The following is a 144,179-nucleotide window of genomic DNA, read 5'->3' as shown; positions in this document are numbered from 1 at the left end:
TGGCATTCTGTCCTGTATTCTCAATCTAGTCTTTGTGTGGATCAACGTAAGACCTACACAGAGGCGGTGAGAAGGTTTAACTCAGTCTACAGACTTCTGGGAAACTAAAACATCACACGAAACTTCACAGTCGAATTGAAGACTAAAGAATAAAGAAGACGGTGCTGAAATTTTCAAAATAATTATAGTCATCCAGAGAAATTTTAAAAACTACAAATATTTTTGTTAATTTTACTATGATAAGAGCCTTTTTATACAGCTAATGCTACAAAGTCACAGAATAATGGTCTGGACCAGAGCATCTTGCCCTTATCATTTTAAATTCTGGATCCATTCAGCTACAAGTGATCTTTACAAAACAGCTCCTTTTGAGTACTGACTCACACGTTTATACCGCTCTAAATAACAAAGCTCATGCCAAGTGCATCAGGGCCGTGAGACAAGAGATCACTTATTTTCAAAGCAGCATAAAACGTTCACATTTTCAGTTCTTCATCTTTATACCTGTAACTAATGTGTCTCCATATAAGGCTTTAAATTCATTGAATCTGCTTCCATCCACGATTCTAGCAATGACCTAAGAGGAAAAATAACAATGTCCCTGAGCAATTATATTATAAAAGAATTTTTGCATTCAACTTATTTGTAAGGAAAACAAATTTGTAATGAAGTTGTCACTTTCACAAAATTTCACCCTATTCAGAAAATCTTCTCAATAGAATTTCACTTGATATGCATGGTTAATGCCCTGAAGTCATTCTTGGCCCTGATTTTACACTTCACTATAAAAGCAACAGCTCCATGTTGTATACCAGAGAAGCACAGAGACTACATGGGCTGGTTGCTAGACTCACAGCTTCAGGGGCTGTCAAATGTATTGGCCAAGAGTCAGGGATTCAATCAGAAAGCAAGGTCCCACTACATGTCACAGGGAATCATACTCAATATTTTGTAATAACCTATAAGGGAAAAGAATCTGAAAAAGAATATATATAAAACTGAATCACTGTGCTGTACACCTGAAGTTAACACAACATTGTAAATCAACTATACTTTAATTAAAAGATTTTATTAAGGAAAAAAAAAGAAGAAGAAAGAAAGCAAGGTCCAGCCTTACAGTCAGAAGACTTAGGCTCCAATCTAGGGTATAACGTATGATTTATTGATTTATGTGTCCTAGAGTAAGGCATTTAACCCCTCTGAGTCTCGGTTCTCACTTCTGCAAAGATGGAACAAAGTTGTGAAGATATGATGAACTAGTAATAAAGGAACCTAAGAAAATAATGCTGAGATGAAGAACCAGCTCTGACTCCCAGCTTCTCCCAGCTCTACCACTGGGAAACTAGAGTGACAGCCTGGTTACTTAAAATCCCTGAAGCCTCAGTTTCCTCATCTGTTTAAAAAAAAAAAGTAATAACAATAATAATAATACTTAAGAGGTAATAACATTGCCTGGTACTCATCAAAGGGTAGCTATTATTATTATTTTTTTTTGGGGGGTAGCTATTATTATTAAGCCTTCAATAAAGGCTCATTGATTCTGAATCTGATACACATACACACACACACACACACACACACACACACACATAATTAATCTACACAAAGTTACTAGCTTATCCTCCATATTCATCATTATACATTAGGACTATTTCAAAGTGTTCTAAACATGAAGCATATTCCAAATTTTTTCAGAAACTATTTTAGATGCTACACATCATTTTTTCTATCCAGTTTGAGCTTCCTTTTTCCTGTTTACCACATCAATCAAAGCCTTATTTTATAAGCTGCAAAGGCTGAAAAATGAGTGAATAGCTTACTTTGAATTATGTTTTAGCTACTTTCCTAAAAGGTCAAATAATATAATGGGGATATAACAGTTGTCTAAAGTGCTATGTGGCTCCAAAATTACACCTTTTGAAAAACAAACACATAGTGATGACCACTCTTCCATACAAAGATAAAGCCACTCAAAAGGTCAGAGCAGCCTAGGGCCACTTAACGTGAACCCCCTTCTATTTGCTTTACGATGAAGTCCACTCAGCCACATAAAATACACTAACTCATCTGCACAAAGACTCAAACTTTAGGAAGCAGACATATCATACGGCACTACTCCTATTTCTAGGAGCAGAAATCAATGCTCAGAGAGGTTCAACCCCAGTACCACTGACTAGGGAAACAAGAACTAGAACCTGGGTTCTTTGGTTTTTTTTTTTTTGCGGTACGCGGGCCTCTCACTGTTATGGCCTCTCCCACTGCGGAGCACAGGCTCCGGAAGCACAGGCTCAGCGGCCATGGCTCACGGGCCCAGCCGCTCCGCGGCACGTGGGATCTTCCCAGACCGGGGCACGAACCCGCGTCCCCTGCATCGGTAGGCGGACTCTCAACCACTGCGCCAGCAGGGAAGCCCTAGAACCTGGGTTTTTCAATTAATATCTCAATGTTGTCCCACAGCTCCATATACTAGTAAGACCTCCATACAAGGCTTATTTGCAATTACAGAAAAATATAATAAATTAACATCACAATGATGAACATGAATCAGCAAAAGGTAGAAGTCCAGGATACAATTTAAGAAGGCAGAAGTCTATCTTTATAAAAAGATATCCATTAAAATGAAATTGAACTACCATGAAGGCATGGATTCACATCTGTTTTGCTCATTTCTGTACCCCTAGTGCCTGAAACAATACCTTCATGGAAAAAGCACTCAATAAATACTGTGGAATAAATGAAAAAAGTGATTATGCTTGAAAGAATGAATCCTTAGCCACCTAGAAAACTTGACTATTAGAACAACTCATTTTTCAGGCACATCAGATTGTAAGTGCCAGTTTTTTCTATGCCTGTAATTAATTAAAAAGTCAAACTGAAAACCTAATTCTAGGGGCTTCCCTGGTGGCGCAGTGGTTGGGAGTCCGCCTGCCGATGCAAGGGACGCGGGTTCGTGCCCCGGTCCAGGAAGATCCCACACGCCGCGGAGCGGCTGGGCCCGTGAGCCACGGCCGCTGAGCCTGCGCGTCCATAGCCTGTGCTCCGCAACGGGAGAGGTCACGACAGTGAGAGGCCCGCGTACCGCAAAAAAAAAAAAAAAAAAAAAAACCTAATTCTAAAACTTATAGTTAACTAAATTACCTTGCTAAAGTGAAGTACCAGTTGAAGCTCCATTAAAATCCAGCACTTAAGACCCTCTAACAATAATAGGGTATTGCCTGAAGAAATATTTGTACATATCCATAAGTGGGATACTACACTCATCAATTCATCCAAAAAAATATTTACTGAGTGCCTACCATGTCACCAGGTACTAGTATAAGAATCAGGACCTAACCACAAAAAAACATTCATGAAGAAGTTTTAAATAATGGGGAGATGTTTATAATTTAAACTGGAAAAATTAGAATTAAATATATATATATCTCAATATATGTATGTATGTATATACTATCTGAACTACATAAAAATGTATACATACACACTAAGCCAAAACACCAAAATATTGGCTCCTTTCTCTGCATGGTGTAATTACAAGCAATTTTATGTTTTTCTGTATTTTCTATATTTTTCACAGTTAGTACATAATAGTTTTATAGTCAAGGGGAAACATAACAAAATATTAAGGCACAGAATCTGATATTAGGACAGTTTCCTAATTTAGAAAGTATTCTACCCGATATGGATACTGAACAAAATAAAAGACTACATGCTATATGCAAGCACTAAAAATTGTCAATCTAAACTACAGAAGACAATCTGTAACCATAGCAACATCTTCAACTGCAATCAAATGTCTAATCTTTGCTCCTGTCATATTGATCTAAAAGGGTATGTTTTTTCCTTTGAACAACTTACTGACATTTCATCCACTTCCCAAAATAAGAACCCAAAAAAGAAATAGCTGGAAATTATAAAGTTGTGCTACATCATTCCTAATGTCCACAGGAATATGGAGTACTAAATATGGACAAAGCAAGCTTAGTCATCGTGCAATGAAAACTTTCCAGTAATTAAGAGGTTCCCCCCCCCTCTCTTTTAGTAAGATATCTTTCCCTTATATGTCACTCCTTACTGAGACCCACAACAGTCCCTTAGTTTAGGGATGAACATATCTAAAACAGACTTCAGCTCTGAAAATGGATACACACAGCCTGTAGTTCAAACAAAGTTTAAACACATGGCATAAACTATGATAGCATAGCTTACGGCTCACAGTTCCACTTTACACACCTCTCGGACATCAAAGTTCCTCTTAAGGTTGGCACCAACTATTCCATACAATTCATCAGCAGGAAATAAAGGATCTTCAGAAGGTTCAATGGTAACCTGCAGAAATATACAACAATCACATTAGCCTATTTAAAGACATTATTTCAAGGTGACATAAGCCAAAATGCTTTGGGAAAATAAAAAATATAAGAACAGATCCAACTCACATCCATATTCTTCTGATAATTTAGATTCCTTACAATCTTCCTAGCTAAGTGAAGGGCATGATTATCATCCAAAGCGTAGTAGTCACTTACTCCAGACTTTCTACAGAGTAAAGCACACTAAAAGAATCAGAACAGGGAAAAGGAAAATAATTAAGTATCTTAAACCCCAAGTATCTTCTCTCATCTAAGGATGACGTCCTTTTTACTTCTAAAACACTTTAATAACTGTCATCTAATTTGATCTTCATAACGTCCCTGGCAAAACAGTATTAACCTTGTTTTACAAACAGGAAAAACTGGGGTACACAAAAGTTAAGTACCTTGTCCTAGGACCACCAGTACCTGCATAAGAACCCACACCTTCTATTTTTCAATCTTGACCTTCTTCTACTGGACCACAGGGCCTTATTTAATGCTCATCCCGTACACCTCAGACAAAATCGTATATGATAGATAAAGTTCAACCACAGCTGGCACGCTTTCGTGATGTAGTTGGTAACAAAAATTGTTTATACCTCTCATTTCTGAGAGACTGCTGAGGCCTTCCTTACCACGTTACACCCCAAGAGTAAGCTGCTGCAGGTAGCACACACGAAGGCTTGAAAACGCTGTTCCTCAGATCAATGGTGAAAATGGGTATTGATAATATGGAACTGTGGTAAGGGCCTGCTCAAGTTCAACGTGAATAAAGCATGGGCGTGCTCTGGTTCCAATTAGATGGCTTGTTGTTTCACTTGTAGATGTACTATGACTTTCTAATAAAGTATTAAAAAAAAAACACTATAAAGTCAGGCAAAAATATACACCTAAAGGGACTTCCCTGGCAGTCCACTGGTTAAGACACCACGCTTCCACTGCAGGGGGCACAGGTTCAATTGGTCGAGGAACTATAAGATGCCACGTGCCACGCAGCACAGCCAAAAAATAGAAAAAAAAATATATATATATGTGTGTGTGTGTGCGCACACACACACACACACACACAACCCCTGAAAAAACAGAATTTTAGTTCATTTTATGAGCAAGAACTAAGCTGCCGCCATCTAAATTTTGATGTCTTGTCTAAGGAACACACCAAATCCTTAGGAGACATCTTAGAACTGGGCTCTCACAGTGGTTTCACGTCACTGTCCACCTCGGGCTTGGGTGTTCCTCAATAAGAGCAAGGACCATGTGTGTTCCTCCAACCCTTTGCAAATAGCAGACCCTTCAGTTTCTTTAATTTGGTAGGACATTTTACAACTGACCGTGTCTTCCAAATGATTCACAAATACCAGCTACAATTGCTGACTTCTAGCTACACTGTAGTAACTCAGTAAGCAAAGAAAAGCAGAAGGGACTGCTTCCAAATCAGTAAATATTTAAAATAAAATGCCCTTTTTAAAAAAAAAAAATATTTATTTATTTATTTATTTTTGACTGTATTGGGTCTTCGTTGCTGCACATGGGCTTTTCTCTAGTTGTGGAGAGTGGGGGCTACTCTTTGTTGTGGTGCACAGGCTTCTCATTGTGGTGGCTTCTCTTGTTGTGGAGCACAGGCTCTAGGCGCGCGGGCTCAGCAGTTGTGGCTTGCGGGCTCTAGAGCACAGGCTCAGTAGTTGTGGCTCGCGGGCTCTAGAGCACAGGCTCAGCAGCTGTGGCTCGCGGGCTCTAGAGCGCAGGCTCAGTAGTTGTGACGCACGGGCTTCGTTGCTCCGTGGCATGTGGGATCTTCCCGGACCAGGGCTCGAACCCGTGTCCCCTGTATTGGCAGGTGGATTCTTAACCACTGTGCCACCAGGGAAGTCCTAAAATGCCTTCTTTTAAAAACTGTCTAGCATTTACCAAAACAACAGGAAAGGGAAAATTTTTGATGAGACACTACTATGTAAAGCTTTGTGTCAAATTAACTATGAAGGATGACGAATCGGAGATGTACAAATACATATTTATAATGACAGAGAGAACCCAGAGCAAGTTGTGCCTAGTAAATTTTATGACACTGTTCCCAAAAAAGCCATCACCATCTAATCACTGTCCCATGATTTTAAACAGGCTACTATGAATGATGATAGCTAAAAGTAATAGAGCGCTTAGTATGCCACAGACACTGTGCTATGACGCAGGAATTATTCATATCTTCATTTTACAGAAGAGGAAATGAGGCTCTGGGAAGTTATGTAGCTTGTCTAGTCACAAGGGTAACAAGTGAGGCAAACGGAAGATGAATCCTAGAACCTACATGCCTAACTTGATATACCACCTACAGCTTTTATGGGCACCAGATGACTTTTTTTAAACTGTCAAAAAAATTTTTTTAATTAATGCTCCTCAAATACTATCTTCATCTCCTTCCCCTGATTAAGCACCTACAAACAGCGGCAGCCCACTTTGTCCTGTTTCTATTCTACCTGCATCCTCTCTCTCTCCAGGCTGAAACATCTACTTCACTGTCTCCCTGAACTGGTCAGTAAATGACCAGATAAGAGAGAAATGCTGCATCTCTGCTCACAGTAGTGTTCACCAAAATAAGCAAGTCTTCTGTTTAAACCCGGGCAGAAAACTCAAGCTCTCGAAGCTTCTCCCTGCCTACCTCAATTCTGCTCCAGCTCTTCCCTTAATCATTCCTCCTTTTGCCTCTAGTTGTAAAACTGGAAGCATAATAGCTTATTTGTTTTGTAATTGTTTTTTAGTTCATTTATATCTCTTATCTGCCGAGTTAAATTATAAATCCTTGACGGCAGGGACTAGGCCTGAAATTTTTCTGTATTACTCATAACACTTAGTACAATCAATCTATCCACAAATAAGTGCTCAAAAAGAAAGGAGTGAATGAAAAACTGAGGCAAAGGTAGGTTCCTTAGCCAACTCTTCAAAAGGCAAGGCAGGGTTCTTTGATAGGAGGGTGGAAATGTTGTACCTATTTTCCGTCTCCCACCTACTGGACTGCTCCCACAGTCACCTGCCTCCCTGGTTTATGGTTTGGCAAAGCAAAGAAAGGTTTACTGCACCTCCCAGGCCACTGAGCTCAATGATTAGATCTACCTGTCAGTTATGTCTGGGTTCTTTAGGGTCTAGTTCTGGGCCCTCTTCCTTATCTACACTCACCTCAAGGTGAGCTCACCTAGTCCTATGGTTTAAATTCCACCTCCATGTTGATGGTTCTTGAGCACAGATCTAGGCTCCAGACTCTTACAGTTAACTGCCTATTCAGCATCTCTACTTGGATGTCTGGATCATCTCTAACTTAGCAGGTTCAAAAGCAACACTTGATCCCCCTGCCCTATCCCCAACTCTGCCTCTCCTCCCGTCTTCCCAATCTCAGGAAATGAAACCATTTCATGTCATCATCTTTGTCACCTCACTTTCCTGTGCCCCATATATGAAATCCATCAACAAGTCCCTCAATTCCACCTCTAAAATAGAGCACAAATCTGATTACTCCCGTCCTCCGTTCACTACCACCATAATTATCTAAGCCACCGGCACCTCTCAGCCAACTCTAGCAATAGTTGTATGCTACTGATACAACCACCCAACTGGTCCCTCACACACACTACTGCCAACCCTCTAAGCATTCATTCTCCATTTAGCAGACAGAGGGATTTTTTTTTTCTAATGAAATGTTTAATAATAGCACAAACTCTCCTTAAAACTCTTCGATGGTTTCCTAATTGCTCATAAAAGAAAAAGTCCAAAACATTGAATGACCAATTACGATGATAAACAATAATAATAATGGCAGTTAACAATTACAGGTACTTATTCTAAAGCAGGTATTGTTTCAAGCAATTTACACATACCATCTCATTTAATTCTCACAAAATTCTAGGAGGTAGATGATCTTCTTACTCCTGAACTCTAACCTGAAATGGGAAGACCAGCAATGTGAAGGAGCGGCTCATGCCTGACTCACAAGGGCCAGCTGTGCGCATGTCTTCCTGATTCCATGTTCAGTGGTGTCCCGCTGGTAGCTTAAAATCAGCTATGGCGGGATAATTCATACCACAGATATTGGCAGATGCCGCAAAGCAGGACATTTTCCCTCCTCAGTGAATCAGCTAAGCATTTACCTGCTATTGAGCATTTTAGCTAAGCTACTCCCCAGCATTGCAAGCAGCCTGCATGGACCTTAAATGGACACTAGCTCCTCAAGCAAGCCCTAGATAGCAGCTCAGTCACAAGCAAATGTAAGTCCTCATATAACTTCCCCAACAGCCCTTAAGATCAACAGTCTCCCCTGCCTCTCTGCACCTGTATGCTTAGATAAAATCCCCATGGAACTTACCAATACCCCAATCTTCTGATTTGATTGACCAATCGAGCTGTAGTCAGGGGACCCCAAAGCACTCCAACCATGGACCCTAATAAAAACATGTACCCAGGTCCTGTCTCTCTCTCTGGGCACTCTGCCTAGACCGCCTCATGTGGCCCCTCAAGGTGTGCTGTGTACTTCTTCCAGAACCTGTGACTGATAAACTTCTCTATTTCAAATTCTCTTGTGGTCTGTTGTTGAACCACGGCTCACCATCCAGCATCCTGTGCTCCACTTAATAAGTGTTAATTAAACAAAGGCATAATGCCTGCACACCACTGGGTTAGCCCCACCTTCTATATGCCTATACTTCTTTGTAGCCCTTATCATGTATACATATTTATATAATTTTTTGCTGATTATTTCTTTATTGCCCACCTCTTTGACTAGACTATAAGCTTCTTGAGATCAAAGACAATGTCTATCTTATTATCTCAAATACCTAAACAGTGCCTGGCACATAACAGGTGCTCAATGGATGTTTGTTAAATAAATAAGAAACCTGTTTCTCCAGTCTTTCTAAGCTATAATGAAAAAGTTGATGTTCTTGCTTAGAAACGGAACTCTAAAAGAACTGGACCCTAAAAGAGCGGATCTAGAACAAATAAACTGGTTTGATCTGGCAAGTTTAACACCTGGAAAAAATAATGTAACACTTCTTTTAAACAAACAAGTGACAATCAATCCTGGAAAGAAACAACTGCTTCTGTTTCACCTGCAGTGAAGATCAGCACCTCCGAGATCCTCAGCTGACACCTCTTCTCCAGTGGCTGCTTTAACCTACAACAAGGATAAAAGTCAATGGTGAGTTTTCTCCATCAGAGATACAGTACAGTCTCCTACAAACAAACAAGTTCCGTTCTGAGAGTGCGTTCGTAAATCCAATTTGTTCGTTAAGTCCAACAAAGTTAGCCTAAGTATCCAATTAACACAATCGGCTATACAGTACTATACTGTAATAGGTTTATAATACTTTTCACACGAATAATACATAAAAAACACACAAACACAAAAAATAAAGAAAATATTTTTAATCTTACAGTACAGTACCTTGAAAAGTACAGTAGTACAGTACAACAGCTGGCATACAGGGGCACATTTGCATCTTCAAAAGTTCTCAACTTGAAAGTTCGTATGTAGGGGAATTACTGTATTAAAATGCTGTCCTACACACCTCTTAACCTGATTATATCTACCATTCTTTCTTCCATAGAACTAGACATTTTGTTTCTCATCCCACCCACCTAGGTAAACCTAGATAATATTGTCTCTAGTCTACCGACGAGAAATGTGAACCCACAGTCACTAAGGAACCTGCCCACAGCCTCTGAGCAAGGGATGGAACCTGATCTGAACCCAGACATTCCTGGTCTGAAAGCACACTCTCTTTCCCCTACATTACTCTGCCTCCACACCCACGTTAAAGCTTTTGTGTCTGTGCACATGCTGATCCTACTGCTGGGCTCCCTTCTCCCTCTCAACCACCCGGTGAATCCCCAATTATCCTTCAAGCCCTATCTGCTCTGTGTGGCTTTCCCTGACCTGCCCAGGCCTTTTAACCATTAACGACACTCCATGGTTTTAACAGAGCAATGTTTGCTCATCTGTGGTTCAAGAGCATTCCACTTACACCTCCAACATGGCGCCTACCAGACTATATGTCAGTAATTTGCATGTGTCTCTGTCATCTCCTCTATACTGTGAGTTCCTTGATGGCAGAAACTGTGATTTATTCATCTTTGGACACAATACATTATATTGAAGTAATGCTATTTTTTCACCTTTGCTGAAAAATTCCAGTGACTGTCAAAAACAAACTCTTAAAGGTATAATATCTTTAAGATGGGGGGAAAAAATCTCCATGATTACCCACATCTAAGATTCAGCATAATATGACTAAAAAGAAAGAAACCTTAAGTAACAAATTAAGAATGACTTAATTATAGGGACTTCCCTGGTGGCGCATGGGTTAAGAATCCGCCTGCCAATGCAGGGGACGCGGGTTTGATCCCTGGTCAAGGAAGATCCCACATGCCGTGGAGCAACTAAGCCCGTGCGTCACAACTACTGAGCCTGTGCTCTGGAGCCCGTGAGCCACAACTACTGCAGCCCACGCACCTAGAGCCCGTGCTCCGCAGCAAGAGAAGCCACCGCAATGCTCGTGCACCGCACAGAGAGTAGCCCCCACTCCCCACAACTAGAGAAAGCCCACGCACAGCAATTAAGACCCAACACAGCTAAAAATAAATTAATTAATTAATAATAATTTTAAAAAAGAATGACAATTATAGCCTGAGAAATTCAAACAAGAAAAAGCAAGAAAAATCATTTAATGCTAGATGTCAATCTGACCCCTTAGGAATCATTTATTGGTTCCTACTGCTTTGGGTTGGTCAATCTGTTTCTTTTTCTTCAAGTAATAAAAGAAAAGCTTTTATGAGAATAATGAACACTAATCTAAAATACAGCACAGAAATAACTTATTCACTACATCAAAAGCTCTGTCTTAAATAAAATATTATTCCAGGTAATTAAATTTTTCACCTCCAATTATGCACCCCCAGAACTAAATTCTTTTTTTTTTTTTTTTTTTTGCGGTATGCGAGCCCCTCACTGTTGTGGCCTCTCCCATTGCGGAGCACAGGCTCCGGACGCGCAGGCTCAGCGGCCATGGCTCACGGGCCCAGCCGCTCCGCGGCATGTGGGATCTTCCCAGACCGGGGCACGAACCCATGTCCCCTGCATCGGCAGGCGGACTCTCAACCACTGCACCACCACGGAAGCCCCAGAACTAAATTCTTGATTCTCTTCTTCCCAAAAAATTTGGTGTAAAATAACATTCAGTCCAGACAATAGCTACTTATAAGAGGTGTCTGGATATTTAAAGTTGTAAAAACGAATAAACGTCTGACATATGATAATTCATTTTCAGGGAACTGACTGATATCAACTGAAAAAATAAAGATTTGTCATCAGTTAATATCTATGGAACACCCACAACATGTTTGAAACTGTGATAGGTATAAAGATGATAAAAGTCAAAGAGAAAATGAAAGCTGCTCATTCTATTAAATAACAAGTTCGGATGATAAACAAAAGGTAGGAGAACTAAAAAACTCCTTCAAAAATTTTTCTTATTCCACAGGGAACTTTGCTCAATACTATGTAACAACCTAAATGGGAAAAGAATTTGAAAAAGAATAGATACATGTATATGTATAACTGAATCACTTTGCTGTACACCTGAAACTATCACAACATTGTTAATCAACTATACTCCAATATAAAATAAAAAGTTAAAAAAATTTACCTTATTAGCATGCATTTTTTTCCAACCACGTTAAACTACTGAAAGCTACAACCTCACATTATGTGTGAAACCTACAAAGCCTTTTCTCAATTTTCAGTGAAACAAGCATCAAAATTTAGAATTCTCAAGCAGGTAAGGCTGCTGCTGCTTCTTTTTCTGCCTGTAAATACAGCCTTTTGATGGTAGACTACTGAACAAGGTTTAGTTCTCTAACAGAACTGCAGACTTCAGCTGCTACGTTGCTTCTTTCTAAGGCACAAGTTAAATCTGAATCCACTGAATAGACATTGTAATGCTGACCTTTAGACAAAATCTTCTCTTGAAAACAGTTAGCATTATTTCAGTATTATGATACTACCTATATTCCCAAAAAGATGTTTTAAAATTTTAGTCATATCTTTACTTATTCTCTAGTGAAAAATAATCAAGAATTACCCAGGAAAGTTTACTACACATAGGTAAATTAACCAACGATTGCTATCACACATAGCTAGAGAAATATTGAAGAATAATATTTAATATTATGCTGCAGGGGTTTTGAATAATGCCTTGAGACTTTTAATTCATTTGAAAAGGCAGCTCTTCAGGTTTATCTGATCCTCAGTAAAAGTTATTAAAAATTAACACAATCATTTGGAAAATACACTTATTTAACATCAAAGTATAACATCTTTTAATATACTCTTTTTAATAAACTTGAGTTAATATTCCAAAACTAGATAATTCTTTGATAGACTTTTGAAGCAAGAAACTTACTTTTTAAGATATAATTCACATACCACAAAATTCACCATTTAAAAGAATACAATTCAGTGGTTTTTATTATATTAACAAGGCTGTATAACAACCATCACCACCACCTAATTCCAGAACATTTCATCGCTCCCAAAAGAAACCCCATACTCATTAGCAGTCCCTCCCCACTCTACCCCCTCCCAGTCCTTGGCGACAGCTAATCTACTTTCGGTCTCTATGAATTTGCCTAGTCTACATATTTCATAGAAGGGTAACTATACAATATTTGTTCTTTGTGTCTGGCCCAATGTTTTCAAGGTTTGTCCATGTTGTAGGATGTGTCAAAACTTCTTTCCTTTTTATGGCTGAATTACTCCACTTGTAGGTTTATTATAGCTTTAGAAGTTCCTTGACATTATTCTTTTTACCTATTTAATATTCTTGGATTTTACTTACGTAATGGGATGTTTTGTTGTAACCAGTAGAAATTACCTGTGTCTTCACCCAGCCTCTCTTTATCACTCTGAAGTCTAGGATCATGTTGTGACATAAGCAAAGCAGGGTGACAACCGCTTTCCTGAAAATCACAATGGAGGCGTCCAGAGGAGAGATGAGGAAGAGCCGAGGATGACATAATCCAGTCCTCAGTGCCTGCATCACGGGCAGGTGGCCAGCGAAGTTGCACAGGGTCCCACTCTCAGAAGGGCCCTGTGCTTGGAGTTTAATGCTCAGTGGTCACCCTAGTGAAAGTCTAACTAACTTTATCTTTGAATCTGTGTTCTGTAAGTGAAGTCTGATGGGACAATGGAGCATGTGTGTTGAGGTTTAGAGCCGCAGATCTTGTGCAGTCTGCCTCCCCCCATCTCCCTGGGATGGGTTCTTGGCTCCCTGCTTCCCTGCTGACTGGTGCCTGGGCCCTGGGTCCTGCCCTACCTTCTCCTCCCCACCCCTGCCTAGCACCTGGTACACCCGCCCCCAGTGGGGGCCTGACACAGGTGTAGGGAGGATCAGAGGTCAGGTGTGCCCCCCATGGTGTCTCAGGGAAGAGCATGGCAGCCCCATCACTGTCCTGGGCTGGCAGTGCTGAGGTGTGCTGCTGAGGTGTGCTCTCCAACAGGCCACTCTGCGTGTTGGGGGAGGGGGGCTGGGGGGGGATGCTAAGGGCTAGGCTTTTGCTCGTTCCCCATCTGGGTACCAAGCACATTCTCACATGGAGGCAGCACCTCCTTGGGGACATGGTGGGCCCATGGGAAGTAGAGATGCCTGGCGGGGGCGGGGGCAGGGGTGGGGTGGGGCCTGTCATTAAATAACAAATAAAAACACCATGACTGGTAGACAGACCACAGAAGAAGGGAACATGTTTCATATTTTAGTATCTTTTACAGTAGTTTTCTCCTTTTTGAACAAAGGGTTCCATATTTTCATTTTGCACTGGGGTCTGCAAATCATGTAGCTGCCCTACCAGTGATCCATAAAGCTTGCTAGTATTAAAAGTTTAGAGCACCACTCATAGCTATTCTAACTCTTTTTTCTTGGTTGGGGGGGACTTAACCTTTTGAAAAGATGTTTTCACAAGACTCGGAAAGTCAAAGGTCTCTCTCCCACCTGGCTTCATCTCCTCTGCTTTTAAACAACATTTACTCTATCTTTTTCAGTTTCTTTATGCATATACAAGCTTACAAATGTATAATTCCCCCCCTCCACTTTACGCAAAAGTTAACACACTATGTGTAAGCACCTTGCTGTTTTCACTTAACAATGTATTGGTTTGTTATTGACCTTGAGTAGAAGAAAAGATAAGTAAAAGTATTTTTCTTTCAGCCAGCACCATTCAAGGGGGAAAGGACAGTCCTTTCAACACATGATGCTGAGACAACTGCATGTCCACGTACAGAAAAATGTCGAACCCCTTCCTGAAACCGCACCAAAAAACAACTCAAAATGGATCACAGACCCAAACGTAAGAGTTAAAATTATAAAACTCTTAGAAGAAAACAAAGGATTAAATCTTTGCAACCTTGGAATAGGCAATACCTTCACAGATAGGACACCAAAAGCACAAGCAAAAAAAAAAAAAAAAGAAAAAAATATAAAAATTGGACTTCATCAAAATTTAAAATGTTTATGCTTCAAAGGAAAATACCATCAAGAGGGTGAAAAGACAACCCACAGAAGAAAATATTTGCAAATCATACATCTGATAAGAGACTTGTATCCAGAACACATGAAGAATTCTCACAACTCAATAAAAAGACAAGAGCCCAATTACAAAATGGGCAAAGGATCTGAATAGACAGTTCTCCACAGAAGATACACAAATAGCCAACAAGCACATGAAAGATGCTCAGTATCATTAGCCATTAGGGAGATGAAAATCAAAACCACAGTGAGGTACCATGTCACACCCACTATGATGGCTACCGTCAAACAGACACACAATAACAAGTGCTGGAGAGAATGTGGAGAAATCAGAACCCTCACACACTGCTGGCAAGAATGTAAAATATGCTCTGGACAGTTTGGCTGTTCCTCAAAATGTTAACCTTAGAGCTACCATATGACCCAGAAATTGTACTTGTAGGTTTATATCCAATAGAAATGAAAACATACCCATATAAAAACTTATACATGAATGTTCATAGGAGCATTATTCATAATATCCAAAAAGTGGAAACAATCCAAATGTCCATCAACCGATAAATGGATAAACAAAATGCAGCCTATCCATACAATGGAATATTATTCAGCCGTAAAGAGGAAGGAAGTGATTCCTCCAAAATCTAAACATAGAATTACCACATGATTCAGCAATTCCACTTCTGAGCATATACCCAAAAGAAGTGAAAGCAGGGACTCACACAGGTATTTGTATACTCATGGTCACAGCAGCATTATTCCAAATAGCCTCAAAGTGGAAGCAGCCCAACAGTCCACTGATGGATAAGTAGACAAAATGTGGTATGTACATACATTGGAGTATTATTCAGCCTTAAAGAGGAAGGAAATTCTGAAACATGTTACAACATGGATAAATCTTGAGGACATTTTGCTAAGTGAAATATGCCAAACACAAAAGGACAGGTATTATATGATCCCACTTAAATGAGGTTCCTAGAGTAGCCAAATTCATAGACAAAGTAGAAGCATGGTTGTCGGGGCAGTGAAGGAGGTGGGGAATAGGGAGTTAGTGTTTAATGGGGACAGAGTTTCAGTTTGGGAAGATAAGAACATTCTGGAGATGGATGGTGGTGAGAGTTGCACAACAAAGTGAATATACTTAATGCCAGAGCACTGTATACTTAAAAATGGTTAGAATGGTAAATTTTATATTATGCATGTTTTACTTCAATCAATCAAGCAAGTAAGCAAACAAGACTGTGTTCTTACCAAAAAGAAACAAACAAACAACTAGCTTCTTACCAAGGGAGGTCCTCCCAAGAAAATGGTACCCTGCTTGCGTACGATGATGTTTTCATCAGCCATCGCAGGCACGTAAGCTCCTCCTGCTGTACAGGAGCCCATGACCACTGCTATCTGGAATCCAAGCACACAAGAAACTCATGCAGTACAGCTCAGACAGTGAATTTACACAGTCCCTGGATCTACAGTTCCACAAATACTGCAGTACCAGGGGATATTACTAGCTTGTACCCGTGTTTCTCTCTTTCCCTTTGGCTGTGCCATGCGGCTTGTGGGATCTCAGTTCCCGACCACGGATTGAACCAGGGCCACGGCAGTGAGAGCCCAGAATCCTAACCACTAGGCCACCAGGGAATTCCCTGTGTTTCATTTTTAAAACGGAGTCCTCTAAGTGTTTAGAATGGTTTCCTAACTTTTGTATCAAAGCATTTTGAAGGACTTACGTCACACTTTACAAAGCTTGTGGACAATCTCCCTGTTAAAGAGAAGACTGGCCAAACAGACCTTTACCCTGAGCAACTAATGGAGAGAAGAAACTCACAATCCATCCATAAATTGGCAAAATTATATTAAAAGAACAACTTTTAAATCTAATAATAACAGTAATAATAAGTCCTCTAAACAACTGCCACTTACCTCAAAGGAATACTGAAATAATTCTGCAAATGAGTAATGTTAATTTTGTGTCATCCTGAACATAAGACCTTCTAAATATAAAACTAATGTTAGCGTCACAATTGAAAATCTTGCTGAAAAGAAAGTCCATTGTGTTGAAGCTGGGTGATGCATACCTGAGGGTTCACAGTACTATGTTCTCTACTTTTATGTGTGTTTGAAACTTTCCATGATAAAAGCTTTAAAAAAATTCTTGCTTAGAGATTAGTATGACACGTAATAAATATGGGTTTTGCTGGTTACCCCTAGACAGGAATAAACAATATCACAGAGAAAAATAAGAGAAATATGTGGTGAATATTTTCTTAAATTATCACATGAAAGTAGTTTTTGCTAATTCCAATATGCCATCAGTTTTCCTTCTAGACATACAAGTATCTGTTCTGAAAAAAAAAAAAAAAAAAAGCCACACTAGTATTAATCCAAAAGTGAAAGGCAGCATGAGTTAACATTTTTCCATCTAAATGGCTGTCACAAAAGGCATTTTCCCCTATTTCATGTAACATTATGAAAGATGGCTGTAACATTTCTTTGTCAACATACTACAGAAGTGTTTGCCACTTATGGTTTTGCTTATCAATCACCTAGTTTTTTTTTCTTTCAGTTTTATTGGAATATAATTGACATACAGCACTGTATCAGTTTAAAGTATATAGCATAAAGATTTGACTTACATATGGCATGAAATGATTCTTAGTAAGTTTTAGAAAATATCCATCAGGGATGTTGCTGGCGGTCCAGTGGTCAGGACTCCGCACTTGCACTTCAGGGGGCTCGGGTTCAGTCCCTGGTGGAGGAACTAATATCCCGCATGCCATGTGGCAAATTAAAAAAAAAAAAGCGGAGCCTAACCACTGGACCGCCAGGGAAGTCCCCAAAATTTTTAAAATAGAAGAAAAATGTTTTTCTTATGATGAAAAAACCCCTTAGGATCTACTCTTAACAACTTTCATATATAACATAGAGCAGTGTTCATTATATTATTCATATTGCACATTACATCACATTACTTATTTATCTTAAAACTGGAAGTTTGTACCTTTCGACCTCCTTCATCCAATTCCCCTTCCCCCCATCCCTCGTCTCTGGTAACTACAAATCTGATCTCTTTTTTTATGGGCTTGTTTGTTTGGTTGGTTTTGAAGTATAATCAACCTACAGCACTATGTTAGTTACTGTAATACAACAGAGGGATTTGATATTTCTATACATTTCAAAATGATCACCACAATAAGTCTAGTTACAGTATGTCGCCACGTAAAGATATTACATAATTACTGACTATATTCCCCCCACTGTACATTTCATACCCACGACTCATTTACAACTGGAGATCTGCACCACTTAATCCCCCTCACCTATTTCTCTCCCTCCACCCACACCCCACCTCCCCACAGAAGTCTGTTTTGAAGATATCTATGGCTAGAAAAACTCTTGCCCACAAGCACAAGGAAACATTCATCATAGCAGTGTTCATAATAGCAAAATATGCAAATAGCCAACATGTCCGTCAATACAATATTTTGAAAGGGATACTGTGGATAAATAAATTCTTTAAAAATCTGGGGCAAAAAGTAACACAAGAAAGGTTAGTACTTCATAAATCCAAGTGGAAGGTACATGAGTGTTCTGGTCTATTATTCTCTGTACTTTCTTCAAGTCTGAAATATTTTATGGGTTTTTCTTTAAGTTTATATCAGAAGCAAAGGACACAATTTCACCTTATCACCCTGTTCTCTGCACTAGAACACTAGAATCCACTATCAAAAAAAGAAGTCAAGGAACTAGAGAAGAGTCACAATGATGTGAGAATATGAAAGGGGACAATTTTCAAAAGTAAGCTCTAAAGAACTAAAGAGGCACAGCAGGGTTCCATGAAAACAACTATTGAGCAAAAGGAGAGAAAAGAAGAGCAACTGCCAGCAAGTGGTGTCCCAAGACCGAGGACTGGGGGTTGGGGGGTGGGGATGGAGCAAACAAAGACGAATTATCCTGTCAAAATGTCACAAGACAAAAATGAGGGAAATGAAACTAAATGTCACCCTGTCATCTCAGGGTGGAGAGAAAAGATGTACCAATTTAGCAGAAAAGTCTCTCAAGAGACTAGCTGACAAATTATTAGCACACAAGGCAAACAACAGTCTCTCCAGCCCTCAGATCTTCCAATGTCCGTCTGAGATGGGCAGTCAGGGTTTCGATCATGCTGCAGCCCCTTTGTACCCCGCAACTCCAAGGGGCAGTGCTGCCGGGCTCCACACCAGGGACCCATTTAAACCCCAGTCCCACCTCCTTTGATTCTTCTCTGTCTTGCTGGCTGATCTTCCCCCATCTCTGAACCTAGACTGGGGGTGAGGGCACGGGTGGGGAAGAGAATACCCAACTCACTTTGTATTCTCCCCTATCTTGTTTTTAAAACTTATGGCTTGAGACCTCCAAGCCCCTTTTTAACTATCACAAATGCTCTCTCACAAAACAAATTTTACCATATTCCTAAGAACACTTCAGATGCCTTTTCGCCACAGAATCTCCGCAATAGAGGAAATCAACAATCCACTTCTCAGACACCAGGTGAGGCATCACAAAAATATACAGAAGACTTCTGCTCAGTAACAGAGTAGGAGACTGTGGTAGGCAGCTTCTAAAACGCCACCCCCCCCCCGCCCCCTGTCATACTAGACTCTTGGTATTCACTTCCTGTATGATCACGTCCCCTTGAGCGTGCGGTGGATCTGGTGACATGCTGCTAATGAATGGAATATGGCAAGTGATGGGACATCAATGCTGTGCTCAGGGTGTGAGGGACCGTGTCTTCTGTCTTGCTGGCCCTCTTTCTCGCCCACCTGCTTGCTCACTCTGATGCAGCTAGCTGACATGCTGTGACATGCTGTATGGAGAGGCCCACAAAGGAAAGAACCCACAACAGCTCATAAGGAACTGAGGGGTTTCTGCAAAGAACTGAATCCTACCAACAGCCACATGAATGAGGTAGGGGGCGGAGCCTTGAGAGGACTGCAGTCAGTCACAAGATCCAGCTAAGTGCAGAGTTCCAGGATCCAGCTAAGCTGTGCCCAGACCCCTAACCCACAGAAACTGTGAGATAATAAATGTTGTTTTAAACTGTTATGTCTGGGGGTAATTTGTTCTGCAGTAATAGAGAACTAATACAGGGATCAAAAACCATCTCCCTTAAGTGACTGCAATTGAGGCCCATCTGAAGACCTAGGATAGTCTCTGAAGTGCTTTGTTGTTGTTGCTCTTTAATGTATCTGTGAACTATTCCTCTAGTCCAGAGATGGGAGACAGACCAGCATTAGCATTTTGTACCATCCCAGAGAATGATGAAAAACCAAGAGAAAGACGTGGATAAACCCTGAAGCCATTATGCTAAGTGAAAGAAACCAGGCCCAAAAGCCCACTTAGTGCAATTCCATTTATATGAAATGTCCAGAACAGGCAAATCCATAGGTTACCAGGGGCTGGAGGGACTGGGTAAAAATGAGATTAACTGCCAGTGGGTACGGCATTTCCTTCTGGGGTGATAAAGTGTTCTAAAATTGATTCAACCCTGTAAGTACCCTAAAAACCATTGAATTATACCTATTAAATGAGTAAATTTTATGGTATGTGAATTATAGCTCAATAAATTACACCTCAATAAAACTTATAAAATTAAAAAAAATACAAGAGCTAGAGTTACTAAGTATACAGGAATCAAAATTCTCAAATTTTTCATCAATGAGAAAGAGAGGCTATTCTAGTTCCAAGTATCTAACAGACACAAAACTTACTACTGCTAAAGCAAGGATTTCCCTGGTGGCGCAATGGTTAAGAATCTGCCTGCCAATGCAGGGGACATGGGTTTGAGCCCTGGTCCAGGAAGCTCTCACATGCCGCGGAGCAACTAAGCCCGTGCGTCACAACTACTGAGCCTGCGCTCTAGAGCCCGTGAGCCACAACTACTGAGCCTGAGTGCCACAACTACTGAAGCCCGCGCACCTAGAGCCTGTGCTCCGCAACAGGAGAAGCCACCGCAATGAGAAGCCCCCGCTCACTGCAACTAGAGAAAGCCTGTGCACAGCAACGAAGACCCAATGCAGCCAAAAATAAATAAATTTATAATATATATATATTGCTCAATAGAAATAAATGAAAACAGTTAAGTCACCACTGTCACACAATCTCCTCTTCCGCATTTAATTCTGAGCTCTTCACTCACAAAATAGAGTGAACGGGCACCAAGAGCTCCGCCACTGTGTCTACTGCTGCTTCTCACAGAGCATGGGGACCCCAGGGCCCAAACAGCACCGATGACTTTCCACATCCCAAAGCATTTGTCTGTAGTACAATCAAGACCTTACACTGCGCCACACTGGACAAATGATTCAGAACCCCAGAAAGATAATTCTGCTGCTTTCTTCTACTAAAGGGACATTAAAGGGACATAAGGAAGCTGCGTGACCACAGGCTGTTCTGACCATGCTCAGAGTACAGGTTTGGCTGTGTGGGCAAATCCCAGGCACTATGTCAGGAGAGACATGACTGCGCCCCTCATCTGCATCAGAACAAAAGACAGCTCCCACGAGTTCCACTGAGAGGCCACCATCTACCCCGTCACCAGAGAAGTGGGCCTGCTCTGTGACAAGGACAAGCCAAGAGATCCCTCTTGCAGGGTCAGGAGGCCCATGGCAACTCAAAAACTTGAATTCAGAGCAAGAAAACAGCAAGGAGGCTAAGAATGATGTGTAACTGACAGTAACAATCTTTCTCATCACTGGCACAGACAGCACAGCAAAAGCTGGAAGTGAAAGGAAACGAGAGGCTACAAAACAGAGGTAATAGTCTGGAAAAACTTTGGACAAAATTTCATTACCCTCCAGGTCTTGCCTGCACAAGTAGAGACTGGTTCTCGTCACACCAAAAACAAATTACATATTGTAGGTCAGCAGCCTGCCCTATGGAAGGGGTGTCTGAGAGGGAGTCAAGAGGTTTTATACCCAATTCTGAGAAGCTGTGTGAACTTTAGACCTCCATCTTTCCACTGAAAAATTGCCGAAGACTATCTAGTTCAAAGGCTCTCTGTGATAAATGTAATAGAACTTGGGGAGGGAGATTTCCTGTTGCTTGGTGGAAAAGCCATTAAAATTATAATATGCTTTTTAAATCTCTCATCTTTCTTCTTTTTCCATTCAAAGTACTGTAGAAAGCAAATACTGCCTGTATCACTGTTTTCTTCGTCTACCTGAAGAGTCACCATTAAAAATAAAAGCCATAATACACACATATCTATTCAATGGCTGTCCAGAATTCAAGAACATTATCAACTACACCAACGATCACACTGCTGATCCTAGAACGTGCATGCTTATCCGTGCTCACTGGATAGGATGAAGTGTACAAAGAGAACAAAAAGTCCATCTCACTCAGAACATTCTGTTTCTTCCTCAATCTTTTTATCAGAGAGCCTCAAAACAAAATAAAAAAGAGTGGTTTCTTCTACCCCTGACACTATCTGTCTTCCTGAGAAGGTTGAAATGCATTTTAAAAATAATAATATACAGTGTTTATCCTAACTAGGACCCTCAAAACAATTACCAAGGTCTGAGGCAAAGAAAATAAATTTCAAAAATAATGAGCTAAGCCAAGGAGGGAAGAGGGAAAAGTTAAGAAAAGAGGAAGGGAGGGACACTTGAGAATAATTTTAGGCACATCTCCAAAAAGAAGAACAAACAGACAGAAGTGCAAAGAAGAAAATAGGAGGAAAGGCCTGAGGAGCTGCAACTAAGCACAGCTAGGTGAATAACAGCTATTTCAGAAGAAGTAAACCATTAATAAAAAATGAAACATTTGCTGCTGGTGTGGTAAGGATCACAGTAAAATGAGGAAGAGAATTAATGCATCAGAGCAAAACCAGTCTAGACTAGACTCTCACTAGACTATAAAAATTAATGGTAACGTAAGACTTGAAGAAAACAAACACCAAGATCCCACTTCTGAAGAGAACTATAAGTCTCACATTTAAAAAGCCAGCAACATGGGAACCACATCAGGAAAACAAAAGAAGCACAGCCCCAAGATCATCACGGCATCAGGCATGGATTTGGAGAAGGACCAGAGAAGGTATCCTCAGGACACGAGGCTCAGAGAAAGACCACTGGACACCAATACGGCAAGTCTTTAAACTTCAAAACAAACCAGGGTCCTAAAACCTACCAGAAAGTAAGGAAAAATGACACAGAAGAGAATACAAAGGTAACTACCTAGTTAACTGTTTTTTCTCAAGTGCAAAAACAAAATTGTTGAAACTGGGAGGTCTGTAGGAATCTGGCCACATCTTTACAGCTGCAAAAATATAGGAAAAAACAGAGATATGGTTGTCAAGAGACATACTTCTTAGAAATCAGTGGATAAATGGACTTACAAAGGGCAAGGTTAATAACATTAACTAAAAACCAACCTTGGGGAGGAATAGCGATTGAACAAGTAAGGGAAGCTAATGCTCACTATCAAAATGCACACGTAACATAACTGCAGTTACAACAGTTATTGCTTTATGTAGGAAATACAAAAAATTGCTAGCAGTCCACCTAAACCAAAGTCTTAAATAAATAATAAAATACGTTGGAAATTCCCTGGCTGTCCAGTGGTTAGGACTCGGCACTTTTACTGCCATGGCCTGGGTTGAATCTCTGCTCAGGGAACTAAGATCCTGCAAGCCATGCGGCGCAGCCAAAAATAATGATGATGATGGTAATAATAATAATAATAAACATACATTAAAATATAGGAAATAGAACTACTATGTTAGGTATCACTTTAATCGTTATTAAGGAGTTTCACTCAAATAATAAATTATTAAGTAGGTAAGTAAATGTGTTGGGATATAAACAATCCAATATTGTCTCTAATCTCAAGTGGCATAGAGTCTAGTAAAGGAAATTAGTCAGGATATGTCTAGATAAAAGGGATAAATGCCATTAGTAAGGTATAGCTCAAGAATTATGGGAGTTGGGGGGGGGGGGGAAGATCACTTCCGGTAAGGGATTCTGGGAAGCTTTCCTGGAAAAGGTGGCATCTGAGATGCACCTTGGAAAATGGGTTGGAGACTCAGATCAACCCATATGGAAGGACTGGGGGAAAGAGAATCCGGCATGGACCTGAGCAGAAACTCTTAAAGGTCACGATGCACATGAAAAATAGCAAGCGCTTCAGACTGACGGCAGTTTACAATGCATGATCAGTAAGGCTAGAAAGTTAGGTTGGAACCAGATCACACGAGGTCTTAAGTATCAGGCTGTGAAGTTTGGTCTGGAATAAGGGAACTAGATAAAGAATAACCTTATAGTAATGTGTACAATAGACAGAAAATGCCTGAACTAACTATGGTGATGGCAGTAGGAATGGAGTGGAGAGGACCAATCCAAAGGTAAAAACCAACATGACTTGATTCATCAAAGGTTTACTATGTATTGATTATCTACCCAGCATCAAAGGAGCTCCCAGGGGTACAAAAATAAGGAAGATATATATTTCTGACCTAAAAGGATTAAGTAGGGGAAAAATCAGAGAAGAGTCAATGATGACATCAAAGTTTCAATCCTAGAGAAAAGAGCAAGAAGGAAGTACCATCAACAGCACACAGAAACATGGGTGAAGGAACAAATCAGCAGGGGCAGCTAAATACAGAATGTCTACTCTGAGCCTCTGGTACCAGCAGGAAATCTAACCAAACAACAGAACCCCAAGCGTAGGTGGAGGTGGAGGGAGGCCAGGACCAGAGAATGATCATGGAAGTGACAGGTATGTCATTAGATTTTATTAAACTACTAAGGACAAGTTCTTGAATGGGGTTGGGAGGATTAAATAAAGAGAGTGGGAGAAGAAGGAAACCAGTGGCACGAAGCCTAAGGAGAATTTCAAGAAAGGGAACGATAACAAAACCGACAGGCTGTACAGCGTAAGAATCTCTAGGAGGTTAAGGTTAGTGGGACCCTCCGAGGGCAGCGAGGTTTTTAGGAAAGTGAGTGGTCAGGAACGAAGATGCTGGGCCAATCCTTAAGAAGTCTGGTAATCCAGGGAGGGAGAGAAGCTTCAAAAACAGCATAAGCTAGAAAAGGTCCTTTTCTTTGTGCATCATTTTTTGCTACTTTTTCCTTTAAAAAAAAAAAGAGGAAGTCAACATGATTATTGGCTGTGAGAAAAAAAATTAAGTGGATGTGAAATATTAAAGCAAAAGAGAGAAAGAGGATTAATGATGAAGCACAAATAAGGGATCAGTATTAAGATTATAAATGACAAGTCTAGTCTTGGAGAAGAGAGACAATTCTTCCTCGGATTAAAAAAAAAGACAGAGTAAGCAGTATTGTTTTTAATAGAACAGTGCTCACACATGACTTTCTCAGTAAAGTACGAAGCAATAGCTTCAGTGGCGATATCAGGTTTATAGTTCATATATTGGGGAAAAGATGAGAAGAGGCACCATGGACACTAGGATACAATAACAATTAGATTTTTTTTTTAATTCCACGAAGTTCATGAGAATATAAGAAGGCAAACCTCAACCACAAACTTCCTATTGGGGTGAAATAGAAAAAATAAATGCTGAGAAGTGGCTCAGTTAAAGAAATACTGATGTTAAAATTTTTAGGAAACAAAAATTAAATAGGCAAACTGAAGGCATTCAGTCAAATGCCCCTTAGATATTTTAGATTTTTTTATCATAAGCAGATATTGCTTATTCAAAATTATAAGGACACTTTTAATTTTAAAAAGACCTAGTTCTTAAAGCACTTCAAGCTTCAGGTTCCACAGGAGCAGAGACCCTACCTGGTTTTATTCATCTAGTACAGGGCCTGGCTTAGAGTAGCTTCTCCATAAATATCTGTTAGATGTTGGCTGACGTTTTATATAGTCCCACAAAAGCTACATGAAGAGAAAGACAGAGCACAGACTAAGCATGCAAGGTGGCAGAGGTCTACAGTGAGTTGAATGGTGCCCCTCTGCGCCCCAAATTTGTCCACACCTAAATCTCCAGAACCTGTGAATGTGACCTTATTCGGAAAAAAATGGGTCTTTGCAGATGTAATTAAGTTAAGCATCTTCAGATAAGATCACTCTAGATTACCCAGGGGTGCCCTAAATCGAGTGACAAGTATCCTTGTAAGGGAGAGAAGGCACAGAGGAGAAGACCATGGGAAGACCAAGGCAGAGACTGGAGTCACATAGCCGCAAGCCAAGGGAACGCCAGGAGCCATCAGAAGCTCAAAGAGGCAAGGAACGGAATCTTCCTTAGAGCCTTCTGAGGGAGCACGGCCCTGCCACCACCTTGATTTCAGACGTCTAGCCTCCAGAAACTTGAGAGAATAAATTTCTGTTATTTTAAGCCACTCTGTTTGTGGTAATTTGTTACGGCAGCCCTAGGAAACTAATACAAGTTTCGTATAGCTAAACTATAATACCAGGTTAAATGGGCTAATTTCCCCTATAAGACAAAAGATCACAATAAGAATCTCATAACAGATAATGGATGCAAGGGCCATCTGTGCAAAAGTGAGCAAAGCTGAAGTTTCTATTTAGATAAACAAAGCATAGATATACGCAAGGTCGCCACATAACAGTAAAATATATAATAAATAATAACAACACATTGTATTGGTAGATTATAAAGAAGAGAGATAGTAATTGCAAGTGATGACTAATTAATTAGAATACTAATAAAAATACTACAAACTTAAGAAATTCAATAACAAAACAAAGGAGTTGCAGCAGTATTATGAAGTATTTCAAACATACAAAAAAGATTAGAATAGTAAAATAAATATTCTTTACCTAATACCCAGTCTTAATAAATCTTAACATTTGGTCAAACTTACTTCTGAATTTTTTTAAAGGAATAAAATATTTCAGATACAGTTGAAGCCTCTATAGACCTCCTACTTGACCTTTATTCTCCTCCTCCCTCCCACCTCAAAGGTAACCACTGTTCTAAAGTTGAGTCTATCATTCCCATGTACCTGTTTATACATAATAGATTTGACATATTTAACACTTGCATACATAGCAATTTGCTGTACATTTATTCTACACTTTTTTTTTTTACCCAACATATTTTTTGAGACTTATTTCTGTTGACGCACACAATTCTAGTTCATTCATTTTAACAGCTAGTAACTATTATAACTCTCCTATGAATGGGCATTTACTTTGTTCTTTATCTTTTGCTATAACAAACAATGCTACAAGGAACTTCCTTGTACATGTCTCCTCATACATATACTAGAATTCCTCCAGAGTATAGTCCTAAAAAAGCAACTTTACTCAGTGTTCCTTCTTTTTAAAAACTCTTTTCCTTTGGTAAATAACCTTTATTATAGCATAACAGTATTCCCATATTTAGCAGATGAATCTGACTGGAGATATCTTTATGATGCTTTCTGTGGAAAAAGACTAAATTCTGTATTAGATTCTGTTCTGGAAATTCCCTGGCGGTCCAGTGGTTTGGACTCCATGTTTTCACTGCCAAGGGCCTGGGTTCAATCCCTGGTCAGGGAACTAAGATCCTGCAAGCTGCATGGCACAGCCAAAAAAAAAAAAACAAAACAAATTCTGTTTTAAGTCATCTCAGACTACCTGGTTAGCAAAGACATTTGATGCAAAAAGCAATACGTCTCATTAATGAGAAATTACCTGTATAATACTTTTAGAAGACATAACTGCCTGATTATAGAATATGCGGCCAAAGTGATCTCGATCTGGAAATACTTCTGCTTGTCGAGGTAAGTTTGCTCCTCCCGAATCAACTGAAGAGAAATAAGTACATCTCAATGAACAAAACATGCTACACACAGGAAGACTTATCTCAATGATAACATCAGTTCTTTTTTTTTTTGCAGTACGTGGGCCTCTCACTGCTGTGGCCTCTCCCGTTGCGGAGCACAGGCTCCAGACGTGCAGGCCCAGTGGCCATGACCCAGCCGCTCCGCGGCATATGGGATCCTCCCAGACCGGGGCACAAACCCGTGTCCCCTGCATCGGCAGGCGGACTCTCAACCACTGCGCCAGCAGGGAAGCCCAAACATCAGTTCTTAATTACATTCGCAAAAAACTTGCCCTATCTTTCTAAACTCTTCTACAGCCTCTTTCTCCAATCTTTCAACACAGCCTCCAAAAATGTACTGTTTTCTTCAAACACATTAGGCTCTCCTACCCCTGTGCAGAATTCCACTTGAAATGTTTAGGACATTCTCTCCCTTGAGGATTAGCCCCAGAAACACCAAAACTCCTTAACCAGTTCAGCTAAGATTGGATCTTTCTCTCTTTTAAAACAATCTGAAAATCATCTACAGAATTCATGTGATAATTTTATTGCACATTGCCTCTGGTACTCTTTTTACTGCAGATTACAGTGGTGGATAAGAATGTCAGCTGAGTTCAAAACAGAGCTTCATTACTTCACAGCTGTGTGATCACAGGTGTGTTTCCGAACCAGTCTACTGCCTCGGTCTCCCCACCAGTGAAATGAAGGTAACAGTGGCTATCCCATAGGGTTGTTATTGGGCTGACATGAAATAGTGTATGTGAAGCACTCAGCTCAGCACATACTGTGAGTGCACAGAGTGAACGTTACAAAAAGTTAGCTAGTCTTATACCTATCACTCTTGCCTGCAACCACTACGTCTTCTATTGATATTTAATACATTAAAGACAGGGACAACACAATACTCTTCACTGCATCCCCTACAGTGTTGGGCACAGCACCTGCAAGCAGTGGGGCCTCATTTGCTGTTTTCTATACGTGCAATGCAGTTCACACTCTGAATCAACGAGGTAAATTCACTTTCATAGGAGAAAAAAATCTCATCAGTACCTGTTCAAATAGCCATAAAAATGAACAGTATATACTGGCGTTTTTACAAACCAATTTAAGTCAATATCCAGGAAGTACCAATTTTAAACTGCCTTGCTTTTATGTCTTTTTAAAAATATCCTTAGATTTAAATGTACTTTCATTCCAAATATAAATTTACTTTCACTGAATATTAAATTTCTTTAAATTACATCTGCTCAAACTATGTACATAATCAAGCATTTAACCTAGTACCTGGCACTCAAGAGACCCATATATATTAGCTATTATTTTTTCATGGTTTGCACCCATAATGGTGAACAGACAAACAAAATATTGGGTTGGTCAAAAAGTTCGTTCGTTTTTTTCCACAACATGGTTCTAACTAGTGCTTAGTTGACTTTAACTTCATTCGAAACAATTTTGTTAGATTGTATTGTGACAGCTGTCATATCAGCAGTGCATGTTAAAAAAAAACTTATCAAAATTGGTGAATTTTTGTGTAGCCATTTTAATACTGAAGATGGAAGAAAAAAGGCAACATTTTCGGCATATTATGCTTTATTATTTCAAGAAAGGTAAAAACGCAACTGAAATGCAAAAAAAGATTTGTGCAGTGTATGGAGAGGGCACTGCAACAGATCAAATGTGTCAAAAGTGGTTTCCGAAGTTTCGTGCTGGAGATTTCTTGCTGGACGACGGTCCATGGTCAGGTAGACCAGTTGAAGTGGATAGCAATCAAATCGAGACATTAATTGAGAACAATCAGTGTTATACCACACGGGAGAGAGCTGACATACTCAAAACATCCAAATTAAGTGTTGAAAATCATTTGCACCAGCTTGGTTATGTGAATCGCTTTGACGTTTGGGTTCCACGTAAGTTAAGTGAAAAAAACCTTCTTGACTGTATTTCTACATGCGATTCTCTATGTAAACGTAATGAAAACATGCCATTTTTAAAACAAATTGTGATGGGCGATGAAAAGTGGATACCGTACAATAATGTGGAACGAAGAGATCGTGGGGCAAGGGAAATGAACCACCACCAACCACACCAAAGGCTGGTCTTCATCCAAAGAAGGTGATTTTGTGTATATGGTGGGATTGGAAGGGAGTCCTCTATTATGAGCTCCTTCTGGAAAACCAAACGATTAATTCCAACAAGTACTGCTCCCAATTAGACCAACTGAAAGCAGCACTCTAGGAAAAGCGTCCCGAATTAGTTAACAGAAAAGGTATAATCTTCCATCCGGATAACGCAGGACCCCATGCTTCTTTGATGACCAGGCAAAAACTGTTACAGCTTGGCTGGGAAGTTCTGATTCATCCACCATATTCACCAGACACTGCACCTTCGGATTTCCATTTATTTAGGTTTTTATAAAATTCTTTTAATGGAAAAAATTTTAATTCCCTGGAAGACTGTAAAAAGCACCTGGAACAGTTTTTTGCTTAAAAAAATTAAAAGTTTTGGGAAGATGGAATTATGAAGTTGCCTGAAAAATGGCAGAAGGTAGTGGAACAAAATGGTGAATACATTGTTCAATAAAGTTCTTGGTGAAAATGAAAAATGTCTTTTATTTTTACTCAAAAACCAAAGGAACTTTTTGGCCCACCCAATATATAGAAGAAAAAAACACCACTCATGTAGAGAAAAAAATGGCAAATCCCAAAATACTGTCAGGGATTCTTCCTCAGTGATGTTATTATGGGTAGTGCTTGTTTACTTTTTCTCCCAGAGTTTTTAGCAAAGAATGTGCATCTCTTTTGTAATTATAAGAGAAGCCAACAGTTTTTTAAAAATATCCATTGATAACGTCATATATATATAGTCTTCTAAACAATCTTATTATTTTTCTAGCTAATAACAGTTTATTTTACAATTCTCGTGACTTGCCCAAGTAAATGCAGGGGAGCCTGTTTTGCATTGCAATTTCTTGTGCCCGTAAGTGTTTCTTCACAGTCACCGGGTAGTAGGTACCTCCTTTGACAGTGGCATCATTGGCAACAATAATGCATTCTACTCTGAAAGGCAGAAATTTCATCGGAAAGAGAACGTGAGAGAGTTCTTCAAAGTAAAGACCAATTGCATCTCATTACAAGACACTCCCAATACAGCCTGGCAATTTCTAGTACATATCGCCAGGGACAGCCATTAGTAGACAATCTTATGATATAAAAGTTTTAATCACTGTTCACATATTTATTTATATAAAATGAATCACTTTTAATAAGTTTACAAACTCTAACTTGATTTTTAAAGAATCATCACCCCATATTAGTAGAGGAAAACTAACAACCTAAGCCACATTTTGTAACGGTTCTTTGAAGGAAGGGGTCCTAACAAGATAATACAAGATAATACAACAACAAGGAATCCAAGTCTCAGGGTGAGAAAATCCCACATGGTAAACCTTTAAAATTTCCTTTTAGGAAGGTAATTTTCAAAAAGGAAAACTGATCCATCAAAAGTATTTATTTTTCATATTTTCTTCATGTCACTGCCATATGCTTTTCTATAAAACTAAAAGAAGTTTAAAGTACAACACTTATCTTGCTTAAAGGAACAATAGGTACAAACTTTAAAATAGTAGTCTGAAAGCATATACTATAATGAGACATTAGTGGTGCCCTTTCTCACCAAAACCAGCCTGTCAGGTACCATGGCTCACAAGTAACACGCAGGAAGCAGGGAAGTAAGTGAATGAAGAGGGCCAGTAAGGGAGCCTGCTTAGTATTGCCAGGAAACCCGAAGATCAGAGGCTCACTTGAAACTGGAGAGAAGAACAGTGTGGTCTTTACAAAATTTAATCTTTATATTTATGATGTTTTTGTTACCTCACTTTATATTCTCTAGAATTCTAAAAAGAAACTTATTGAATCCTTGCTGAAAATGAAGTAGAGAACAGCAACTGAGCACACAGCCTCAGGTAGTGTTGTACTTCTTTTATTAGGGTATGTGGCTCCTCTCCTTTGAGCATCAATTTTATTCACTAGGTTATATATAAAGCCTTTTTCCACATTATAATTAACATTTTATAGAGTGGGAGGTACATTTCTAATGACTTTAACATTGAACAAACTAGACTTCAAAAGGAATTTAGGCTTTGGCGGGTGCTGGGCCATACCCCCCACACCTCCAGAGTATGGTCACTCCTCCGTCCTGGGGATGCTGCACTAGAAAAGCTTAAGAAGCTCTGGTACAGGAAAGAGCCCAGGCTATGAAGTCAGACAAACCTAGGCTGAAATTCTGACTCTGCCACTTGCTATATATACGACCTTGGACAAGAGACATAACCACTTTTACTTGTCTTTTTAAAAGGTCACAGACATGTTACAGAATGAGAAATAAAATTAGTCCACAAAAATACTGTATTAGACATCTATTGGTTTTGCCTACCCAGCATCTATTATTTTGGCAACAAAACTAAACTTTCTTTCAGAAACTGCCCTTTCTCTATTTTTGATCCCTGAGGTTCTAGCGGGACTGACCCCAAAGCCCATCTTCAGATGTGAGCACAAGGACCAGGCCTTTCTACTCAGCGTCCACGCCGTGGGCTCAACAATGGGCTCTGGTCCCAGGCCTTCACCCTCAGGAGCTCTCAGCCCACTGCAGCTGCTAAGCTTAGAGTGCAGAAGCTGGGGATGCCTGTGGCCAGCTCGGCCTGCCTAGGAACAAAACCAAAACCCATCCTGTGACCTGGTAACACCGTTTGTGCTCCTCGACCCAGCTAGGCCCAGACTCATCAGTTAAGAGAGTCAATAAATTCTTTTTTGGTTTTAACTAGTTTGCACATCTATCATCTGCCAGAGAAAGAGTGCTGACCATATTCAACCATATGATTATGTAAGAAAGGTCAATTTCAATTACTATGAAGTACTACTTTAGACCTTTTAAACGAGTGAATTCTTTTTCAGTCATACTATCCAACACTAGAGCAGCTCTAGTGGAAAGATAAAGTCAGTCTTGGCCTGGCCCTTGCCTCCATGGAATCTCAACAGCTAAAATACACACACTCCACAGATGAATCTAACACATGTCTGGGTAGGAAGCCTCAGTCCTAAATAATATCACGAGCATAAAACTCACATGCTCACATGCAGAGCAGTGAGTGCTGGACACCCTGCCTCTTCGGCCTGCTTCCTGAACCACATGGCTGAGTGTGGGCAGAATACTCACCCTGACACTCTCCCAATGCCTGTAATAATGCCACCGGCAGGGACCTCCTCATCACCATACAACTGGTAACCGGCAAACTGGGATAATTCCAGGAATGGAGACCTGAACGGAAGAAAAGATGTTGCTTGAATTAATGTCGTTTTTCAAAAAATCATATTTAAACAGTTAACACGTGGAAAAGGAAATTTTCTTCTTTAATGGGGCAATGTTTCAAATATGCGTGTTGGACATAAAATCTACAAAAAGAATGTCAAAAACAAAATCTAGGGGACTTCCCTGGTGGCGCAGTGGCTAAGAATCCGACTGCCAATGCAGGGGACACGGGTTCAAGCCCTGGTCCAGGAAGATCCCACATGCCGCGGAGCCACTAAACCTGTGTGCCACAACTACTGAGCCTGCGCTCTAGAGCCCACAAGCCACAACTACTGAAGCCGGTGCGCCACAACTACTGAAGCCCGCATGCCTAGAGCCCGTGCTCCGCAACAAGAGAAGCCACCACAGTGAGAAGTCCGCGCACCGCAACGAAGAGTAGCCCCCGCTCGCCGCAACTAGAGAAAGCCCACGTGCAGCAATGAAGATTCAATGCAGCCAAAAATAAAGAAATAAAATAAATTTAAAAGAAAAGAAAAACCTAGTGTGACCACCCTGGGGATTTATACAGTATAGCCATACAAAGGAACACTAGGTTCTTATTTTTAAAGATGTTGTACAGATGTGTTTATTAATATAGAAAGAGAATAGCACCTAACACTTACGTAGCACCTACCACATGCCAGCCTCTCTCCTAGGAGCTTCAGAAACACTAACTCATTCATTCCTCAGAACTACCTCCTGATATGGATCCTATTATGATCCCCACTGACTGATGAAGAAACTGAAACACAGAGATTAGGTCAGTTGTCTAAGGTCACACAACTACTAGTAAGTGGCAGAGCTGGGTTTTAATAAGCTCCGTAATAAGGGACCAGGCTCTTAACCACTGTATTATTGTCACTTAAATGTTCAGGATACACTGGGGGGACGGGAGACAGGGGTGGGCAGGGAGTTATAAAACACCACATTTAGTATGATTCCATTTTTCTTTAAAAAAAAAAAGTGATTCACATTTGCATAAAAACAGTGTAGAACAATACACACTAGGTGTTAGCGGTGTTTGTCTCTAGGTTGGGCGTCTGTGTGCATGTCCCCCGAAACAATACTTTTGAGCCTTCATTTCTCTCTCGAACTGGTCTTTTTTTTTTTGTGATTTATTTATTTGTTTGTTTATTTATTTATTTATTTTGCTGCGCTGGGTCTTAGTTGCAGCATGTGGGATCTAAGTTCCCTGACCGGGCCCCTGCATTGGCAGCCCAGAGTCTTAGCCACTGCACCACCAGGGAAGGCCGTCTCTCTAACTGGTCGTGGTGCTTCCACCCTCAAGGCCCACAGTCTACTCACAAGACAACAGCCAGAATAACTTTTTAAAACCTAAGTCAGATAAGCCCTACAAAATCTCCCCATTTCTGTCAGAGTAAAAGCCCAAACTCTTACACTGGCCTACAAAACCCTTACCGAAATCACCCATCTCCTGCTACTCCCCCGTGTATTCCTGCCACCCCACCACCTTCCAGCCCCTTCCATATCAGCATCTGTGACCTGTCCCCACTGCAGAACCTTCGCACTGAACACTCCCCTCCGCCTACAATGCTCTCTCCCCAGATATTCAGAGCCCATCTCTCTTCACTCCTTCCAATCTTTGCTCAAATGTCACCACCTCAATGAGGCCTATTCTAACCACCTCATTTGAAACTACAACTTGACCTTCATCTTTCTCTCCCGTATGCTGGTCTTTTCTTTTTCCCATGACATTTATCACCTTCTAACATACTATATAATTTATGACACTTATCGTTTATTTTCTATCTCCTCCTGCTACAATGTAAATTCCAGTAGGGCAAGGAACTTTGTCTATTTTGTTCAGTGATGTGTCACTAGCACCTAGAACAGCACCTGACACACAGTAGCCTCGCAATAAACATCTGTTGTTGAATCTTACGATAAGAACCAGAATTTAAAATCATTTATTTATAAAACTATCTAAGATGGGAATTCCCTGGCGGTCCAGTGGTTAGGACTCTGCACTGTAACTGCCGAGGGCCTGGGTTCAATCCCTGGTCAGGGAACTAAGATCCTACGAGCCACATGGCACAGCAAAAAAACAAAACAAAACAAAAACAAAAAAAACTGTCTAAGAAAGCACCATGGAATAGAGAACACCCTGAGCCAGCACTTGGGTATGTACCAACCCTGGGTCTATAAGATTGTCAACTCTTTCTCTTGGTAACAGTTTTCCTCTTGATATGTGACGTGCTCGGGCTTTCTCACCACCTCCTGTGATAAAAAATATGATTCGATTAGATGAATTCATTATAAGGTCTCCATTTAACTTAATATCAGAAAAACATATAACCCTTAATCCAAAATATGGTACTTTTTAAAAAATTTAACATATCCTGTGAAAAACAGCTAATTTTTCAGATCATTGAAACTGGCATTTTTAAAAATCAATCTATCCCTGAGTCCACAGTATATTATACATTTTCTAAATTCAGTAGTAATTACTTAAGGAAATAATGCAGTACTTTTCTCTGCATCTCATACATTGCAAATACTGTCTCATCTCCACCACACTTATTACACCTACTATAAATACTAGCACTGTCCTATATGCTATGTGAAATTTGAAAAGTTCCTAAGTTCATTTGTACCAGGTAAAAAGCATTATTTTAGAAATGATTTCCATAATAAGCACAAAAAAACTTAGCTAAAGGTGCTATTTTTAGGCCCACAAATAGGAGAGAGTTGAACACCTTATATAGCAATTTAAAAGTCCCCCTTTGTTAGTATCCTGAATCAGAGATGATCTTCCGTGTTTCCTGACATTGCTCCAGACTAAAGGAAATTACAATAACTGAAGAGTCCGCTGGGGTAACCAACCCAGTAAGGCTGCTTGAGGTGAGGGGTACACCAAACCTCACCCAGCCTGAGAACGGCTGGGTTCGGTACCTGGGGAATATCCACAACCCACTCTCAGCAAACCACGGTAAATAATCAGAACAGACGATAAAATTGTACCTTAATATATTTACCTTCACTGTTGCCCAAGAATTCCATCTTAATATACTCCTTGTCTACTGAAATGTTCAGCTGTTGAAGAAAGCTATTTGTTTTTTAGGTGAGAAAATAAGTTCATACAGATTTCAAACAAGCCTCCAAGTAGCGCAACATTATTTTCAAATCAGGACTTTCCTATGTCTAAGGGGATTTTTTTTTTTTTCTGAAAAGGTAGAGGGTATATTTTTAAGACTAAATCTGCCTTAAGGTAACCAAGAAAATCGTAACATGCATCTAATCTTTTAAAATGAAAATTATTCTGGGAGGGAAAGCCTTACAAGATAGTATGAATTAAATCAAACAGCTTTCCCCTTTTCTCCAGAGTGTCCTACTGAGGTGTGTATAGTTATAGGAGAGAAGGAGGACGAGAGAGTGACAAAGGGCAGAGGAAACTTCTGAGAGTGACACATTCATCGTCTTGATTGTGGTGACGGTTTCACGGATGTATACATCTATCAAAACTCATCAAACTGTAAGCTTTAAATAATGCAGCTTACTGTATATCAATTATACCTTAATAAAGCTGTTTAAAAGTTAAGTATTAAAGAAAAATAAACCTAAGACACTGCAAAGAAGACCAGGCTTGGGTGAGGGTCTTTGGAGAGTTTGGCGACATAAGCGTCCACTAAGGGGATAGCAGGAAAAAGCATGGCAGGGGAGGGTGGGATGAAAAAGAGATAAGAAAACATATCTGTGTTTTGTTTTGTTTTGTTAGTACTTAGAGCAACACTATTCTTAATTCTGCCTAGAGCTTCACTTTGCTATTCCGAGCACCTAGTGAATTCTGTTTTTATTAGGAAAAACCAGAAAGAGTGCTATCCTTGATACAGATTCTCAGGTCACAGAATTCAGCTCCTCTGGCATTTAAACTGGCCTAGGATATGTGGACCACCACAAAAAGACAGAATGTCACAGCACCTTAGTTTTCCAAGGATTACTCTTAAAAGATTTTGCTTTAACTATCTCCACTCTCACAGACTCAGAGCCAGAAAAGCCTGATGTTTTCCTTCTATCTCATTTACCACATTGCACTGATTCTAAAACACACATTTTGTTCACATTTTAACACCCCTAAAATCAGGAAGCATTTTACAGTTTATAGCATCTTTTCATCTCTGTCACCAGGGGGCAGTCGCAACATAGCTGTCTGCCTCTGGGTGCACAGCTCAAATGTCTAACTGTGGTCACTTCAACGGTGCTATATGCATTGCTGGAACTACCTGCATGCAGTTTAACTTGAATTTCCAAAGGTTTTCAAAAACTACACAAGCCTTAAACAACAAGGTCCTACTGTATAGCACAGGGAACTATATTTAATATCCTGTAATAAATTGTAATTGAAGAGAATATGAAAAATGTATATATATGTATAACTGAATCACTTTGCTGTACAGCAGAAATTAACATGACATGTAAATCAACTATACTTCAGTAAAATAAATTTTTTAAAAAACTACACAAGCCTTATCTTAAGGTCATTAAAAGACCCCTTTTCAACCACCAAAAACTACTTGTGTTTTTCTATATCAATAAAATTATTACCCAGTTTTAGAAAAACTAAGCACTTCTGAATCTATCAAAACACTTAGAGCCCTTCAGTTAACTTGTGTTAATCAAAGTACTTAGTTCTGGCTACCACGAATAACACAGCTGGGTTAATCCTTGTTCCACCTACAGAAATGACTAAGCCACTACTAGCAATCGTACATGCTCCAACAAGAACCAAAGGGGATAGCAAAGATGGTGCCCTGAGAAGAAATCTGAAACAAAGGTAGCAGTGAGGCAGAAAGAAAGGAAAAGACAAAACGGAGGACAAGAGTCCACTCATTATTGTCAACTTTTTATTTATCACAAGTTCTATCAAATGAAAACTTCAAGGATTAACTTTCAAAGCAACCTGAAACACTGTCACTCCTTCTTATCTGAAAATTACTTAGGAAATCTTATGAATTTTAAAGTCAGGATGGGGCTTCCCTGGTGGCACAGTGGTTAAGAATCTGCCTGCCAGTGCAGGGGACGTGGGTTCGAGCCCTGGTCCGGGAAGATCCCACATGCCACGGAGCAACTAAGCCCATGTGCCACAACTACTAAGCCCATGTGCCCAGAGCCCGTGCTCCGCAACAAGAGAAGCCACCACAATGAGAAGCCCACGCACCGCAACAAAGAGTAGCCCCTGCTCGCCGCAACTAGAGAAAGCCCACATGCAGCAAAGAAGATCCAATGCAAACAAAAATAAATAAATAAAATAAATAAATTTAGTTTTAAAATAAATAAATAAATAAAAGTCAGGATGTCTATACAGGTGGCCAACAGGCACATGAAAAGACGCTCAACATCGTTAATTATATATTAGAGAAATGCAAATCAAAACTACAATGAGGTGCCACCTCACGTCAGTCAGAATGGCCATCATTAAAAAGTCTACAAACAACAAATGCAGGAGAGGGTGCGGAGAAAAGGGAGCCCTCCTACACTGTTGGTGGGAATGTAAACTGGTGCAGCCACTATGGAAAACAGTATGGAGGTTCCTCAAAAAACTAAAAATAGAGCTACCATATGATCCAGCAATCCCACTCCTGGGCATACATCTGGACAAAATATATATATACACACACAATGCAACACTACTCAGCCATAAAAAAGAATGAAATAATGCCATTTGCAGCAACATGGATGACCTAGAGATTATCACACTAAGTGAAGTAAATCAGAAAGACAAATACCACATATTAATCTAAAATATGATAAAAACGAACTTATCTACGAACAGAAACAGATTCACAGACACGGAGAATAGACTTGTGGTTGCCGAGGGAGGAGGGGGTTGGAGAGGAATGGGTTGGGAGTTTGGGATTAGCAGATACAAACTATTACATATAGGATGGATAAACAATAAGGTCCTATTGTATAGCACAGGGAACTATATTTAATATCCTGTGATAAACCATAACGGAAAAGAATATGAAAAAGAATGTGTGTATATATATACATATATATATGCATAACTGAATCACTGCTATACAGCAGAAATTAACACAACATTGTAAATCAACAATACTTGAATAATATAATTTTTTTAATGTGTTTAGAGGTATTACTGATAGGTGATATTTTGTTCTTTTCTTCTTTATACTTTTCTCTATTTTCCAAAATTTCTATAAGTATAATATATATATTATATAACATAAGCATATATTACTTTTAAATTATACATATCTGTGTAATATCCATTTTCCTGGCATAACAGTACTAGTCCCAGGCAACACTGTGAAGAAGGCTTTGTCCTTTCCTGGCTTCCCTCCCAAGGAGCCCTGCTCAGTCGTCTTCCCCTTTAGAGACCAGAGCGTCAGATGATCAGAACCTGCCATCCCCAGCAGATGCTCAGTGCTGGAGGACTCTACCACCTCTTATTCAAACCCTCTAGTCTTAATATCCAAAGGGAATGATCAATTCATCAATTCTGCTCCCTAACAAAACATACTTTCATCTCAACAAGGGTTTTGGTTCTTTTTCAGGAGACAAGACCTTATTCCAAGATGGCTTCTAGTCATCATTCTAGTCATCATTCTGAAAAGCCTACCAGCAGGATATTTTGCCTCTCGAATCATACCCAGTAGACAAAAACTCATGTCATTTTTTAACACCATTTCCTCACACTTAGCACAGGGGTTCGAGAGCTACCTGGTCAAAAAGGATGGCAAATATCCACTACCCCTGTTTTCACAAGTCACCCTCCTACTTACACCCCTCTCTCCCTAGAGAGAAATTGGGGTGGTCTGGGGACAGTGTAATTGACATCTTTGCTTTTTGACTGTGTGTTTTCCTTTCCCCTTTTCCTGAAAACAGTACTGCCACCACCATGAAGTTCCAGGAGCTGCCAGCCACAGTACACTTTAGCCCTGGTGGACATGGGTCCAGGCTGGCACCATTAAGTACTATATCCCCCTGGATACAGTGGCTGGGCCAAAGAATGAACATGGGACCCAAGTGAACCCATCAAAGTTTTCCAAATCGGAGATGAAAGGATAACTAGATCTTTCCTTCAGATTGTAAACTCTAAGAATGCAATCCCTGACCTACCAGCGACATAGTTCCCCAGCTCACAGAGAAGCCAGAGAGAATGCAGTCCACACATATATACACATCCTGAAATGAGAGAAGATGGGCAGAGACAGTGAGTCCTGTTGGGGCTGGAGCCCCCCGCTTCATTCAGCACTTTCTTTCCATGGTTTGGTTGTCGGTTTCTGGATTAAACAAGTTTGATTTGGATTTTTGTGACTTAAATCCAAAGGAACTAAATACAGCCATCATCAAAACAATATTCTTCATATATTACAAATGCCTAACTTAGAAGGAGCTACACGAAGTTTACGCTCTTCACTTTTTTTTTTTTAATTCTCCCCTGCACTGTCATAGATCATAGATAGAATGGGAGCAATTACTGCCATCTGAATGAGGTCTTTGCTTCAACTGGTCCCACACTGAGTTGCATATCTATTTGTTCATGTCATGGTAACTTTTACAGGATTTAATTGATTTTGACCCTAAACTACGATAGTACAAAAGACAGAGACCAAGATATTCCAAATGGATTTAATTTCTGGTCTTTTCAATTAATTTTGATTAATCTATTAAGTCAAAAAAAGACAGCAATGTGTGCTTGGAATGAATAATGCCTATAATTCACAGACCCACTCCTAAGTCTCAAGTTAGGAATGAGGTACTGAAAATTTACTAGAGGGATTAAATAACTGGACCAAAGTTGCTTAATTATTAGAGTAACCAGTCCAGACTTCCACCCTCAAAATTCTACAAAGGACCAAAATACTGAGCTTATTTCTTCCCTAACACCTACACAAGTGAATATACAACTTTGGATGGTCTTTCTGTTCATCTGCCATTAATTAATTACCTTGCCTCCATCCTTAAAATCCTCAGAGGAGAAAAATATAAAAAACATTTTTATTTAAACTAAAGAGAAATCTATCAAGGTTTTGCTAAATTATTTCACTAATGACTTCTACTGAAAGTCTGTCCTCTGAGTGTGATAAGATTATACCCAGGAATGAAACAATACCCTTAAACCACAGGTTTACAGATAAAATAGATTCTTTATGAGGACATTGGGGAGAATTCTTTTTAAATGAAGGCTGTAAAATTCATATAGTTCCTTCTCAGTTAGGTACTTGTAATATATTAAGACTCTTCCTTTGGACATGGCCAATAGTTTCAAGTCACATAGCCTTCTAAATTGTCATATATACCAATAAGGGCACAATAGAATGTGATGTGGTACTTGTTTATACATTAATATTTTATATTCCTCCCTATGATGCAATTTCTTCCAAGCAAAAAAATGTCTATTATGTCCACAATTTAAAAATTTAAAATGACAATTTACAAAGTTTTTAGGATATCTCATTTATTTAATTAGCAATAAACCCAGATAGAAATTATTTCCAAATTACATGACACAGCAGAAAATTCACAATTATGCAAAATGTAGTATGTAGTATGAATATGACTAATGGACAGGAAATGGTTTAGTTGCTTCAAGTGAAACAAAAATTTCAGTGTGATGCTGTGGCTGAAATAAAAACCTTAAGAAGAAATAGTTTTAAAAATGGATGAGGGAGTTCTCTGGTGGTCTAGTGGTTAGGATTTGGTGCTTTTACTGCCGTGGCCCAGGTTCAATCCCAAACTTGTTTAATCCAGTAGATTTGGGGGAAATCTACTTTCTCCCAAATAATGGCAGTGCTATAAGAGCAGAAAATCTGGCCAAGTAATAGGAAAAAATAAGATGTCTGCATGCCAACAAATGCGTTTTTTTTTTTAAATTAAAGTATAGTTGATTTATATTATTGTGTTAGTTTTAGGTGTACAGCAAAGTGATTCAGTTTTATATTTTTTTTTCAGATTATTTTCCATTATCAGTTATCACAAGATAGTGAATATTGTTCCCTGTGTTATACAGTAAATTCTTGTTGCTTATCTATTTTACGTATAGTAATTTGTATCTGTTAATCCCATACTCCTAATTTATCTCTCCCCCCTTCCCTTTCCCCTTTGGTAACCACAAGTTTGTTTCCTATGTGTGTGTGTTTCTGTTTTGTATATAGATTCATTTGCATTATTTTTTAGATTCCACATATAAGTGATATCATATAATATTTGTCTTTCTCTTCCTGACTTACTTCACTTAGTATGATATTCTCTAGGTCCATCCATGTTGCTACAAATGGCAATATTCCCTTCTTTTTTATGGCTGAGTATACACCCATATATTTATGTGGATATATATACCACATCTTAAACCAAATCTGGGTTGTTTCCATGTCTTGGCTCTTGTTAATAGTGCTGCTATGAACACTGGGGTACACTGTATCTTTTTGAATTAGAGTTTTCATCTTTTCCAGATATACGTCTAGGAGTGGAATTGCTGGATCATATGGTAGCTCTCTTTTCAGTTTTTTAAGGACCTCCATACTGTGTTCCGTAATGGCTGCCTCAATTTACATTCCCACCAACAGCAAATGCACAGTCTTGAAGAGTCAAAAGCCTGATGCTACTAGTTTTTCCTAAAATGAATAATTACAAGGGACATCTTAATTAAAAGCATAAACTGAAGAATAAATGAGTGCTTACCCAGTCTGATGTTCTGTGCTCGTTCACGGAGCTGATTTACTAGTGCTTTCATCTGCTCGTAGTTTTCCTAAAACAGAAGCAAAGAAAAACAGGGAGAGTATTATAGGAAAGCAATGACTTTTTTTACCATAATAAGGGTTAAGGAGAACAGCATTACATGCCAACCCCATGTGGCCTCCACACTGGGCCACTTTGCCACCTGTGTGGCCTCTGTGCTGGGCCAACTCCAACGTGTAAAAAAGATTAATTTGTGCCTCTCTGTCTTTGCTCAAGCTCTTCTGCACTACCACCCCCCTCTCTGGTCCATCTATCCAAATCTCACCCCCCTTTTAAAGCCTAACTGATGTTCCATCTCATCTCCAACACAATTTCTGGCTACTCCCATTCATTTTAACAACTTCCTTCCTTACACATCTACAGAACTTAATTGATCTCTAGTATTTGTTTTCTTTTGTCAATGAATATAAGCCCTTTGAGGGTTAGAATGCCGTCTTATTTTTTCTGTCCCCTCAACCACTATCGTGAGGAGATTCCAACCAATGCAGAAATACTTGTTTTACACTTACTGACAAATTACAGTAATTACTTACTTACAGTAAGTAATTAAAAACAAAGCCCAGGGGGAAAATGGATCCTATTTTAAAAAGGAACAGGCGGGAATTCCCAGGTGGTCCAGTGGTTAGGATTCCGGGCTTTCACTGCCAATGGCATGGGTTCAATCCCTGGTTGGGGAACTAGGATCCCATAAGCCACATGGCACGGCCAAAAAATATAAAAATAAAATAATCCCAGCCTCCTTTTTCAGACAAGTGTGGCCATGTGAGTAAACTCTAACCAATGAGATATAAGCAGAAGTTGTTAGGTATGACTTCTAGAAAGGCTCCTTAAAAAAAAGGACAAGAAGGTGAGGGTGTCCTTTTACCTATTCACCCTTTCTCCTCCTTTGCACATGGAACTCAGACACAATAGCTGGAGCTTAAGCAGCCATATTAGACCATAAGGTAAACTGTACTACTTATTTTAAATTCTTCCTTCCCTCCCATCCTAGCCAAGGTTCACTGTGAGATTATACTTCCCTACCCCACAGTCTCTGAATCTGTCCGTATTACTTGCTTTGATGAGTGGAATGTGGGCAAAAGTGACAGTGTACCAATTGCAAGAAGAGGCTTTAAGAAGGACAAAGTGTTTCCATGCTCTCCTCTTTGTGCCCCAGCCTTCTATTACGAGAGGAGCATCCCACAGCAGCCACTGCCCCTTCATTCTGGGTCCTGGAATAAGAAACAAGTAGAGCAGACCTGAATCTACTACAGTCCTAGAGCAGAACTGCCACAACCAACCCATAGATCCAAGCACAAAAAATAAAGACTTGTTCTTTTGAACACTGAGATCTTGGGATTGGTTGCTACTCAGCATTACTGAAGCAAAATCTGGCTAATACAGTAATTAGTCCAAGGTCACTCAGCTAACAAGTAGTAGAATTAGGATTTAAACCAAAATCCACCAACTCCAGAAACTCACTCTTAAAGCAACATGCTACAATGTCTCTTCTGCCCACTGAAAGGGCCACTGTTGACACTTTAGCACATTTCCACCAGGTCTTTTTCCCCCTATGGAAATATGTTGCTTGTTAGCTTTTAAACATACATGAAATACTAAGCCAGTGCTTTTTCCACCATAGCACAGCTACTTTCTTATTCTAATTACTGGTGCACAGACTGAACCAGAACATAAAACATTTTACATAGAGAAAGAAGTTATAATCTCAGGCTCACACTCCCTAACCCCTAGCTAGCAGCCACCATCAAATACATCAGCCGAGACCTGACTTCAAAAAGATGGCAGAGCAGGAAGCTCCAGGCCCTTATTCCCCCACAGAGACATCACAAAACAACCCAAAACTGGCTAAAGTAACCTTACAGGAGCTCTGGAAAACACTCAGAGGTCTACAGCAACCAAGAGAACACCCAGCCAAGAAGCCACATTCAGAATGGTGGGAAACCCATTCTCCACACTGCAGCCACATTGATTATTCTACCATGTCCATAGGATCATGCCACTTCTCTACTTAAACATCTTAGCAGACAGACTGCAAAGTGAAATCTAAATATGCCTTCTACACATGGCTTCCCTCCTCTACCTGGCTGCATAAGCAATCCCATCTACTCCATGAATTCCTCACCCTGGCCGGGACTTCCAAGTTCTCACTCCCACTAACCGCTTTCATAACTTGGTACCTATGTTCTCATAACTCCTTTAGTTTGTATAATCTTGCCTCCCATTCTCCATCCTGAACCTGGCCAGTTCTTACCCAACTCAAGATCCAACTCACTCACTGCCTCCTATGTGCAACCACCTTTTTTAAGCTTTAGACATCACTCATCACAATGCATTGCTTTCTTGTCATCTCCCCCACAAAATTATGATTCCATTCCTACACATCTATCCCAAATATCTAAAATAGTGGCTAGACCACAGTAACCACTTAATGTTTCTGAATTAAACATTCTCTCCTGATCCCAGGACATCTAAAGACTTTTGGAAGTCTCCCATTGGATACTGTTTCTGCCTCAGCCTGCTGATTTCCTTTCAATCAAAATCTCCTTGTTTTCCCAAAGGCAGGAATTATTTAAAATGTGTTCTCTGAGGGAACCTCCTGGCGGTCCAGTGGTTAAGACTCTGAGCTTCCAATGCAGGGGATGCGGGTTCGATCCCTGGTCGGGGAACTAAGATCCCACCTGCCGCAGCAGCGCAGCCAGAAAAAGTCTTCTCTGAAAGTTATTTGCACAATTTAAATGTTATCTGTACAGGCTTAGAAACCATGGGACAGACTGAAAATTTCCAGCTCTGTTATTTCACAAACCAGGAGTTGTTTCTTTAACGTTGTGATACCTCCCAATTCCAAGAAAAGTCATTTAAAGATAAATATTTTCTATTAACATAACCAACCATTTCAAGTCTGGTAAGCACAACCCAGGGTCAGCTGTGCTAGGCCAGTGGTTCCCAAAGCTGGCTGCCACCAAGGCCCTGCCCTCCCCTCTCAACAACTTCATTAACAATGCAGACACCAGGACCCCACCCTAGAGACGGAAAAGGTCCAGGGTGGGGCTAAGGCAGCCATATATTCAACAAGCTCCCAGGTGACTGCTAAGCCAGAGAGCCACTGGTTTTGCGAACCAATGATTTTAAAGATACAAAGTATAGTGCCAGTGCTAAAAGTGAACTAAAATGTACCTGATTTGGAATTGTTTTCTTTTTCAAACCTCACGACCCCCTGGTGCGTCCCCGAATCATGACTGGGGATCCAGAGAAAACAGCAGCGACTGCTGAAGTGTGCCTACCCTGTACCTGCTTCCCAGTCTGGCCAACGCCTTGTGCCGTCGGTGAAGAGGAATCACTGACTCGGGCTGGGTACTCCAGGCCCGGGCCGCTCACCCGCCCTACCTGGTAGATGGCAGAGCTCGAGTCCGGTTGGGTGCCCAGCGTCGCCACGGAGTCCCCATGATAGGCGCGCGGCGCGGGGGCAGCGGCGCGGGCGCACCGCCGCAAAGCTAATCTCGGGGCGGCCCACATGGCAGCAGGCACAGAGGCAGGAAGGAGCGTGAGAGAGCGGCCTGCGCCGGTCCGGGGCCGCGGCTTTCCCCTCCAATTCCCACGCTTCGGGATACAGCTCAGCCCAGGCCTTTGCAGTCCCAACCCGCCTGAAACCTCCCCGATTCTGAGGCCAGCCTCGGCACGTGCCGGCGCACGCCGCCCGTGATTGGTCAGCGCTGAGCACCACGCCCCCTGAATTCAGCGAATAAGGGACAGAAGTGCAGCCCCGCGAGGCCTGTCCCATCGCGAGCCCCGGAGCGTTGCGGTTCCCGGGGTGGAGCGACCCTTCTGCGTCCTCCCGGTCTCCCGAGATGCTGAGCTTAGGAGCTGCGGCTGAGTTTGCTTGCTGTCGGCCTCTGTGCTTTTTCTATGTGCTGTTTTCTTCTTCCCCTGCTGCTACGAAGGGTGTTCCGGGGCTTGAAAAAGCTTATCCTTATATGAGAGCTGGAAACTGAACAGGCTTATTAAGCTGCCCTAAGAAACTCTTTAAGGGGATAACCATTCATTAATCAAATATGTCTTTAATGTCCCCTACCAAGTGCTCTTCTGGAGCGGGGAATACAGTGGAGAACAGGCAGTGTCCTCTTTTATAAAGCGGAGAGAACATAAACAAGTAAATAAAAATTCTAATAGTGATAAATTACAACTTAGATGTACAATTATAACGTACTTCTAAAACTTTGCCTATAACAAATCTGAGCTTCCTCACAATTTCTCATCCACTGGACAGTGAGAAAAAATTAATCTTCTTTTGGTCCACTTAAGTCTTAGATTTAATTTTTGTATATGGTGTTAGGTAAGGGTGTGGCTTCATTCTTTTGTATATAGATATCCAGTTTTCCCAATATCATTTGTTGTAAAGACTGTCCTTTCCCCATTGAATAGTCTTGGCACCCTTGTGAAAAATTATTTCATAAGCAATGATTTATTTCTGGACTCTGTATTCTGTTCCATTGGTCTGTATGTCTGTCTTTATGCCAGTACCACACAGTTTTTTGATTACTGTAGGTTTGTAGTAAGTTTTGAAATCATTAAGTGTGAGTCTTCCAGCTTTGTTCTTTTTCAAGATTTTTTTAGCTATCCAGGATCCCTTGAGATTCCATCTTAATTTTAGGGTAGGTTTTTCTATTTCTGCAAAAAATGCCAGAATTTTTATAGGGGCGGCATTGAATCTGTTGATCATGTTGGGTAGCATTGACATCTTAACAATATTAAGTCTTCCAATCCATGAACATGGGATGTGTTTCCATTTATTTATGTCTTCTTTAATTTCTTTCAGCAGTGTTTTTTCGTTTCTATTGCGCAAGTCTTTCACCTCCTTGGTTAATTCCTATTTTATTCTTTTTGATGCTATTGTAAATGGAATTGTTTTCATAATTTCCTTTTCAGTTTGTTCATTATTAGTGTATAGAAATGCAACTGATTTTTGCATGCTAAGTTAGTATACTGCCAATTTGCTGAATTCATTTATTAATTCTAACAGGTTTTGTGTGTGTGTGTGTGTGTGTGTGTGTGTGTGTGTAATCTTTAGGGCTTTGTAAAAGCCATCTGTGAATAGAGATAATTTTACTTTTTCCTTTCCAATTTAAATGTCTTTTATTTCTCATTCTTACCTAATTGCTCCAGCTAAAACTTCTAGTACTATGTTGAATTGAAGTGGTGAAAGTGAACATCCTTGCCTTTTTCCTGGTCTGAGAGGAACACTTTTCAGCCTTTCACCATTGAGTGTAATGTTTGCTGTGAGTTTTTCACATGTGACTTTTTTTTTTTTGGCTGCATTGGGTCTTCATTGCTGCGCGCGGGCTTTCTCTAGTTGTGGTGAGCGGGGGCTACTCTTCGTTGCGGTGCACAGGCTTCTCATTGTGGTGGTTTCTGGTTGCGGAGCACGGGCTCCAGGCGCGCGGGCTTCAGTAGTTGCGGAGAGCTGGTTTCAGTAGTTGTGGCTTGCGGGCTCTAGAGCACAGGCTCACTAGTTGTGGCATACAGGCTTAGTTGCTCCGCGGCCTGTGGGATCTTCCTGGACCAGGGCTCGAACCCATGTCCCCTGCGTTGGCAGGGGGATTCTTAACCACTGCGCCACCAGGGAAGTCCCTCACATGTGGCTTTTATGATGTTAAGGAGGTTTCCTTCTATTCCTAGTTTGTTGAATATTTTTATCATGAAAAAGTTTGAATTTTGTCATCTACTTTTTCTGCATCAATTGAGATGATCATGTGAAGTTTGTTCCTTCATTCTGTTAATGTTGTGAACTACATTGATCATTTTTTTCTATGTTGTACCCCTTGCATTTCAGGAATAAACCTCACTTGGTCATGATATATAATCCTTTTAGTATGCCGCTGAATTCAGTTGCCAGTATTTTATTAAGGATATTTGTATCAGTGTTCATAAGGGATATTGGTCTATAGTTTTTTGGGGTTTGTTTTGTTTTGTTTTGTTTTTTTGTAGCGTCTTTGTCCTGCTTTCACGTCAGGGTAATGCTGGCCTTATAGAATGAGTTAGGGAGTGTTCCCTCCTCTCCAAGTTTTTGGAAAAGTTTGAGAAAGATTGGTATTTGTTCTTCTTCAAATGTTTGGTAGAATTCACCAGTGAAGCCGTCATATTCAGTGCTTTTCTTTGTGGGGAGATTTTTTGATTACTGTTTAGTCTTCTTACTAGTTATAGGTCTATTCAGGTTATCTATTTCTTTGTGATGTAGTCTTGGTAGGTTTTGTTTCTAAGAATTTGTCCATTTCATCTAGATAATCCAATTTGTTGGTGTTCAGTTGTCCGTAGTATTCAGATTTACTTTTTACATTTTTCTTTATTAATTTTCATTTTTAAGGGAATACAATAATTCAACTTTTATCATGAAAATAAAGGTATTTTTTACCTCCTTCTCTCAGAAATGATCCCAGAGCAACAAAGGAACACAAAAAATAATTCATATCCCACCTTCAATTAAACTAGGGGATATATAAAGACAATAGGCAAAAATTGGAATAATAAATTTGGCAAAATAAAGGAAGTTGAAATCTAAGTGCTTGCAGTGGAAAATACAAACAAGTAACAAGTCAATTTGCCTCTCAGAATTGGTGGTACCAGGAATTGGTGGTACCAGGTACAGAGAAATATGTGCATAGAAGTGGAGAAAGGTGGTAGAGACCAAGAAATGGTGGAACTACTTGAAAATTTGCAGAAGAAGTAGTTAAAACCCCAGGTTTCCACCCCCCAGTCTGTCCAGGAGATATATATTCCCTGGAGAAACTGAATCTGAAATGTTCCAAATTTAGGGACACTAGGCACTGGTGAAGTGCCAAATTGAGACCAGAGAGATTAAGTGACAGTCTGAAGGCCAAATCAAGAGAGCCCCTCCCCTCAAGTCTCTTTTCCCACCCAGTTCCAAAATGCTGGCTACCAGATTTATATAGAAGGGAGTCTAGAGAAACCTTACCATTTTACAGAAAAGATCTACAAAGTGACATTTGAGGTTCTCCAGTGAAAAAACTCCCTGGAAGATTGATCTACAGGGATTTCCCTGGGGGTCCAGTGGTTAAGACTCCCTGCTCCCAATGCAGGGGGCCCAGGTTCGATCCCAGGTCAGGGAAATAGATACTGCATGCTGCAACTAAGACCCAGTGCAGCCAATTAAAAAAAAAAAAAAAGCAACATTTAAAAAAGAAAATTGGGGCTTCCCTGGTGGCGCAGTGGTTGAGAGTCTGCCTGCAGATGCAGGGGACACGGGTTCATACCCCGATCCAGGAAGATCCCACATGCCGTGGAGTGGCTGGGCCCATGAGCCATGGCTGCTGGGCCTGCGCGTCCGGAGCCTGTGCTCCGCAACGGGAGAGGCCACAACGGTGAGAGGCCCCCATACCGCAAAAAAAAAAAAAGAAAAGAAAAAAAACAAAAAAGAAGAAAATTGACCTACAGTGTAACCTACAAACTGACATATCCTACCTACCCTCCAATAAGCTTGTAAAAAGCTCCTAATCAGCTTTTTTAGACTTTCTCTAACATATGCATGGATAGCCAAGGATCAATGGGCATTTGAAGAAAGCTTTCTGTTGCAGTTCCATAATGGTTAACACTCTGGACTCTGAAGAAAGCTTTCAATACGAAAAAAAAAAAAAAAAACAGAAAGAAAGAAATGTTTAAAAGGAAAAGAAAAAGACACCCACTACCACCAAGAAAACAAAAACAAACAAACAAAAAAGAAACCATCAGGGCAAGGAACAGAAGAAACTATAACATCCTTGGAGAAATGAAAATATATTGCATCCATCAAAGACCAGGATTATGAAAAAATTTTAAAAAGCTTTTGAAAAAAATATAAAATCAAGAATTCCTTGGCTGGGGGACTTCCCTGGTGGTAGTGGTTAAGAAAGAGCCTTCCAATGCAGGGGACGCAGGTTCGATCCCTGGTTGGGGAACTAAGATCCCACATGCCACGGGGCAACTAAGCTCGTGTGCCACAACTAAGAAGTTTGTGTGCCACAACTACGGAGACCATGCGCTCTAGAGCCCGCATGCTGCAACGAAGAACCCCATGTGCCGCAACAAAAATCACGTGTGCTGCAACTAAGGCCCAACACAGCCAAATAAATAAATAAATAAATAAGAATTCCTTGTCTAGAAAATGTAACAAAAGCTAGAGGTTACAGAGTTTAATTAGCCATTTAATGAGAAAGTTCTTTTTCTTTTTTTGGCTGTGCCACGCGGGATGCAGAATCTTAGTTTCCTAACCAAGGATTGAACGTGTGCCCCTTGCAGTGGAAGCAGGGAGTCCTAACCACTGGACTGCCAGGGAATTCCCTAGGGAGAAATTATTAAAAGGATGGGAAAACAGATGTTCTAAGGAGATAAGATACTCTACTAGCCTTTAAATTTATTAAATAAATGAGAGGTTAGCAAATATTTCCCATTGGCATTACATTTTATACTTATTTAATGTTATAGTTACTTAAATTTTTACTTGTTTATATTTATCCTGTTTATCTTATCATCATAATTCAGTTTCTAAGTCTGTTTGCTAAGAACAAAGAGCATTCCTATAATACTTTAAAAAAAAATCTTGCTTTAATAGCTCCAAGGGCCAGGCTGTGAGACGATGCTAGAGAAAGTACATTTGCGGACTTCCCTGGTGGCACAGTGGTTAAGAATCCTCCTGCCAATGCAGGGAACGTGGGTTGAGCCCTGGTACGGGAAGATAGCACGTGCCGCGGAGCAACCAAGCCCGCGGGCCACAACTACTGAGGCTGCGCTCTAGAGCCCGTGAGCCACAACTACTGAAGCCTGTGCTGCACAATAAGAGAAGCCACCACAATGAGAAGCACGCACACCGCAACAAAGAGTAGCCCCCGCTCGCTGCAACTACAGAAAGCCACGTGCAGCAACGAAGACCCAACGCAGCCAAAAATAAATTAATTTAAAAAAAAGAAAGTATAGGGCTTCCCTGGTGGCACAGTGGTTGAGAGTCCGCCTGCTGATGCAGGGGACACGGGTTCGTGCCCTGGTCCGGGAGGATCCCACATGCCGCGGGGCGGCTGCGCCCGTGAGCCAGCGCTGCTGAGCCTGCGCATCCAGAGCCTGTGCTCCGCAACGGGAGAGGCCACAACAGTGAGAGGCCCGCGTACCGCAAAAAAAAAAAAAAAAAAAAAAGAAGAAGAAGAAGAAAGTACATTTGTTAATTTGTTTTTTTTTTTTTGGCCATGCCGCACGACCTCGGCAGTGAAAGCGTGTGAAGTCCTAACCACTAGACTGCCAGGGCATTCCCCATTTATTAAAATCTTAACTGCAATACAAAAATCAACTGTTTTTCTATGTTCCATCAATAAACATACAAATGAAAATAAGCATTTAAAAAACACCATTTATAAAGGCATCAGAGAACATCAAGTACTTAAAAAATAAATCTAAAAGATGTGCCTCTCCTAGGCATTTACACAAGAGAAATAAGAACATGTCTACAAAAAGATTTGTACAACAATATTTATAGTATCTTTATTTAAAAGAGCCAAAATTCGGAAACAATCAGTAGGAAAATAGATAGCAATTATGGTATATTCATATGTGGTATATGGATAAAATGGAATACAGCTTAGCAACAAGGAACTACTGATACGCTACGAAAATGGATGAATCCCCAAAATGTGTTGAGCAAAAGTAAACAAATACAAAAGTATACATAATATAAAGTTCAAGATCATATACTGCATATATATATAAAGCTCAAGATCAGGCAAAACTAATCTGTGGGTGGCAGTGGGGAAAGGGCTTAAAGGAACTTTCTGGGATGATGGAAATGTCTATTTGTCTTGTGGGGTGGTACACAGGTGTATACATTGTCAGTAATCAAACTGAAAGCTTAAGATCTGTGTACTTTATTAAACGTAAATTATGCCTTAAAAACGTTCATTGCAGAAAACTGTGTTGATTTAAAATTATGAACTAAGTCAAAGGATGATTCACATTCTGTGACTTTGATTCTGCACATTTGTTAATCAGAAGCATCAAGATTCTTAGCCTGGGCTTCCCTGGTGGTGCAGTGGCTGGGAGTCCGCCTGCCGATGCAGGGGACACGGGTTCGTGCCCCGGTCCGGGAAGATCCCACATGCCGCGGAGCGTCTGGGCCCGTGAGCCATGGCCGCTGAGCCTGCGCGTCCGGAGCCTGTGCTCCGCAACGGGAGAGGCCACAACAGTGAGAGGCCCGCGTACCGCAAAAAAAAAAAAAAAAAAAGATTCTTCGCCTTCTCTCTACGGCTTTTGACTGACAGTTACTTCTACAAAGGAATTGACACTTGATTTTTCTCCAATAGAAGTAAAAATTGAGAAAATCTCACCCCCGCAAAAAAAGGGGCAAACAAAAAAATGAGGAGAGAGAGAAGGGGGTGGAGAAATGGAAAATAGCAGAGAAAAGATAACTTAGGGAACAAGTAAAGGAGATTTAAAAATCTGATTAATAGAAATTCCAGATATAAGAACAGTGAAAGTGAAAGAGAGAAATTATCAAAGGAATAATGCAAGGACATTTCCCAGAAGGGAAGGAAATGAGTTTCCATATTTAAAAACGCCCATGACATACATGCCCAGCAGCATGAATGTAGGGGCAGGAAAGGGTGGGTGCACATTACTGAGCAGAATACCAGGGTCAAAGAATATGTAAATAGGCCACATTCGAAGGATAGAGAATCAGAATGGCAAAAGATTTTTAAACACTGAAAACCAGAATATAACCAGAGCATGACTTTGAAATGAAGTGGAAATTATTTTCAAATTATTCAAGAATTCTATTCAGAGCCCAACTAAGTGAGAGAGTAGAATAAAGAACTCTCAGACATGTAAAGTCTCAAGTTATGTTATCATCCGTGCACCTTTTGCAGTAAACAGTGGAAGATGTGCTTCTCAAGAAAGACAATGACACTGGCTCCAGAATAGGGAATCCAAACCAGAAAAGATGGGTAGGGAATTCAGAGAAGTCCCAGCATGGCAGCTGCACTGCACATGGAGACCTGTGAAGCCTCAGTCCAGATTAAAGCAGGAAGGAAGAGCTCCATAAAGTTTTCCAGGAAAAAAGGAGAAGGAAACAGTTTATCTGACAGCTTGACCACGTGAAAAGTATAAACAGAGCATTTATAACTAAGTATAAACAGACTTGCCAGAGGATGTTGAAAGTTAAGCCACAGGTTCAAAAACAAACCCAAAGCAAATGAAAAAGTGAAACACTTCTTAATTCCAAGAAAAACAAAAAGTTGTACCAGAAAGGAAATGCCATCTTAGTTCATTAGGTGGTACAGCAGTGAAAAATTACAATTAAAACAGTACAAATACTGAATATGGATTAACCCCAAATTGTGATTAACATTGGGAGAAAGCAGGAAAAGAGGAGGAGAATTGTAAGAAAGTAAAATCCTTATATACCATAATAAAAGGTCAACTGACCATATAAAAAGTCCAGGTTTATAGTATATCCATAACTAAAGTTTCCCATTTGTCTTTCTCTACAGAGAAAAAAAAGTGGGAAGAAAAAAAAGAGTAAAAGAGATTGAGTTCTTTTAGCCAAAAATTCATTGCATAAGGAGCAAATAAACAAAAAAGTAAGCGACTCTTCTTATGTCCCAAATGTGGGGGAAAGTCTATTTTTATTCTTGCAAAATCAAAGTAATATCCTTCAGAGCATGCACGTAAGAAAAAAATTAATTCTCCCAAATATACTATACTCTCATGGAAGGAGGGAAGGAAGGAAGGGTAAGCTGTACTTAAAAAACTATTTTTTGCTCACTAACACATTAATATCTTTATTAAGTCAATTTGAAAAAAAAGGACACAACAGAAATAATATAAAATAACTTTTATTTACATAATTTACATCTATAGAATATAACTGCTTTCTTTAGAACAAGAAAATTTACAATGACAGATATTGCTTTTTGTCAAAGACTTCTTCAAGCAAGATAGTATACATGGTCACTTCTATTTCAAAAAACATGGTGGTAAACAGTGGATATTCATATTTTTATGTGCCTCAATCATTTACCAACAATTAGGCTTTGAAGCCATCATGTTGATCACTTGCTAAGACGTAAGTGTTCAGGAGGAAAAGTCAAGAAAAAAATAAAGACCTTTAATCATATCTCTTTTAAGATTTATAAAATACAAATTCTTCACAACATCATCTTTACATGAGTCAGATTAAACACAGGTGTGAACAAGTCTTTCCACCTTGTAAGGTAAATACACTGATTAAGTTTCTTTTTCCAAGAGTAGTTTTAAGGACATAATAGTAGGATAATTTAGTTGTCTGACTTGATTCTCTAACACAATGAATGCCCAAAGACAAAATTATCCTTCATACAGTAAGAAGTTACATCTTCCATAAAATTAGCTCATTGTAGATGAACAAGAGATAGATGTTAACAAAGTTAAAAAGTAATATTAAACAAGGGATAAAATAATAGTTTAGCTATGACAACCAAACACCCAAACTAACATGAACTAAATGAAAGAAGCCTTTTCAGAATATGAGATTTTTAAAATTTATAAAAACAGGGCATTAAAATAGCTATGTGATTTGCTACTATGATTTCTGTGACATATTAACCCCATGAAATAAATAAATGCATATCTATAGAGAATTTCCTTATAGATCCTCCTTTATGACAAAAAAGTTTAAACTGCAAATTTCACTATAAGGCAATGAATAAGAAATGCTCTAATATCAATTGTTTTCATAAATTAGGATTACTGTTATACTCGCCAAGCCAAATCCAATTTTACTAATGAACTTGAAAACTGGCCACCATTTTTTTCAAATTACAAACAGAATTAGACATTAAAATATCTTCCCAACTGAAATACTGATTTCATAATGCAATCAAGGGTTTAAGTGTTAGGCACAACTCACAACTCCAGTGACAAATATCTCATAGGTAATGACATGGGCACCTTAAGGTAAGAAAACTACTGTCTAATGTATGGGTCAAACTAAAAACCCAACCCATCCATGTCCATCATTTAAGTATTGCCTGTAGCTGTTTTCATACTGAAGTGGCAGAGTTAAGTAGTTACCACAGAGGGCATCTGGCCCACAAACTCAAAAATATTTTCCAGAAAATGTTTCTGACTCCTGATCTAACCAACCCAGAAGGCTTTTCAAATAAAAGAGTAAATCTGTTCTTTCAGAAGTTTAATTTGAACCACCAAAGATTTGCTTGGGTGGGTAACAGAATTACCTATGTAAATCACAAAATCTCAAAATTAAAACCAACCCTTAAATTCATATTGATGATAATCACTGACTTAATAAAGTCTTATTATTTTATTTTCTGTTTTTAACATCACAATTATGTTCTGTGCATAAAGGTCTAAGTACTTAGTTCCTCATGGAGAATTTAATGGGGGGAAAAAAAAACTACCAAGAAATTGTTTTTTAAAAAAGGAATGTGTGTATGTGAGCATATGTGTGTGTAATGGAGATGGAGTTTTGTATGGAAATTTGCCTCATAAATAAATTTAAGGATTTTTTTTCCCATACAAATCCTGAGATTATCCAAGAAATAAGAAAAACAAAAAATTCACAGTACAAAGTCAATATACTAAACTATGAGAAAAAAATGTATTCAAAAAGTATATACTATCCAAACAATTTAGTTTTATCACTTTAAATACCTTTAAAATTAAAGAGGGGAAGGAGGCAAACATAAATTTGTTAATGCTTTCTTTACCCATAATCTCAGGGGTAGAAATAATTAAAACTGAATATTCTTTTAAATAAAAAATTTAAAAATAAATAAGCTTTTTGATGTTTTATCTTTATAAATAGTAAGTTTAAATACTAGTTCTTCAATTAGGACTAATGTTACATCAACATGAATTAGAAAAATACACATTTTTCAGTCAAATAGCTGATAATAGAAAAGTTTTTAACATTTACCATACTAAAGTGGAGTTTCACAATTTCCTTTCACACACTTAGAGGCAACTGAAAAGGCCTTCACCATCCAAAAAAACAAAAAACAAAACCAAAAAACACTAAACAAACAGAAAAAAACCTTCACAAAAGGTTTGCTAAATGTTAACTACAATCCATCTCCAAATACGTCGGCACTGTGATTTATACAGAGACATTTATCCACAACATTCCAAGATGTCCATGTGTATTCAACACAGGAAGAGTCAAAATGTAAACAAGAGCTGTTACTTCTGTCTGAGAAAGCAGTCTTAATTGCTTGGTATTTCCAAAATGCTGAATCAATCAGAAGGAAAGGAACCTCAGCAATGTTTTTCACTGATTACAAAAGCTTCAAATCAAGCCTATTAAATATTCAAAATCAACCTAAAGAAAAATTGCCAGTGAGGCTTTTTGCCAGATACTGCTTTGTTGATATAACTGACTGTGGAAATCCTAGCCTTAGAAAAAATAAAAGAAAAAAAGAGAAGACTTTTATTCTGTTTCATCCACTTCAATAAAGATATCACTAAAGAAATATTCAGAGACTGTCATTGGCTCCTCTTCCGGTAGCCGGTTTTGGACATCTTTACATTCTCCTTTCGGTAAGGGATGATTACAAGAAACCTAAAAAGATAATAAAAATAAGTATGCAGTATAACATTTATATATTGATAGTGGTATTCTAAATCGATATCTGTTTGAAAAGCAATATAGCAATAAATATTAAGAGTTTTAAATGTTTATACTCACTGACCCAATAATTTCATTTCTATGCTGTTATATTAAGGAAATAATCCTAAACATAGTGAGAGATAAAATTGTAGCATTCGTTATAATAAAATTAAAATCAACAAATATACAACACAAAACATGATTAGGTTGACTGTAGTGTACACATGATTACTTCACCCTAATTTCTGTGAAAAAAAATAAATACTGAAAAACATAACATTATTAAATCGATAATGAAAACATTTTAATGACCAGAATAGAAGGACCCATGAAACAGAACAGTACGTAAGGAAATAACAGAAATTAAAGCAATCCTATCAAAAATTAGCATACTGGGCTTCCTTGGTGGAGCAGTGGTTGAGAGTCCGCCTGCCGATGCACGGGACGCGGGTTCATGCCCGGGTCCGGGAAGATCCCACATGCCGCGGTGCGGCTGGGCCCGTGAGCCATGGCCGCTGAGCCTGCGCGTCTGGAGCCTGTGCTCCGCAACGGGAGAGGCCACAACAGTGAGAGGCCCACGTACCACAAAAAAAAAAAAAAAATTAGCATACTTATAAATCTAGAAAAAATGAAGACAGCATGGTATTGGCAAAGGAACAGACATACATATCAATGAAATAGAAGACTAGAAATATCCCTAACACATATGGATGGAAATTTAGTATCTGATAAAAGTGATATTTCCAAAAAAATTTGAGAAAAGTTGGATGATCCAATAAATTATGTTGGACAACTGTATAACTATCTCACATAAAGGAAAAGTCAGACCTATACTTCACCAATATATAATAAATTCTAGATGAATCAATAAACTTAAATGTAAAAACATTTTTTAAAAATCTACTATAAAATACCATGGGAAAATGTTTTTATAATCCTAGAGTTGGGGAGAGAGAGTGTGAAGCAATGACATGAAAGCCAGAAGCCATAAAAGATTGATAAATTCACATACGTAAAAATAAAAAATGTCTGCATGGCACAAACCACCATACACAAAATCAAAAGATAAATGCCATAGAGGGAAAAAAATTTACAACCTGTATCACAGACATTATGTGTTCATTAAGTCTATGAAGAATGTCAAAAATGAACACTGATAATACGCTAATGTAAGGAAAAAGGCCCTCTCATATACTGCTGATAAGAATAGAAACTTATATAATCCCTACGCAGGACAATCAGGCAGTGTCTGGCAAAAGAATAATCATTCCTTTAGAACAGCAATTCTATTTCCAGGAATTTAACCTATAAATGTGAAAAATCGTCCACTTATAAGTTAGCTGTTACCACATTATTTGTAGTAAGTAGGAATAACCTAAATGCCTACCAGTGGGAGGCCAGTATCACTCTATGGTACATCCAAACAATGGAATATTATGTAGTCATTAAAAATAATGAGGGCACTTAGTCCTGAAAATAGGAAAATTTATGTCCACGCAAAATGCTGTATACAAAAGTTCACAGCTTTATTCATAAAAGCAAGCACTAGATGTCCTTTGGTGGGTAAATGAATAAACAAAACTGGTACATCCATACTACGGAACACTATTCAGAAATAAAAAGAAACAAACTATTTGATACATAAAATCATCTGGATGACTGTCTAGGGAACTACCGTTGAGTGAAAAGACGCCAATCCCAAATATATGATTCCATTCATATAACATTCTTGCAATGACGAATTTAATGGCAACCAGCTTGCCAGAAGATAGAGAGAGAGTGGGGAGCGGGAGGGAAGTAGGTGTGTCTATAAAAGGGCAACACAAAGGATCTCTGTGGTGATGGAACTGTTCTGTATGTTGACTGCAGCAATGCAATATAGTGGTTGTGATATTATAGGAGAGTTTTGTAAGATGTTACCACTGGGGAAAACTGGGTAAAGGGTAGATGGGATCTCTCTGTATAGTTGTTTACAACTGCATGTGAATCTACAGTTATCTCAAAATAAGAAGTTAATAATTTAAATTTTTTAAAGAGAGCAAGAGAGAGGAGGAAGCCCTTTATCTACTGTTTTGCAAGGTCTCCAAGACATACTATTAGGTGAAAAAAGCAAAGCAGAGACTGATACACTATTATTTATGTAAAAAAGAAGAAAAATGTTTATATTTGTGTATATTAAAATGTCTCTGGAAAAGTAAACCAAAATCTGATAATACCATATACCTGTGGAAAGGAGGAACTAGGAAGCTAAGGGACAGATGTGGGAAACTTTTTCCTATAAACTCTCTTTTGTAGGTTATGAATTTTAAGACATGTGGAATATATTGCTTACTCAAAAAACTGAAGAAGCAATTTGAGGGTAACATTTAGTTTAAATTCTTCCCTCACACTACATACCAAAGTCAATAACCATGAACAGAGTTAAAGTTTTAAAATTTTATACCTCTGGAGAAAAACTTTTCATCATAAAAGCAATTTAACAAATTGCAAAGAAACAAGTAATGGATTTGACTAAACATTTAAAAGTTATGTATAACAAAAATTCCCCCAAATTTAAAAAAGTAAATAAACTTGGAAAAAATACTTGCAGTAAAGAGCTAAAAGGTACGTGGCTTATTTACATACATAAGGATCTCATACAAATTGGTAAGAAAACTACTAAGATCCCCAAACCTATAAATCAGCAGAAGATGGGAACAAAAAAGAAAAAAAGAAAAAAAATCAGAAAATCTAGTAAATATATGGGAAAGAACACAACTCACCAATAACTGAAGAAATGCAAATTTTAAAAATGAAATGACATTTCCAACACCCCACCACCATTATATTAAATAAGAAAAACAAATGTATTTTAAAGAGTAATATCTCAGACTGGCAAGAATGTGATTAAACCGCACTGTTACACTGCTGGTAATTACAACTATTCTCCAAAGTAATTTGGCAAATAATAATAAAGACTCATAAAATCCTGGTCTCAGAATATAGTTGTAGGAAATAATTTAAAATATTTTTAAAACGTTAAAAATGTTCTTTACAAAAGGACTCCTTCCTTTGAGGCTCATGCTATCCAATAGATGGTCACCAGCCTTTTCCTTGTTGAGATCTGAAGTCACCCCAATGTTCTTCCAAAGTCTTTGATACAAGTTCACAAAATTTTCTGCCCCAGTACCTGCTATTACAGCTTCAGAGTGCACAGAAATGAAACATGCAAACGAATTCTAATTTTACTGTTCCTTGAATTTTTGTAGGTGTCATGACATTTGTCCCAAAGGAAATAAAATGCAAGCACTGCTTTGTTTTGCTTCCACAGGTCAGAAGGGTGTCTGCAGTAAAGGAATGGCAATTAAGTGTCCATTTATGGTTAGTTCAATGGCTCTATATTAAACTAGCTGTAACTTTCTAATTCAACACCTTATCTTCTTCCAGTACAGTGGGGTAGGATAGGGAGGAGATGGAGTGGAGTTGCTCTGCAATAATTTCTGATATTCAGATGAAAATACAATTGCCATGTTTTTCCAAGTTGAGTCTGATATCCAACCCATTCTACACAAATAAACAAACAAAGAGTAGTTATCACATACCTGAGTTGCTGAACTATCAATATTTTTAGGTTGAGTATTAACAACAACACTTGGAGATGGAAGATCAGAGGACTCTTGAGTTTTTTTCTGGCTTGTATTGAGCGGATTAGATCTTTTCAGATTCTGTCTTGATACAGGTATAAGAGGTTTCAGGCGTTTCTTGCTACGAACCTGAGTAGGTTCATCAGACTCCAAACTATTCTTTGAACATATTAAAGACAAAAATCCCAGGGGTCTTCTGCCAGGTCTAGAAATGCAAATGTAAAGATATTCAACAATATCCAGGAAGGCACATTCTTTTTTTTTTTTTTAATATTTATTCACTAAATTTTTCATAGGCAGGATATTGCAGCAAAGAAGCTGAAAGCAGGAATGTGCCAAGTTCTATAGGACATCTATATCTGTATAAACTTTTTTTTTTTTTTTTTTTTGGCCACGCCGCCCAGCATGTGGGATCTTAGTTCCCCGACCAGGGATCAAACCCATGCCCCGTGCATTGGAAGCACACAGTCTTAACAACTGGGCCACCAGGGAAGTCCCAGGAAGACACATTCTTAATGCCAACTTCTTTCCATGAATGCTAAAATGGCAGGTATGATACCACAGGAGTGGCACACCTACTAAATACTGATACACTAAGTACTGATATCACTCTGCCATGATGTATATTTGTGACAAAGGTCAAAGCTTACTCTAGAGCAGTACTTCTCAAGCCTGAAAGGCATACAAATCACGTGGGGATCTTATCAAAATGAAGATTCTGACTCAGTTGGTGGGGAAGTGGGGCCTAAGTCCTGTATTTCTACTGAGTTCTCAAATGATGTCCCTGCTGCTGGTGCCAGGACCACACTTTGAGTAGAAGGGCTCTAGAGCAGGGGTCAGCAAGCTATGATCCACAGGCCAAGTGAAGTCCACCACCTGATTCTATAAATAAGTTTACTGGAACACAGCATGCTCATCTGTTTACATATATGGTTACATATTACATATGTGGTATATTATATATATACACACCACATATGTAATATGTAACCATATATGTAAAAAGATGTGACTACATATCTGTTGAGTAGCTGAGTAGTTGCAACAGAGATATATGGCCCACAAAGCCTAAAATATATACTACATGATCTTTTGCCCCCAAAATTTGCTGACCCTTGTTCTAGAATACTGCTTCTCAACTGTTTTAACCCAAACCCCCATGATGCTACCCTCATTCTATTTTCAGCACATCTCTACGCCAGAAAAGATGTAGTTTATATAACAAAAACACAGGTTCGTTAAATATGCCTTTTCAAGTTATACATGTCATTTCCCCCACTTTCCTTTAGTGGAGACTAGTACATGTCCTCCCTCTCCAACTCACCAACTCCACGTTAATGATTTGAATGCTGCCAACAAGCCAATAGTTATCCATAACCCAGAAGACTCACTTCTAGAGTATGAGGAAATAATGTGGGAGAGGCTGGCTTTGGGCTTAAATTCCACACTTAGTGTTATAGGGAGAAAGCCAGGGTTTACCTCTCTGGTATGCCACAAGAGAGAAAAACGCACACAGTATTTGGGACTTCAATAAAACAACCTCCAGAGCTACTTCTGATGTTAGCCCTATGTCTCAGACCATCTACGTCTGCACTGGCAGCTACTGTATGGTAGAATAAATAATTATTAAAATAATAACCATGAACAATCTGGAAAAGAAAGGGTGCAATACTAAATTCTAAAGATTTTCTATCTAAAATCAAAGTTTCAGCACTTAATTAAGCTCTAGTCATACGCAATGTCCTCCAAAAGTGTCTGACCTTACTGTATTTCCTTTGGTGACACCCCTTCCCTTTACATTTCTGACAGAGGGGTATGATTACAAAACACCATCCTTAGTACTGGACTTAGTCGTTATACATGTTACACCTATTCCATATAGGTTATATTTATATACTGAGAGAGAAAAATGGAGAGAGAGAAACATTTATTAAAGATTTTCTCATGATACCTGGATAGTGGGGTTTTTGAAGACGATGTGATGCTATCCATTTGTTCAGACTTAGAAGCAGCACAAGTTCTTTTTTCCTTATCAGACACCCCTATCTCATCCTGAGGTAACTGAGATGTATTCTTTTCTTGTGTATCTGTTATTTTATCAAGAGGTTTAGATCTGATACTCTGAAAAGTTGGTTCAAGTTGCTCTTTCTGAGGTTCTGGAATTGTATGTGTGTTTCCTGAGGTAGGGAAGATACCTTGTCCCTTGTAAGACTCTCCTTCAAAAAAGAAAATAAATGGTAAGCACACATATGGAAATTAATACATCCAATTAAATTGCAATATTTGAAGAAGAAAACCCATGATATTCTATCATGAACCTACCCTAATAAGAGTAAGCTAAATTAAAAATTAGTGGACTATTAGGAATATTATAATGGATAAAAGCTATGGTAACAGCTTCTACCTTCAGATGTAAAATAGCCGTATCAATATATTTTGACTTAGAAAAGCTTTCTCCATAAATATTTCTTGAACTAGCAAAATGAAAAAGTGATCACTTTCTAATTAAGGGTAAAGCTAAGGTCAGAATGGCCATCATCACAAAATCTACAGTCAATAAAAGCTGGAGAGGGTGTGGAGAAAAGGGAACCCTCCTGCACTGTTGGTGGGAATATAAATTGGCACAGCCACTATGGAGAACGGTATGGAGGTTCCTTAAAAAAACTAAAAACAGAGCTACCATATGATCCAGCAATACCACTCCTGGGCACATAACTGGAGAAAACAATAATTCGAAAAGATACATGTACCCGAATGTTCATTGCAGCACTATTTACAGTAGCCGTGACACGGAAGCAACCTCAATATCCATCAACGGAGGAATGGATAAAGAAGATGTGGTACATATATACAATGAAATATTACTCAGCCATAAGAAAGAACGAAAAACGCCATTTGCAGCAACATGGATGGACCTAGAGATTGTCATACTGAGTGAAGTTAAGTCAGACAAAGAAAGACAAATATCACATGATATCGTTTATATGTGGAATCTAAAAAAATGGTGCAAATGAACCTATTTACAAAACAGAAATAGAGTCACAGATATAGAAAACAAACTTATGGTTACCAAGGGGGAAAGGGCAGGGGGTAGGGAGAGGGATAAATTGGGAGATTGGGATTGACATATACACACTACTATATATAAAATAGATAACTAATAAGAACCTACTGCATAGCACAGGGAGCTCTACTCAATACTCTGTAATGACCTATATGGGAATAAAATCTTAAAAAGAGTGGAGTTATACATATACATATGTATCAGTTATACATATATATAACTGATTCACTTTGCCGTACAGCAGAAACTAACACAACATTGTAAATCAACTATACTCCAATAAAAATTAATTAAAAACAAAAAAGGATAACGCTAAGGACCTATAAAAACTCCTTAATACCCAGCTTTCTAATTCCTTAAATGTAGTTGTTGAGCTTTTACAGGAAATCCTGGAGCTATATGATTTTCTATTAAATACAGGATGAAAGTAGCTTTCCATGGCCACCAAAGTGCCAAATCTAAGATCTCAGAAGGGAAGAAAAACCTCTAATAATAAAGGCGTGATTCTTAGAGAAAAATGAGCAAGACTCTGCTTCAATCCCAAATTTAAACAAGATATATCAAAAATAATCAGGGGTACTTAGCAAAATGCAACCACATTAAAATTTATTTTACTCACCTGTTTTCTCCAAAACATTTAGTAATTCCTTTGAACACACCTGTTTTAAGAAAATTTACAAAAAAAAATTAGAAATCTATTTGTCAAATAAAATTAATTTTATTTCCTTCTTTCTTTCTTAATTTTATTTCCTTCTTTCTTTTTTAAGTAAAGAAAACCTGTATTTCCCAGAAAGCTAGGGTCAGACATGTTTTATGGGAATTCTACCAAACATTTATGAAAAAGACACTGCAACTATTATTTAAATTATTCCACAGCATAGCAGAAGAGGGAAAGCTTCCAAATGCCTTTTATAAATCAAGCATCATATTGACACCAACTAACCAGTCTCAAATCAGTGCAAAAATATCAAATGAAATATGACAAGCATAATTTAGCAGCACATCGAAAGACTAAAACATCACAATCAAATAGAGTTTGTCTGGGAATTCCCTGGCGGTCCAGTGGTTAGGACTCCACGCTTTCACTGTTGAGGGCACGGGTTCAATCCCTGGTCAGGGAACTAAGACCCACAAGCTTGGAGGCACAGCCAAAAAAAAAAAAAAGTTTGTTTCAGGAATACAAAGATGATTTAATATTATAAAACATATTAATAAAAATCAACAGATTTGAGGAGAAAAATAATACCATCTCTCTATTTGCAGGAAAAGTGTCCAATAATATCATTCTTAAAAAAAACCCGTAAAATTGGACAGGCATTTTCTTAACACCGTAAAATACAACTATTGCAATCCGAAAGGCAGCATCCCACTTCATAAACACTGGAAGTATTCCCATTAAAGTCAGGAATAAGAAAAAGTTGTCCACTATCAGGACTATTTTCTGATTTTTTAAAGTTATATTACCCAATATAATTAGAAAAGAAAGAAATTAAAGGTGTAAAAAGTAGAAGAGAATAATTAAAATTATATTTGCAGATGATATGACTGTTTACTAAGAAAACTCAAGAGAACCAACTGAAAAATTACTACACACAATGAGGGTAATTCAGTAAAGCTCTCTAGATTAAAAAGAACTCAATGATAATAGCAACAAAAAAGATAAAATTCTTAGATATAATCCAATAAGAAATGTACCAGATTTATATGAAGAAGAACTTAAAATACCCCTGAGAGACAGACACAAAAGAAGTCTTAAACAATTGGAAAGACACACTGTGTTTCTGGACAGGAAGATTCAACATCACATTTATGATGTCAATTTTCTCTATGTTCATCTGTCAACTTAGTATGATCCTAACACAAGTACCAATAGGGTTTTTTTTTTTAAGCTCTGAATAAGCTAATTCTGAAATTAATATAAACTTTAAAACATATAAGCAGACCTCCCTGGTGGCACAGTGGTTAAGAATCCACCTGCCAATGCAGGGGACACAGGTTCTAGCCCTGGTCCAGGAAGATCCCACATGCTGCTGAGCAACTAAGCCCATGTGCCACAACTACTGAGCCTGCGCTCTAGAGTCTGCGAGCCACAGTTACTGAAGCCTGCACGCCTAGAGCCCGTGCTCCGCAACAAGAGAAGCCACTGTAATGAGAAGCCCGTGCATCACAATGAAGAGTAGCCCCCGCTCGATGCAACTAGAGAAAGTCTGCGCGCAGCAACGAAGACCCAACACAGCCAAGAAAAAAGAAAAAACGTAAGCGACTAGGAAAAACTTGGAAAAAGAAGAAAATTGTATTGGGGGTTGGGGAGAGGGACAGACTATCCCTTTTTTTTTTAATTAATTTACTTTTGGAAGCATTGGGTCTTCATTGCTGCGCGCGGGCTTTCTCTATTTGTGGAGAGTGGGGGCTACTCTTCTTGCGGAGCACGGGCTCTAGGCACGAGGGCTTCAGTAGTTGTGGCTCGCGGGCTCTAGAACGCAGGCTCAGTAGTTGTGGTGCACAGGCTCAGTTGCTCCGCGGCATGTGGGATCTTCCTGGACCAGGGCTCGAACCCGTGTCCCCTGCATTGGCAGGCAGATTCTTAACCACTCCGCCACCAGGGAAACCCCCAGACTATCCCTTTTTAAGATAGTAAAGCACTTAAAAGCTACAATAATTAAAACAGTGTGATACTGGCCCCAGAACAAATAGGTAAATCAATGAAGAAGAAAGGAAAGTTCAGGAATATGCCCAAATATGTATGGGAATTTAATATCTGACAAAAGTGGAATTTCATTTTTTTTTTTTAAAAATACACCTTTATTTTATTTTTTGGCCACACCGTGCAGCATGCAGGATCTTAGTTCCCTGACCAGGGACTGAACCCTTGCCCCCTGTGGTGGAAGCTCTGAGCCTCAACCACTGGACCACCAGGGAAGTCCCCAAAAGTAGAATTTTAAATCAGCGGACAAAAGATGAATTATTCAATAAATGGTGCTGGGACAAACGAATAGGCATCTGGTGAAAATTAAGTTGGTTCCACTGTTCTTAAAACCAAAATAAATTCTATACAAATCAATAATATTAATTAAAAGAATTTATATTAAATTCAAGGTAGACCTTCAATGTATAACACACTCCATAAGCTATACATAAAAAGACTAATAGGGACTTCTCTGGTGGCGCAGTGGTTAAGAATCCGCCTGCCAATGCAGGGGACACGGGTTCGAGCCCTGGTCCAGGAAGATCCCACATGCCGCGGAGCAACTAAGCCCGTGTGCCACAACTACTGAGCCCACGTGCCACAACTGCTGAAGCCCGTGTGCCTAGAGCCCGTGCTCCACAGCAGGAGAGGCCACCGCAATGAGAGGCCCGTGCACCACAAGGAGGAGTAGCCCCCGCTCACTGCAACTAGAAAAAGCCCGCGCGCAGCAATGAAGACCCAACGCAGCCAAAAATAAATTAATTTTTAAAAAAAGGCTAATAAAAAAAAATTTTCTTTTTTGGCCATGCTGCACGGCTTGCGAGATCTTAGTTCCCCTACCAGGGATCGAACCCAGGTCCCAGCAGTGAGAGCACCCGAGTCCTAACCACTGGAATGCCAGGGAATTCCCCAAAAGACTGATATATCTGATTACAGAAAAAAAGTATTTGCATGTCTGAGTACAGTGTATATACATTCTAGAATTTAAAATTATAACTTCGGCTATTTATAAGCAATTTTTTATCGTTAAAATGCTGAAAACAGTTTAGAAAATAAAAGCCACAAACAGGCCCAAGAGACACTATACATACTTTTCTTATATATTCAGTCACACCAATGTATATCTATCATTTTTTAAATGGCCTATTTTAAACTGGTGACCTAGTTTTGCATATAATGATGTACTCTGATCTTTTTTCCATGTCATTAAATATACTTTTAAAATAAAATGAAACAGTGTCTGCATGGAATGCTGACAAAATGTTGAAACAGGATGACTGATACATAGGGATACATTATACGTGCCAGTCTACCTTTTTAAATGTTTGAAAACTTTCACATTAAAAAGTTTAGCAAAAAAAGTCTGTATGAGAAAATCACAAAAAGTAGAATTAAAAGACAACAATCTGAGAAAAAAAAATTTGCAACTCATATCACAGACATACAAAACAGAGAGTTCCTCCAAATCTACAAGACAAAGATCAACAAACCCAATTGAAAAATGGGTAAAGAGTATAGAGTCACGTCAAAGGAAATACAACTGGTTCTTAAGCGTATGAAAAGATGTTCAACCTTACTCATAATAAGAGAAATTAAAAACTATTCCAGGATACCACTTTTTAACCTATCAGATATGGCAGAATACACCGCCTCTGTTGTCTACTATCATCTAAGGACTATTGGTCTTCAACTGTCCCTTTGAGAATATAGATTCTAATTTTTCCATAGTGTTGTTCTATAGTGTAGTAACTTATGATGATTACCAGAAACAAAAACAAGAGGGTGCTTAAGAAACTTACAACACAGTGGCTGGTAACTGAATCTGCACTGTATTGTCAGGCGTCCCTGAGGTAGTGATGAATGAGCTAAAGAAGTATGTGTTTTGCAAGGGAATGTTTCATAAATGAAGAGACAGCAAAAGAAAAGCCTGGGACATGAGAAGTACGGTGCATTTGAGAAACTGAAAGATGGTCAATATGGCTAGCGGGGCAGAGACCAGCACAAGATGAGATTAGACACAGAAAACAGCCAAACAAAAACAGTGCCTTAGAGGTTCTGGTTTTATTCCTAAGAGCAATGGGAAACTTTAAGCATTATGATAATGGTAGTGATGATATCACTATTACCATTTTACACAGCAGGGAACTCATTCAGAGAAGTGAAGAATCTTGCCTAAGATCCCACAGCTGTTAAGTGGTACAGCCAAGATCCACATCTGTATGATGCTTTCAGCTTAATTTTTAGCCAATGACACCGAGCTGGGAATGGATTTTCTGATTAATATCCATCAATTTTCACCTAGAACTGGTTGAAAGTAAAAATCCAAAACTGGTTTTATCTGGATTATTTATGGTAAAACGTATTAGAGCCATCTTTTTTTTTTTTTTTTTTTTTTGCGGTTCGCGGGCCTCTCACTGTTGTGGCCTCTCCCGTTGTGGAGCACAGGCTCTGGACGCGCAGGCTCAGCGGCCATGGCTCACGGGCCCAGCTGCTCCGCGGCATGTGGGATCTTCCCGGATCGGGGCACGAACCCGTGTCCCCTGCATCGGCAGATGGACTCTCAACCACTACACCACCAGGGAAGCCCCTAGAGCTATCTTTATATAAAGAGTCTAAAGGAAAAAGAAAAATAGATCCGTTGCAATATGGCCGTCTTACTTGCTTAATGATTCCATCTTACCTCAGAGGTATATTTTTGACAATCATCTCTTAAAGTGAGTGAACTTTTTTTGGCAGGAGGAACATGGTCACTTTCGTCAAGCCTACAATGAAATCTCTTCCTAGATACAAGATCCAAATTAGCAGGAGGCTTTTCAGAATCATCTCTTCCAGAATTAGATAAACACATGTCATCCTGACCAGCTGAAGTTACTGGAAAACTGATACTGCATAGAAAATACACACACATTAAATTAGTTATTTTATGAGGTTAAAGCCTGAGCTATTCCAATGAAAACTGCCAAAAAACTTCAAAGTAACTAATATATACGTGGCCATGGCCACAAAAATGTTAGTTTTGAGCTCCATTCATACTTACAAACTCACAACCTAAGTTCCATAATATTGAATTAAATCTGAGGCATAAAAATAATGTTTTCTTTGTCAGTAAAGCTAAATTTTAGTCTAAAATGTCTCTTCCTAATATAAAAGGCTTCAATTTCTAATGTTACTTGATAGACAATAAAGCATCTTAACCAATGACTATTAAAATACAACTTAAGAATTCTACAGCAAAGAATTAAAATAAATATCAAAAATATTTTAAAATGTATCCTTTGTACTATTTTTGCAACTTTCTGTGAATGTATATTTATTTCAGAATTTTAAAAATATATAAATGTATACAAAGTAACCTTTAACAGATGCTATTTTATGATTCAGACTGCTAAATTTTTTTAGCTTTCAAAATACTTAAAATACCAAAAGTTTCATACAAAAGTATTATATTATACATTTAAATGGCATCTTTATCAGATATAAAATCAGTAATTTCTTCTCTAATTTACCACATAATTACTAAATAAGATCTCCATGACAATTACAAATAATGTTGGTGAATGGCTTGTTCAATCAATACTATTCAATTCATAAAGCACCCCTTCCCCGTAGCAAAAACAGTTTAGTTGATTCATTACCTCATGTCCCCCCTTTCCTCTGTATTCACTGATTTGACCAATATGGGGGCTGGCAGTAAAGGGTTTGGCATTAACTGCATAGTGGTATCAGCAAATTCTTCTACTGCATTGGTTGGGATTTCCACCAGAGTTAAAATGAATGCTTGTTCATCCTCACCTTCTTGATGTACATTAGCAACTAGATTCATTATCAAAGTTTAAAAGTTAGTAATGAAAAGCTGAACCATGAAATGACAGAAAATCATTAATTTATTTCACTTCTAAAAAGTCTCATGACAACTTATCCCGAAGAATAAAAAACTAAATTATACCCCTCAAGAAACAAATAAATAAAAATTTTGTAAAGGATAAAGATGATTCACTATGGAGAAAATTTATAATTCCTTTTTTTTTAAGATTTATAATTCTGAATAACAAAACTTATATACAAAATACTTCAAGTTTTTTTGTTTTTTTAAATTTAAGGCCATCATAGACCAACAAAAACTGCTTTGTTTTTCCATAGTCAAATGGGCAATAAAAAACATAATATTAGGTTCTAAGACTCTACTGAAGCAGATTATCATACCTGTTAGGTCTTGAGGATTGTTTATATTCTCTTGTTGGACTTCTGGAATACTACACTGCCATAAAAAATTAAAATGAAAGAGTGAGGTTGACCAAATCTCAGTTTTAAAAAGTTTTCCTGACAATGTGATACTATGAACAGTTATTGTTTCAAAAGTCAACAACTTATCTAACCTATATACAGAATTTTTCAAGTGTTTTGAAACTTTTAGTTGTACCAATAGAATTTTGATTCCTTTAAATAAACACATATATATACACAAGGGAATTATGACTAAATTGTTAAATACGTGTAGGCTATGAAATGATTTTTGAAGTAACAGAAAAGGGAGATCCAAACACTTCAACCTTCTCTCTATCCCCATCACAGCAGCCACTGTACCATTAGTAGGTGACATGTATATGGAAGCAAACTGGTCTCCTTGCCCCCAGCATGGCTCCCTCCAATCTGTTTTCCACAAAACTGTAAACATTGTTTTCTCTAAAATGCAATTCCAATTGTAATTCTCTACTACTTAAGATCTTAAAACTTTCACTTTGCAACCAATAATGTCAGTAATTGACTCAGGCAAGAATCATCAATGTGTACTAAATTACTTACTAAGTGGAAAAGATGCAATTATAATGGAGAAAACTGGTAGGTACCATTCTACCCAAGTGATCAGTCAGCAATACCAATAATGGGACAAACCAACATTATGTGTCCCCTGATATGATGCAAAAGAAGAGCAAAACATCACCTATGTAGTACTCTTGCAAAAAAACGTTTAACCTGAATCTAATAAGGAGGAAGCAGTAAAAGAAATCCAGATTATAGACTAACTTGGACTCTTCTAAAATGTCAAGTACAGAAAAGAGGAAAAAGGGCAAGAGGACTACTCAAGATTAAAAAAGTAAGAAGAAATGACAGCTAAATGCACTGTAAGAGGTTTGATTGCAACTGTATATTACACATTATTATCAAATCAATGCTAGGTAGTATGGTAATACTGAGTGTGGTAATAGTATTGTCATTTTTCTGCAAGAGAACGTCCTTGGTCTTAGATACAAGCTGGAGTATTTGTGGGTGAAGACTCATGTCTACAACTTACTTTCAGATGGTTTAGTTGTTTTAAAGTACCTACCAAGATGGAGAGCAACACAGAGAGAAAATAATGTTTAGAGCTAGGTATGCACGCAAATGAGGCAAAATGTTAACAGATTTCTATGTAAGATTCTTGCAACTTTTCTCTAAATTTGAAATTATTTCAAAATAAAAAGTAAAAATTAAAAAGTTGGGTGGTAGGGGAAAATCCTATAACTTTGGATGTAACCCAAACTCCTTAGCAAGCCATAAAAATTCATTTTATGATCTGTCCCCAGGCTACCTAACTTCATCTCTAAGCACTTTCTTCATTTATATTCCACTCATAGCTACTTATACTTATACATAGCTACTGAGCATGTCATACTGTTTCACACTTGTTCTTTGTACATGTTCCTCTCCCTGTAACTGGCTAATTCATACTTGTTCTTCCAGATCAAGGATTTGCTCAGTGCTGGATGCACATTAGAATAAGCTGGGGAACTTTAAAAAAAAAAAAAAAAAAGCTAATGCCTGGGCTCCGCCCACTGCCCCCACCAGATTAGTTTCGCTGGAGTGGGTTGAGGGCCACTCCAACTGAGTCTCACACAACTCTCTTTCATAACACCTATCAGACTGAGTTTAACCATTCATTTACTCACCTGTTCCTCACAAGGTTGTGTTCCAAGTATCTCACATAGTATTGCACACACAACATCTCAATAAACACTTGCTCTGAGAATGAACTTCTCAGATCCAGGGGCTAAGAAGCAAGAGTTCTCTCTGTACAAAACACTTCCTTTTTCAAAGCTTTTACAGCAAAGCTAGGTATTGGTTATTTTATCTCTATGTTCCAGAGAATAAAAACATATTCAATACATTCTTGCAAAGGCAAAATTATAGGGAAAGAAAAAAGATCAACGGTTGTCAGGGGTGGGGGGTGGAGAGAAGGAGTAACTAAAAAGGACCCTGGAAAAGTTGGGGAGTGATGGAATTGTTCATGTATTGGTTATATGATTATAAATGTTTATGAAAATCTGTAGAACTGAACACTAAAAAGGATAAAGTTTATTGTGTGTAAATTAGAACTTAACGTTTTAAATAAGGAATAAACAGCTGGCCACCCCGTTATATTTTACATTCTTTTACCTCCGGCACATGAAGTATAAGCACACTGTCTCCGTTAGAGTCCTTTCCCAGGGCCTCTTCGACAGAACTCTCACCAAGACCCACACCCAAATCAAGTGTGTGGGGCCTTGACTCAGAGGAAACAACAGGAGCAACTGAAGACAGCTGAACCTCTGCAGACCTCCCTTCTTCATCTTCATCTCTGAAAGACAGATTAGTATGTATCTGAAATCACGGAGACAACCACAGAACTATGTTTAGAGCTAGGTATGTCAAAGTTCATCTAATTTAATGGTTTTCAAACTTTTAAGATAGATTTAATGCAACCGAACAAATTCTTACAGCTACTGCTTATGCCTATAGTTGACAAAGAATATAAATCAAATCCCAGAATATCTTTGCTCTTTTACCTTCCAGTTAGGCGTGCTTCTTGTGAAATACTGGTTTCTTCAATACCGTGTACAGATGCCAATTTGCTCTGCTCCTTACTCTCTGCTGTTGTAACTGATTCAAGGTTTTTATCTTCTAATTCTCTCCCTTTAGAAGCATTTTTCTCAGTTTCTTAAATAAAAAATACATTTAAAATATAGCCCAAAATAGTAAAGTCAAAATCTCCATATTAGAAACATATGCTGTTTTCAAAGATCACTACATAGTGGCTCTTCCAAACTTCCCTTAATCCAAAAAGCAAGCTTATTCACATGGCAAAAAGGTGGTCTGGGTCAATTACACTTTTTAACATAAATGAGATAATTAACGAGTCTGCACTGCACATATTTCACTCCTGGCAGCCACAGCTATTGTATCTCTACTTCACTGTAATAGCAGTATAATCAGAAACCCATATACAGAAGAGGTTTAGAGGTGGGTACACATGAGGCCTGGCTGGTTCCACCTTGGGGGAAGTGTTGGGGAGGGAGCTGTTCTGTAATGAATAATGTCAAAAAGCGGAAGAAAATGACGTCTGTATAAAAGAGGTAACTGGGGTCTGCACACTGAGAGACCTTCCGGGTACCGATCAAGCCAAAGTAATGAATTAACTAATTGAACCACAGGAATTGTTGGCTAAAAGAAAATCCCAGAGATCAAGAACCCCAAAACAGGGAAAAGACGATGCTAACCATCCAGATCTTCTACATATGGGGTTGAATATAATCTAGGCAGCCTACCACTTACACTGCTTTTCCTGCTCCCACTAGTACCCTTGGGACCTTGGCAGGGAGGGGACATGGAAAATATAGTGAGGCTATTGAAAAAATGAAGAGCACTATGCAATCATATGGAAAGATTTTTTTTCAATATAGTAATCTTTAAAAACAGCACTAACATATAAAGAACTCAATAATAAAAAGACAAATAACTCAATTCTAAAATGAGCATAGGGACTTCCCTTGCGGTTCAGTGGTTAAGACTCTGCCTTCTAACACAGGGAGTGGGGGTTTGATCCCTGGTCGGGGAGCTAAGATCCCACATGCCTCACAGCCAAAAAAAAAAAAACCAAAACAGAAGCAATACTGTAACAAATTCAATAAAGACTTTTTTTTTTTTTTTTTTTTTTGGGGTATGCAGGCCTCTCACTGTTGTGGCCTCTCCCGTTGCGGAGCACAGGCTCTGGACACGCAGGCTCAGCGGCCATGGCTCACGGGCCCAGCCGCTCTGTGGCATGCGGGATCCTCCCGGACCGGGGCGAACCCGCGTCCCCTGCATCGGCAGGCGGACTCTCAACCACTGCGCCACCAGGAAAGCCCTCAATAAAGACTTTAAAAATGATTCACATCAAAAAAAAAAATCTTAAAAAAATAAAATGAGCATAGATCTTGAGAGTCATTTCTCTAAAGAAGATATGCAAATAAGCACATAAAAAGATACTCAACATCATTAGTGAACAGGGAAATGCAAATCAAAACCACAATGAGACACGGCAGAAATACAAAGGATCATAAGAGACTACTACAAACAACTATATGCCAATAAAATGGACAACTTGGAAGAAATGGACAAATTCTTAGAAAGGTACAACCTTCCAAGACTGAACCAGGAAGAAACAGAAAATATAAATAGACCAATCACAAGTAATGAAATTGAAACTTCAATTAAAAATCTTCCAACAAACAAAAGTCCAGGACCACATGGCTTCACAGGCAAATTCTATCAAACATTTGGAGAAGAGCTAACACCCATCCTTCTCAAACTCTTCCAAAAAATTGCAGAGGAAGGAACACTCCCAAGCTCATTCTACAAAGCCACCATCACCCTGATACCAAAACCAGACAAAGATATCACAAAAAAAGAAAATTACAGGCCAGTATCACTGATGAACATAGACGCAAAAATCCTCAACAAAATACTAGCAGACAGAATCCAACAACACATTAAAAGGATCATCCACCATGATCAGGTGGGATTTATCCCAGGGATGCAAGGATTCTTCAATATATGCAAATAAATCAATGTGATACACCGTATTAACAAACTGAAGAATAAAAACCATATGATCATCTCATGAGATACAGAAAAAGCTTTTGACAAAATTCAACACCCATTTATGATAAAAACTCTCCAGAAAGTGGGCATAGAGGGAACCTACCTCAACATAATAAAGGCCATATATGACAAACCCACAGCAAACATCATTCTCAATGAAAAACTGAAAGCATTTCCTCTAAGATCAGGACCAAGACAAGGATGTCCACTCTCACCACTACTATTCAACATAGTTTTGGAAGTCCTAGCCATGGCAATCAGAGAAGAAAAAGAAAGAGAAGGAATTCAAATTGGAAAAGAAGAAGTAAAACTGTCACTGTTTGCAGATGACATGATACTATACATAGAGCATCCTAAAGATGCCACCAGAAAACTACTAGAGCTAATCAATGAATGTGGTAAAGCTGCAGGATACAAAATTAATGCACAGAAATCTCTTGCATTCCTATACACTAACAACAAAAGATCAGAAAGAGAACTTAAGGAAACAATCCCATTTACCACTGCAACGAAAAGAATAAAATACCTAGGAATAAGCCTACCTAAGGAGGTAAAGACCTGTACTCAGAAAACTATTAAGACACTGATGAAAGAAATCAAAAATGACACAAACAGAGAGATATACCATGTTCTTGGATTGGAAGAATAAATATTGTCAAAATAACTATACTACCCAAAGCAATCTACAGATTCAATGCAATCCCTAGCAAATTACCAATGGCATTTTTCAGAGAATTAGAACAAAACATTTTACAATTTATATGGTAACACAAAAGACCCCGAATAGTCAAAGCAATCTTCAAAAAGAAAAACGGAGCTGGAAGAAACAGGCTCCCTGACTTCCGACTATACTACAAAGCTACAATAATCAAGACAGTATGGTACTGGCACAAAAACAGAAATATAGATCAATGGTACAGGATAGAAAGCCCAGAGATGAACCAACACACCTATGGTTACCTAATCTATGACAAAGTAGGCAAGACTATACAATGGAGAAAAGACAGTCTCCTCAATAAGTGGTGCTGGGAAAACTGGACAGATACATGTAAAAGAATGAAATTAGAATACTCCCTAACACCATACACAAAAATAAACTCAAAATGGATTAAAGTCCTAAATGTAAAACCAGACACTATAAAACTCTTAGAGGAAAACACAGGAAGAACACTCTTTGACATAAATCACAGCAAGATCTTTTTTGACCCACCTCCTAGAGTAATGACTATAAAAACAAAAATGAACAAATGGGACCTAATTAAACTTAAAGGCTTTTGCACAGCAAAGGAAACCATAAACGAGACAGAAAGACAACCCTCTGAAAGGGAGAAAATATTTGCAAACGAAGCAACTGACAAGGGATTAATCTCCAAAATACACTAACAGCTCATAAAGCTCAGTATCAAAAAAAAACAAACAACCCGATCAAAAAATGGGCGGAAGACCTAAATAGGCATTTCTCCAAAGAAGACATACAATGGCCAAGAGGCACATAAAAAGATGCTCAACATCACTAATTATTAGAGAAATGCAGATCAAAACTACAATGGGGTATCACCTCACACCGGTCAGAATGGCCATTATCAAAAAATCTACAAACAGTAAATGCTGGAGAGGGTGTGGAGAAAAGGGAACTCTCTTGCTCTGTTGGTGGGAATGTAAATTGATACAGCCACTATGAAGAACAGTATGGAGGTTCCCTAAAAAACTAAAAATAGAACTACAGTACAACCCAACAATCCCACTACTGGACATATACCCTGAGAAAACCATAATCCAAAAAGACACATGCACCCCAATGTTCATTGCAGCACTATTTACAATAGACAGGGCATGGAAGTAACATAAATGCCCATGAACAGTTGCATGGATAAAGAAGATGTGGTACATATATACAGTGGTATATTACTCAGCCATAAAAAGGAACGAAATTGGGTCATTTGTAGAGATGTGGGTGGACCCAGAATCTGTCATACAGAGTGAAGTAAGTCAGAAAGAGAAAAATATTGTATAATTTAATACATATACATGGAATCTAGAAAAATGGTACTGATGAACCTATTTGCAGGGCAGGAATGGAGACACAGATGTAGAGAATGGACGGACGTGTGGACATGGACGGGGGGGCAAGGGGGAGTAGGATGAATTGGGAGATTGGGACTGACATATATACACTACCATGCGTAAAACAGATAGCTAGTGGGAACCTGCTATATAGTGCAGGGAGCTCAGCTCGGTGCTCTGTGGTGACCTAGATGGGTGGGATGGGGGTGGGTGGGTGGGAGGGAGGTCCAAGAGGAAGGGGATATATGTATACATATAGCTGATTCACTTCGTTGTACAACAAAAACTAACACAACATTATAAAGCAATTATACCCCAATTAAAACACACACACACACACACACACACACACACACACACACACAATGAGATAGCACTTCACACCCACTAGGATAGCTATACTCAAAGAGACAAATAATAACAAGTGTCTGGGAGGATGCAGAGAAACTGAAACCCTCACCGATTGTTGGTGAAAATATAAAATGGTGCAGCCACTTTTGTAACAGTTTGGCAGTTCCTCAAAAGGTTAAACACAGAATTACCACATGACCCAACAATTCTACTTGTAGGTATAAACTCAAGAGAAATAAAAATATACGTCCAAACAAAAACTTATAATGACTGTTCTTAGCAGCATTATTTATAATACTCAAAAGTTGAATATACTAACCATTGAATTGTACACTTTTTTTTTCCTTTTTTTTCGGCCACTCAGTACAGTTTATGGGATCTCAGTTCCCTGACCAGGGATCGCACCCGTTTCCCTGCAGTGGAAGCGCAGAGTCCTAACCACCGGACCACCAGGGAAATCCTGATTTGTACACTTTAAATGGGTGAATTCTATGGTATGTGAATTATCTCAATAAAATTGTTATTTTTAAGAAGTGCTGAATAGTATATATGATATAGTATACATATATTTTTGTTCTTGCTGAAAGGAATATACATGTGTATACATATATATGTATGTGTGTATGTATATATATGGGTGCTTGTGTGTATATACACACACCCTTATTTAGATGCATATGTGTATAAAACATTTTTAGAAGTCTACAATAAAAACTGATACTGGAAATGGGATTAGGGGCTGGGAACCAAGGAAGAGGGAGGTTTTAAAATTTTTGACTTTTGGGTACTGTCTTATTTTTTGCCACATGCAATGTATGCCTAAGAGATGTTTGCTTGAGTATTCATGTATAAACACATACAGAAAAAAATATATATGAAGAGAAAGTTTGATCAAGTAAATATAGTGAAAGGGTAATAATTAGTGAAACTAGTTGGCGGGTTTATGGGTATTTATTTTATAGCTCATTCTACTTTCTGTATGTTTTAACTTTTTAATAGTTAAAATGATTGTAACAACTGAATATTCCATTTGAAATGCTAATGAAATTTCTTGGGTCAAAGTAATTTTGTAACTTTCAGGGGAACAATAAAGTTTACCTCTTTGAATTTCCACTTCTTTAGTTACAAACAAACTGGGAACTTCCCGATGAGCACCAAACCTGCTGGTCCCTAAAATTTTCTTAAGATTTGGCTTAGGCTTGGCAAATCTACTTCTCATTCTCAAATTATTGGTCACTTCTGAAGTTGTCCTAGAAAGAGATGGGAAGAAAGAGAAATTAATCAACTGTGTAAGAATTCTCTCAGGATTCTGTGTAAGAATCTGGACCATGTCTGTAAAACTGGGACTATATTTACATAAAACTGTTTCAATAATGCTTAAAACACCCATTGTGGTAATTTTAATATGCAAACCATTAAACTAAAATCAAAATCTGCTAAACCTTACTTTAAAGGGTGAAAAATCAGCACTGCCCACCTTACATTTATTTGTTACTCAAAGCTATTGGTCAAATTGATGGTTGGTTTATATATTTATTAATTGAACACTAATTTATTTTGTAAAACTCAAAAAAAATAATAGTTTAATAAAGCAAAATAAACCTGGATGATATAGAGTTTTCCTTTACTTCTTCCATTAAACCAATTTCTTCTTTAGTACTTTGTTCATCCAATATAATCTTGTTTTCTTCTACTGATAGAGATGCACTACGGATAGGTGAAGAAGGTTCCTGACATTCATGAACAATTTTGAGATTTGTATTATCTGGGCAAAAAGGAATATGGCTTTTATCGCTTGAATGAACATCAGGAAGTACACATACTCCTATTGCAGAAAAAAACAGAAAATTAAAATTGACCATATACAAACAGATGTCCAAATAAATCCTTCAACATGCAGCAACGGTAAAATTCTATGTTATTTTTATTTTATTTATTTTTTTTTTTCTGGCCGCACCACGTGGCATGCAGGATTTTAGTTCCCCAACCAGGGATTGAACCCATGCCCTCTTCAGTGGAAGCAGGGAGTCTTAACCACTGGACCGCCAGGGAATTCCCTAATTTTTTTTTTTTTTTTTTGAGTAAACAATGTGTTAAAGATTTATTCAGTTCATTAGGAGAGGACTAGCAGAATGATAAAATGGGTAAAACACATTTGAGAAACTATGTTATTTTTAAAGTCTGCTCTTTTTGGCTCCAAGTTTAAATTTATGACCTCATATTTCATGCCAGAGATTTGACATGTGCTAAGTTTAATAATTCTTATAGACTGAAACTTTTCTGTTATTATAATTAAAAATAAATCTTTTTGTTACTTTCAGTAACTATATAACCTCAGATGAATTTCCAGATAGGATTATCTTCATTTATAATTTTTTAAAACCTGTATTTTACATTCTAGATATTTGTGACAGGCTACAATGCGATACTCTGCCATTGAAAAAGGAGCCCTATAGGGAACGCAAATCAGAGACTTTCCTGATAAATATATAGTTATGGGCCAAGAAATCTGACACTTAAAACAAATGGCAGGTCACTCATCAGCAGTTAAAATGATTAACAGGATTATAAGTAACATGATTATCCATTTAATGTAAAGTAGAAGGTACTTTGATAGTAAAGGCCATAGCCGAAAATAAAATACTAAGAGTCTGGGTTGACATATTTTTTGGCTCAGTCCAAACTAACAGAATAGTCTAAACTAAATTATCTCAATAACTAATCTTGCCCCTTCATACTGTATTTGACTGTCATGTAATTGTGAAGACTATCTAAAGCAGTGGCTCCTTCACTAAAGAAACATGTGTGAAGAGATCAGTGGTCAAGGAGTTCAGTTAGCCGATGATGTTTACGATGATAAAGGTAGCGGATTCACTAGATTAACTATTCTACAAATACAAATTATCCTTAATAAACCCAGTGCACTATATGGAAATGGAGGCCATTAGAGGGCTAAGTAAGTAGTAAGTAGGATGGATCAATGCATACATATTACCTTTTCCGGAAAAATAACACAGTGATGCCAACTTCAAATGTAAAAGGCAGATATTCACTTAATATTCAAATATGGGTATATTTCTTAAAAGTTGGATTTTAAAGGTTTCTTTTTTTGGTAGGACTTATCTTTTATTCTTACCATCACTCTGTTCTGTACTGATCTCTGACTGCAACACCAGACCTCCCATTGTAAGTAAAGTTATGGCAGCTTCAGTGCTTCCATCGCTGGTACCTTGTGAAAAACCAGATCAACATTAAAATAGAAAAATGAATTGGGAAATTTATGTTTGGTTGCTTAGAAAAGAATTTTAATTTAGGTGTTTATCCTCTAGTAACAAGTTTCAAAACCCTCCATACCACTAATCCCTTACTAGGGTAGTGTTTCATTCAGCTTACATACTATAAATAGAGCATCAACTGCTGACTTTTACTCACTGAAAATGCCTCCTTCTCGTTAAATAACTTAATACCTTCAAAGGAAAGACATCTGTGCAAATCAGAGAAAATAAATACTTCTTTATCAAACATTTAATCACTCTCTAAAGTAGCATTCCAAGAACCCAAATTTCTCCTAGAGATAATATATTCAAACTGCTGGATCTTTTCATTCAATTCTCCAGCCAACTGACTCATTTACTAATTACCACCACTATTAAATCACTCTGTTCGTTGGTGTTAACCAAGTATTTTTAGCTATTTCCTTATTAACAGTTACCTGTTTCAGCTTGGGAATGTTCACCTGTGGTCATTTCCTAAAAGAGGAAAAGAAAAGTAATAGCTTAGGTATTTTCCCAAACACATGTTCCATATCTCAAAGCACTACATTTTACAGGTCTTTCTATGCTTTTGGTTACAGTGGAGTGGAAATTTATAATTATTCATAAAATTTCATAAACAAGAACAGAAATCATTTAAAAGCCAAATATTTTCATCTCTTGCTCCTTCTTTTACCTTTTGCTTGTATTATATGCAAATTTTAATTCTAATCATATGCAACAAGCATCTGCCTTTCTTACCTCTTCAATTTCATAATCCTTCAACTTTAGTCACATCTGCTGCTAGTTTTGACTCAATGGAAACCAAGGTCTGAACAATATCACAAATTTTTTACACTACTAGGTGGCTTAAAAATTAAATGAATTTTAATAAATTAAGAAGTTATAGGATCTATGTCCAGCATGACAGCATGAGGAGCTCTGCTGACCCTCTCCCCAATGAAACCGGTAAAATTTATTAAAGAACCACCATTTAAAGCCTCTGGAAATGGTCCTAAGGGCGTAAGATGCACATATATTCGATAAAATTGTTGAAAATTCAGTAACAAAGGTGAAAGTCTGTGGTATTTGAGCTAAGACTGCTCTCTCCCTCCTTCCAGCTCAGTGAGGTAGACTCCACCTCAGACTGCTGCGGCCAGGAAAACAGGGTCCCTTCTCCCTGAAGGCCCCATTTGGAGGGCTTTCAGCTCCTAATACCACAAGAACCTGGTGTCAGATTCATCAAAGATAATAGGCCTGTATCTATTATGAATATGGACAAAAGAATCCTCAATAAAATACTAGCAAACTGAATCCAACAACATATAAAAATTATATGCCATGGGGACTTCCCTGGTGGTCCAGTGGTAAAGAATCCACCTTCCAATGCAGGGGACGGGGGTTCGATCCCTGGCCGGGGAACTAAGATCCCACATTTCGCGGGGCAACTAAGACCGCATGCCACAACTACTGGGCTCACGTGCCTCAACAAGAGAGTCCCCGTGCCACAAACTATGGAGCCCACGCACCTTGGAGCCCATGTGCCACAACGAAGACCTGACACAGCCAAAAAAATAAAGAAAATAAATAAATATCCAAAAAAAAAATTATATGACATGACTAAGTAGAATTTATCCCAGGAATGCAACTTTTGGTTTAACATCCAAAATTCAATCAATGTAATACATCATATCAATACAATAAAAGACAATTACATGATCATCTCAAGAGATGCAGAAAAAGCATATGACAAATTCCAACACTCTTTCATGATTAAACCCTCACACAAACTAGGAACAGAATGGAACTTTTTCAATTTGAAAAAGGGCATCTATGAAAAAAACCACATCTAACATCAAACTTAATGATGAAAGACTGGATGCTTTCCCCTACTTTTATTCAACATTGTACTGGAGTTCTAGACAGGGTAATTAGGCAAGAAAAGAAATAAAAGACATCCAGACTGGAATGTGTTATAAACTGAATTATGTCTTTCAGAAAGATATGTTGAAGTCTTAACCCCCAGTACTGTGAAGGTGACCTTATTTGGAAATAGGGTCTTCCTAGGTGTCATCAAGTGAAGATGAGGTTATAGTGGATTAGAGTTAGCCTTACTCCAATAAGACTGGTGTCCTTATAAGAAAAGAAACACAGACACACATACAGGGACAACACCATGTGGCAATGGAGGCAAAGGTTGACCTTGTGTTGCCACAAGCCAACGAATGACAAGGAATGCCAGCAAGTGCCAGAAGGTAAGAGAAAGGCCCAAGATGATTTCTACCTCAGAGCCACCAGAAGCACCCATCACCAGGGGCATCTTGATTTTGGAATTCTAGCCTCTAGAACTATGACAGAATAAATTTCTGTGGTTTTAAGCCACCCAGTTCGTGGTACTTTGTTACAGCAGCCCTACAAAAGTAATACAGAAAGGCAGAAGTAAAACTATCTCTATTCACATAGGCCATGATCTTATATGTAGAAAATCCTAAGGAATCCACTAAACTATTAGAACTAATAAATGAGTCCAGCAAAGTTGCAGGACACAAGACCAATATACAAAAATCAAATGTATTCCTATAAACTTGCAATAAACAAACCAAAAATGAAATTAAGGAAACAATTCCATTCACAATAGCATCAAAAACAACAGTATACTTGAAAATGAAGTTAAGGAAATGCAAAGCTCATACTGTGAAAACTACAAAACACTGTTGAAAGAAATCAAAGAAAAGCTAAGTAAATGGGAAAATATCCCATGTTCATTGACTGAAAGACTCAAACATTGTTAAGAGGGCAACATCTGCTCCCCCAACTGATCTACAGATTCAATGCAATCCCAACCAGAATCTCAGCTGATGTCTTTGTAGAAACTGACAAGTTGATTTCAAAATTCATATGGAATTGCAAGGGACCTATGATAGCCAAAACAATCCTAAAAACAGAATGAAATAGGATGACTTACACTTATTAATTCCAAAACTTATTACAAAGCAACAAATCAATAGAGCCTCACCAGCATAAAGACAGACAAATAAATCAATGGAATAGAATTGAGAGTCCACATATCTGCAGCCAACGAAGTTTTGACAAAAATAAAAGACAATTCAATAGGGAAAGAACAGTTTTTTCAAAGAAATGGTGCAACAACTAGATAGTCATATGCAAAAGAATGAAGTGGGACTCTAATCTCACACCATATAAATAATTAACTCAAAATGAGGAGAATTCCCTGGCAGTCCAACAGTTGGCGCTTGGTGCTTCCACTGCTGGGGGCCCGGGTTCAGTCCCTGGTCGGAGAACTAAGATCCCGCAAGCTGTGTGGCGTGGCCAAAAAAAAAAAAAAAAATTAACTCAAAATGGATTAAAGACTTAAATGTAAAACAGGAGTAAATCTTCAGGACCTTGGCTTTGGGAAAGGATTCTTAGATATGACAACAAAAGCATGAGCAACAAAAGAAAAAGATAGATAAATGAAGTCCAAGTACTCTAAAGCAGTGGTCCGCAACCTTCATGGCATCAGGGACTGGTTTCGTGGAAGACAATTTTTCCATGGATGGGGGAGGAGGGCGGATGGTTCAGGTGGTAATGAAAGTGATGGGGAGCGATGGGGAGCGGCAGGTGAAGCTTCACTCGCTCACCTCCTGCTGTGCGGCCCGGTTCCTAACAGGCCGCGGACCTGTACCAGTCCGCGGACCTGTACCAGTCCACGGCCCAGGGGTTGGGGACCCCTGCTCTAAAGGAAACCATCAAGAAAATGAAAAGACAACCCACAGAATGTGAGAAAATATCTGAAAATCACATATACGATTAGGAGCTTGTATCCAGAATATAAAAAAATTCTTACAACTCAATAAAAAAAAGACAAATAGACCAAAAAAATTTTTAAATGGGCAAAGACTCAAAATAGACCTTTCTCCAAAGAAGACATAAAAATGGCCAATAAAAGCACGTGAAAAGATGTTCAACATCATTAATCAATAGGGAATGCAAATCAAAACCATAATGAGGTACCATTTCACACCTACTAGGATGGTTAGATCTAAAAAATCAAATAAATATTGTCAGGATGTGAAGAAATTGGAACCCTCATACGCTGCTGGTGGAAATATAAAACGGTGCAGCAGCTTTGGAAAGCAGTTTGCTAGTTCCTCAAAGGATTAAACAAAGTTACCATATGACACAGCAATTACACTCCTAGAAATGTACCCAAGAGAAATGAAAACACATGTCCATACAGAAACTTGTACACAAATGTTTATAGCAGCATTACTTATAATGGCCAAAAGATGGAAACAACCTATATGTCCATGAACAGATGAATGAATAAAGGAAATGTAGTATATTCATATGGAATATGATTTGACCACAAAGAGGAATGAAGTACTGATACATGCTACAACATGAATGAACCTTGAAAACACTAGACTAAGGGAAAGAAACCAGGCACAAAGGACCATACTGTGTGTATATCTCCAGAATAGAGAAATCTATAGAGACAAAAAGTAGATCATTGGTTGCCTAGGCCTGGGGAAGGCTGGAAGCAAAAAGGGGAACAACTGCCACTGGGCATAAGACTTCTTTCTGAGGTGATGGAAATGTTCTAAAATTGTGCATATAGCTGTAAATACACTAAAAGCCATTGAATCATATACTTTAAATGAATTAACTGTATAGTGTATGAACTGTATCTTAATAAAACTGTTTTTGAAAAAGTTGTAACTCTTCATTTACAAAAACAAGATAAATACCAACTAAATAAGGAAGAGTGCCAAGCAAAAGGCAACTAAATATGTTTTAAATAATTTACATTTAGTATATATTTAATGCATCAGAATTTTAACATAAGTCTATGAAGATATTGAGCTACGCCCACACACAGGAATCTATGCTTTTCAAGTCAAATATAAAAATCTATGAATTATTCACTAGTTTCTACCATTCATACTTACAGCTCCTAGAAATAATAGAATAATTTCTATCATACTAGTTAAGAACCATCTGTAAACCTAAAGCTTTCAAAATAAACTTAGTCTTTTAAAAGTAAACAAAGAATTAAAGACAAAACATATTAAAATGGATGCTTACAACTGATAATGCATTCAGATTTTCTTCTTGTTTCATTTCCTCAGTAGTCAAATCTATGTTTGATGAGAGCTGATGTTCAACAACAGGTATGCATCCTACATCTGGGATATTCATGGGTATTTCAAGCTGTCAAAATGAAAAGTTTCATTATTTCATTTTGGCATACCATCACAGAAAAACAAAATGAATCATAAAATAAAATATTAAACTGAAGAAAGAATTCACATTTATACATGATTTAAAAAACCGAAATATAGTAATTCTTAAACTGATTGACATCAACTTGGCAAAAGTGAAACATTTAATGTTTTTGAGGCGTCTGTGATTCTTACAAACAATAAGCAAAACTTCCAGAGCTAATCTACTTAGTACCTAGCATTGCATTTTCCATTATCCCCAGTTTGTCCCAAATTTCCCACAGTTTCTCTCATCAGTCTGCCAACATTTATGAAACGCTTCCTAAAAACTAGAGGGCTACAGGTACAAGAATACAAAGCTCAATAAGACAAGTCAGTCCCTGCCTGCAAGGAACTCACGATCTAAGAAACACAGACATGTAACCAACCATACACTGCTCCAAGTGCTATCATAGAGATGAGTTGAAAGCACTTAAAAAGATTTATCGTACACATGACCCACCAAGGCAATTACTCTCTCCCACAACCCCAAAACCTGTATGATTCTTCATAGCAATGAATGGCCATGTAAAATAACGAGTCCACTCACATTTACTCTTCATTTAGCAGGCTTATTTCAAAGATCCCTACAGTCTGGGGGTTAAAAACACTAACATTTATCTCCTAGACTATAAACAAGGGAGTCTGGCTTCTATTCCCTTATTAACAGAGAGATGAGTATAAAAGACTGTGATTCAGTAGGAACTGAGCAGTCAAGTTTGAAAATCTTCCTTTGAGACGTTTATTATAGTAACACCTATGTGTTCTGTGTCTGTCTGCTCAGATGCAATCAGAGAAAAATCTTTGCTAATATCCTATAGGCCTGGGATGAATTTTAAAAGTTCGAGTGATTTGAAAAGACAAAATATTTTCTGAAAAGCTGGGATTGGGGGGATAATGGGAATATTCTAGGTAACTGAAAGTTGGTTCTGTAAGCACTACACAGTTTCAAAGCTTTATGTTTTTAACAGCTTTATCTAGATATAATTTACATTCCATACAATTCACCCATTTAAATTGTATAATTCAATGTTTTTTGGTGATGGAAGCACAGATACGTGCAACCATCAACATAGTTACTTTTAGAACATTTTCATCACTTCAAAAAAGAAACCCTATACCTACTCCTTTAACTCCTCATCTCCAAATCCCTAAGCAACCATTGATCTACTTTCTGTCTCTACAGATTTTCCTATTTTGGACATTTCATATTAATGGAATCATATAATATGCGATTTTTTTGTTAACTGGTTTCTTTCACTTAGCATAATGCTTTCAAGGTTCATGTTGAAGTATATATCAATATTTTAGATCCCTTTATGATTTAATAATATGCCATTGCATTTCAACGCTTTTTAAAGGGGACATATTCTAACATATAAACAAATTTCCCTGCCTTAGTAAACTGGCCATTAAGAATACAATTTAAGCTTTCCTTGCTCAATTATTATAATCAATGCTATTTAAGAAGGCATTCTGTGGGGCTTCCCTGGTGGCGTAGTGGCTAAGAATCCGCTTGCCAATGCAGGGGACACGGGTTCAAGCCCTGGTCCGGGAAGATCCCATATGCCGCAGAGCCACTAAGCCCATGTGCCACAACTACTGAGCCTGTGCTCTAGGGTCCATGTGCCACAACTACTGAGGCCACGTGCCACAGCTACTGAAGCCCGTGTGCCTAGAGCCCGTGCTCCACAGCAAGAGAAGCCACTGCAATGAGAAGCCCGCACACCGCAACAAAGAGTAGCTCCCGCTCTCCGCAACTAGAGAAATCCTGCGCACAGCAACGAAGACCCAACACAGCCTAAATAAATAAAATAAATTTTTAAAAAAAGGAAGGCATTCTGTATTAATTCAGGGATATATCCTAGAACCTGATTTTCAGAAGTTAATTTCTAGTATTAGTTTTCACGAGGAATTTGCCTTTCACCCAAAGAAATTGTAAAATACAAAACATATAGCTAAATGAATTTTCATGCAGTGGTAACCAGCCGTGCTTGCACAAAATTAACTTTCCTTTTACCTTTTCTTGGTTTCAACCAAAATTTAAATTCATTATCTTTACTTTGAACTTTAATTACAAGAAACCACTTCACATCATTTTTATTTAGCTTCAACCATTCCAACTAACTTTATAACATTTAGCATGGTATTATTAACAATGAATAAAAAAAGGTGAGTTTGGAATTCTATTTGTAATTCAAATGGCTTTTGAATCTACCATGAATACAAAACTGATTCAGATATGATGCTCTATAACCAAAATAAGTTACTGAAAATTGAGGCAGAACAGAAAACTTTGGAGTTACAAAGTTAGACCAAGAGGCAAAAGAGTAAGGAGCTTTCATAATAAAGTAAGTTGACAGGCTTCCCTGGTGGCGCAGTGGTTGAGAGTCCGCCTGCCGATGCAGGGGACACGGGTTCGTGCCCCGGTCCGGGAAGATCCCACATGCCGCAGAGAGGCTGGGCCCGTGAACCATGGCCGCTGAGCCTGTGCGTCCGGAGCCTGTGCTCCGCAACGGGAGAGGCCACAACAGTGAGAGGCCCACGTACCGCAAAAAAAAAGTAAGTTGAAGTAATATGTTCCTCTACCTCAAACCCATTAGGATGACTACTATCAAAAAAAAAAAAGAAAAACCCAGAAAAAACAAGTGTTGGTAAGGATGTGGAGACATTAGAACCCTCGTACACTATTGATAAGATGGTAGAATAAGGCAGCTGCTATGGAAAACAGTATGGGGGTTGCTCAAAAAATTAAACATTGATTTACAATTTACTGTATTATCCAGCATTTCCACTTGCAGAATTGACAGCAGGGATTAGAAGAGATATTTGTATACCCATGTACATAGCAGTGTTCTTCATAATAGCCAAAAGTTGGAAGCAACCCAACTGTCCACTGACAGAAGAATAAACAAAATGTGGTACTGTATATACTGAATGGAATATTATTTAGCCCTTAAAAAGGACATCCTGGACTTCCCTGGTGGCACAGTGGTTAAGAATCTGCCTGCTAATGCAGGGGACACAGGTTCAATCCCTGGTCTGGGAAGATTCCACATGCCTCAGAGCAACTAAGCCTGTGCACCACAATTACTGAGCCTGCGCTCTACAGCCCACGAGCCACAACTACTGAGCCCGTGCACTACGACTACTGAAGCCCACGCACCCTAGAGCCCACGCACCACAACTGAGCACACGTGCTGCAACTATTGAAGCCTGCGTGCCTAGAGCCCATGCTCCACAAGAGAAGCCACCGCAATGAGAAGCCCGCACACTGCCACAAGAGTAGCCCCTGCTCACCGCAACTAGAGAAAGCCCGTGTGCAGCCAAAAGAAGACCCAATGCAGCCAGGAAAAAAAAAAAAAAAGAGACATCCTGACATATGCTACAGTGTAGATGAACCTTGAAAGCATTATGCTAAGTGAAATAAGCCAGTCACAAAAAGGACAAACGCTGTATGATTCCACTTACATGAGGGACCTAGAGTAAGTGGTTGCCACAGGCTAGAGAGGAGGGAATAATCAGAATTATTGTTTAATAGGTACAGAGTTGTAGTTTTTCAAGATGAAAAAAAGTTCTGTGGATGGACGCACTTAATGCCACTGAACTGTAGGCTCTAAAACGGCTAAGAGGTAAATTTTATGTTACCTGTAATTTACCACAATTAAAAAAAGAGAGAGAAAAAAAAAGAGAGAGGGCTTCCCTGGTGGCTCAGTGGTTAAGAATCCACCTGCCAATGCAGGGGACGCAGGTTCAAGACCTGATCCGGGAAGATCCCACATGCCAAGGAGCAACTGGGCCTGTGCGCAACAACTACTGAGCCTGCGCTCTAGAGCCCGCGCACCTAGAGCCCGTGCTCCACAAGAGAAGCCACCGCAATGAGAAGCTCATGCACTGCAATGAAGACCCAACGCAGCCAAAAATAAAGTAAACAAAATAAATAAATTTATTTTAAAAAAAGAGACAGAGAGAAAGAGAAAGAAATATGTCCCTTCTACCTTCTCTACCAACCAGAGCTTAACTTGAGCTTACCACAAAGAGTTAATAGAAAACATCTGCCAAGTTTTTTGTTTTTTTAAAAAATTAACCAGAAAGGAAATTAAGTAGCCCCCAGATACAAGTGAAATTAGATTTCTCTCAGTATTGTTATACTGATTACCTTGTGCTGGGCCTGGGTTGCAGGGGCTGAGTAAACACAGGAGATCACACAAGCCTATTTCTACTGATTTCCTAGGCTATGCAGCAGGCCCCAAACAAATTACTCTAATAATCTTCAAATCCTAATAATCACTAAGAGAAGAGATAATGATCCATTGAAAGCAAAAAACAAGTAAGATAAAGTTCCAAGGATTCAAAATTCAAACTACCTCTTCCATGGTTTCTTCAATCTGAGCAGAAACCGGTTCAGGAGATCTGAGACCAACAGGTACAAACACTGGAGCTTTGTTTACTTCTTCTGGAGCAAGATGATAGCTTTCTTCTTCATAGTCAGACTCAAAGTCTTCCGCATCATCTTCGTCTTCTTCCTGGGAAGCTCGAAGAGTCACCAGCACAGGCTTAGAAGCTCTAGGTTCCTTTTTAGAGGTCTTACTCCGAATTCGTTTTGATCCACGCCCTTTGGGGACGTTTGGTTTAATCTTTCGACGCATTCTCCTTTCACTACGATCTATCTTACATTCAGAGGCAGAAGAGAGAGCTGTTCTTCGATCCACAGCAATTTTAGAATAATTTGATTCTTTTAGCAGTTGTGGAGAGCTGGAGGTTTAATCAAAATAGCAACATAGTCATTACATGCATAAGGATAATTTTAATGAAAACCCAACTTATAAAGTGAAATCTCAATTCAAGCCATTAATATAAAATGCCTGCCACCCATTCTATCAAACACTAATGCTACGACAAGAATGAACGGAATTTACTGTTAGGATTTAGTTTCTCACTCAAAGTTAAATATTAGTTATCTACCTACAAATTTTTCACAGTACGTTTTAAATTCTGAGCCATTTTTCCCCCTTGCTATTTAAGTGGTGATGAAATACAACACTGGAAATTGTTAGAAGAAAATGGGATCAAGAACACTGGACCAATAAATACAGAATATGAGACCAAAAAGTGATACGGTTTATCCTATTGGGTAAACAGATTAGGTCAAAAGAAAAAAGGAGAATGAGGAAATCCAACAGAACAACATTTTTTAGAACTTAGGGTCCCTTCCACTTTCCTTGAAAACTGTGGAAGAAAGGTACCCTTCACTTGTGTTTGTGACTCCAATTTGAATCAGCACCCTAGTTATTTAGGTAATATGTACTACTCTTTCGTCAGGCTTCTGCTCATGTCTAATATACTCAACACCCAGAAATTTTAAATGTAGGAAAGAAAAATCTTTCTGAGAAGATCATAAAAAAAGGAAATTTTAGTAAATAAAAATCAAAAGTGGGAAAGAAACAGACCTGCCAATAAAAAACAACCAATACTTCCGTTAACAAACCATCTTTTTACTCTATCAATAAGTTAGAGTAGGACATCCATTAAGAATAAGTTACTTGTATTTACTATTCTGAAAGTACTTGTTAAATAAAACTTTACCTTGCTGGTTTACTAACATACTGCTCTTCGACAACTGAACACACAGAATTATTGCCTACAGTTTTCTCTCCAACACTTCCTGATGGTCCAACTTCTGACTGAGCATCTTTTTTTGCCAAACCAATCTCCTTGGAACCTACAGAACCTTTTCTTGCTGAAATCTCCAGAGATGTAAGAAACTCAGCTTTTCCCTTAAATTTGAGAAGAAACAATTAATATGACCATGGAAACAATCTGTATGGTAATTTGGTTTGGTAGTTTGGCCTAAAACGCTAAGCTTACACACATATACACAAGTGATTGGTTTCTAAACTTTCACAATATTGGAAAGTCAATCAATTTTCATGAAAATAGTTACAGTACAAAAGGCAAAACTATTTTTTTTTTTTTTGCAAAACTATTTTTTTAATGTTCTCCTTCATGATATTGATAAAATTGAGCCCACTACTAAATTATTTTTTTCAAACTTACTTTTGGAAGAAGCTGGGTGTCAGAATCTCCATGCTGCAGCAAATTATCTTCTGGCTTCCTTGCCTTACTCTGATCTGCTCTGTCTGTTCCTATGCCTGATTCCTCTTTCTTACCTTGTGCTCTTCCCAAATTTGGCTTAGCCTTTTGGAATTGGCTTCTTATCATTTGTGGTGGACTAGAAACATACGTTTTATGTTCATGTCTAGAATGAAATACAAATCATGTTGAAGAACGAAAATCATAATTCCTGTTGATGTATCTGCTGTTAAACAATTTTTGGGCACAAACCAATTCTATGTGCGAAGGACTATATATAAATAGGTTATAAAACTAAACATATAAAATGAAACCACACATGCTGATATGAAAGAAAGAACACAGAAGCTTTTGTAACTTCCATTTTCTATATAGCCTGGGGAATACTTTCACAATAATATGTAATCTTTTTTTTACTTTCATTCATTGATTCTGGTGTGTCGTTGTATGCTACTTTAAGTAATTTTCAGAGAAATAACTAGATACAAAACAAAAACGTCAGTAGTTGAAGATGGACTTCATAATGACACTTTAAACAAATGCTTCAACTGGGCTCTGAAGCATGAATAAATATACAATGGTCACAACAACCCTGGACCTTCTTGTTCAAGAGCAGGCTTGAAAGCTAGAGTCTGTTCTCCTACCACATGCCTGTCACTTCATAGAAAAGTGTTTATTGACAACAGTGTCATAAGGATCTCAATATATCTGCCAAATCAGAGAAAGACAAGGTTTGTATCTGCCAAATCAGAGAAAGACAAGGTTTTAACATTCAATACAGTAGCCATAGCTCCCAAGGCAACACAAACAGCTGCCTTAAGGTTTCCTGGAAAATATTTAATAACTGGCAAGGATCTGAATTAGCAAGTTTAAAACTAATATAAATCTGGATACTTATAAAGAAAAATTGGGTAAGTATCGATCATGAGTTCTCTGAAAGATCTGTATTAAAGACTAATCTTAAGTAATATTTGTAATAAATTACCTACAAGAGAAAGTAGTTAGTTACATTTCCAAATGTTCCAATCCTGCTAAGTTCTTCCAGCAGTGAAATACCAAGGAAGTTCACAGGAAGTTCTAACAAAGTAATGATGCTGGTTAATACATTCCAGTGTAGGCTAATGTATTTGGGAAAACATGTTATATTTAACTTAAGTATAAGCTACTTACAATCAAGTGTGATTCTACAATGGTACTTAAGAATAATATATATATATATATATATTATATATATATTATATATATATATATACACACATATATATAAGCTCAATGTGCTACTGGGGTTAAAAGGGGGTAAGAAACTGCTGGACATAAGAATAAGCTAACTTAAAAGTATGCAGAATATATACTCTGAAGGAAGTATCAGTCATGATAAAGCTAAAAGCTTGAATAAACTTCATAAACAGAAAAGATTTTAAAAAGAGGGGTGGGTGAGTAATGGGTTTCTATACAGGAAATTTGAAAGTTAGATCTTGCTCATTAAAAATGCAAAGGCTGAGCATAAAATCTCTTGAAACATGTAAAGTTTCTTTCAGGAAGCTCTGCCTATAAACTATAGGAATTTGCTAGTCTTAAAGTCATAAATCCTGAAAACTTAAGTTTAAAAACTAAACTGCCAATGTTACTTTGAGCAAGCCATTTAAATCCTCCAGATTCATAAAGTCAATTATAAATGAAGGCATTAGGAAAAGCTGACCTCAAAGGTCACTGGTCTTTAAAGGCTCAATTAGAGTAAAACTCAAAATCCTTAGAATGAGCCTACATAATCTGCGCTACCCCCACTCAGGCTTTACCTGTCATATATCTACGACTCTTCCTCTCTTCCCCTGTTTCACACTGGCCCCCTTTGCTGTTCAGCAGATTTAAACTATTCTAGTTTCATAATTACTTTTTTCTTTCATAAAACTTACTAAATGTGAAATTACATAAAATCGATTATTCAAATATCCAACCTTTATCTTTGAAAAGTTTTATGCTTTTCTGATTAAAAGCAAACTCACCTCGTCTTTTCATCTGAAACATTTATTTTGTTAACATGAAGGTTTTCTAAAAGAACGTGACTCTGGTTTTCATACATTCTGCCTTCTGAAACTTTGGAGGATACAACTTCAATTTCCATTGCAATTTGAGAATTTGGCTGAAATGCAAAACTATATTAGTTTTTTTTTTTTAACAACAGAACATACCTCCTAAAATATTTTAATCATTAAGAAAGGTATTTAGGGACTTCCCTGGTGGCACAGTAGTTAAGAATCCACCTGCCAATGCAGGAGACACGGGTTCAATCCCTGGTCCAGGAAGATCCCACATGCCGCGGAGCAACTAAGCCCATGTGCCACAACTACTGAGCCTGCACTCTACAGCCTGTGAGCCACAACTACTGAGCCCGCAAGCCACAACTACTGAGCCCGTGTGCCACAACTACTGAAGCCCATGCGCCTAGAGCCCAATGCTCCACAACAAGAGAAGCCACCGCAATGAGAAACCCGTGCACAACAACAAAGAGTAGCCCCTGCTCGCTGCAACTAAAGAAAGTCCATGCGCAACAACGAAGACCCAACACAGCGATAAATAAATTAATTAATAATAAAAAAGAAAGGTATTTAATTTTTTAAAATGAAGTCTCAAACTTGAGTATGCAATGTTCATGTTTTGCTGCCCAAAACAAAATTTCCTATTCACAGAGAAAGTTTCAAAGATTACTGCAGTAATATGTTCACATAATGCTTTAAAAACTACAATAACCATCTGTTGTGAACCTCCCTCCCAAAAAGTTCAATGTGTTTTTTTTAATTTGGGGGGGGGGGTTCAAATAAGGATTACAATCACTTTATTTTAAATGTAGATTTTCCCTTGGTAGAGAAAAGGACAGAAAAACAAGATCTGTTGAAATGGGCATTAAACTACTTAGATTTGTTTCTAATATCAAAAGATCCATCAATAAGAGATTAAACCGTCATTCCAAATAGCAGTATGTTACACAGCAGTTAAAAAGGATGTATCTCCATATTTCATGACATGGAAAGCCACTTAATATAATAAGTGAAAAACAGTAAGTCACAAAATAACATGACTACAATGATTTTATTATTTAAATTTACATGAGTATGCACACATGCATGCATGAAGATATATCCGGTAAGATATGTCAAAAGGTTTTCAGTGGTTACTTCAGAGTGGTGAGACTAAGGGTAATTATTATATTATTTTGTATTGATTGAACATTTTCACAATGAATAGGTTCATTAGTTAGGAAAAAAAAATCTATTTTCATTAAAAAAAATCTACAATGGTAAATCTGAAACAAAACTAGCCACGTTATGTATGAAGTAGAGTAAGTATCAGATGCCTATATTCTAAGCCAAGTCTGAGCTACCATTTGATATTTTAATATGCATTAAAAGGCTTGATTTAATTACATAGCAATAACTCACCACAGTCAGGAATTTTTTAGTTTCATCTTTTTGTAGTGTCCTTTCTTCCTTAATTGTTTCTTTGGCTTCATTTTTTTCTATTACTTGCCTCTGTCCAACCTTTCTTAAGTTTGGACTGGGTCTCTGAAGTCGGCCCCTTACTGGTGGAGCAGTTTGGATAGCGCTTTCCTTCATTTCTTGTTCGCAAGTGTTTGTATGATAAGTCCTAGAAAAGGGGACAGGAGAAAAGAGAGAAAGCTTGATTGTAAAAAGATGAAAACTACTATAAAAATATAAAACTTGAATCAAATAAACTCTGTAAAAATATTTTGTACATTAAAGGAAAATTAAATTACTTTCTGATTATACCTCATTTTATAAAAAAATAGTTATTTCAGTTCTCAAAAGGTACTGAACTTATATGAGGTACCTACAATATTCAAATTCATAGTAATAGAAAGCACAATGGTGGCTGCCAGGGACTGGAGGTAGGGGGAATGGGAAGTTATTGTTTAATGGGTACAGAGTTTCAGTTTGGGAAGAAAAATGTTCTGGAGATGAATGGTAGTAATGGTGTACAACGATGTGAATGTACTTAATGCCATTGGACTGTACACTTAAAAATGGTTAAAATAGTAAATTTTATGTTATATGTATCTTACTACAATTTTTAAAAAGGTAATGAATACATACCTTATATACATATATTTTTAAATGCATTGCTTTGTATAAGATCTTAAGCAGCTAACAGTGAATAATAAGCAGGCAAGTGTTAAAAGGTGTTGAACTCAACCTGATTTTGTATTTTAGGCCATATGAATAAAAATAAACCAAGTATTCTTGATACTCACTTTCAAAATACATTAACACATTTCTTAAAAAAAAATGAAGAACTATTTGAAATAATTCTCCTATTTTAGATTTTAATAAAACTATCACTGTTTACCCCATAGAGACAACTAACTCCTTTTCCTGGGCTTGTGTAGACTGAGTCTCCTCTATAGGTTCACAAGAACTCGAAGGGGAAAGGTCCTTTTCAGTCTGTACATATGGTAATATCACAGCCTCCTCTTGACTGTGATCTGATTTGTCTTTTTCTGTTGATGCCATTAGGGAAGCCACATCCTAGAAGGTAGATTAGAAAAAAAAAATTTCATCGAGGGTTGGTAAAAGTATAGGGAAATAGAAACTTTAATAAACTGTTAGAAAAATAAACTGATATGGTCTTTGTAGACAACAGGGCAATATCTATCAAGAATTTTAATTTCCAGCAATTCTACTTCTAGAAATATATCTTATAAAAACACTCAAATAACTATCTAGAAAATTATACACAAGGATATTTATTACAGCAATATAATAGCCCCCCAAAAAAGGAAAGAAAAAGAAAAGGAAAAACAAAAAATTGGAAACAAGACAAATCAGTAGGGAACTGAATAAATTATAATTTCTTTACAATGAAACAGTACAGAGTCATTTAAAAGAAGTTTAATTTCTATATACTGATCCAAAAAGATGTTCATGGACTTCCCTGGTAGCGCAGTGGTTAAGAATCTGCCTGCCAATGCAGGGGACACGGGTTCGAGCCCTAGTCCGGGAAGATCCCACATGCTGCGGAGCAACTAAGCCCGTGTGCCACAATTACTGAGCCCACAACTACTGAAGCCCATGCGCCTAGAGCCCATGCTCTGCAACAAGAGAAGCAACCGCAATAAGCCCCTGCACCGCAACGAAGAGTAGCCCCCACTCGCCACAACTAGAGAAAGCCCGTGTGCATCAACGAACACCCAGCACAGCCATAAATAAATTATTAAAAAAAAAAAAAAGATGTTCACAATACTGTGTTTAGTAAAAAAAAAATCAGAAGGCAGGATAGGATGCCATTTTGGTAAAACAATGAAAATAAATACCCGCACATTTTATTATTTATATAAATAAGTATCTATACAGAAAAGTTTAGGTGGACATATTTAAAATTGCTAACTTGGGAGGGAGAGATGGACTAACTTGGGAGGGAAAGATGGAATATTATAAAGGACTCTAACTTTTTAGATGATATATTTTTCCCAATTTGCAATTTTTATAATCATTTAAAATAATCAATAAAACGTGATTTTGGGTACTTCCCTGGCAGTCCAGTGGTTAAGACTCTGCGCTTAGGCCTTCCCTGTGGGCACAGTAGTTAAGAATCCGCCTGCCAATGCAGGGGACACGGGTTCAATCCCTGGTCCAGGAAAATCCCACATGCCACAGAGCAACTAAGCCCGTGCGCCACAACTACTGAGCCCGCGTGCCACAACTACTGAAGCCTGTGCACCTAGAGCCCGTGCTCCGCAACAAGAGAAGCCACCGCAATGAGAAGCCCACGCACCACAACGAAGAGTAGCCCCTGCTCACCGCAACTAGAGAAAGCCCACACGCAGCAACGAAGACCCAATGCAACCAAAAAAATAAATTTAAAAAAAAAAAAAAAAGACTGTGCTTCCACCACAGGGGGCACAGGTTCAATCCCTGGTCAGGGAACTAAGACCCCACATGCCACATGGAATGGCCAAAAAATAAATAAATTAAATTAAATTAAATTAAAATTAAATTAAATAAATAAATGAAAGTGGTGGGTTTTTTGTTTTTGTTTTTTTTGGCCATGCCTCGCAGCTTGTGGGATTTTAGTTCCCCAACCAAGGACTGAACCCAGGCCCTCGGCAGTGAAAGTGCAGAGTCCTAACAACTGGACCACCAGGGAATTCCCATGATTTATCCTTTTTAAACATAAGATTAGGAGGAAAAAGTACAAATGTTCAAGCACAGTAAGAACTGAGCTAAGATGTAAAAGAAGAACTTTAATTCAAAAAGTACTTCGTATGTTTAAACGCTCAACTTATGAGTGTTAACGTTTCATTTCAAGGTTTTTGATGCTGTATCACACATCTTAATCTCTTATAGACCAAGTTAATCAAGTAAATAAAATAATCTCCTTTTAACTCATATAAAGCTTTTAACTTTTTATTTCACCTTCACAACAGAGTGAAATAAAGATAGACTCTCATTCTCATTTTTCCTGTGAAGAAACTAGTTGCATCATTTAGCTATGGTCACATAATGAATAAAGGTCAGGACTTGAACTAGAGCCTGGGCCTCTTAAAATCCTTTCCATGACACATTTGCCCACCATCAGAGATTCAAGATTCTTACACAAACCACATGGAACAATGAGATACATTAAGTACAGCACCAATATCACACACAGCAAAAGTTACATAAGGAAATATTTATGAATTTTTAATTCCAAGTGTTTTACCTTAGTAATTATAATAACTAAAACAGAAAACCTCCATCTTAAATAACACTCACACGTTGAGAAGGGAGAGTTCTCATTTGTTCCCCATTCTGCTGTATCACAACAGTCCCTTTTTTATCAGCTTCCACTTTCTTCCCAGGTGCATGTTTTTCTGCTTCTATAGTCTCTCTTTTTGAAGCTGCTCTTGCTAAGTTTGGTTTTGGTCTTTTGAATCTACTTCTCACAAAAGGTGCTGGTTTCACTTCAAATGGCTTCTGTTCTTGAGGAAGAGATTTGCTTTTGGAACAAGGATTATCAAGCTTTAGGATGAAATGAAGGGGCAGTGGGAGCGGAGTCTTAGCACAACCTTAGAGACTGGCAGTAAATATTTAATTCTAATTCTTAACAGGAAAACAGATCAGACTATTTGGTAGATCCTGAAAAACATGAGTGGTACAATCCAGGTATAAGCCTAGGAATTATATCATCTTCGCACAAAGAAAATACAGGTTTGTCACACCTGTACTGACTTAAAAGTATGTGTTGTACACAATTTTGTATGTTAGTAATTCTCACAATCTACTGTCAGAAGGACCTCAAATCTCTCCCAGTCTTCCCCAAACCAGCTTAAAATTTTCAACACTATGCTATAGATGATATGTCTTAAAACCTTATTTAGTTTAACATAATCTGCAAATATAACTTTATATGCTTCCTCTTTACAAGCACACAGACCTATATACTTGTACCTTAAATTAATATCTGAAAACTGCTCTGGAACATCTGGAGATCGCATCCTCTGGTCTTCTATTTTATCAAGTTCAGAAGTCTGCGAAGAAATGTTCAAATGACTCAACTGACTTGATATTTCCTTTTCAGAATTTCTTTTTTCTTCTACAGATACATCCACCACGGATTGTACTTCACTGCTAATGTCCTGGAAATAAATCAGCACATATAAAATATTCCTTAAGCATGTCATACATTTCAAACAAAAGCCTATATTCTTCACACTGTTTTTAAAAATCCAGAAGTTTGGGGGGTTTTAATTTTTAAGTAAAATAAAATTTAATTTACAAATGCTAAAACACAGAATTTGGAAAACTCTTCTTTCTATATTGCATATTATTATATGTTTTTTCCAAACTACAAATGCCATTACCTATCCAAAAAAAAGTTAGAAAACTGGAAAATGTTAGAATTGCTTCAACTTCAATTAACTGGAAACTTTTAATAAGATGAACTTTTAAAAGTGGAGTGAAGTGGGGTGGAACAGGAAATAAAGAGAAAAACTGATACAGATATGGTCAAAAGAAATAATTCCAGGGTATGTTCATACTAGAATTAGCACAAATTCAGTCCAATCTCTTGTATTTCTTTTATCTAAGAGTAACTTTAAACTGACATTAAGAACAGTAACTTTTCTACAATTATAAAATGTTTTCAATTATTAAAAAAAAAAGAATATATAATTTCTTTAAGGTCCTGAAACACAGAATTTAGGGCTGGGAAAGACATTATGCTTTTAGAGACTTTAAATGTTGTTGGACTTAAGGGCAATAATCCTGGAATTATTTTGATATTTTTCTCTCTGAAAAAGTATTCAAAAAATATTTTTAAAGGACAGAAAAATACATACTTTAATATTTAGTGAAGGCACAGCACTGCAGTCACTACTACCCCTCTGCAATGAATCTGTCTCAGTTTGTCTTGAGGTCCCAGTCTCCTCTGGTTCATTTTCCCTTAGAGAAATGTCTATTTTTCCAGTTTTTTCCAAATCTGCCACCTTTTCCTCAGAAGCACTGATCTCTTCTGATCGGCTTTTCCTAAAGGAAATTTCTCTTCCAGTTTCTTTCAAATCTGCCTCTGTTTCCTCAATGGCAGTCATCTTTCCTGATACCTTTTCCATCAGGGAAATGTCTCTTTTTCCAGTTTCTTCCAAATCAATCTCCCTTTCCCCTGTGGCACTGATCCCCACTAGTACCTTTTCCCTTGGGGAAATTTCTATTCCAATTTTGTTCAAATCTGTCTCCATTTCATCATCTATAGTTTTGAGCTCTGAGGCCTTTTCTTGTGTAGGTATTTCTCTTCTTTCAGTTTCTTCTAAATCTGTCTCTACTTCTTCAGCGGCATCAATCATCTCCGGTATCTTCTCCCTCGGGGAAATCTCTCTTCCAGTTTCTTTCAAACCTGTCTTCACTTCACTAATAGTATCGATCTCCTCTGGGGCATTTTCCTGTAGGGATATTTCTCTTCGTTCAGTCTCTTCCAAATCTGTCTCTCTTTCCTCAGTGGCATCAGTCACCTTTGTTATCTTCTCCCTTGGGAAAATCCCTCTTCCAGTCTCTCTCAAATCTGTCTCCATTTCCACAGTGACATCAATCATTTCTGGTATTTTCTCCCTGGGAGAGATATCTTTCCTTTCAGTTTCTTTTAAATCTGACTCCATTTCCTTAGCAGTATTAGTCTCCACAGGTACCTCTTCCCTTGGTGAGGTTTCCAATCTTGCAGTTTCTCTCAAAGCTGTTGTCATCTCCTCAGAGGCAAGAACCTCCTTTGGTACCTCTTCTTCCTTTGAGAAAATTTCTCTTCTTCCAGTTCTTCTTCTTATATTTGGCTTTGGTTTCTGAAATCGAGTCTTCAGAATTTGAACTTGTTTATTTGCTTTATTATCCTCTTGAATACTATTTAAAAAAAAAAAAGATACACAATCAAATTGTAAACTAGACTGCCAACTGAAGAGATATGGTTGAGAAGTCACTACTGAAAAACCAGGAATTCTCAAATAAAAAAAAAAAATTAATGAAGCACCAGGAACCTCTGGGCAAAATTTAAAAATTAAAGTAGAGAAAAAATTCTATCCTTGGAAATTACAGTAAATTTTTTAAAAAATTAAGTATATTTATTACATAGAGACATATATACAGAGAAATCTATCAATAAGGTCAGTTAGAGTAGCAGCTAATCAGGCCTAAATAGTCTCTTTCTAATTGTCATCCATATCAACCTTGGCAAATACTGGCTGAGAAAGACTCTCCAAGTCCTCTACATCGGAGCTAGACCAATCTGTGGCTGCTATTCCTACCTTTTTGCTCCTACTCTCCTTTATCCAGACATATGTCTTGCTGTAAGAGTTAAAGAACTCATTTATATGGCCAGAACTAACCAGGATCTCAAATAGCTGGGTGGAGGTATAATTTGAATAAGGTACAGTCTTATGACTAAAAACTAGGTCTGCCCCTCCTCACTTTTTAAAAACAATTAAAAATGAGATTTCCTGTACAGTCACTTCTCTAAAAGCTTGTGATTTCATAATACATTGTGGGAATGAAAGAAAAGAGTAAATAAACAACAACATTTTGCAGTCTGTTGAATGTTACTGGGCACACAACAATCACTATCTAGTATAAGCACCTTGTTCTTCAAAACAGCAGCAGCATGCTCTCCTTTGTGCTTTATCATAATAATAGAAAGTACAACCAATAAAAATATACAAATGAATGAAAGAGCACTTAGTGACTGGTTAAGATTTTGACCTCTGAGGCCCTTTTCTTGTGTAGATATTTCTCTTCTTTCAGTTTCTTACATAGCATCTTGAACAGTTCAAAGTGTTTGAGACTGGGGAGGAGGGAAACTGCCTACTGGATATAAACAGGAATATGATTTGATAAAACACAGAATCTTAGAATTGTTTCTGTGAATACTGGAGATTCAAAGGCCAGAAAGGTCACTGCCTTTGGAGAGGAAAGTTGTTGATATCAGACTGGATATTAGTTATGAACAATCCAGCAGGGTTCTAAAACCCAAAGGCCACTCAGGGAAAACTTGGTTTTCTACTAAGCCACATGAAAATGGAGTCTGGTTTAAACTAAAAAAATACAAACAAAATATCCAAATTGTCAGGTATCTGTAATTAATATTTGTATCAGAGATATGCAACAATGCAGTAATGCAGTTGTACAGGCTTCTACCCAGAGTTTGTGTGGCAGAGAAGTAAAATAGGTTGGGGGTGTAGGGAGGGGGTACAAAGGAATAGAGAAAGAAGAGAGGAATAAAGGAATTCTTCTGTCTTCTAATAAAGATCTTTTGAGTAGTTCAGGAAACCTAGCTTTCACTCTCAGGTTGGGTAGTATTTAAACAGGCTCATACAGCTGTAATAAAGTATACAATAGGCCAGACTTTAAATGTAAAGATTGGTTGAGAGTCCGCCTGCCGATGCAGGGGACACGGGTTCGCGCCCCGGTCCGGGAAGATCCCACATGCCGCGGAGCGGCTGGGCCCGTGAGCCATGGCTGCTGAGCCTGCGCGTCCGGAGCCTGTGCTCCGCAACGGGAGGGGCCACAACAGTGAGAGGCCCACATGCCACAAAAAAAAAAAAGAAAATTAAATGTAAAGATTGGTAAAGTATAAATAATTGTTGAAACTAGATAGTAGGTACATGGGAGTCTGTTATTCTGTTCTCAGTACTTTTGTGCATTGAATATTCCCAAAAGGAAAAAAGTTTTAAAAGCACACTAATAATTCCGTTGATCTGGTTTAATATCCTGCAGAGGGGAAACAACAAATTCAGAGAGCTTTGGCTATGGGAAGTATGAGTTTTACTTAAAATTTACATAAACCTTAAATAAAGGTAATATGTGATCAATCTAATCCCAAAGAAACAATCTAATCAATCTAATCCCAAAGAAACAAATATTAAACAAACATTTTCACATCTGGATATGAACATGTAATTTACTATGCATGTGAAGTGATAATACTACCCATGTTAACTCAAGGTCTAATTTGCGATGGGTAAATCAATTCATCAAAACACCAAGAAGTGAGAAATCAACACGAAGGCAATGACATAAACTGCCTTGAAAGGTGAATTTACACTTGTAAATATTATGTAACTTGATATACAGATAACAAAATCAGTCTGATTTGCTATTTTTAAAAAATGATTAAGAATTTCTAAAACTTTACACATAATTCAACTATTATATCATTAATAAGATGATGCTTACCTCAGACATTCATTAAGCACCTTGGGCTCATCTGGCTGCACATTTTGAAAAGAAGTATCTTTTTTTTCAGATTGTGATGTGATGTCTTCACAATCAAAATTTTTAAATGCCTGATCTTCTATTTGTTCAGGAGTCTTAATAACAAACACATTTTTAAAAAAGTTTTAGGTCTCACAATGTAACACACATTTATAAAAGACTTCATTGAAAATTACGTATGACTTGAGTACAAGGAAAATGGTAAACATTTCAAAATTATAAAATGATACTCAAGAGACACTTTTTTTTTTGACAGGGGTGTGGGGTGGTGCCACGACATGCAGCCTGCGGAATCTTACCCGGGCCCCCTGCAGTGGAAGCACGGAGTCCTAACCACTGGACCACCAGGGAATTCCCTAAGGGGCACTTTTTAATGTTTGTTCTTTAGATATAGGAAATTTCACAAGCCACACCTTTTACCTCATCTCAAAGCCCCCATTCTTTTCCTCCTAATCAGAAAGCAAGTAACTGCTTCAGTCTGATCTGTTAAAATTATCCCTTGGGGTCTAACTTTCTAAATCTTTTTGATTATTACAATCACATTATAGACCCTGGGAATCATAATAGAAGAAATTCAAATCTCAAATCATGCCAACTCTTACTCTTATCAGAAAGACCAGTTACTATGTAAATAATCTAAAATTTATCATCTTTGTTGTTGGAATACTTTAGTAGGGAGCTTTTAACATTTTATTTTGTTTAGGTCAGTATTAAAATTCATATACATAGCTATATTTTCAGAAAGGAAGTAGAATTCGAACACCTGCTGAGTGATGGGGGAAGGCAAGTCCAAACATGAGTAAGGTGAAAGCAGATGATTCATCATATAAATGCTTAAAATCCACAGAGCAGAGAGCTAAGTGCCTTCACAATTAGCAAAGCTGCTGGCTATGAGATTTGGGCATTAAATTTAAAGAACAATATACATAATTGTATACAGTATTGCTGTTTAAAACGGGGGATGAAAGGAGGCTTATGTATTTGTTTAACAAAAAACTGGAGGGCATCAGAGTACTTACATCTCTATCGATACAGGACTCATTTTCATTCTTTTCTACACTGGCCCCAATTTTTTCCTGTGATGTAACAGTTTCTTTTCTTTCAGCAGCTTTACCTACATTTGGCTTTGGCCTTTGCAATAAGCCCCTCATTAGGCGTGCAGGTCTGAAAGCCTTTAGTTGATCATCTTCCTGCAGACAAATTTTTTCACTCAAACTAGAGTAATTACAAAGGAATAAAATCAATGGTTATTCTGAAGTCAGATTACTTGTATATCACATACATGCTTGTCTTCAGTATTCTCTTCTCCCAGGTATAAATAAGTAAACCATTTGGAATACAAAATAATTCACAAGACCAAAAGACAACCCTCAGAATGGGAGAAAATATTTGCAAATGAAGCAACTGGCAAAGGATTAAGCTCCAAAATTTACAAGCAGCTCATGCAGCTCAATAACAAAAAAACAAACAACCCAATCCAAAAATGGGCAGAAGACCTAAATAGACATTTCTCCAAAGAAGATATACAGACTGCCAACAAACACATGAAAGGATGCTCAACATCACTAATCATTAGAGAAATGCAAATCAAAACTACAATGAAATATCATCTCACACCAGTCAGAATGGCCATCATCAAAAAATCTAGAAACAATAAATGCTGGAGAGGGTGTGGAGAAAAGGGAACACTCTTGCACTCTTGGTGGGAATGTAAATTGGTACAGCCACTATGGAGAACAGTATGGAGGTTCCTTAAAAAACTACAAATAGAACAACCATATGACCCAGCAATCCCACTACTGGGCATATACCCTGAGAAAACCATAATTCAAAAAGAGTCATGTACCAAAATGTTCACTGCAGCTCTATTTACAATAGCCAGGAGATGGAAACAACCTAAGTGTCCATCAACAGATGAATGGATAAAGAAGATGTGGCACATGTATACAATGGAATATTAGCCATAAAAAGAAACGAAATTGAGCTATTTGTAATGAGGTGGATAGACCTAGAGTCTGTCATACAGAGTGAAGTAAGTCAGAAAGAGAGAGGCAAATACCATATGTTAACACATATATATGGAATTTAAGAAAAAAAATGTCATGAAGAACCTAGGGGTAAGACAGGAATAAAGACACAGACCTACTAGAGAATGGACTTGAGGATATGGGGAGGGGGAAGGGTAAGCTGTGACAAAGCGAGAGAGAGTCATGGACATATATACACTACCAAACGTAAGGTAGATAGCTAGTGGGAAGCAGCCGCATAGCACAGGGAGATCAGCTCGGTGCTTTGTGACCACCTAGAGGGGTGGGATAGGGAGGGTGGGAGGGAGGGAGACGCAAGAGGGAAGAGATATGGGAACATATGTATATATATAACTGATTCATTTTGTTGTAAAGCAGAAACTAACACACAATTGTAAAGCAATTATGCTCCAATAAATATGTTTAAAATAATAATAATAATTCACAAGTGTCTTTAAGAACACCCTCAAAGAAACACACACCTCTATACCTTAACCCTCTAGAACAGACATAGTCCTTAAAAGCATGACTATAAAAAAAGCATTTTAAAATCAAATTGTCACCACAAAATGGGAAAAATCTATACCTGACAAGCATGGAATACTATTCCCCACTCAGGACACCATTGTGTACATACACCTCCAGGGCACTGGACACAGATTATGGAATAAACATACAGTCCAGAATCCACTGGTTCAGATTTATATTGGAGCAGGCCTATTCTAGATCTCTACTCCAAGTTAAAGATTCCCCACCGCCCTTTTTTCCTGGTCGCACTGCACAGCATGTGAGATCGTAGTTCCCCAACCAGGGATCAAACCTGTGCCCCCAGCAGTAGCAGCATGGAGCACTAACCACTGGACCACTAGGGAATTCCCCTAAATATTCCCTTTGGAAACCCCTTGCTATAAATAAAATTATCCAGAAACATATATCTTAACCAATAATTCATCTAACAAGACTTCGTTAAAATCTTGTTAGTAAGTTGAGGGAGAAATGTAATTGCTCACCAGTGGATCCATACTATAATTTATTTCTACAATACCAAGCATAAAGATCATTATTAAAATGTTTCAACAATCCCTATAGTTAAAAATGGACTTAAATACACTAGCTGAAAATAAAATGCAGACATTAGGTAGAAAATAAGTCATTACAATCATTCCAAAGAGTTACTATTTTTATTCTATTTCCTAAATACTTACTTAGATGCAGTGTCAGCTTCTGGATTCTCTTTCTCTTTATTCTCCATTGCAGAAATACCAAGTGTATTCATTTTATCCTTTTCCATATGATTCTACGAATTTAATTTTTTATATTTAATCTACTTAACATAAAGTTCAAACTTCGTAATAAATAAATAAATGGAAATTAAAACAATAAAATTTCACTTTTTTGTACTTCTAATTATTAAAAGAGAGTTGTTAAAATCATAAAGGCAGATGAGAACCTTTTAAACATATAATCTCATACGTCACTGATAGAAGCACAAATTGGTATATCCTTTCTGGAAAGCCTTTTGCCAACATGAATCAAGAACTTTAATAATGTTCATATTCTTTGACCCAGTAATATCATTTCTAAGACTCTATTCTAAAAAAATATCTAGACAAAGATTTAAGTACAAGGTTGTTCCCTGGAACATTATGCAAAACAGCAAACACTGCAAACTGACAAAATATCCAATAATGAATAAACGGTTAAATAAATTCAGTTATACCCATTGATAGAATATTATGAAGTCACTAAAAACCATGTTTTCAAAAGATATTTAATGATGTGGAAATATATTTATGAAATGTTAAAATACCAGAGAAGGATACAAAAGTGAATTAATACTACTACTCAAGAATGTAAAAGAAAAGCTAGAAGGATATAGTCTAAAAGGTTGGTTGCATATAGATAATAAAATTAACTTTTGTTTTAACTTTTACATGAATCTGTATTTTCCCAATTTTCTAGAATTTAAAAACATCTCATAAGATTATAATAATATAGTTATATTATTAAGATTAAAAAGATTTCACATAAGAGGAAAAAAGACTAAAATTTAAAAAATTATTTTAGCAAAAATAAAACATTTTTAACAATATAATGCTGGCAAGGATATAAGGAAACAGGAACATTCATTTAATGCTTAAAGCAATGTAAACAGATTCTGGTTTTTTTTTTTTTTTTTTGGTTACGGGGCTTGTGGGATCTTAGTTCCCCGACCAGGGATCGAATCTGGGCCCAGGCAGTAAAAGCGTCCTAACAACTGGACCTCCAGGGAATTCCCAAGATTCCTTTTTTTGACAGTTTGACAATGCCTAACAAGAGCCAAAAAATATTTAAAATACTTTGGCACATTAATCCCACCACCTCTGGAAATTTATTCTTTGCCTATTTACAAAATTGTTTGCTTTTATTTACAAGGGTTAAAAAAATGGAAAAAACCTAAACATTAGAGAAATGGTTAGGTAAATTAATAATAATGTTAACCTGATGCAGCCATTAAAAAGATCAATTAACCCCAAGAAAGGGAAATGGATAGTTTCAGAGAAAAATGTTTTAAATGTTATATATGGCTAAAAACTACAAAAATGTTTACTTCCATAAAAAGAGAAATAAAGTTTATGAAGGACAAACAAAGGAATATTCTGTATATAGATAAGAGGGTTGTGGTTATAATTTTATTATTGCACAGGCTTTATTTATTTAATATAAAATATTTTGAATAAATATTTTATATAAGTAAACAAAAGACATATTTGTTACTGCTAAGGATGTTCGAAATGATATATCCTATATTCTAAAGAAAATGTATACAACATGAAACTAGTAAGACAAATTTAATATTAATGTTTGAAGTTCTCATATCTTGGCTTTACTGTTGGTAACATTACTTTGTAATTATAAGTTAAACATTTTTATTCCCAACTATTTAGAAAAAATACTTTATAATTTTAATCTCCATTAAGTCTCTTACTCCATACCTTTTCAACTGAAGTTTCTGTATGTAAACTCTTGTTCTCTGCATCTGTTTTCCCTTGTGAAAGAACTGATTTCTTCCCAACTGCCCTTGATAAATTGGGTTTAGGTCTCTGGAGTCGTCCTCTTGTCTTCGGTTTAATACTTTCTGTTTGATCAGTTTCCCTAGAAAATTAACATTATTTAAATTGTACCAACATGCAGGCATATTCAAAAGAAATTCTGGAAAATTCTTTAAAAATCCATTCACAGCTAGAAAAGAACTCCTTTAAGCTTACTTACAATAAACGTAGCAAAGAAGACTGAACAAGAAGAGCAATGAAGGGTAACTAATTTATCAGATGTTAAAAATATACTACTTAGCAGCAATAATTAAAATATTGTGGTACTAACACATGAATAACAGATAAATGAAACACAAAAGAAAACTGAGATGATGACTCCAAAATACATGATTTTAGTATACAATAAAGTTGTCATTTCAAAATAGAATAAGATGACCACAAAAATAATATATTTTTTAAAATAAATGTTAAATTAAATTAACGGTGATGGGAAAACTAGTAATACTGGGGAATAAAATAAAATTAGCTCCATTCCTTGCACTGTACTCACAATATATTCTAAATGAATCAAAGATTTAAGTGAAACCATAGAGAAAACATGAATGAATTCTTTTGTAACTTTGAGGTAGAGTAAGCCTTTCTAAAACTTGATTAAAAGATCAGGAGCCATAAAAGAAAAAAAAAAAGGAGCGAGATCTGACAACATAAAAATCAAAAACTTTTACATGGCCAAAACATATGTCATAAGTCAAACTACAAACCAAGAAAACATGTTTTACAACTCATATCACAGGGCTAATAACCTCTCTAAAATGTAAAGACCTCCTACAGAACAATACCAGTAACTCATTAGAAAACTGGACAAAGGATACGAACTCACAAAAAAACAAAAAAAAAAAATAGGTTTTAAATGTGAAGAGATGCTCAGCTTCACTCCCAATAAGAAATGTACAAATTAAAAGTAGAGCGTGGGCTTCCCTGGTGGCGCAGTGGTTGAGAGTCTGCCTGCCGATGCAGGGGACGCGAGTTCGTGCCCCGGTCCGGGAAGATCCCACATGCCGCGGAGCGGCTGGGCCCGTGAGCCATGGCCGATGAGCCTGCGTGTCCGGAGCCTGCGCTCCGCAACGGGAGAGGCCACGACAGTGAGAGGCCCGCATACCGCAAAAAAAAAAAAAAAAAAAAAAGTAGAGCGAGCTGGACTTCCCTGGCAGTCCAGTGGTTAAGACACTGTGTTTCCAACGCAGTGGGTGCAGGTTCGATCCCTGGTCGGGGAACTAAGATCCCACATGCCGCACAGCACAGCCAAAAAAGAAAAAAAGAAAAAAAAGATTGAAAAAAAAAAAGTAGAGCGAGCAAGCACAAATGTGAAAAGATATTGAGAATCAGAGAATCTAAGGGGAATTATATACAGATGTTCATTGTTCTTTTGACTTTTCCTTAGGTTAGAAAATTTTTAAGTAAGCAACTGAAGGGGAAAAAAATAGAATTATCTACCCCTGTCAGAAAAGGAGGACTGGGGTATATATACTATACTGTGATATTATTTTATTTTATAATCTATCAAGACTAGCAAAAATCCAAGTTTGATAACACTGTTGGTAGGGAGCCATTTCTTACATTGTTAGTGGGAATATAAACTAGAGTAACTCCTATGGAGAGCATTTTGGAAGTATCTATCAAAATCATAAATGTAGGGGCTTCCCTGGTGGCGCAGTGGTTGAGAATCTGCCTGCTAATGCTGGGGACATGGGTTCGAGCCCTGGTCTGGGAAGATCCCACATGCCACGGAGCAGCTAGGCCCGTGAGCCACAACTACTGAGCCTGCGCGTCTGGAGCTTGTGCTCTGTAACAAGAGAGGCCGCGATAGTCAGAGGCCCGCGCACCGCGATGAAGACTGGCCCCCACTTGCCACAACTAGAGAAAGCCCTTGCACAGAAACGAAGACCCAACACAGCCAAAAATAAATAAATAAATAAATTTAAAAAAAAATCATAAATGTATAAATGTACACACACTCACATACAAATGTGTCCTTTGGGCTAGCAATTTCATTTTAGGAACTTTCCCTACAAATAGACTGGCACAAAGGTGATAGATAGAGGTATAAGTTTCTAAGCATTGTTTGTAAAAACAACATATATAGCCATCAACAGGGCACCGATAATATAAAGTGTGATTCATCCATACAACAGAACACTATGCAACTAAAAAAGAATAAAGGTCTTTAAGTAAAGATATGACGATATAAGATAAAAAAATTACAAAATGGTATTATACTATGCTACCATTAGAGTTTTAAAAAGAGTAAGATATATATAAACTTTATGTATTTGTATTAGCTTTAATGTCTTTTTTTTTTTTTAATCTCTGAAAGACTAAGAAATAAATAACACTGGTAACTTGTTAGAGTAAATGGGGACATGACAGGAGGGATACTTCACTCTATACCTTCTTACAATTTTGGATGTTTGAACCACAGGAATATATTGCCTATTCCAAAGACTAGTTTAAATTTTTATTAAAAAAAATAAGTTTGATTCTCTGGGACCTCCCTGGTGGCGCAGTGGTTAAGAATCCACCTGCCAATGCAGGGGACACAGGGTCCAAGCCCTGATCTGGGAAGATCCCACATGCCGCAGAACAACTAAGCCCGTGCTCCACAACTACTGAGCCTGCGCTCTAGAGTCCGCAAGAAACAGCTACTGAGCCCGCGTCCACAACTACTGAAGCCCACATGCCACAACTACTGAAGCCCATATGCCTAGAGCCTGTGCTCCGCAACAAGAGAAGCCACCACAATGAGAAGCCCGTGCGCCCGTAAGGAAGAGTAGTCCCCACTCACTGCAACTAGAGAAAGCCCATGCGCATCAACGAAAACCCAACGCAGCCAAAAATAAATAAATAAATTTAAAAATCATCTTTAAAAAAAAAGTTTGATTCTCAATGTGACTATGCTTTACTGAAAATAAGAATTCATAAACTAAACTTTTAAGCCCACATGAGGAGTTATGAAGGAGATAAAAAGAAAGTCTGAACTTCTGAGATATCTTTTCAAAGGGAGATTCTTGTGGTGCTTCTACTGTTTTTAGTGAAGATATTAATTTAATCAGTATTTTCATACTAGAAAACATAATACATAATCTCTTTAAAGTCATCAATATCAAAATCTACTACTTTGACAACAGGTATGAAAAATAACTCAAACCAAGTAAAAGTTAAATCTCATAGCAAATATTTAGGCTTCCAAATTATTTTAGAATTTTATCGTAAGTTACCAGTTTGCTATAACTCGTATCACTAAGATAATCTTTCCATAATGAAATATAAAGTGAAAAACCTTAATGTCACTAAGACCACAGTACAATTACATATTAAATGGTCTACAGACCTCTCCTAATTCCTAAAGGAAGCAACATTATTATCATTTTTTAAATGATAATAAATTATCAAAATTTTGAAAACAAATTTTAAAATCCTACCATGTAAAATACTTACAGTGCTTTATCTTTTAGGTCAACATTTCCTTCTTCTGTACAACTACTCTCAGCATTATTCACCTCACACAATGCTCTAATTCCACCTTCTGATGAAGGCAAATATGAAGTGCTTGATTCTGAAGTCTCAGTTGCTACTGATACGGCATCTTGTTGACTACTACGGAAATGAAAATATATCAGGGGAAAAGAACTCTTAGTAATGCACATTTTATACTAATTATTTAAAAGATTTTTTTAAAATATACAAAGCCAAAACTCTGGAAGATGATCCCTCATATCACGGAATAATCAAAATGGATATTTTGGTTTCTCTATGATCCTCCTTGCACCATGTTATTAAAACACTGTACCTTAGGAGATAATAACAGTCACAAATGAACAGGGAAAGTGCTCAAGAAGTCACAAAATGAAAAACTCATAACTACATGGGGTTCACAAATCAAATGTATGTGTAAAATCATAGTAATGTTTAGGAATTATCTTTCATTAAAATTTTGTATTGGCAGTCTTTGCTTTGCATGGTACTGTGTTACTCAAGAGCCATGGAAATCGAAGACACAGCTGCAACATGCACAAGTTGCAGTTAATGCTGTAGCGTGCAAAGAGAGGACTGCTGCATTAGGAAATACTTCAACTAACAATAATATAAATGATGGCCATGTACTAACGAGCACTCAGTTTCAACGCAAATTCACATTCAGCCATGCTTTGTTTTTTTGTTCTTTTTTTTCTACTGGGTGTTTGTCTTTTCCCAGCGCTCTTTCTATATTCTTTTTTGGCTAGATGTTACATATAAAACCTCCCAATCAATAGCTTGCCTTTTACTTTCTTCATGGAGCCTTTTGTCAACAGAAGTATTTAATTTTACTGCAGTTGAATTTATCAATTTCATCCTTTAAAGTTTGTGCTTTTTATGTCTTAAGAAATCCTTGACATCACAAAACTATTTTTCTACATTTTCTCCTAAAAGTTTTAAAGATTTGCTTTATATATGTAGCCTTTAATCTATGAGGAGGTTAGTGCATAGGGTAAAATAGGGATCTACTATTATCTTTTTCATATCTAAGCACCATTTAATGAATGGTTAATTCAGTCTTTCCCACTAATTTCTAATGCTACCTCTGCCATCTAAATGATGCCTAAATTTCTCTTCCTAGATTCTACATCCAATTTTCCTCTCAGTCAATTTGTCTGGCCTTTTCCAGTACCACACTCTTTTAATTACTCTAGCTTTAGAATAAGAATCAGCTCACTGTTTTACAAAACCAACTGGTATTTTAACAGTCATTACAGGGTAGCTTTCCCCCCTAAAAAAGTCATCAGTATTGTTTTGTGCATAGTCTATGAAATTAGTTGTGTCTCTGAGGTCAGAATTTAGAGGTCTGTCACCCAGCAAGTTAAGGGCCTGAGGTCTATGGCTTGGCTTCAAAGAAATTATTAATCTTCTGTATTGTATGAATAAATTGGCACAGGTGCATATAGGTATTTTTCTACATGAGAATAAATGGTTTTCATCGAAATTTTCAGAAGAGGGTACATGCCAACCAATGGAACAGAACAGACCCATGCACCCAGTCAAATGATCTTTGACAGGGTGCCAAAACTACACAATATGAAAAGGATAATCTCTTCAGCAAATGATGCTGGGAAAGCTAGATATCCATAAGCAAAAAAAGAGAAACTGGACCTTTACCTTATACCATACACAAAAATCAACTCAAAATGGAATAAAGATTTAAAGGTAACACCTTTTATTTTTTTCTTTTTCAGCTATGCCACGTGGCTTGTGGGATCTTAGTTCCCCAACCAGGGATTGAACCCAGGCCCACCGCATTAAAGGTAACGCCTTAAAGTATAAAATTCCTAAAGGAAAACATGGGGGAAAGCTTCATAAGATTGGTATTGGTAATAATTTCTTGGACATGACACAAAAGGCACAGGCAGGAAAAGTAAAAATAGACAAGTGGGACTATATCAAACCAAAAACCTTCTGTACAGCAAAGGAAACAATCAAGAGTCAAAAGGCAACCTATGAAATGGGAGAAAAGATTTGTAAACCATATAATGGATAAGGGCTTAATATCCAAAATATAAAAGGAACTCCTAGAACTCAGTAACAGAAAAACAAATAACTCAATTAAAAAACTGGAAAAGGAATTGAATAGACATTTCTCCACAAGAAGACATACAAATGGCCAACAAGTAATATTTAAAGATGCTCAAGGGACTTCCCTGGTGGCGCAATGGTTAAGAATCCGCCTGCCAATGCAGGGGACACGAGTTTGAGCCCTGGTCCAGGAAGATCCCACGTGCCGTGGAGCAACTAAGCCCGTGTGCCACAACTACTGAGCCTGTGCTCTAGAGCCTGCAAGCCATAACTGCTGAGCCCACATGCCGCAGCTACTGAAGCCCACACACCTAGGGTCCATGCTCTGCAACAAGAGAAGCCACTGCAATGAGAAGCCCGCACACCACAACGAAGAGTAGCTCCCACTCGCCGCAACTAAAAAAAGCCCGCGTGCAGCAATGAAGACCCAACGCAGCCAAAAGTAAATAAATAAATAAATAATAAAATAAAATAAAGACGCTCAACATCACAATCATCAGGGAAATGCAAATCAAAACCACAGTGAGGTATCACCTCACACCTGTTAGGAACTGTTATATTATACTAACATTACTTTTTAAAAATATATATGTAATTAAAAATATGTATTAATTAAAATATATATATTAATTTTTTAGAAAAACAGAAAATAATAAATGCTGGCAAGAGTATGGAAAAACTGGAATTCTTATGAACTGTGGGTAGGAATGTAAAATGCAGCCACAACGAAAAACAGTATGGAGGCTCTTCAAAAAATTTAAAACAGAATTATCATATGATCCAGCAATTTCCCTTCTGGGTATCTACCCATAAGAACTGAAAACAGGGTCTCAAAGAAATATCTTCAGTTCCATGTTTACTGCAGCATTATTCATAATAGCCAAGAGATGGAAACCACCTAAATGTCCATTGACAGATAAATGAATAAATAAAATGTGCTATATAATTACAATGGAATATTATTCGACCATAAAAACAGAAATCCTTCATATGCTACAACATGGATGAACTTTGAAAACATCATACTAGGTGAAATAAGCCACTCATAGAAGGATAAATATTTATGATTCCACTTACATGAAGTATCTAAAGTAACCAAGCTCATAGAAAGTAGAATGGTGGTTACCAGGGGCTGGGGTAAGGAGGAAATAAAGAGTTACTGTTCAAAAGATATAGAGTTTCAGTCATGCAAGATGAAAATGTTCTAGAGATTTGCTGTACAACACTGTGCTCATAGTTAACAACACTGTACATTTTAAAAACTCGTAAGAAGAGCAGATCTCATGTTATGTGTTTTTTACCACAAGTAAAAACAAACAAACAAAAAAACCTCAGCAGGATACATCACATTCAAATTGCTGAAAACCAAAAATCAAGAGAAAATCTTTATAGAAAATGATAAACCCATGCAAACATTAACCACAAGAAAACTGTAGTGGCAAAGCAATCATCAGAACAAAGAGCAATACCAGAATGACATCACACAAATGGTAAAAGGGTGATTTCACCAAGAAGATACAACAATCCTAGATATGTATACACCTAACAAAAGAGCTTCAAAAGACATGAAGAAAAACAAATAGAACTGAAAAGAGAAATAAGCAAATTCACAATTACAGGTGGAGATTTCCCACTCCTTTGGTAACTGATAGAAGATGTAGACAAAGTGAGTAAAGATACATAAAATACCTTGGTGAAAGAGCAGGGTCAGTTCTTTTCTCAGCCTTTTCATTAGAGGATAGATCCACAATGTCATCTGTGTTCTGTACACAGGGAAGCTTTTGTTCCTTATGGCTTTCATCTTCATTTATCTCAGGACTTAAAGACAGGCATTTATCTATTAATACAAAATGCATATTATTATAAAAATGATAGCAAAAACATATATATTTAAAGCACAAAGGAATTTACATATAACACTGTCATGTAATGATTAAGAAATTATCCCAAAGTCCAATTTCTTACAAGTTGAGCTATTCTGCTTTATATGTAATGTCTTTACTAGTAAGCCACAAAGAGCATATTATGATGCTTATAAATCACACTATGCTATCTATCAGGATTCACTTATTAAAATCTTATTGGTGAAGTTGAACCACATAAAACTTAAATTCTACAGAAAGGTTGTTCTGCTCTGTTACTATTTTTTCTCCTCTCTTTACTTGGTTATCTGCTTTAAGTAATCTATATGTGAATTCTTCAAGAAAGAGACCGCGACTTCCCTAAACTCTTAGCTCTCATTCCCTAGTGACTCACAAGTGTCAAAATGTCTGTATTCTAGGGAGCTTTAAAAAAGAAAAATGAGGGCTTCCCTGGTGGCGCAGCGGTTGGGGGTCCACCTGCCGATGCAGGGGACATGGGTTCATGCCCCGGTCCGGGAGGATCCCACATGCCGCAGAGCGGCTGGGCCCGTGAGCCATGGCCGCTGAGCCTGCATGTCCGGAGCCTGTGCTCCGCAATGGGAGAGGCCACAGCAGTGAGAGGCCCGCGTACCGCAAAAAAAAAAAAAAAAAAAAAGGAAGAAAAATGAGAGGAATACTTATTCTAGTACCTTTTATACAAATTAAACAACTTATTTTGGGTTCATAGAGGTGCTCTGTAGAGGCAGAACATGAAAACCTGTGATTTATTAACAAACACAATACATGTTGAATTATATGCACGTGACTTAGAATAATTGTTAATGTGAACACATAGGAGGTAACACATCTCAGAGACAAACTTGAGAGAAATATCTCCCCATTTCACTCTTTTTTTAATAAACGTTTTTTCTTTAAATTAAAAGTAAAAGGGTTTAACCCAGTACCAGGAATACAGAACCAATTAATAAGCATTATTAGTTGCTACTATCCAGAAGAAAAGTAGTTAAGTTATACATCATATTAGTGTACGTGTCTTCACAAGTAATATAGGGGCTATTAACATATGTAATACACTTACTTTTGTGGTTTTCTCCTTTAGAAGAGCCTGGCTGAACAGTGGCATTTCCTGAAAGATTTACCTCTTGTTCACTACTTTCATCCTGATTCTTTCTTCTCCTTTTCTTTTGATTTATATCTTGTTCTAATGCATTCTGTTCTGAATCCTGTCCTGATAAAGTCAGAGACTGTTCTTCTTCTTCAACTGTCTGAGCATCCTTTTGAGATCCTTCTGTGTCTGAAATTCTAGTGCTCACAGACTCATCTGGATTATCATTCACTCTTTCACTGGAGACTTTTTTCACTTAAAGTAAGAGAAATTGTTATAAATATAAAAACAGCCTACAGAAAAATTCTTAAAGGTGGAGAAGATAAACACGTAAGGATGTCTGAGCGAAAATTTAAAGACAACCTAAACTGTTCAATAGAGAATGACTAAATAAGTTATAATACATTTATGCTATAGAAATCCATGCAGCAAATAACAATGAGGTAGGTTTGTACGTAGTCATGTACAAGATTTCAAAAAATATTGTTGCCTTAAAAAAAAAATCAAGTTGCAGAACAATATATACAGTATTACCACACTTTTATTTTAAGAAAAACAATTACATATACTCTAAGACACATACACATTTATAGGCATAGAAAAGAGTTTACTAACAATCATCCCTAAGAAAGCTAAGACTTTGAGGGCAGGGTACAAGAGAGAGTTCAAGTATTTTATTTTCTGTATCCTTTGTTTTTCAATGAACAACCTTATTAACAAATATTTTTAAACAATTTCTAGTGCCTTTTTTTGAAGGCATATTAATAGTTAACTGTATCAAAAGATGAAAATAATGAATTACATTTTAAAAAACAAAAATAATAAAATGTTACTTGTTTTTATTCAAAAAAAGTCAAAACAAGATTTTAAAACTAAGAAAATATGCTGGATTTATTCTTTATCAGAATAATAATCAGCAATTTTTAAATTCTGAGACTTGTAACAAAGTACCTGAAAAGTTCTCACATTAAATAAGATACAGTGAGTTACTTATGCTATCACTGTAACATAGTAACCACAAGATTAGTGATAGATTAATATATCTATTTTAATTTCCCAGGGCTATGTAAGTTAAAAAAATGACTAAAGAATGAAATAACTTTGCAGTTATCAATACTACTTTTAAAAAGATAGGGGCACTACGCTCTAGAAAAAGAAGTTCTATATTGGCTCTGTGCAGAAGGAGTTAACAAAGCAGACCTCACCGCTCTCCTTTGAAAGACCTGCTTAAAAGGTTGGCCCTCAGCTTCCCTGGTGGCGCAGTGGTTGGGAGTCCGCCTGCCGATGCAGGGGACATGGGTTCGTGCCCCGGTCCGGGAGGATCCCACTTGTCGCGGAGCGGCTGGGCCCGTGAGCCATGGCCGCTGAGCCTGCGCATCTGGAGCCTGTGCTCCGCAATGGGAGAAGCCATAGCAGTGAGAGGCCCGCGTACCGCAAAAAAAAAAAAAATTGTTTAAAAAGGTTGGCCCTTGGGCTGCGTCTGGAAACTTGGGTTTGGGGAGAGTTCCCACCAGCCTAACTGACAAAAGTGGCTCGCTATACCTAAATTGTTTAAATAAACAATGTGGTTTATGCTGAACAAATGCTTTCCTTTTGGGAGTTTTGAATTCTGGTACATTCCAGGAAGAAGGTGTCTACATGACCAACCTCTAATAAAAATCTTGGGTGCTGAGTTTCTAACAAGCTTCCCTGGTAGACAGCTTTTTACATACCTCATTCCTACTTGTTGTTGGGGGATTAAGCACATCCTGTGTGCCTCTACTGGGAGAGGACTCTTGGAAGCTTTACTTCTTTTCCCTAGACATTGACCTATGTGCCTTTCCCTTTGCCAATTTTGCTCTGTATACTTTCATTGTAATAAATCTCGTTGTCTGTACAACTATATGCTGAATCCCGTGAGTCCTAGCAAATAATTGAACCTGGGGGTGCTCTTGGGGTCCCCCTACACAGGCTCTCACAGTCCTAGCTTGAGTCCTGCCTCTACCACTACTAACACTGTGAGACCTTAGGAAAAAATGACTTAGGATCTCTGAGGTTATTTCTGGGTTATTAAAACAAAAGGAAAGGGGCTGGAATGTATAACTAATATATAAGGTTCCCTGTAGTTCAAAGATTCTTTAAATTATGTGATTATAGCTAAACATTGTCCTCAGATCAGAATTCAAATAGTTAAGAAAATATAAGCCTAAAAATAGAAATACTCACATATGAACAATTTCCTACCTGGTACAAGTCAACATTAACCCTCAGAAATAAGGTGTGCTCAAACAATACAGTTGAGTCACAAGCCCAAAGTATTAGAGTTCCATTTTTTTTTTTTTAGACTTTTGTGCCAGATTTGTTTTACAGAGAAAAATGATAATAAGTAACCAAACATGACACCCCAATATTCTGATGCTCCTTTATTAGCTATAACTATGCCCTCAATGCAAGAAAGATGTTAAATAGCCTAGCCATCCAATTATAAAATGTAAAAGGGAGCTGCTGTTTGGGGCCAGATAACTAGAATATTGAAGAAAAATCAGTTCCCTCCAATCGGATGTCCTGATGATCTCAACTACCTGAACTACATATGAACACCCTAAGACTTGAGGGACAATATTGCAAGCCTATTATTATTAAGTAAAATAACACACTTTCTTTTAAATAAATACCTTTTACATTTTTCTGTGATTTAGAGGACTTCTTCTCCTTTAAAGTCTGATTTTTAACAGATTTTTGTTTTCTTTTCTCTTCTTCAGCAAGAACTTTCTGAAGCAAATGAGCAAAAAAATCGAAGTCAAAAGGGCGCTTTTCCTCTGTTTAAAAAAAAAAAAGAAACTTCAAGTTTTTATTTTAAAAAAAGGAAAAGAAATTTCAAGTTTTAATTTTTCTTAAGTGTAATACCAAAAGCGAATGGGCTTAGCAGCAGAATGGACAAAGAACTCTAATCACTATAGTACAGTCACATAACAGAAGATCACTGAGCAATAAAAAGGAACAAACTATATTAGTTTAAAAAATAAAGAAAAGGAACTACTGATACAAGCAATAATATTGGTGAATCTCAAAAACATGCTGAGTGAAAGAAGCCAAACACAAATGAGTATATACTGTATGATTCTATGAATAAGACGTTCTAGAACAAGATAAACTAACCTATGATGATTCAAATGAAAATAGTAGTTGCCTGGGTCAGGATTAGGAGTGGAGATTGACTAGAAAGGGAAAGAAGTGGCCTCGCTGGAGTGATGAAAATGTTCCATGCCTTGTTTTGTGTGGTGGTTACACAGGTGTACTCTTTGTCAAAACTCAAACTATAAATTGCACTGTCCATAATTATAAATACACTTTTTTAAAAGGCTAGGATGATTAAGAAGTCTGCAAAAGCCTATCCACCACTTTATGTCCTCACTTTATTACAACTCTTTCACTATTAACTCTTACTCTTCCAAATATCAGCGAAGAGGATAGTAAATGAGTATTGATCAGGACCACTCTCACTAAATACCTATTAACAGTATTATATCAGAAAGAGTAATCTATGAACAAACCAAAATGAATCCACTCCAGGAGTCAATCCTTGCCTCAGCTGTGTCTACAAATACAGTGAATACAGAGAAGTGAATACAGGGAAAATGGTGCTCCAAGACTGTTTTGATTACAAGATGGCCTCAGAAAAAGAGGTATATACCAAAACAAAAGTAAATTAGCCTCAGGAAACTAAGCCCAAACCTGAGATTCTTGAAAGCCCTATTTTATTGTGGATCCAGCTTTTCATCTGTTCTGACCTTCCACACAAATGATTCTGAAAACCACAGCACTAAAATAATCCATAAAGTTCTCAGAGGAATTAAAATATAAGTTCTAAAAAATACCATTTGGGTTTTTTTGTGTTTGTGTTTTAACAATTTCCACTACAAAGCATCAAACAGTGAATTTTAAAGGTTCTATTATAATGGTTTTAACAATGGCTCCACACCCCATAAACTGTTTATAGATTTATGGACTCTTTTCTGATTATAATGCATTAAACATAACGAAAAGTTTCAAGACCACTTCTCTAAAATGGAGAGGGTTGAGGACTAAAATATTCCAGATGTTCCAGAAGCCATTCCTAGAAGTGGTTTTCCTGAGGACTCAATACCACATTTGTAAGGTATAGGGTCCACTCATCCACCTTTGTGTCTACTCATAAAATAAATGTACATGCTATACAATCTAAGTACTTCTCTTTAGAATTTTTTTCTAAGATTAGCACTATGGCAAATGAACACTGAATACACCTATTAATCATGAAACGTCGGTAATTATATTCCAAACAAAGAATACAGGAACTACGCTAAATAGTACATTTAACTCTGTTTTTCTTTACAGATCCCTTGATGTAGTTCTCTGGACTTAAAAAGAAACAACGTTCATTTTAATAAGGCTATTAGTTAAAAGCTGAAAGTTATACATCATTTCTTCAAATCAGGTCTAAATTCAAACGTCACCTCTTCAGGCACTTCCTGGTGGCACAGTGGTTAAGAATCTGCCTGCCAATGCAGGGGACACAGGTTCGAGCCCTGGTCCGGGAAGATCCCACATGCTGCGGAGCAGCTAAGCCCGTGCACCACAACTACTGAGCCTGTGCTCTAGAACCCACGAGCCACAACTACTGAGCCTGCGAGCCACAACTACTGAAGCCCATGTGCCTAGAGCCCATGCTCCGCAACAAGAGAAGCGACAGCAGTGAGACGCCAGCACACTGCAACAAAGAGTAGCCCCCACTCGTCGCAACTAGAGAAAAGCCCGTGAGCAGCATCGAAGACCCAATGCAGCCAAAAATAAATAAATAAAACAAATAGATTTATTTCAAAAAAAAAATCACGTCTTCAGACAGAACTTCCCTTAATACCCAATCTAAACACCCACCCCCTAACTCCCTCTTTTTTCTTCTTAGAAATTAATCACTATCTGAAATTATCCTGCTTACCAATTATATTCCTCCTCCACCCAATTAGACTTAAGGCTCTAAAAGCAGGATTCTCCATCTGCCCTGTTCACCATGATATCCTCAATGCCAACAACAGTGACTAGCACACAGCAGGTGGTCTGTATTACTGACTGAATAACAGACTTACCACAGTAGGTAAGGAATCATCTATAGTGTAATATCTTCCAGAAACAATTAACCTCTTCTTCAGTACAATTCCCCCAGAATAAAGAGCACTTAGAAATAGTATCTTCAGTCTCCCTAATTTCTTGGACTCAGAACTCTGCTTACTTGCTTCTTGATGTTTTAGCTATTCCCTTGCCTATAGATCTATATGAACTGCCAGACCTGAACTGCTAAAGAGAAAAATTTCCAGTCTTACTCTTCCTATGACAATATAGGGATGAAACAAATCTAAAACACACTGGAACCAAAGACAAAACATTGGTCATTTTTTAGAATCTCCAAATGATTCCTTGTGAAAGAGGTCTTAATACTTACGGAATGCTTTGTCTATTCTCCATCCATTTGTTTTCTCTTCACGTTTAAATTTATTCTGTTAACAAAACAAAACAAAAACTCTTTGGTAATTTTCTCCCATTAAACAAGTGCAGATTATGTCTTAAAAAAAGCATCAAAATAAAATTCTTATAATAACATATGATTCTCTAATAAATAATACGTCTTTGCTAATAGGCGAGTTACTTAAACCCTTAGCTTTTAAAAAATAGAAATGAAAGATTTATACTGAGCTCTGTGCTCCTCCTTATGATCAATAACATGAATTAGCAATGAAAACTGGATTTACAGAGGATAGAAAAAAAAATAAAGTCAACTAGCGTGGAAACAGATCAAACAGTAATCAATTAAGCTAACCAGTATTAACTCTTTAAAAACTGGTATATTCATATCAGGTTAAACCTCTTACATTATTATTCTGTTTTTAATGGCATGGAGGGGAAACTGTAAAGAAACAACTAACCAAAATTTTGAAGCAGGCCAAGTTTATGTTTAGAAACTTCTTTATATTAAGAACATTTCCTCATGCTTTTCTGAGCACCAAAGAGCCCCATTCCCAATTCCACTCCAGATTACCTCCTTTAAGATGGAGATGGTTAAGGTTTAGGGTTCAATGCATCCTAAGGTCATTAGAAAGTCTGAGGGCATACACATACACAAACACACCCTGCAGGAGGGAACGATCAGCCAATCTCTCCCTTCTACAGATCAGTGGTCTGAAAGCTTTTATTAAAAATACAAAAATTGTTTTATTGAAAAAAAAGAAAAATCACACAAAATAAAGAACCTCTTCATGGCCCCGTTCTTCCCTCCAAAAGAAACTACCCACTAACCTGACTTTATATTTTTTTATTAATTAATTAATTAATTAATTAATTTATTGGCTGTGTTGGGTCTTTGTTGCTGCGCGCAGGCTTTTTCTAGTTGCGGCGAGTGGGGGCTACTCTTCGCTGCAGTGCACAGGCTTCTCCTTGCGGTGGCTTCTTTTGTCGCGGAGCACAGGCTCTAGGCGCTCTAGCTTCAGTAGTTGCAGCACGTGGGCTCAGTAGTTGTGGCTCACAGGCTCTAGAGCACAGCCTCAGTAGTTGTGGCACACAGGCTTACTTGCTCCATAGCATGTGGGATCTTCCCAGACCAGGGATCAAACCAGGGACACAGTCCCCTGCATTGGCAGGTGGATTCTTAACCACTGCGCCACCAGGGAAGTCCTAACCTGACTTTAAAGCAATCACTTTCTTACATTTCCTCACTGTTTATCATCCAAGCGTACATCCTTAAGCTCTATAATTTAGCCTTTCCTATTTTTTTAAAACTTCATGTGACTAACATCTTTCAACCTACAGATTATCCCTCTATTCCATTCTTTATTTTTCCTCATAAAACTTATTACCAAGTAGTATAGAAGTTTTCAAGGAAGATCATCTTTCTCCCTTAAAAGATCATATTATTCTTTAAACATTTCCTCAAAAGTTAACAAAAGTCAGGTCCACATGTAACAAAAGTCACATAAAAAGTGACAGACTACAATTACTAAATTAAACATCCTGAGAGAAATAACGGTAGGCTTTAGGCATTATTCAATTCTAAAACATTGCTACATCATATTTTACTTCATTGAGAATATAATCCAGAACAAGTTAAAATATTTTTGAAGAATGTATTGATGTTCATCATTTGTTTTTTCTGGCCACCCCACACAGCTTGTGAGATCTTAGTTCCTGGACCAGGGATCAAATCCAGGCCCTAGCAGTGAAAGTGCAGAATTCTAACCAGTGGACCACCAGGGAATTCCCAGATATTAATCATTGAATTCATAGGCAGGAACCACTGTAGGCAAAATTCCACAATTATAAAATAAATCCCATAATTTCCATCTCTGGCCCTGACAAAAACTGGTAACGAGCTTTTTCCACATATCCAACCCAACGTAAATAATTTTAACACCAAACAAAATAAATGCATCAACTATTTTCAAGCACTAGACAATAGGCAGAGCAAGACTACAATCCCACAATCCCACAGAGAAGGGAAACACAAAAGATGTACCAACGTTCACACTGGCTGTCTGCCTGGGCTAAATTTCCTAACCAATGAAAGAGAGAAAAAGGCCAAATAGAGAACAGAGATCCTACTGAGCTGAGGAAGTAGATAGTCTTTAGGGGCAGGGTTCTACAGAGAAGAGAGCTATTTAAAGAGGAGTCTCACAAGCCTGGTAGCAGTATCCCATAGGCTGTTGGTCTGGGTTCCATATGCCCAGAGCATAAGCTCTAGTGGAGAACAGCTACTTCAGGGACAGGAGCAAAAAGACAATACTAGAGGTCACGTAACATAGTGAGATGACAGGGTTCTTCCCACATGAATGGAAAGATTTTGTTAACATCCAAACATTCACCTCAGACACCAGAACAACCACCACTTAGAGACAGGGATCACACCCTAGAGTAGCCTTTCTCAATTGAGGTTCTAGCATGAGAATTAAGCCTTAATGCCCTAAGGGATATACTACATGTAATGAATCATCTTCTTTCCTGTACACCTAGAATGGTGTAATATGACCACCCTTAGAAAAAATTAGAAAACAGTAACACAAATTATTTTCTGTAGTTCAGATGAGAAACCTAGAGTAAGGACCAGTCTTAATAAAGCCTAAAATCAAGCCTTGGGAAGAAGAAGGAGAGTTGGCAATATATTAACTGCCTTCTAGAACTAAACACTCTTTAAAGGAAAAAAATACAAAATAAAAACAAACATAATCCAGACACTGTGCAACATATCCACAATGTCCAACATGCAACTGAAAAAAAAAATTCACAGACATGAGAAAAGACAGGAAAATGTGATGCAGTCAAGGAAATGAAGAGTCAACAGAAACAGATCCCAATATGACCCTGATGTTGAAATTAGCAGACGAGAAAGTTAAAGCACCTGTTATATGTTCAAGGATTTGAAGGAAAATATGGAATGAGCAGATACAGAAATCTTAGCAGAGGAATGGAAACTAAGAAAAATAACCAAGGTGAAATCACAGAAATGAAAGGTATAATATCAGAAATGAAACATTCACTGAATGGGCTTAACAGCAGACTGAAGATAGCAGAAGACAGGATCAGTGAACTTATAAACATGATACCAGAAACTAACCAAACTGAAATAAAGAAAAAAGACTGGGAAAAAAAAATGGACAGAGCTTTGGTAATCTGTAGTACAATGTCATGCAAACTAACACAGGTAAGCGGAGTACTAGAAGCAGGGAACAAAGCAGAAAAAACATTTTAAAAAACAACTCTTGGGCAAATCATAAACAAACTGCTGAACACCAAAGTTAAAGAAAAAATCTTGAAAGCAGTCATAGAAAAGCAATTCATATATATGTATAACTGAATCACTCTGCTGTACAGCAGAAATTAACACAACACTGCAAATCACCTATACTTGAATAAAATAAATTGAAAAAAAAAAGAAAACCGGGCTTCCCTGGTGGCGCAGTGGTTGAGAGTCCGCCTGCTGATGCAGGGGACACAGGTTCGTGCCCCGGTCCGGGAGGATCCCACATGCGTCAGAGCGGCTGGGCCCGTGAGCCATGGCCGCTGAGCCTGCGCATCCAGAGCCTGTGCTCCGCAACGGGAGAGGCCGCGGCAGTGAGAGGCCCGCGTACCGCAAAAAAAAAAAAAAAAAGAAAAAGAAAGCCTTAAAAACAAAAAAGAAAAGCAATTCATGACATGAATGACATGAGTGATGGCTGACTTTTCATCAGAAACACTGGAGGCCAGTGGACAATGGAATGACATTTTAAAAGCACTGAAAGGAAAAACTATCCAACCAGACTTGTATACCTAGCAAAAATGAGACTCAAAAAAGTCTTTCAGAAAAATGAAAGCTGAAAGAATTTTTCAACAACAGATAGGGTATTCAGAACTACAAGGAGTGAAAAGCATCAGAAATGGTAAACATGTGGCTAAATATTAAAGACTACAGTTGACTCTTGAACAATCAACCTAACTTTGAACTGTGTGGATCCACTTAAATATGTGAATTTTTTTCAATAGTAAATACTACAGTACTACACAATCCGAGTTTGGCTGAATCCATGGATACGTAACTGCAGATACAGAGGAATCGCAGATATGAAAGGCCAACTATAAGTTATACTCAGATTTTTCACTGCAAGGAGGATCGACACTCCTAACCCCTGCATTATTCAAGGGTTAACTGTAGTTTCTTTAATCTACTAAATTTCCGTTAAAAACAAAAGACTCTCTAAGCTAAAATAAGTTCATGGGTAGTGGGGTTTATAAGCAGAAGTAAAACATGTAATAGAATGAAGGATGGAAGGTAAATAGAATTCTTCTTCTAAGAGGATATTATGTAAAGAGTAAAAAGGTACAACAAATAAAATACTAAAAAAATTTGATTAACCCCATTTAAAGCAGGAAAAGATGAGTAAAAAACAGATGGAATGAATGGGAAATAGTGAGATGGTAGACTTAAACAGAGCCATATCAATTATCACATTAAACATAAATGAACTAAGTTGTTAACAGAAATGTAAAACAGACATTTTGTTTTATTTTTATCGGGGGCAACATAAGAATACAATGAACATTTCCTGTAGATACAATGAACCTATCTACAAAACAGAAACAGACTCATAGACATAGAGAATAGACTTGTGGTTGCCTGGGGGGTTGGAGGGTGGGGAGAGGGATGGACTAGGAGTCTGCGGTTGGTAGATGCAAACTATTACATTTAGAATGGATAAACAACAAGGTCCTACTGTGTAGCACAGGGATCTATATTCAATATCCTGTGATAATAAACCATAATGGAAAAGAATGTAAAAAAAGAATGTCTCTATGTGTATAACTGAGTCACTGCTGTACACCAAAGATTGGCACAGCATTGTAAATCAACTATACTTTAATTTAAAAAATAAAAATAAATGATCTGTGCCAAAAAAGAAAAGAAAAGGAAAGGAAAAAAATGGATCAATCTAAAGAGAGAAACACAAATCTGTTATTGTGGTTAGATGTGTCAACTCTTCTCTCAGTAACTGACAGAACTAGATGACCCCACACCCAACAACTGCAGAACATACATTCATTTCAAGTGCACACTGACCAAGGTGAGAGTATGATAGGCTTTACTTATTTATTTTTGGGGGCCATGCGGTGTGTCATGTGGGATCTTATAACCCAACCAGGGATCGAACCCACACCCCCTGCAGTGGAAGTGCAGAATCTTAACCACTGGACCACCAAAGAAGTGCTGCAAGTATGATAGGTTTTAAAATAAATCTCAACAAATTTCAAAAAGCTTGAAATCTTACAGATTATGTCCTTTGACATTCAGAATGTCAAAGAAACAATAACAGTAAGATATTTAGAAATGTCCCAATGTTGGATATTAAACACACTTCTAAACAATTGACATGTCAAGGAAGAAATCACAAGGGAAGGACTTCCCTGGTGGCTCAGTGGTTAAGAATCCACCTGCCAATGCAGGGGACACAGGTTCAAGCCCTGGCCTGGGAAGATCCCACATGCCGTGGAGCAACTAAGCCCATGCGCCACAACTGCTGAGCCCATGTGCCTGGACCCCATGCCCTGCCACAAGAGAAGCCACCGCAATGAGAAGCAGGTGCACTGCAACGAAGAGTAGCTCCCACTCAACACAACTCAAGAAAGCCCACACGCAGCAACGAAGACCCAATGCAGCCAAAAATAAAATAGTTAATTAATTAAAATTTTTAAAAAAAGAAATCATAAGGGCAACTAGAAAATATTTTTAACAGAATGATAATGAAAACAGTGTATCAATATTATGGGATACATTTACAGCTTAGATGAAAATGTATAGCTTTAAATGTCTACATTAAAAAAGAAGGGTTTAAAATCTATGTTCTAAGTTTTCATCTAAGGAAGCTAGAAAAAACCAGAGAAAATTAAACCCAAAGTAAATACAGGCATACCTTGAGGATATTGCAGGTTCAGTTCCAGACCACTGCAATAAAGTGAATATCGCAATAAAGTAAGTCACACAGGTTTTTTTTTTCTTTTTTTTTGGCTTCCCAGTGCACACAAGAGTTACATTTACATTACAGTGAGGTAGTCTATTAAGTGTACAATAGCATTATGTCTAAAAAAAGCAATGTACATACTTAATTAAAAAATATTTTATTGTTAAAAAATGCTAACCATCATCTGACAATGCAGATGGTTTGCCACAAACCTTCAATTTGTAAAAAAAAAACGCAGTATCTGTGACGTGCAATAAAACGAGGTATGCCTGAAGAAGGAAAGAAATGCTAAAGAGTTTTTTAAAAACCAATGAAAACACACAAACAATTGAAAACTTAACATAGCTAAAAGCTGGCTCATTAAAAGACTTTTGGAAGTCAAAAACCTTTAGCAAGACAAGAAAAAAGAAAAGAGAAAGAAAAATCATTAATCAATGAGATATATCACTATAAATCCTACAAACATTAAAATAGTAAGTGAATAGTATGAAATTTTTATGCCTATAAATTCAACAACTTAGCATCTAAACTGACACAAGAAGAAACTGAAACTATAAATACCCCTGTATGTATTAAAGAAATTGCATTTATAATCAAAACCCTTCCTCCAAAGGAAACCATAGGCCCAGTTGGTTTCACTGGTAAATTCTATCAAACATTAAAAGCAGGAATAATACTAATCTTAAACAAATTTTCTCAGATAACAAGAGGGAACACTTTCTAACTCATTTTCTATGACCACCATAACCTTGGTACCAAAAACACAAAGACACTAAAAGAAAATTATGAACCAATACTCTCATGAACAAAGATGCAAAAAGTCCTCAAGAAAATATAACAAAAATCAGCAACATATAAAAAGAAGAATACAGTATGACTAATTGGGATTTATCACAAGAATACAAGGTTGGTTCAAAATTTGAAAATCAAGGACTTCCCTGGTGGCGCAGTGGTTAAGGATCCGCCTGCCAATGCAGGGGGACATGGGTTCGAGCCCTGGTCCGGGAAGATCCCACATGCCACGGAGCAACTAAGCCCGTGAGCCACAACTACTGAGCCCATGTGCCACAACTACTGAAGCCCGCGCGCCTAGAGCCCGTGCTCCGCAACAAAAGAAGCCACCACAATGAGAAGCCTGTGCACCGCAACGAAGAGTAGCCCCCACTCACCGTAACTAGAGAAAGCCCATGCATAGCAACGAAGACCCAACATAGCCAAAAATAAAATGAATAAATTTTTTTTAAAAAATTGAAAGTCGATGCAATTCACTAGTCCATTTTTACTTTTCTATACTTTGCCCAAAGACCTGCTGGGACTACACTAAACTATTAATGGAAGAGTCTAAACTGCTTCTAAAAGAAATAGTCTACTGACAAACTTATCATTAGTCACATATGAGGGCTCCCCTATACGATCAACTTCTAGCCTTCACAGAACTTTAACATTCTGTTCTCCTTATATCAGAGATCAACATTTGAAAAGGAACATAAAGAATATAAAAAATCCCTCATCTTTTGCAGAAATAGAATGACTATTACACTGTACACTGGTTCCCAGTAAATCAGTCCATGCCTAGTCTAGTTCAAGAAAAAAAAAAATCTTTCTTAATGGTCCCTTTAATTAATGAAAGAAAAAGCCCATGGTTAGATAAAAATCTCACTATGAATTAGAAATGCACTAGAGCAACATGGTGTGCACTCAAATGCACTCCAACCCAGGAAACTTGTAATGAAGTTTCTCAACAAAAGGAACTATAAGATAGAGAAAGATCATTCTTTTAGGCATATTAAAGCACTAATTGATTAACATCATTGCTGTTGTTAATAGTATCACTGGAAAAAAGAAAAATAGTATCACTGGTTGCCCCCAAAGTTAAGGTGGCCTAGGAAAGCAACGGTTAGACCAGATATTGAGAACTATATAACTCAGCATGTTCTCTTCCTAGGAAATTCAGAGATATATTTTGTGTTCAAAATATACCCTTAACCCAAAAGTTCTGGTACATTTATCTACCTTTTTCATTACCTAACTCTTCTTTTATCTTAGTTTCACTGGCTTTATTGGTACTCCCTTAAATCCATTTTAGAAATAGGAAAATATAAATAAGAAAATATAATACTGAGGTTAAAGAGATTGTACTCATTTTATTTTATTATTTTTTAAAATTTATCTATTTATTTGTTTCTTTTATTTTTGGTTGTGTTGGTGCGCACCGGCTTTCTCTAGTTGTGGTGAGCAGGGGCTACTCTTTGTTGCGGTGCACGGGCTTCTCATTGCAGTGGCTTCTCTTGTTGCGGAGCACAGGCTCTAGGCATGCAGGATTCAGTAGTTGTGGCACGTAGGCTCAGTAGTTGTGGCTTGCGGGCTCTAGAGCGCAGGCTCAATAGTTGTGGCACACGGGCTTACTTGCTCCGCGGCATGTGGGATCTTCCCAGGCCAGGGCTCGAACCTGTGTCCCTTGCATTGGCAGGCGGATTCTTAACCACTGCGCCACCGGGGAAGCCCTGTACTCATTTTAGAATTGAGAAATACTACATTACTTTTTGAGCTATAAAGAAAGACAGATGTACCAAAAACACAGTAGTGAAAAAGGATGGACTGACATTTCAACCAAAGGTTAAAAAAATAGTAATTTTTAGTCTCTTTTCGATCAACAAACATAATGGGTTTACTTTACCTTAATTTCTATCCTTGCTCTGTGAGGAAAAAGCTGTCCAATCATAGAAAAGTCAGTTCCTACCATGCTGATGGCTAAGAAAAACATATCTGTTTCTGTAAAAGTAAAAGATTTAGAAAGACTGAGAATAATCTTCTAAATATTTCAGAGGAAAAAAATCTTACCGAAGTATATATTTTGAGTTAAAAATAAATTTGACAGTACTTAAGTTTTTTATTAAAGTCCAGTAAATCTTTTATCATAGAAATATATATCTACATACACGTACATAGACATATCTCAATTTTACTGCAAGGAACCTCATGGATCTATAAACACCTTCTTTAAACTTTTATACAGAAACATGGTTTAAGAAATTTGCATGTTCAAACCAAAGCAGCTGGAATTTTTAGAAAGACATTCTGCCTATCTGGTCTCAAGTGCCTTGAAGAAAACTGTCAGTCATAACCAGTATAATACTGCTGTTATGTAGGCAACTAAGACGTTCTAAGTAGTATGTGAAAGAAAGTAGCTAGAAAAATACACAAGAAACTGCTAATAGAAGTAACCTCAAGAGAACAGGATTGGGGAAGTCAAAGAAGTGAATCTTTCTTTTCATTCTGTATTATTCTGTTGTGTCTGAATTTTTTCCCAAAATAAACTGTATTATTTTTATAATAAAAGTAAGTACTAAGCAACAGCTTGCAACAGGTAATATATACTTTTCTAACTGTGTACTTTTTATCATTAAGACTGTGTTACACAATACTGAGGTAGAACATTATTAGGAGCATTAAAAATATTGTTCATTTTTCATTAAAATGGTATTTGTTGTACAGGGATTTGACAAAGAATATTCCAGCCAAAATGACCATAATGCTAACTCCTCAAAAGATTTCTAAGATAAAGTCAGAGGTATAGTCGCATCGTGGGGGGCAGGGGAAAGGTGCCAATAAAACTAGCTAGAGAAAAAAATTTGCTAGTTTGTTTTTTTTTTGTTTTTTTTTTTACTTAGGGGAGACCTGGTTTAATTCAGAAACCGAGAAAATAATTCACCTTGTTTCCAATAAATAATCTACACAATTTAAAATGAAAATCAGTTACCTTTATTTGACCATGGTTTAGAGTAATAGTTTTTCCTAAAGCTGGAGTATGTAGTTGTAGAACCACGCTCAAATATGGGGTCATTTTCCTCAACAACACAGGGGCCTTTGGTCCTTAAAACTTCTACAGTTAAACTGAAAAACAAGTAAGGAAACAAACAGTGAGATTTTAATAGCTATATTTTGAAATTTACCATGGTAAAATCATATCAAAAGTATAATATACATTTGAAGTACGTATATTTTCCAAGACTCTGCAGATTTTCACTCTAGGAAGCAAAAAGAAATGTCAACTTTTTTTCAAAATCCTTAACAGCAATATAAAATTTACAAAATATCTTTAGGCCACCTAAATAATTGTTTTTTACTGACTTCTGCATGCCCCCTATATTTAATATATATTATCTTATCATGCAATACCCAACAGGGGATACTGCGAAATATAAGCATTTTATATTTACATTTTATATTCCTGCACACAAAGCAGTTAAATATGCTTTTAAGAATTTAATTACCAATAAAATCATCATCACCAAATAGTGGAAACAATATGCAAAAACAATTATCATTAATAGCATTACATTTATGTTTATCATAGAATTTACATAGTATAAAACAATTTATTACTAATAAAACTGTCAGAAGACTTTCCATCCCTCTTTTTTATTTCCTTACTAATTTAACTTTTTTTATTTTTAAAAATATTTATTTGGGGCTTCCCTTGTGGCGCAGTGGTTGAGAGTCCTCCTGCCAATGCAGGGGACACGGGTTCGATCCCTGGTCCGGGAGGATCCTGCATGCTGCGGAACAACTAGGCCCGTGCACCACAACTACTGAGCCTGTGCTCTAGAACCCATAAGCCACAACTACTAAGCCCACGGGCCGCGACCACTGAAGCCCGCACGCCTAGAGCCCACACACCTAGAGCCCGTGCTCTGCAACGAGAGAAGCCACCATGGTGAGAGGCCCACGCACCGCAGCAGGGAGCGGCCCCCGCTCGCCACAACTAGAGAAAGCCTGTGTGCAGCAACAAAGGCCCAATACAGCCAAAAACAAATAAATAAATTTATAAATTAAAATATTTATTTGGCTGCACCAGGTCTTAGTTGCAGCACACAGATCTTCGTACCCTCGAATGGGATCTTTAGTTGTGGCACGCAAGAATCTTTTAGTTGCGGCACGCAGGATCTAGTTCCCTGACCAGGGATCGAACCTCGGCCCCCTGCATTGGGAGCACGGAGTCTTAACTGCTGGTCCACTAGGGAAGTCCCTTATCTTCTTTTTTTTAAAAACACACATAAGAAAAAAAGAAAAAAAAACCACATTGGAAAGACAACTAAATTCCACAATGCCAAATTTGAGAAATTTAATGTTATAACTAAGAAATTAAGCCAGAAAGTCAATTAAAAATCATAAAATATGTTAAACCTATGTTTCATTGTATTTTCAATAGTTAACACCACACACCAGAATATGGTATTAGTTAATAATACATAGCTTGAATATTGACATCAAGGCTGAGTCAATCTTCGAAATATATTCTCAGTGGAGGACATCATGTGATTAGTTCAATAGCTCATCTCAATTACCAGTAAAATTAGTAAAACAATGGTAGTAGGTTAGTGGGTGGCAGGTCAGTAGTACCATCTTCTCATATAAAGGACAGCATTATAAAAATTTCTGAAAATTATAAATGAATGTAACCCATCTTTCTATTTATAACATCCATTATGCAAATATAAACATTAGAGTCTAAGTGACAGTGACAAATACAGAAACTCAATGTCTCATTAGACAAAGCTCATTTGTTCTCATAAAACCACAATCTATCTCTCTCTCTTTTTTAACTTACCTTTCTTCATCCAAAATAATAGAACCATCTTCTGCCACTTTTACTCGAGGAACCAGCAATGGCCCATCATCCATCTCCTCTTCTATTTCTTCATTATCTTCACCATCAGGAGTACTCTTACCTTCTTGCCTACCAAATGTAAAGGTAGGTTAATTCATACAGCTATGAGAAATATTCCCTGAACATTATGAACTTCTAAAACAAATTACTGCACTTTCAACCTTCTAGCTATTTCCCACTTTCCCTATAACCTAATTGAAAATACTATGTGTTGTTAAGGCCATGGTTATAAGATTTTCTCAAATTTTATCTAGTAGCATTTAATAGGAGTCTTTACTCTATTGAAGAGAAATAAATGCTCATCTTTTCTATCTCAACAGAGTATAAGAGTAAACCGTCCAATAGTATGGAATTAACAAAAATAACCCTTACAGCATTAGTTTCCAGATCATGTTATTACCTCTTCAGAACAACCCTTGGGGGTTAGTTTTTCATGCCCATTTGAAACTTGGAGAAGATAAATTACTTTTGCTCTAGATTACACAACAGTAAGAACAGACCAAGAAGCCAAACAGTTTTCCAAATAATGACTCCAAATTCCATATACTTTCCATTCAATTACATTATCTCCTTAAGGTCTTATTGAAAGAAACATAACCTATAAATCTGTAAAAACATAACCTATTTCTGAAGCTTGTGAGTTCTGCTTTAAAACAATGTGGATTCTAAGAAAGGGTAATCATTACGGGGTATTTCCTGGCAGTCCAGTGGTTAGGACTTGGCGCTTTCACTGTAGTGGCCCGGGTTCAATCCCTGATTGGGGAACTAAGATCCGGCAAGCCACACGGTGTGGAAAAAAGAAAAAAAGAGTAATCATTACTTAATGATTGTTACTTGAAGCAACAACCAGAAAGCCCCAATGTTTCTGCTAATTTTCCACAATTCCCTACCTTGAATTACAAGTCTACAATAACCTCCTAGGAGGTCTCTTGGAGGGATTTCTTAGGAATAAACTAATACATGACAGTGAAGGCTTGAACACAAAAAGAGACTCTCTAACTGGCATCAAAACTATACCTACTGAAAAAACAAAAAACAAAAAACAAAACTATACCTACTGAAGGAAAGTGTATACAAAATGCTTAAAAAAAAAGAAAAGGAAGGGGAAAGGAGAAAGGAAAGAAAAAGGAGGAAATAGAAAAAAACTATATGTTTGCTTGGATAGACATAGACTAGAATTAGAAAGATAAGTTAAAAATGTGGTAACATTTGTGGCCTCCAGGAAGACGGACTAGACGGCAGAAAAACAAAGTTGGAAAACTTTTCTCAGTACACTTTTGTTCCTTTTGAATTTTGTACCATGTGAATATTATTATTCTGAAACAAAACCCTTTTTAATTCTAAACGCTTTAATTTAAAATCATAACTCTATTTATACATGTAATATACAAGGAGTGTGAGGCTTTTATGTTGACTTAACTCAAGCAGTAACTTTTATTCTTGTGATTCCATTTAAAAATTCCTATCACATGTAATTTAACTAAAACAGGAAGCATCATTTGTTTTTTGGGGGTTTTTTTTTGTGGTACGCGGGCCCCTCACTGCTGTGGCCTCTCCCGTTGCAGAGCACAGGCTCCGGACGCGCAGGCTCAGCGGCCATGGCTCACGGGCCCAGCCGCTCCGCGGCATGTGGGATCCTCCCGGACCGGGGCACGAACCCGCGTCCCCATCGGCAGGCAGACCCTCAACCACTGCGCCACCAGGGAAGCCCTGATTTCATTTTTTTTTTTAATTTACCCATAACAGAATATATTCAAAACAGATGAGATGCTTACTCTCTTGTCTGGACTGGTGTCAATGATTTTTCAGTTTTCTTTTCTTGCTCCAGTGAAGAACTATTAAACACAAGTCAAAACATACCTTTTAATAAATAAGTAATTTACATTTTGTCAATTCTATCTGAGGAAGAAGCAAATAATTTTAACTTGCAATTTTTTTATGATATACCATAACACTACCATTAATGATGGTGTGGTCCAACACTCCATTTTTCAGTCAAAAACTTTTGTCATCAATATAAATAATTTGTTAGGCCCTAAGTAGGGAATACTTTTCCCTCTAATTCCTCAGTGAAGGCATGAAACAACCTAAGTGGCTTGTTTCCAACTCCTAGATGTCAAACAACTCAAAACCTAGGTTTCTGGCTCTTCTCTTAACTAAGCCAAAGATGTACTGAGCCTGAAAAAGACTACACTGAAAATATGCCATTACTCCTACATCCACCTGCTACACCATCAACAACACAGTGAGGAGATTTATTATAAACTCTCTGCCTCCCCAGGCTAACTTTGACTAAAGAAGCTTTGTTCTTGGAGGATTTGTTAATCAAATGTCACTGTACTTAACGAGGAGGTAGGATATAAAAATAAGATCACCCCTTTAGATCACCTTATAGTATGTAAGAAATGTAAATGGCAAACTTGATTAGAGAAAAGTTGTTTAGTTGGTTTTACTGCATCTCGGTAATAAAACAAAAGAAATTTTTTTTTAATCTCAGAGGTAAAGGGCATCTTTACCATCCCAAGAAAACAGTTACTTGAAATAGCACTAATTTTTTTTGTTGTTTTTTTGGTTTTTTTGCCTGTATTGGGTCTTCATTGCTGTGTGCGGGCTTTTTCTAGTTGCGGCGAGTGGGGGCTACTCTTCATTGTGGTGCGCGGGCTTCTCACTGCAGTGGCTTCTCTTGTTGCGGAGCATGGGCTCCAGGCACATGGGCTTCTCTTGTTGTGGCTCACGGGCTCTGAGGCGCAGGCTCACGGGCTCTGGGGCGCAGGCTCATTTGTGGCACACGGGCTTAGCTGCTCCGCGGCATGTGGGATCTTCCTGGACCAGGGATCGAACCTGTGTCCCCTGCATTGGCAGGCGGATTCTTAACCACTGAGCCGCAGGGAAGTCCGAAATAGCACTAATTTTTGTTATAAAATTCTTATCCAAAGGACATCATATGTGCTATAAATTTTGTCAACATGTTGTTGGAAAACATGAAACCATACTTTAAAAGTGATACTTACTTAAATCACTATATACTCAAAGAAAGTAAAATAGAAATAAAGTTTACTTACGTCATTGGATTGTTATTTGGCAGGTAATATATGAAGTCTCTCATAGTCATTTTGGACCGATCTGGTGGCCTCTGACTTTCATTTACAGCATATTTGTTTTTCCATTGCTTCTAGATACACAAACACACAGAGATACGCTTCTATAAATATAGAAGAATTTTAGGGGAATTCCCTGGCAGTCCAAAATAATAAAAATATTATTTTAAAAAATAAAAATATTTTTAAAAATATTTTATTTTAAAAAATAAAAATAAAAAAAATAAAAATAATAAAAATAAATTTTAAAAAATTTTAAAAAAGAAGAATTTTACATGTATATATTTAAGTATACAGCCTACTGCTGTATTCATTGCAAATGCTTGAAGATTATTCCTATCACAATTATGCCTAATTTGAGGAAAAAATTTATAAACTTATATTAAAAAGTTGTAGCACATAAAGGAGTTTTAAAACACTAAAGTGACTGGGACTTGGGACTTCCCTGGTGGTCCAGTCGTTAGGACTCCAGGCTTCCACTGCAGGGGGCCGGGGTTCGATCCCTGGTCAGGTAACTAAGATGCCGTGTGCCACGTGGCACAGCTAAAAAAATAATAAATAAATAAATAAAGTGACTGGGACTGCGTAAAAGCTCAATGTATAAAATCATGCTTACTGATGCTGACTAACTACAATAGTGTACTGAAAATTTATATATAGCTTTTATTTGCCCTGTAGTGAGTTGGAATTCTGTATATTTTATAAAAATCTTGAAGCAAATGTTTAATTTTTAATTCCCCCAAATAAATCTAACTAAGCAGATTCTAAAAAACAGAGAACATTTTTAGAGGCTTAGATTTTAGAAGATATGAATTCAAATCCCATATCCTCCACTGATGTTTGACACAAAGCAAACAACCTCTCTGAGCTTATTTCCTCCTCCTCCTGTGTAAATAGTGATAGCCACTTCGCACAGCTGAGATATTTAAACGAGATAACGAATATAAAGCACCAAGGGGGAATTCCCGGGCAGTCCAGTGCTTAGGACTCCATGCTTTACTGCCAAGAAACTAAGATCCTGCAAGCTGTGCGGCACGGCCAAAAAAAAAAGCACCAAGATAAGTGCCTTCCTCTTAGTTAAAAAAAGGAGGGCATTCTATAAATTAATAATAAGAGCTGACATTTGTCGGGCTCTTACTATTTGCTAGACACTAGTCTAAATTTGTCAATTTAGAAAACATCACCAATTCATTTTGCTCAACTACACTTGTCTTAATTCAAATGAATATAACTTGCGTCAATTGGACATCTTCAGGAAAAATCTCACTGAAGGTTTAGTTTATAAATACATCTGTAGGCGTATCTGTATATGTGTGTGCACACATGTAAAACTTCTATTTGTGGCCTCCGCCAAAAACAATGAAAGATATAGATGAAAAAAATACACAAAAATTAATATCGTGGAAAAAATAGCTTATTAACTCTATAGTGCTTCTCAATCGTTCTGTTAACAAAAGGGGATATTCTGGGACTTCCCTGGCAGTCCAGTGGTTAAGACTCTGCGCTTCCATTGCAGGGGGCACGGGTCCAATCCCTGGCTGGGAAAGATCCAGCAGCCAAAAAACAAACAAACAAACAAACAAAAGGGGATATTCTATTACCATGAGGGATGTTACTTGGTTTTGTTTCCCTCATCAAAATGCTACAGATGCTTGTTCTTCCTCCAAATGATGCCTAACATAAAAACAGAAATCTAGCAGGCAACAGTCAAAATTCTGATTTTTCTACCATACCTTCTCTTTCCTCAATTCTTCTTTTAACATTTCTCTCAGTTTCTGGGCTTTATATATTCGGTATCTGTCTGAGCATGGCTGTTTCTCTTTTGTTGGAACAGGGTTTGGCTGTGGAGCTTCTTGATTAACTGTAGATAAAGGATGAGGTTCTGAAGGAACACTGACACTAGGTTTAACCAGACTAAAAGTACTTGATACTCGCTTTCTTCTCTGTGAAACAGTAGAGGAAGATTTACTGGATTCTTCAACATCCTTCCCACCATCAGTCTTTTCATCACTGTTGAAATTTTAAAAGAAAAAAATAAGGGCACCATGGATCTTCTTTTAAATATTTGAGCCTTAACAACTAGTCTGACAAAAACCCAAAAGAGCAAAATCTCATTATTAATAATCAATGACTTCAACAGAGGTTGCAATAAAATTTTTGTTCAGTACATCTTTTTAACAGATATGGAATTCTAATGAAGACTGATGATCCTTTTCAAACTTCAAATCCCTAAGAACATTATAGCACATAATTTTATGCTCATGCTAGGTACCTCAAAAAACAAACAAAAAAAACCTAAGTTACAAAACAAAGCTTAATTTGCCTAATTTGAATTATTCGATAACTGAGAGGTTTTTTTCTTTTGATAGTTCTAAAAAAAATTTTTTTAATTGAAGTATATAGTTGATTTACAATATTATATTAGTTTCTGGTGCACAGCATAGTGATTCAGTATTTTTACAGACTGTACACCATTAAATGAGAGTTGTTTTTTAAAATTAAGTTTATAATCCACATTGACACTTTCTAAAGTGATCTAAATTTTTGGCATTTTACTTTAATTATCAACTTGAGATCAGTTAAACCAAACAAAATATCAAACCTCTGAAATATTTGTATTGCAGTATTTGAAGACATTCATTTAGCTACATTAATCAAACCAAATTCTGTTTGAGGCAAAAATCATTTATCTTTTGTCAGGTATAACTCTACTTATTCAGCTATCAAAATAAACTCTTCACTCAAAAAAAGTACTCAGTAGGGACTTCCCTGGTGGCGCAGTGGTTGGGAGTCCGCCTGCCGATGCAGGGGACACGGGTTCGTGCCCCGGTCCAGGAGGATCCCACGTGCCGCGGAGCGGCTGGGCCTGTGGGCCGTGGCTGCTGAGCCTGCGCGTCCGGAGCCTGTGCTCCGCGGCGGGAGAGGCCACAGCAGTGAGAGGCCCGCGTACCGCAAAAAAAAAAAAAAAAAGTACTCAGTCACTTCAAATTACATATCCAAATTCAGATTGGATATAAATATTTCAGGAATGGCCTGAAAGCAAATTAAGAGGGTGTAAGTCAAGAATTAAAAGCAGTCTACTTTTTTCATATGTTATGATTAGTTTTATATAAAAGTGAAAAAATGCCTAAACTATAGAATAACTTTTCCAAAAAGTATCCAATTTAAATTCTTATCTCAGCCCTTATAATGTGATACATGTGCCATTTGCATTTCACCCAATCAACATGAATGCATAAGGACAGAACATATACCCTATGGATTTTTACAATTAGCAAAGACCCACCAAAAAAAAAGGAAACACATGATAAAAAACCAAGTATAGTCCCTAAATGTCAAGTCTAAGAAAGCAATATCCTTGAGCTTAAATGTCTCAAGACTACAGAATAAGTAATTTACTAAATTATCAATAATCATACATTCACATGAAGTTAACAGGATCTCTGTGAACTTTATTAATTTAACAGTAACTGGTATTTCTATTCCACTGTTGGGAGAAATTCTGAAACAAATTCATGTAAGAAACTTGGAAATTACTAAGCATAATTAAGCTATCAAAATAATACTCTATACTCAGCACCAGCTGAGGTCAACAGAAGCCAAGCCAAAAGAGAAAAGAATAAAATTGTCACCTTCCTGTCACAGTATAAATTTATACCATCTCACTGTTATTTAATAGGGTTGATTTTCATTGGTTTCCTCACATTTATAGTATAAAAACAGAGACCATTATTAGCTCAACATGTCTTAACTTTAACTACTTTGCTCCATCACCTTTAAACACCTAAAGGTAGGCAACTATTCTGTCATGTCCCGTGCAAGACAGTTTATATCAGTTATTTCTAATCTCCACAATAAAGAGTTACATTATCCCCATTTTGCAGATGAGTACATTCTGCCTGGGCAAAGTCCATAAACTGTTAACTTAAGTAGAAGAATCCTGAATCTAAATGTGGTACATGACACATGCTTTTCTGTTCAGAAAACATGGTCACCATAGTTAAAGGGGCACACCCTCAAATCAAAACAAGTAACCAGTTCCTTTCCATTGACATAAATCAGCAGAATCAAAGTAACACTGCTCTTCTTTTAAAAAAAAAATGTTTTCAAGATTTAAAAAAAAACAACTTACTCCCGTAAAGTACTCCAAAAGAATGAAAACTGCGGTAATCTAAATGCTCTAATGAATAGCACCACGTGTGGATTTTCTTGAAGATTGCTAGACCTGGATTCCTCCCACCACCACTTGAAGACATGGTCGCCTCCCCGAGAATCTACACGCTGTAACAAAATCCACACTTGCCTCACCGTGGTTAGAGGGACCAACTACAGTTGGCAGTGTGTTCCTCGGCCTCAACTGTCAGGCTTAGTACAAGCGAGGGGGTACTTCTACGGTAAAGTTTCTTTGCTCAGCTTCCAGGTGACACGCCCGGAGAGGCGGGGCAGATGAAAATGCTCCCCTCTGCAAGTACTTACCTGCTCTTGGGAGTCTTTTCTCGGAGCTCCTTTTCCCCACAATCCACCGGGGGCACATCTGTGGATTCCGCTGGCTTTGGGACAGAGGCCGCTGCAGGCTCCGGCGGCCTGGGAGCCTCTCGTTCACGCTGTGGATTGGGGGCGGTGGAGCCCCTGGCGCCTGCTCCAGGCCTGACATTGGGCTTCACGCTAAGGCGTGCCCTGCGGAACATGGCGGAGCCAGGGGGCCCGGGGAGGCGACCCCACGGCCGCTCTCAACCCCGAGCCCCGACCGCTGCCTGGAGAGGGCTTTAGGAACTACGCCCTTCCCACAAAGCCACACCAACAGCCCAGCGGGCAGCTACCGCAGTTTTACTCCCCCGCCGCCGCCTCCGATCTCCCGCCGCCGCCTCTTCTTCATGACCCTGCTACACTAATAGCTAAGTTTCCCCCGGTACCTCGTTCCCCCGCCCTCAGAGGGCGCCGGAACTGATTACGTCATCATCCAGCGCCGCGGAATGACGCACAGCACCGGAGCCATGGTAACCGTCAAGTTACGGAGCCTGGGTTACCGGTGAACCGGAAATTGAGACGCCAGACGGTGTACTCTTCCTTCTCCAGGGCTCCTTAGGATTTGTTCAAAAGAGCAGAAGGAGGTAGGCAGTCCTTCAGTCCAAACTTTTACAGGAACTATTAAAATCCCTGGCCGTAGGACTTCCCTGGCTGTCCAGTGGTTAAGACTCCGCGCGTCCACTGGGAGTGGTGCGAATTCCATCCCTGGTTGGGAACTAAGATCCCTCAAGCTGCGCGGCGAGGGGGGGCTGAGGGTGGGGGGGATGAGAATGCAGGCAAAAACAAAAACAAATTGCTGGCTTTTTTTTTTTTTTAAGAGGGTCCGGTAGAACGCTGCCTGTTCATCAGCGCATCCCTAAGGCTTAAAAATTCTAAAACGAGGGGCTTCCCTGGTGGCGCAGTGGTTAAGAATCTGCCTTCCAATGCAAGGGACACGGGTTCGAGCCCTGAGCCCTGGCGGGGGAAGATCCCTGTGCGCCACAACCACTGAGCCTGAGCTCTAGAGCTCGCGAGCCACAACTACTGAGCTCCTGTGCCACAACTACTGAAGCCCGCGCACCTAGAGCCCCTGCTCCGCAACAAGAGAAGCCCTCACACCACAACGAAGAGTAGACCCCGCTCACCGCCAACTAGAGAAAGCCCAAGCACAGCAACGAAGACGCAACACAGCCATGAATAAATAAATATATATTTTTAAAAATTCTAAAATGAGTAGAACATAGATTAGAAATTAAAGTGTGAAGAAAGTGATAATAGATAACTCCTAGGAAGGGAACTGAGTTCCTGGGAAACACATCGTGGGAAAAAAGAACATTCACTGTATATCCTTGTTTACTTTTTAATGTGAATGTAATACCTG

The 144,179-nt window shown here is 37.9% G+C and overlaps 2 protein-coding genes and 1 non-coding gene across 11 annotated transcripts in view; 1 reads left to right on the top strand and 2 right to left on the bottom strand.

Moving 5' to 3' along the window:
- Positions 1-46,399, bottom strand: part of MCCC2 (methylcrotonyl-CoA carboxylase subunit 2) — a 63,703-nt gene extending 17,304 nt beyond the window's left edge. Inside the window, exons 1-11 of one of the 4 annotated variants that reach the window (XM_073802198.1) lie at positions 46,134-46,398; positions 42,693-42,759; positions 35,180-35,264; positions 32,895-32,996; positions 30,612-30,739; positions 27,554-27,666; positions 16,196-16,309; positions 9,446-9,510; positions 4,437-4,536; positions 4,231-4,326; positions 505-577 (exon numbers count right to left, since the gene is read on the bottom strand). In XM_073802198.1, the coding sequence (XP_073658299.1) occupies positions 505-577; positions 4,231-4,326; positions 4,437-4,536; positions 9,446-9,510; positions 16,196-16,309; positions 27,554-27,666; positions 30,612-30,739; positions 32,895-32,996; positions 35,180-35,264; positions 42,693-42,759; positions 46,134-46,262 (1,072 nt within the window). In that variant the 5' untranslated portion in view covers positions 46,263-46,398. Of the gene's footprint in view, positions 1-504; positions 578-4,230; positions 4,327-4,436; positions 4,537-9,445; positions 9,511-16,195; positions 16,310-27,553; positions 27,667-30,611; positions 30,740-32,894; positions 32,997-35,179; positions 35,265-36,022; positions 36,094-42,692; positions 42,760-46,133 lie in introns of those variants that run through there. The other 3 variants (XM_073802199.1, XM_073802200.1, XM_073802201.1) reach the window with 3 other exon arrangements.
- Positions 34,984-35,056, top strand: TRNAY-GUA (transfer RNA tyrosine (anticodon GUA)). Its single transcript has one exon. It is a non-coding gene; the product is annotated as a tRNA-Tyr (tRNA).
- An 8,198-nt stretch (positions 46,400-54,597) lies between the features above and the next one.
- Positions 54,598-143,205, bottom strand: BDP1 (BDP1 general transcription factor IIIB subunit). Of its 6 annotated transcripts, none has more exons than XM_019929888.3 (39): positions 142,769-143,201; positions 140,026-140,302; positions 138,257-138,366; positions 136,970-137,029; positions 135,135-135,263; positions 133,284-133,417; positions 132,201-132,295; positions 123,490-123,544; positions 120,686-120,829; positions 118,005-118,286; positions 116,754-116,901; positions 112,956-113,114; positions 109,401-109,560; positions 107,631-107,722; positions 105,418-105,613; positions 104,360-104,493; positions 100,990-102,034; positions 100,100-100,287; positions 99,425-99,647; positions 97,020-97,198; positions 96,095-96,299; positions 94,661-94,797; positions 92,622-92,823; positions 92,151-92,341; positions 90,932-91,319; positions 86,389-86,514; positions 81,762-81,798; positions 81,186-81,278; positions 79,652-79,874; positions 79,148-79,299; positions 73,561-73,711; positions 73,172-73,352; positions 70,961-71,015; positions 70,393-70,570; positions 69,438-69,642; positions 64,691-64,730; positions 62,959-63,223; positions 60,966-61,212; positions 54,598-57,336 (listed from the first exon to the last, which is right to left on the bottom strand). In XM_019929888.3, the coding sequence occupies exons 1-39, from the start codon at positions 142,978-142,980 to the stop codon at positions 57,205-57,207; spliced, it is 7,230 nt and encodes a 2,409-aa protein (XP_019785447.2). In that variant the 5' UTR covers positions 142,981-143,201; the 3' UTR covers positions 54,598-57,204. The 6 variants fall into 6 exon arrangements, with proteins under 6 accessions (XP_019785447.2, XP_019785449.2, XP_019785448.2 ...); XM_019929890.3 differs by having other exon boundaries at positions 79,652-79,814; XM_019929889.3 differs by having other exon boundaries at positions 97,038-97,198.
- Positions 143,206-144,179: the final 974 nt, after the last annotated feature.

This window comes from Tursiops truncatus, chromosome 3, assembly GCF_011762595.2.
Source record: "Tursiops truncatus isolate mTurTru1 chromosome 3, mTurTru1.mat.Y, whole genome shotgun sequence".
NCBI classification, from domain to species: domain Eukaryota; kingdom Metazoa; phylum Chordata; class Mammalia; order Artiodactyla; family Delphinidae; genus Tursiops; species Tursiops truncatus.
The sequence above is the reverse complement of the archived record's forward strand: the minus strand, read 5'-3'. Positions and strand labels throughout refer to the sequence as shown.

What these genes read in the sequence shown, in the direction of transcription:
- BDP1 (XM_019929888.3), bottom strand. Translation starts at nt 142,980, where the DNA reads ATGTTCCGCAGGGCACGCCTTAGCGTGAAGCCCAATGTCAGGCCTGGA. An exon ending in ATCACAGAAAAATGTAAAAG is followed by an intron (nt 118,287 to 120,685) that starts GTATTTATTTAA and finishes TCTTACTTTAAG; the next exon opens with TGAAAAAAGTCTCCAGTGAA. An exon ending in AGTCCTGTATCGATAGAGAT is followed by an intron (nt 104,494 to 105,417) that starts GTAAGTACTCTG and finishes TTTGTTATTAAG; the next exon opens with ACTCCTGAACAAATAGAAGA.